Source organism: Ambystoma mexicanum, chromosome 5q (genome assembly GCF_040938575.1).
Source record: "Ambystoma mexicanum isolate Mex_15411 chromosome 5q, UKY_AmexF1_1, whole genome shotgun sequence".
Classification (NCBI taxonomy): Eukaryota; Metazoa; Chordata; class Amphibia; order Caudata; family Ambystomatidae; genus Ambystoma; species Ambystoma mexicanum.
This window is the reverse complement of record NC_090933.1, coordinates 1,047,787,476-1,047,931,654: the sequence shown is the minus strand read 5'-3', so window position 1 is coordinate 1,047,931,654 and position 144,179 is coordinate 1,047,787,476. Positions and strand designations below refer to the sequence as shown.

Genomic DNA, 144,179 nt, shown 5'->3' with positions numbered 1-144,179 from the left:
TAAGAGTTTTGGGCAAGAATGGGGCTAACTAAAGCTGACCTGACCCAGTTACTTCACAAATGCCTGGGAAAACACGTTTTGTGCCTATGAATGAAGGAGTGCAGAATCCGGCCAATGGTGTTCAGTTGGTCAGGGTGCCCAGAATTGGTATGCACATGGGTGAGTGTGCACATAGCATGGTTGAGAGTGTGCAGATCATGCATGAAGGAAGGAGAGGGTGTGCCAGGATGATCTCTGTACAATGCTTCGGCAAAAGCGCTATATAAATATTGAAATAATTATCAAGTGCCAAGCACGGCTGGGGATTTGAAGACGTTTTTCAAAATTGAAGAATATTTAACTCGCCTAAGAAACCACCTCAGCCAGGACAACCTTGAAGCCTTTATGCTCATGTCAATTGCAAAATCCAGACATAATCAACCTGGCTTCACAAAGAAGTGCATTGTTGAAAGAGAGTTTGTGTCAGCTTGTCTGCACATGCAACAATGTTCTTAGATTGCATGGCCAAACCACATTTCTTGAAGGCAAACAGACTACTTTTTCCTTTTTAAGTGAAACAGTACATTTGAGTTTGGATAAGTCACCAATTAACATCTTAAAAGTATGGCACCTGCAAGATTCACATTTGACCATCATCACTTCAACCAATACGACCTTGACTTGGTTCAGTTGAAATGCACAATACATGTACTCTGAAACCCAGATGTGTCCAATAAGATGTGTCCAATAAAAGACCAAAGTTGGAAGGGTGACACAGAACTTAGAATCATAACGTTTCTATTTCTGAGAAGATGCTACCCTTCATCAAGACAATGTTGACATCACTAATAACAATATATGAATCTTTCAGCGTTACATCTTTGTGTATCATCAGATTTTGAGTCCAGCTACATGACTTTCAACAGAAAAAAAGACTTTCCACAGAACTGTAAGTATGCAAAGTTATTTTATTTAATGAGTTGTGTTATAATGTATTATTTGAGCAAAAAAACAACTGGCAAGGTACTTTCCGGTGCCATCATGTGGGTGTACTGCTTATTAAATGCAACTCTATTTTCATTACTGGTGGCAACGAGTAGACATGCCTTGATTCTGGTTCTGCAAAATAAGTATTTAGCTATGTGATGATGATGTTTTTTTTAAAAGAACAAAAGGAATGTTATCACTTTCTCAAGCGTCTGCACAAAACATTACATGCAACAAACACCATTTACCCTCCATAAGTAGCATTTTCTGTAAAGTCATGAATTGACGCAATTCATGGATGATGGTTTGAGGGCCACTTTTCTTTGAGGCGAGGGGTGCAACCCTTTTTTTTTTAGGTGGCCAGGCCCATTTCTTTGCTAAAGTTGATTTGCACAAGGTGCCTCATGTTTTGGTTTTGGCAATTCACGACTGCAGCAGTGCAATTTTGACTGGAAAATCAGTGGTCCTAAATGGCTCCCTGGAAGGCAGTTCTACATAAACCTAACTGCTCACCTGATTATGAGTGCAAAGCCTTTGGAAAATCACTCCCCTGCCAATCCAGATGTCAATACCCCGTGAAAGTCGACCTACACTTAGATTTGGCGGTTCACACTGCGCTTCCAACATTGCAGGAAGTAATTTTCATCAGCTAATGCAGAGTATGGTGATTGGAGACAAAACAATTCAAGATAAACAAGTAAAAGCTCTAGTGCACCCACATCTCACTGCACACATGTCCCCTGATTCGCGTTTATATTTGGGGGTGGGGCTGTGCAGTCAGGCAAGGATCTGTGCAGGCCCCTGTTGGCATTGTGCTTTCCCCTGTGGCTGGCCTATGACATGGAAGTAAGACCAACCAGGGATGGGTTCCAAGTTGCTAGCTCATTCCACCCTTGTTCCAAATACGATATTGCAACAAAAAAAAAGAACAGCTCAAATCTCATATTATAATATTTAAAGAAGATGTAGGAAGAAGCTAGACCAAATGATGTGCCGCCTATCTAACATGATAAAAAAGCACTACCCAGACAATAAGTGGCCTCACAGTGTATTAAGGTATTTGAAAGGAATTATCTGTAGTTACATATCCCGTTTACCGTTCAGAAATGCAAAATTGCAGTTGTTTCCACCCAATTCACATTTTTATGTTGTTGTCTGTGCATCAGACCCATGTCTAATTGTTGTTCCTATAGGGATTTGTCAATGGGTAAATATGTTCTGTCTCAAAATGTGAAATACTGCTGGCAAACTAGAAACACAGATGAAAAGACGTGTGGGATCCCCTCTACTGAGAACAAACACCAGTCAAATATCCTGTTGTATGGAATTTCTTCCACTCAGGAGGGTCTACAACCATGTTTTAGCTCACTGCGCCCTTCACAGAGGAGAAACATCCATTTGCATATCAATCGTTGTCCCACCCCGCAATGGCAGTGCGCCACCAAAATGCTAGTCAATTCTCCTCTGAACAAGAGTACCATCAGAAACCTGAGACACATGTTTCGGGCTTGTTGGCCCTCCTCTGTGAGGTAAAGCTGAGCTAAACAATGTTTTGATTGCATGCAGGGGACTGCAAATGTTAGCACCTATCAGCTTTAAGATTCCCTTCTGGCACGTTCCAACGTACAAAACAGATTGCAAAGCAGCTTTACTCTATTCATTTCCGCAACAAATCTAAATGTCTGCAAATTACGTTTTGCAGACAGCATCTACAATGGATTCCTATGGAATGTGCATGCTTTTTTGCAGGCGGATTTGATGGGAATCCTTTTACTTTACGCTGCATAAATGTCTTAAATGTATAATGTGGTTTTGCAGATGCAGCGGGAATGAGAAGGAGCTATAGTGTTCCACCCTCCTGTCTCCCACTCTTACTGCAAAGCAGATTTAGGGGTCGATTCATGGAGCAAACGTGCGCCGAAAATCCCAGCGCAAGCAGGCGCAAGGTGGCGCAAGCATGAGAAAACCAGCGCACGCGCACGCATGCGATTCAAGGAAGACACTGCGCGTGTTTCCTGCTGTCCATGCGCCAAATCCTGCCATGGCGCACGCGGGCACACACGGCGTGCACTACGCGCACAGCAAAAGCGCACATAGCGCGGCGCACACAGCCAAAGTGGGCGGAACAGTGGGCATAACACGCGGAATGGGGAATAACGTGTGAAAAAGAAGGCGTAACTGGGGAAGTACTGCAGGGAACTACACGGAACGCCCACACGCACGCGAAAAAACCCGTATTCATGGATTCAAATACGGGAAATCCGCGCACGGCAAAAGACGCACACAGGCGTCAACGCGCCTGGCACACGAAGGCAGGCGGAAGCGTCCCCGCGCACAGTATAAAAGTGCACGCAAACAACAAACATGTATATACAGCTACGATGAATGCCCCATTTGTCGCAGCACTGATCGTGGGACACCGCAGGAGGAGGAGAATAGCCAGGGCACGCATTTTCGCACCACGGACAAGCCTTTTTGGGATGCCTGACGACCAGGTCTACGGCAGGTATAGGTTTCCACCCATATCATCCTAGACCTGGTCAGGGAGTGGGAAGATGACCTTACATCCCCCACCCTTTGCTCCCAAGCATTGAGCCCCTTGGAGAAGGTGCTCAATGTCCTGCATTTCTTGGCCACTGGGTCATTTCAGCGGAGTACTGCGATAGTGGGGGGGGTCTCACAGGCCACGCAGTCACGCTGCCTACACCAGGTACTGGCAATCATGACAGCGTGCCCCTCAGTCCGCAGGAACATATACATGCCCAGAACACCCGCAGAAAGGCAGGCTGTTGTCCTTGATTTTTTCAGGGTGGCACACTTCCCCAAAGTGCTTGGTGCCATAGATTGCACCCATGTGGCCCTACGTCCACCTAGGGCCACTGAGCACATCTATCGAAACCGCAAGCACTGGCATTCCATCAATGTACAGGTGGTATGCGATGCAAAGGGAATCATCACCTCTGTCTATGCAAACTACCCTGGCTCCACCCATGACAGTTTCATATACAGAATGTCCGCCCTGAGCCGGGCCCTGGAAGCTGGGCAGAGTACAAATGCCCTTGCACATGCATGCATGTCACACACACACACACAAATACACAATAATCACAACCATTTACACCTCCCCAGGGGACAGTGACTACTCTCTGAGCAACCACATGAGGACGCCAATCCGGAACCCCACCACACCACCCCAGGTAAGATACAACACCGTCCATATTACAACCAGGGCCATAGTGGAGCGCACATTCGGAGTGCTCAAGTCACGTTTCCGCTCCCTTGACCGCTCTGGCAGGCAGCTACTCTATGCACCCAGAGTAGTGTGCAGGATCATTGTGGCAGCATGTGTCCTGCACAATGTTGCAACATGGCAGGGCGTACCGGTGGACATGGTGATGCCCCCGCATCCCCAACCACAGGCACAGGCGCTGCCCATGGGAGGGGACAGGGCACGTGGCGAGGAAGCCCGGACCCAGCTTGTGGCCACATTTTTCACCTAAACTCCCACCCCTGCGGAGTGCACACAGGCCTGGCAAATACCAGGTGACAATCGATGATGACAAAGAGACAGTCAACTGTCACAACCCTACCACCCTGAGATAGTTGCCATGGGAGTGCCACATTGTCTGCATCCCTAGCTACTTAAACACAAGCTATCTATCCTGTGTGACCAAAAGGCACACATATGACATGACATGGCATTTGTAACGTGCCTATACACAAGTATTTCAAGGTGCGACGAGGCAGGGAGGGGGGAACAAGTGAAGACAGACAACGATACTACTAGGCCAGGTGTCATTTAGATTGCGCAAGTGCAGGGGTACGGGGAAGGGAAAAGTGCAAGGGGAAGGGGAGGGGGGAGTGCAGTACAGGGTAAGTAGACTAAAAAACAAATAAATAGGCCAGCTGGTGGCAACTGCAAAGGTAAGTGCAGAAAAGTGCTGGGAAGGGGGGGCTGTAGGGATAGAGAGACAGTCCCGCAGTGCAGGGGTTGCCAGGGAGGCAGTGCAAGTGGAGAGTGGCTGGGCCAGGGACCGAGGTTGGTGAGAGTGGCCCAGTTGCAGATCCAGTGCAGTTCCAGTGAAGAATTTTGCAAGGGAGAGGGAGAGAGAAAGCAGAAGCAAAGAGGAAGGTCTTGAGGTGCTTCCGGAACCGGAGATGGTTCTCCTCAAGTTCCAGTGAGGCAGGAAGGCTGTTCCAGAGGGAGGCCCCTGCCGGGGAGAGAGATCTACCCCCAGCTAGTTGGTTTGAGAAGCGGATGACCCTGACATGCAAGGTGTGAATCACACACACCTGCAAAACAGGCCATGACCATCACTGTTATGTCACTAAAACCCTCCCAAACCACAACATGACATGGCAAGCAATACCCATACACCAACACAGTACCAATAAGGTACACATTGCCATTTCAAAAATGTACAGTGGCATCAGACAATGATGCCTGACATGGAATCAGATGAAATGACTGACCAACAACCTCCCACCCAGAATAAGTAATTCCCAAATGCATTACAAAAGTTGTAGACATAACATAACAATGAATGCCTGTCTACATGCACATTGTGCATTGCAAAATCAACACTGCAGCTTCTGTGTGCTGTGTCCAACTCCTGCAACACACTGCTCAGCGCACAGCACAGTGAACAGCCATTGTGTGTGATGCACACCCTGAGCATCACATCTAAGCGACAAACCACATCAAAAAGCAAATTAGGCATGTACAGGATCCATAATTGGTCACAGAACATGTGCTGCAGGGACACAGTGGGCACCAGAAGGCAAACAGAGTGTACACGTGGATATGCAAGGGTGGTTGCACATGTAGTGCATCATAGTGCAAGTGTGTGGGTCAGTAAGGACATGCACTCAACATATGCATGTGCAATCAAGTGACCATCAGTGTCCTCTACACATCACATGTGAACATTCATCATGTGTACACCACAGCATGTCAAACCACAACTATCCCCTCACACCTGAAAGGTAAACACAACACATGAACAGGCATTGATCAGCAGAACACAACATGTACATAGGATACCACAATTACAATGTCAGGGTTCCCATCACACTGCAGGGCAAGGCAACTATCAACCGCAAACCCCCCCCTCCCTCGCAAATGACCATGACCCACTGAACAACTACACCTGGGTCATGGAGCCTTCAACCCTCAATTTCACCTGGCCACAGGATCACCCTTCCCCTTCGTCACCATCTCCCACCTTGTGTGTAAAAAGGTGCCTGCACCCTCAGAGTCCACCCTCATTTGCAAAATCACAAAATCCAAGCCAGAAAAACAAACCAGAACACCCTCCAGTAGATGACTTGACGTAGCAGTACCTCACAAAGGCCAAGTACTACCACAATGATGTAACAACCAAGGTAGCACAGTAAAACAATGTCACAACAGGATGTGAACCATGTGTGGTACATAACATAGAATGATGCACCATGAACGGATGTGTACCGTCACAGGTCCCGTGTACAGGTCCAGGAGTGGCACGAAACAACCACCCCCACCGTGTCCCGGGTGCCTGCAAGGTCAAACTCACACAGGCCTCTGAGACCCTGGTGGGGAAGGAGGGTCAGGGATATGCAGTCGGGACAGGTGTTGGCACACTGGATAACTGGAATGAGTGGCAGGAGAGGGGAGGAGGAATGACATATGAAAGTAGGGAATGCATGAAAATGTACTACCTGCATGAACACATACACAATCCGAACAAACTTGGACATCATTGTCATGGCCTTCTGTAGTCCAGGCTTAGGAGTGGCACGAACCAACCACCCCCTCTAGGGTTTTGGCGCCTGCAAGTTTGGGGCTTACACAGGCATCCGCAACCACAGCGGGGAAAGAAGGTTAGGGAACGTTGCTTGGATAGGTACGGGAATCAGGAACACCGGGTAGAGGGTAAAGGTTTTAAAATTGGATAGGACTCCGGGTGATTAGGGGAAAACAAACATACGAAATTAAATTACACATTCATCCATGCATTAGTGCACCCCCCAGCAAGCCTATGCAGAGCAGTTTGAAAGAAAAACAACAAGACACTTAGCTCTGGTTTTGAGTGCTGGCATCCTGCCTGCACACTCTCAGGTCCGGTTACAGTAGCACTGCAATGCTGCAAAGAGAGCCACAGTTAATAATCTGTACGTGCCCATAACACAAAAACACACCACCAAACATGCCCCATAGCAACACACTACTCTACAAACAGACAATCTGGTGTAGCTGCTTTGTACCCATATGTAACATTACCCCTGTGATGGGTCATACACAGTCAATGCAGTAAGTCAGCCGCCGGTGGGTGCGTGGCAAATGGAATGGGTAAGCAGACAGACCCATATAGCAAGGCATGACTTCAGAACAAGTCGTGTTCCAACATGACCGAAACAAAGTAGGCAGTGCATGTATCAAAATGTACATGGAAATGAAATGCACTGCACCCGAGTATGTCCCTTGCTGTATGTCCATGTGAGCTGCCCCTTTCCATGTCTTGGAAGGCTACATGGTTGATACAAGTGCCTCAATGGACCTTGGTGTACTGGAGGGTATGTGCCACTGCCCCTGCAGGTGTCCCAGACAACCTTACAGTCAACAGCCATCAGTCCACCAACACATCTGAGCTGCATTGTGTGCTTCAACACCAATATTCGTCCAAGCTCACCCTCAGTGCTGTAACTAAGCCTGCATGTGCAACTCGCCTTGTGCAAGCTTTTCTGTGTTGTGTCCCCCCTGTGCTGCTCACCTTGCCTGGAGTTCCTTGGAACACGTCAGCAGTTCAACGATGTAGGTCTGCAATCCCTGTGCCTCTGCTTGTGCACACATGTGCATGTGGGCACCAACAAATGTGTCCAGAATTCAGATGTCCAATGGGCCATGTCTGCTGGCAAAGGTGGTCTGGAGGCTCATCCCCCTGCAGAAAGGACATGAAACACATGATTAATGCTTTAAAGTCATCTGTGTGTGTCTCTTCAGGCATCTCATTACTGGACCATGTCAGAGACTTACATCAGAAATCACACCATCAGTCCGTCTTTCACATCCAAAGTGTGGAACACACTATCTACGGCATGAATTGCAACAAGCACGTGTACAGTAAAGATAAGAAACATACTACACAATGCATAGCAATGAATGTACACATTAATCATGAAACACCCCATCTAGCAAAAGCTGAACAGTGGACAATAACACTGCAATCATCCCCACTAGGGGTGTCAACACAAGTCAGACAGCACCAGACATGCCACAGATATGACAGTCCGAAGCCCTTGTGTAATAGGCTGTCACACCAAACCATCCTTGCGAGCCCATGAATAAGGGAGGCAGGAGTGGCATATGTGAGTCAAGGACCCCAAGCAGCAAACACATACAGAAGACAAGCCTGAAGGGCCCAGCTGGAACAGAGAGTGGATGCCTTCAAAAGCCACAAAGCACCGCACCGTCACATGAAAGCACAATAGACAAGCAATTTTAAACTATATTAACTAATTACACTAACTATTAAAAACCTACTTTACCTAATTAAACTAACTATCAAACAGAAACTTAACTAACTAAACTAAAAGAAAAATCAAAAATGGCCACATACGACCCGGGGGGGAGGGGAGGCACCCATGAGAGGCGAGGTACAGGGTGCTGCTCAACACCCACATGCGATGATGCTGAGCCAAAAAAAAAAACCCTCCATGGGCTCAACGCCTGCACAGCCCGACCTATGTGGGAGATAGATGGTCGTCCGAGTCTGGCTCATCCTGGAAAGGAGGACGTGGCACAGTAGCCTGGCCACGCCTAGCCACAGCTTGCCCCTCGTTGGCAGCAAGTCTGCCGGACGGGTGAGCCTGGTTCTGTGTGGCGATGTGACGTAGGTCTGCATGCAGAACCTCACGTGATACACGTGCTTCCTCTTGCAAGGTAGCATGTGTAACACGGAGTTCCTCCTGCAAGGCCTGGCTGGACAACCGCTGCACCTCCCGGCAAGCCTGTAGCTCAGCCGAGATGGTACGCTCAAGCTGTGCAAACCTCTCCTCTGCCCGCTGTCTCTGGGACATCATAAGGACACCCAGAGTGGATTTGAGGGAAGCATACTCCTCCCTCAGGGCATCCATGTGCGCCTCTGCGTGAGCAGCAATTGCTTGACGCAGAGACGACATTTCAGCCTGGCGTGCCCTGCCTGAGGCCGCCATGCCCAGCCTGAGCGAGCGGGTCGTGGACCGTGCCGCCTGCTGCTGGAGAAGCACCTGCCTAGCAGGGGGAAGCACAGATCGGGCCACACGCTCCATGCTCTCAGCGATGTTCTCCCTTGCTGCCCCCGGCCGTTCTGAATTGGCAGTCATGTCTTGCTCCCACTCAATATACTGCGGTTGCGCGCGGCGACCGCATTGCCGGGCTTGACCCCTGTGGGACCCAAGGACCGGGGTTCCTCCTGTGTTGGCACCGCCCGCGGCTGCACGACTACATGCCCTCGTCAACGTGATGTCCCAGGCACATCAGTGACTGGTGTGGAGGGTGACCCTGCGTCCCGATCCACCACGGGAGTAGGAACCAAGACTGTCTGATCCCTCAGTGCAGGTGTCGCAGACAGAGGAGTGTCCACATCAGAATCACTCACCCCTGACACATGGACTTGATGCTCTTCCAACTCAACATGGACGTCAGAGTCGTCATCAAGGCTGGACTCATAGGCAGCCAGAGACAAGATGGACTGTAGCACTTGGGGGTTTTCGTGGTCTACCAACCCACGACCCCCACTTGGTCCGGGTTGATGTAGTGGTAACAACCCTGTGTCTGGCATGACAACACCATCCTCTGCCTCCATTGCGTCATCACCTGAAAAATAGAGAGAAAAAAGGTCACTACACATGTCAGACGCACACAACACACATACACACCGACAACAAATGCATCAGGCAGACATGTGATACACAACATATAACCTTGCATGCATGCTGGGTCAACTTTGAATTGCTTCTGTGATCAGACCTGTTGAAAGGTGGTAGTTTCCATGGAAGTGGGTCTATGCAGTGCAGAAAATGTGTACGCCACTCACTACCTACATATACAAGGACTCCATGGTGTGTGTCAGGAAATGTGAAGGCAGTGCAAGGTCAAATTCAGGCATCACGTGCATTGTGCATTCAATGTGTACCATATCTAGAAGCCAAGCACCCCTCCACCCAAGTACAAAAGCAGGGATGCCTAGCATGGTATAAAAAGGCTGACCATACACCTGTGTATTGACAGGCAGTGTTGACTGGCATCAACAGCTTAATGTTATTCAAGTTACAACACTGCAAATGATGATGGGACAGTAAGCAGGACACATGATGAAAACTCTGGAGGCCGCCCACGTGTGAAGAAGACACAACAACAGTTGGACAGAGTCATTGGCCATTGAACAGGCTGAGGCCTGTGAGCCACACAGATTGTCAGACCTTAAACATGTGTGCAACGCAGTACTGACCCACAGTTGGCATGGGAAGGCTGATGAGATGCCATGCAATGTATGTCACCCAGGACTTGTATTACAGTGATCATCCAGTCAAGGACACATAGGGGCATGCGTGCAATGTACATGGAGCATGAATGGGCACTCATGTCCCTGCGGGACATCTGACCTATGCACAGTACAAGTGAGATACCCTGCATCAAGTACTAAGGCTGTACCACACGCATATGTCTGGCAGATTGTACGCTGGAAGTTAGCATCTAAACAGGACGCATGAACAGGAAAGTACACATTGGCAAGATTGAAGCAGACCAGTGCAAAGGCGGAACTGGGGTGCAGAGTGGCGGAGGAGGGGCAAGGGAGCATGCCTACATGGAGTCCCCGCATGCAGGCAGAGGAGACATGCACGTCAGTCATGCAATGACATTGTGTCTGGGCTGAGAGGAAGGTCACCCCACGCCACATGCAGAAGGGCCAGTGAGCTGGAACATGGACCGGATGGGCATATTTGTAACGAGCATATCAGTAGGGTGCAATACTGGTGATGCGGACAGTCCCCGTCTGCTCCACATGTCCACAATCCAGCAGAGCAGACATGCATCACGCAAGCATTGCATTACTTACACATCAGAACCATGTACACGTCACATGTAGTGGCAATCATGCACAACACATCCCACAAGTGAAACACACACGTCCTCAACAAACACGCATCAACACTCACTGGACTGGGCATCAAAGTCCAGCATCTCTCCCACTCCTTCGACCAATTCAGGTGGTATGAACTCTGCAACGAGTGCCTCATGCAGAGTGAGCTCTTCCTCCTCTGGTGCAGGCCCACCGCCAGTCACCAGAGTCAAGTTGTAATTAGAGGCACGCTTAGCCTTAGTGCTGCGTTTGTCATTCCAATGCTTTTTGCACTCTTGCGCCGTGCGCACCTCATGGCCGAATTAACTGACATGTTCCGCAACATGCTTCCAGTGGGTGTCACGTTGGGCAGCCGTAGTCTGACTATTGGCACCCACTAGCATGTCACGGCTGTGGCCCCGCACGTAGCCCACGAGGAAGTCAAGTTCCTGCTTGCAGAAAGGCTTCTTCCTCGACGTGCAGGAGGTCGTGGCTGTGTGTGGGGTCCCAGCCTGTGCTGCAGGTGCAACCTTCCTCCTCTTGGACTGTGGCGCAGACCCTGGCTGGCTAATGCCGCCCTGACCAGTATGGCCAGTGGGTTCGGTGGATTGAGCCAAGGGAGTGGCAAGTGGAGGGACGACCAAAGGCCTGACTTGTGTCAGTGGCATCTGGGTGTCCTCTAATGGACCCTGCGCAGCAACATCAGCTGTGGCAGGGTCATTGACCGCAACGGTCCTGGTTGGCAGACTCACAACCGGGGTGTTGTTGGGTGCATCTGCCCCTGCACTTGCAAACACCTGGCTGTTCGGGGCAGCAGATGACATAACTGCCCCAGGGACACGTGTCTTGGTCTGAGCAACCCTGCCTGCCCCTATGGTTTCCCTCCTGGCCTGTTGGAAATCTACCAATGGCTCCTCAAGTGCCAACGCAGCCTGCGCTGGCAGACCCTGAGCCTGGGTGGCGGTGTCCACAGCTGCACCTGCAGCTACCACCACCCCTGGGCCCGTGGCAGTCAATGGAACGGACTGCCGGGTCACACGGGTGCCAGTGCCAGATGCAGAAGCTGCATCCCCCGGAACCACAGGGGGTGGTGGCATGACTGCACCGACACATGGCACAACATTGTGCTCAAGTGGCGCACCCCTGCCTCTTCCCCCTCTGTGGCCGCCCTGGACACCCTGGAGTCCCCCTACTCCCTGGTCACCACGGCCACGTCCCTGACCACGCCCGCCACGAGGAGTATGCCCAGCTGAGGCGCCCCTCACCTTTGGTGTCCTCCCAACCGTGGCACAGATGTAGTAGTGCTGGCACAGATGGAGTAGTGCCAATGGGAGGTGTACACCACAATTGACCTGGGCAATTGGGGTGAAGGGGGTGGGAAGCAAGATTTTAACAGCCCCCCTGCACCTGCAAGGCTGTATGTGACCCCGGTGATGTAGTGACGGGTCACGCAACGCTCAGGCACCCCAAAACTGCAGTAAAACCGTGCACGCAACCCTGCAGCCTACGTGCATGGAATCAACCTCCCGCAGTACGCGGTGGCACCCAGTAACACGAATAATGCGTACGCGTGGGACACGCAGGCTACTATGACATTGAAAATGGGTGCGATACACAGGGGCACCCGCAGTGGGAAAAATAGCGTGTGCGACTCACCGTCTGACTAGCGCGATGCAGAAAAACACGCGTAGCCAATACCCCTGCCAAAAGAAGAGATACGTCCTTGATAGCTGTGAAGTTGTGATGGCGCGCAAAACAACAGGAAGCAGCAACACACGTCGGTCTCCACGAAAGGCACGTACAGCGAACTGCTGGCCCCACTCACCTTTAACCTGTGCTGATGGAAACGCCCGTGTGCGTCACGTCACTTACACGCATTGGCCCTTTCCTCGGATTACACGTGGACATGCAGTTTTTCACGCGCGCTGAAACGCCCATGCACGCCTGCGCGCATCACGTCACAGGGGCGCTTGCGCTTGAAGGGCCTTCTGTCCAATGAAATTGCGTATGCGTGCAGACGCGCTTATGCGCTAAGGGTCTTTCCTCGAATTACATGCTGACGTGCAGAATTTTCACGTGCCAAATCACTCCGTATCAAGCTGGCCACACGTAAGCACACGGAAGACCACACTCCTGCCCAAAAGGCCGAATTACTGCCCCCCAGAGCCCCGAGCAGCCTCCCACGAGCCATCTGCTGCTGCCTGCCTGCCTGCTGCCACCGTGCCCTGCCATTTGGTGCCTGCACATCAGCCATCTGCAGGGGTCCAGTTGCCTTGTCCACCCCTGCTGGATCAGAAGACTCACGACTGGGATACCATCGCTCCACAGCCCAGCCCCAGGACCCAGTTGCCCACCCAGGCCTGCCTCGGGGGTCGCCATGTCGGGGCAAACACCATCCGAGACCACTGGCGACCCCCAGTCAGAGGGGCAGAGGGCCACCAGCTTCAGTCAGAAGGAAGTTGGTGTCCTGGTGGAGCATGTCCTGGGGCATTATGATGCCCTCTTCGGATCACCACGCGCCGACAAGAATGGACGGGACAGGATCTGGACGGACATCATGACTGCCATCAACGCGGAGGAGGTGGCAGTCCGCGACTTCCAACATGTCAAGAAGGGCTGGGAGGACTTCAGGTCCAGGACCCTCAACAAGGCCCGGCGCCTCTTGAAGGCAGCAGATGCTAAGGGGCGTCGGGGCCACTTGTCGGAAGATCAGATGAGGGTCCTGGAATGCATTTCCCCAGCGCTCCACGTCCAGGTCCTTGAGAGGCAGACCCGTCTGGAGTCGAGCGGTAAGTGCCCAGGCATTGCTGTGTGAGACAGGGCATGTTGTAGTGTGCTGGTTGTCTGATACTTGCCTGTATGTGTGACATAGTACATGTACGCGTGTGTGTGTGCAGGGACATCATGGTCATGCATGTGAGACCAGTAATGTGTGAAGCACACGGTTGGTGTATGTGTTTAAATGCTACATGGGGAGCCCTATGCGGAATGGACACATGAGAGCATGCCAGTCTCTGTTCCTGGACATGGGTGGGGGTGATGGATGGGTGATGATGCCATGTACATGTATGGTTTCCATGTCTGTGTGTCTGACCTGCCTGTCTGTGACTTGTGAATGCCATGGATGCATGACACATGTCTGTGTCAATGTTCAGATCCACTGATGCAGCCTAGCGATCCTTGCATCCACTGTGTCTGGGGTGTACGAGTCCAGATGGATGAAAGTACGGTGAAGTGTGTGAATGTGATAGGCATGACCCATGATGCATGTGAGTTCAAAAACAACATTGTATGTTTGAAGAGTCCCTTAGACATGTTTGCTTATGTCCATAGCATGCGCCATGCCTGTTACTGCATGTGTTTTGCCTGCACTGACCCATGTGTTGTGGAGGGACATGATGGAAGTGATCTTTGACAGTGCCACTCATCTGCTATTGCTTTCTGTCTAGGGGACCAAGGTACAGTACCCTGTTGCTTGTGTTCTATGTCTCCCTCTACGCAGCGCAAAGTGAAGAAGAGGGCAGAGACGGCGCTGTGGAGCCAAGCGGCGGGGATGCCCCCACGGCTGCAGCGGAAGGGGTGGGTGAACCCCCACAGGGGCTTGCAATGGCAGAAGACGTTGTGGAGCCATCCAGGTTGGTGGTTTCCACAGAGGAGGAGGAGGCCGCTACTGAGCCGCACATGGGGCCTGGTGGGGGCATCCCTGCTGGTGCAAGTGGTGCAGTCCAGAGGAAGGGGCAGGAGGCAGCACAGGTCGCCGTGGAGGTGCCTGTGCATGTCACTGTCCCTGACACTGTGACTGCACCACCATGCACCAGCAGGGATGCCCCATCCCAGGCCCGTCCGCAGGTAGGGGGGATGTCCATGTCATCTGACTCCCCTCCACCTGCGGACGAGGGGATCCCTGGCCATATGGAGAAGGTCCTGATTGGTGTTGCATTGCGCACGGGTGTCATTTGTGATGAGGTGCGTGCTTCCCGGGGGAGCACGCACGTCATCACGAAGAGCACCGTGCCAACGTGGCCCAGTTGGGAGCGGTCGTGGTCGGGGGTTTCATACATGTGTCGGGCACTTTGGCGACCCTCTCCTCCTCTGTGGAGGCTATACGCCAGTCGTTCTCCATGCCGTCTTCTGGCCCAGATGCCACCAGGGCCCCCTGTGGACCTGCCCCGACCAATACAGCCAACTCGGTGGGGATCCCATCCCTGCCACAGTCGGGAGTCGGAGGTCCAGCAGAGGTGGACACACCAGCAACTGGACCCCAGAAGATGGAGGATGTGACGGCATCATCGGGCAGGGCACGTGCACAACGGCGTCGGTGGATTCCATCAGCCTGGATGCCGTCGTGCTGGCACAGGCAGTTGCATCGGAGGCAGCGGCAGGCTCGACGTGGGAGGCATCATGGCTCAGGGCCACCAACATCAGGGGTGCAGGCATCGGCCGGAGGGCAGGAGAACCCTGGAATGGGAGTGGCTTCCGTGTGGGAGCGGTTGGGCCAGCAGATAGGTGCGGAGCGGAAGCGGGCAGAGGAGGAACGGCTCACAATAGTCAGGGCGGAGAAATCCATGCGGAGGGCGCTGAAGCGGGCTGTGTGCCTCGAGTGTCTTCGCAGGGAGTTGGAGTTGGACACTGCTTTATCCCTGCGAGACCTCGGGGCCAGGGAACATGCCCGTCTCCAAGCCATTGAACAGGAGTTCGATGATGCCCTGGCCCATGACAACATCCAGTGAGCCGTTGGACTAGCCCGCTGCCCTTGTAAATAGTTATGTAGTTAGTGTTAGGTTTCCTTTGCTTTTTTCTTGATTTTGGACCTTTTGGACAATGGCCAACATTTTTGTATATAGTTTCTTTATTACGTAGTATTTTAGATAGATTTCATTTCTTCAGTTGGGATCATGGACCCTGGATTGTTTATCTGTATATAGTTGACTGTTGGATTATGGATTTTTTTTTTGATTTACCCATGGAGCAATGGTTTTTGGTTTTGTTTTTCCCTTGGATGTACTTTTTTGAACTGTGACTTTGGACACCTTTTCTTTGGATTATGATTTGTGGTTTTTCATTATTTTACAGACATGCTGCTTTTTTGATTTTAATTCCCATTGTCGTTTGTTTATTTTTAATCCCATTTATGTTGCTTTAAATACATTTTTTCCATCAAACTTCAATGTGTAGTATCATATCATTGGTTTAATGCATGTCATGATATGGGTTTTGACATTCATTGTGTGTATGTGAGGGACATGTGTTCATTTACATACTTGCCATTGGGGTTGTATCATGTAATTGGCAATTCTGAGTGGGTGAATGCAATACTTGGGTGGGTGTTTGGCATGTGGTGGCTGCCCATAAGGGCCAGGGATCTAGATTGTGATGACGTGTGGGGGACATGTGTCAGGGCCTGCTGGCAGGTGCCTCGCAATGCTGGGTGGTGGGGGTGCTGGGAGACATGTGTGGGGGCCTGGTGGAGGGTGCCCCTGACTGGTGGGGGTTCAGGGAGACAGGAGTGGGGGCCTTGTGGAGGGTGCCCCTGACTGGTGGGGGGTGGGGGTGCAGGGCGACAGGAGTGGGGGCCTGGTGGAGGGTGCCCCTGACTGCTGGGGGGTGGGGGTGCTGGGAGACAGGAGTGGGGGCCTGGTGGAGGGTGCCCCTGACTGGTGGGGGTGCTGGGAGACAGGAGTGGGGGCCTGCTGGCAGGTGCCTCGCAATGCTGGGGGGTGGGGGTGCTGGGAGACATGTGTGGGGGCCTGCTGGCAGGTGCCTCGCAATGCTGGGGGATGGGGGTGCTGGGAGACAGGAGTGGGGGGCTGCTGGCAGGTGCCTCGCAATGCTGGGGGGTGGGGGTGCTGGGAGACATGTGTAGGGGCCTGCTGGCAGGTGCCTCACAATGCTGGGGGGTGGGGGTGCTGGGAGACAGGAGTGGGGGCCTGGTGGAGGGTGCCCCTGACTGGTGGGGGGTGGGGGTGCAGGGAGACAGGAGTGGGGGCCTGGTGGAGGGTGCCCCTGACTGGTGGGGGGTGGGTGTGCAGGGAGACAGGAGTGGTCCTGGTGGAGGGAGCTCCTGACTGCTGGGGGGTGGGGGTGCTGGGAGACAGGAGTGGGGGCCTGGTGGAGGGTGCCCTGCACTGCTGGGGGGTGGGGGTGCTGGGAGACAGGAGTGGGGGCCTGATGGAGGGTGCCCCTGACTGGTGGGGGTGCTGGGAGACAGGAGTGGGGGCCTGCTGGCAGGTGCCTCACAATGCTGGGGGGTGGGGGTGCTGGGAGACAGGGGTGGGGGCCTGCTGGCAGGTGCCTCGCAATGCTGGGGGTGGGGGTGCTGGGAGGCATGTGTGGGGGCCTGCTGGCAGGTGCCTTGCAATGCTGGGGGGTGGGGGTGCTGGGAGACAGGAGTGGGGGCCTGGTGGAGGGTGCCCCTGACTGGTGGGGGGTGGGGGTGCAGGGAGACATGTGTGGGGGCCTGGTGGAGGGTGCCCCTGACTGGTGGAGGGTGGGGTGCAGGGAGACAGGAGTGGGGGCCTGGTGGAGGGTGCCCCTGACTGCTGGGGGGTGGGGGTGCTGGGAGACAGGAGCGGGGGCCTGGTGGAGGGTGCCCTGCACTGCTGGAGGGTGGGGGTGCTGGGAGACAGGAGTGGGGGCCTGGTGGAGGGTGCCCCTGACTGGTGGGGGGTGGGGGTGCTGGGAGACAGGAGTGGGGGCCTGCTGGCAGGTGCCTCGCAATGCTGGGGTGTGGGGGTGCTGGGAGACAGGAGTGGGGGCCTGCTGGCATGTGCCTCGCAATGCTGGGGGGTGGGGGTGCTGGGAGACATGTGTGGGGGCCTGCTGGCAGGTGCCTCAAATTGCTGGGGGGTGGGGGTGCTGGGAGACATGTGTGGGGCCTGGTGGAGGGTGCCCCTGACTGGTGGGAGGTGGGGGTGCTGGGAGACAGGAGTGGGGGCCTGGTGGAGGGTGCCCTTGACTGGTGGGGCTGGGGGTGCAGGGAGACAGGAGTGGGGGCCTGGTGAAGGGTGCCCCTGACTGGTGGGGGCTGGGGGTGCAGGGAGACAGGAGTTGGGGCCTGCTGGCAGGTGCCTCGCAATGCTGGGGGTGGGGGTGCTGGGAGACATGTGTGGGGGCCTGGTGGAGGGTGCCCCTGACTGGTGGGGGGTGGTGGTGCAGGGAGACAGGAGTGGGGGCCTGGTGGAGGGTGCCCCTGACTGGTGGGGGGTGGGGGTGCAGGGAGACAGGAGTGGGGGCCTGGTGGAGGGTGCCCCTGACTGCTGGGGGGTGGGGGTGCTGGGAGACAGAAGTGGGGGCCTGGTGGAGGGTGCCCTGCACTGCTGGGGGTGGGGGTGCTGGGAGACAGGAGTGGGGGCCTGGTGGAGGGTGCCCCTGACTGGTGGGGGGTGGGGGTGCTGGGAGACAGGAGTGGGGGCCTGTTAGCAGGTGCCTCGCAATGCTGGGGGGTGGGGGTGCTGGGAGACAGGAGTGGGGCCCTGCTGGCAGGTGCCTCGCAATGCTGGGGGGTGGGGGTGCTGGGAGACATGTGTGGGGGCCTGCTGGCAGGTGCCTCGCAATGCTGGGGGGTGGGGGTGCTGGGAGACAGGAGTGGGGGCCTGGTGGAAGGTGCCCCTGACTGGTGGGGGGTGGGGGTGCAGGGAGACAGGAGTGGGGGCCTGGTGGAGGGTGCCCCTGACTGGTGGGGGGTGGGGGTGCAGGGAGACAGGAGTGGGGGCCTGGTGGAGGGTGCCCCTGGCTGCTGGGGGGTGGGGGTGCTGGGAGACAGGAGTGGGGGCCTGGTGGAGGGTGCCCCTGACTGGTGGGGGTGGTGGTGCTGGGGGACAGGAGTGGGGGCCTGCTGGCAGGTGCCTCGCAATGCTGAGGGGTGGGGGTGCTGGGAGACAGGAGTGGGGGCCTGCTGGCAGGTGCCTCGCAATGCTGGGGGGTGGGGGTGCTGGGGGACAGGAGTGGGGGCCTGCTGGCAGGTGCCTCGCAATGCTGGGGGGTGGGGGTGCTGGGAGACATGTGTGGGGGCCTGCTGGCAGGTGCCTCGCAATGCTGGGGGGTGGGGGTGCTGGGAGACATGTGTGGGGGCCTGGTGGAGGGAGCCCCTGACTGGTGGGGGGTGGGGGTGCTGGGAGACAGAAGTGGGGGCCTGGTGGAGGGTGCCCTGCACTGCTGGGGGTGGGGGTGCTGGGAGACAGGAGTGGGGGCCTGGTGGAGGGTGCCCCTGACTGGTGGGGGGTGGGGGTGCTGGGAGACAGGAGTTGGGGCCTGTTAGCAGGTGCCTCGCAATGCTGGGGGGTGGGGGTGCTGGGAGACAGGAGTGGGGCCCTGCTGGCAGGTGCCTCGCAATGCTGGGGGGTGGGGGTGCTGGGAGACATGTGTGGGGGCCTGCTGGCAGGTGCCTCGCAATGCTGGGGGGTGGGGGTGCTGGGAGACAGGAGTGGGGGCCTGGTGGAAGGTGCCCCTGACTGGTGGGGGGTGGGGGTGCAGGGAGACAGGAGTGGGGGCCTGGTGGAGGGTGCCCCTGACTGGTGGGGGGTGGGGGTGCAGGGAGACAGGAGTGGGGGCCTGGTGGAGGGTGCCCCTGGCTGCTGGGGGGTGGGGGTGCTGGGAGACAGGAGTGGGGGCCTGGTGGAGGGTGCCCCTGACTGGTGGGGGTGGTGGTGCTGGGGGACAGGAGTGGGGGCCTGCTGGCAGGTGCCTCGCAATGCTGAGGGGTGGGGGTGCTGGGAGACAGGAGTGGGGGCCTGCTGGCAGGTGCCTCGCAATGCTGGGGGGTGGGGGTGCTGGGAGACATGTGTGGGGGCCTGCTGGCAGGTGCCTCGCAATGCTGGGGGGTGGGGGTGCTGGGAGACATGTGTGGGGGCCTGGTGGTGGGAGCCCCTGACTGGTGGGGGGTGGGGGTGCTGGGAGACAGGAGTGGGGGCCTGGTGGAGGGTGCCCTGCACTGCTGGGGTGTGGGGGTGCTGGGAGACATGCATTGTTGATCAGTAGTGCAAGGTGACATGTGGCTTGGCTGGGGGGCATGCCCATGGTGGATGGGCTGCCTGCGGGACATGAGCATGGGTGCAGGGTAGTCCCCCGTGGTGTGGGCTGCCTGCAGGGGCCGTGGAGGTTGTAGAGCGAACACCTGGTAGGACCCACACGGCCAATTCACGTGTAGTACTCCACGGAACCCCTGAAATACACGTACCCTGCTGAAATCGCTTGTGAAACTTCCCGCGCACCCCGAAATACATGTACACAGAAAATTTGCGTGTGGAACTTCCCGCGCACCCCTGATATACATGTACCCTGATGGAATCGCGTGTGGAACTTTCCGCGCACCCCTGAAATACCTACGTACCCTGCTGAATTTGCGTGTGTAACTTCCCGCGCACCCCGAAATACACGTACCCAGGACATTTGCGTGTGGAACATCCGGCGTACCCCTGAAATACACGTACCCAGCTGAAATCGCATGTGAAACTTCCCGCGCACCCCAGTAATACACGTACCCTGCTCGCACGGGGCCAATCTCGCGTGGAACTTCCTGCGCACCCCTGAAATACACGTACCCTGATGGAATCGCTTGTGGAACTTCCCGCGCACCCCTGATATACACGTACCCTGATGGAATCGCGTGTGGAACTTCCTGCGCACCCCTGATATACAGCTACCCTGATGGAATCGCGTGTGGAACTTCCCGCGCACCCCTGATATACACGTACCCTGATGGAATCGCGTGTGGAACTTCCCGCGCACCCCTGAAATACACATACCCAGCTGAAATTGCGTGTGAAACTTCCCATGCACCCCAGTAATACACGTACCCCGCTCGCACAGGGCCAATCACGTGTGGAACTTCCCGCGCACCCCTGAAATACACATACCCTGATGGAATCGCGTGTGGAACTTCCCACGCACCCCTGATATACACGTGCCCTGATGGAATCGCGTGTGGAACTTCCCGCGCACCCCTGAAATACACGTACCCTGCTGAATTTGCGTGTGGAACTTCCCGCGCACCCCTGAAATACACATACCCAGGACATTCGCGTGTGGAACTTCCCGTGCACCCCTGGAATACACGTACCCAGCTGAAATCGCGTGTGAAACTTCCCACGCTCCCCTGATATACACGTACCCTGATGGAATCGCGTGTGGAACTTCCCGCGCACCCCTGAAATACACTTACCCTGCTGAATTCGCGTGTGAAACTTCCTGCGCACCCCAGTAATACACGTACCCAGCTGAAATCACGTGAGAAACTTCCCGCGCACCCCAGTGATACACGTACCCCGCTTGCCGTGCTGGTACAGGGTTAGCGCAGCCCTTTGCGCTGGATTGGGGATTTTGATGGCTTTTCCCTGCGCAAGGGGCGTTCTTGGGGGCGTAACTGGCGCTGCTGCAGGCTCGCTGCGCCACTGTGCACCACGGCTGGTTTTGGTGGCTGGAATCTATGAATACGCTGTGAGCGGAAATGTATTTTAGCGCACGCGGCTGGCGCAGGGGTTCGCACATGCACACTGTGCGCCAGCCGCGTGCGCCACTTGTGCGCTGAATTCTATGAATTACCCCCTTAATATCCTCCAGAGCAAAAGAGCGAGGTGTGAATCACATACACCTCGGTTTCCCAGCTTCCTTTTCCATTCCGCTGTAATTGAAAAGGAACAGTATTAGTGCGAAAGTTCAGGTAAATTGCACTTTGGTCCGTGAGGTTAGCGTCCTGACTGTTGTAGAACTGAAAACTATAGTATTGACCAAGAACCTTTTCTGCTATAAGAGGCGATTTTTCCAACACGTTTGCCCCTCTGCAGTAAATACCTATGTTGATCATTTTGAAACAGATAACTTCTATGCACTGACAAAGACTTTTAGAAACAGCTTTAAAAGGGCAATTTCATACTTACGTGTTGTATTATTATTATTATTATTATTATTATTATTATTATTATTATTATTATTACTATTACTATTATTATTATTATTGTATTTATGGAGCATGGACCCAGCTTTGAGAATCAACTGAGCGCTTTACAGAGGTGTACAACTGTACAGATGCACAACGGAGCGCTTTTCAGAGTTAACAACATAGCAGATATACAGCGGGGAATGGGCTACAGAGGGGCACAGAGAAGGGGTAAATTGTTGTGGAGTCCTCTGCGTACAATTTTAAAAATTTACAAGGTGGAGTGAAAGGTGAAGAGTAAAAGCAGGAGAACCGTCTTTATTCTTCACTCGAGCTGTCTTGAAAAATAAATGTCGCCTGCAAATTCCTTTTCTAATGGATTCCTAATGGATTCCTACACTATGCCTACTTTCAGCATGTGGTTAATTGAGCCGGAGTCCATAGCAATCCATTCGTTTTGTGCCTGCAGGAAAATCACCTGTGGGCGTAAAAAGGAGAGATCTTACAGGACAGAGAAGGACGGTATGGTGGGGATGCTGCCTCTGCTTCGTGCCCTTTTGCGGCCTTGTAAACATTTGAACATTGGCTAGAGTAGAAAATGAAGGCCCAATGCATTTTGCCTTGCTTTGAGGCCTTCATTCTACACACCCACCATTGCAAAGATGTGTGTAGTTCTGATACATAGACAACAGCCTAATGATATGAATGGAGATGGACCAACAGATACTTTCCTTTTTTGAATGGCTAAATGGAAAGAATCAATGTATCCGTTTAGCATACATTGCTAGGACCTGTAGAGGATCCCAGATGCGCAAGAAGTGGCAAATAACAGGGCCCATGTGAGGATAAGGGTGAACTTCGAGCGGGGCTTAGGGCTCTTGAAAGCATGTTTCAGATGCCTACACTGGTCCGGGGGTGCGCTCATGTACTGGCCAGAGAAGGTGGGGCAGATATTCCTGGCCAGTGCAATGTTGCACAACATCTGCATCAGGCGCAACATACCCGTGCCCCCAGATCTTGACATTCCTCCACCAGAGGATGATGATGCAGCACCACCTGGGCCGATTCACATGCACATAGAGGCCAGGGATGGGCGCATAGCACACCAAGAACTGATATAGAACATCCTTTGTGTATCCCCTCCACTCTGTACACCCCTTGCACCTTTGTAGTCCTCATGCAGCATCAAAATAAACACCTTTATTGAAACAATGAATGTCCATTCGGTGATGCAGGCAACAACTATGTATTGACTAACAACAAAAATGCAAACAAGCTCAACACCCCCTTCCCCACATGCCTGCATTCCCCCTCCTCACACTCCCCATCCCCCTCCCCACACACTCCATCCCTAACCCCAAACACACCCAGTGATGCACCCAGTAATAGTAGAATCACTTCCAGCTCCTCTTTGGCATTTCGCCCTTTGCAGACTCCATTGGGGCCCAGAGTCACTGCGAGTGGCAGGGGCGTTGCTAGGGGGGGGCTAAGGGGGCTATAGCCCCGGATCTTTTGGTTGTAGCCCCGGATAGAATCTCAGGAGCTACAGCCAAAAGACTAGCTAGCCCCCAGTCCCAACAGTTCCGACATCAGCTTAGCCCTGGGTCTTTTCCAGACCTAGCAACTCCCCTGGCGAGCGGTGCCTTGGGCTGCCAAGCAGGGAGCTCTCTGTTGTTCAAACCGATGACGGTGGGTCAGACCCCTGGCCCTGCATGTGCTCCAGGGTTAAATGCAGGGCATCAGGTCATGGCCTCTGCTGTCGCAGAGGCAATCTCATTGCCCTCACACACTCTTTGGGCAAAGGTGAGGAGGGCGGCAATGGCATGGCTTCTGGACTGGGCACTCCTGCGGCTGGAGGCCTCCAGGCATTCGCACATGAGGTGCAGTTCGTCCAGCTGCTGGCTTGCTAGTCCCCTCAGCTTGGCGCGGCACTCCTCAATTGCACGCAGGCGTGCATCCAGTGAACGGATGCTGGTCTGTGGCAGTAGAGGGGGGCTGTACAGTGTTGCAGGGCTGAAGCACGGTGTTGGGTAGGGGGTGTCTTCATCCTCCTCTTCCTCATCCGTGCTGTACCTGCCATGGTGGCCTGGTGGCTGCTATGCCCCCTCTGCATGGTCTACAAGGCCTTCTGGGGCATGGCGCCTCAATACCTTCAACTCTCTATTCCTAAATATCATCCTTCTTGAGCTCTTCACTCATCTACCTCCAACTCCCTCGGGGTCAGTCGCTTCTCCAAGAAAGGAGTTGGCGGTGGATACCTTTCCTCTTCCGGGGACAGCCTCCCTGCCTCCCTGAAACTTGAGAAGAACCATCTCCAGTTCAGGAAGCACCTCAAAACCTTCCTCTTTGCTTCTGTTTTCTCTCATCCTCTCCCCTGCTAAACTCCTGGCCGAAACTGAAACTGCACTGGTCACCTGGCTACCCTCTGATCTCGGCCCGTGGTCCCCTCCCCTGCCAGTTGCACACCTGCACTTTCTCCCTGGCAACCCCCGCACCTGGGGACTGTTTTCTGTATCCCTACAGTCCCCCACCAGCACTTGGCACCTGATGTCTGCACTTACCCTTGCACTGCCACCAGCTGGCTGCACTTTTTATTCATTGTTTACTTATTCTAATATTTTTACTGTCGATCCCATGTACTGTATGTACTGCACTTTTCCCTTCCCCCTTCTCCTGCACTTGCATGATCGCAATGTCACCAGGCCTAGAAAGATCGTTTGTCTCTGTCTTCCCTCTGATTCCCCAGCCCTTGCCTCCTCGTGCCTTGAAACACTTGTGTATAAGCACATTATAAATGCCTTATCATATCATATATAATATCATAACTGGTTCAGAGTCATTTGTCATTCCACGAATCGTAGCACAGTAGTTGTATACTTTAGCTCTAGTTTCAGGTTCCTTCTAGGTGTGAATGCAAACAAGGGTCTAGGATTGTCCCATGTTCAACAGTGAGGATGGGCCAGTTACTAATCCTACTTGGCTTAATCTGGTTGGCAAGTGAGCGAGGACATGGCATACACTGCACCCTGCCTGGTCTGAACGTGATGACATTGAGTACATGCTTGCTCTTTTCCGTGCACTCTTTTATGAATCTCAGAAGGTGTCCTATTTTTTGTTGTTGTTGAAAATGTCAATAAAAAGATTTTTTTTTAATAAGGTGATCAACAATCCGAGAAGACAGAGCATTACATTCCTCACTGAAGGTTAATTCCGACAGAAGCTGAGAAATTATCTCTATGGTATATTGTTCCTTGCCGCCTAAGGGTGGTAGCTGTTGAAATAGTAACAGTAAGTTAGATCTGTCAGTTTGGAGAGTACTAAGGTTTCCAAGTTTCTCTCCCAAGGGTTATTCACCCAAGAACAGGTCATTGGGCTGTGTTCATGCTGGTAGAGAGATTCCCAGACCCCCCGTTTTTGCATAAATTAACTTTGGGTCTCACCCTAGGTTACCAGGGCGATCCAGATGTGGACCCCTTGCTCACTGTTCTTAGAGAGGCACAGCTTTACCTCACTGATGATGCCCAACAAGGCTGAAACAAGTGTATGGGGTTGCTGTTGGTACTCTTGTTCAGAGGAGAATTGCCTAGCATTTCGGTGCTGGACTGCCCCTGGGCAGGACAAATACTGATATGCGGGGACATTTCTTCTCTGTGAAAGGGACAGTGAGCTAAAGAGTTGGTAGAGTCTCTCTCAGGGGTTATTCACCCAAGAACAGGTCATTGGGCTGTGTTCGTGCTGGTAGAGAGATTCCCAGACCTCCATCCCCCTTGTTTTGTAATATTAAATGCATTGAAAAGGCCAACGTATTTCAGAAATGTGATTAGGAAAGCAAGAGAACAGGGCCAGTGCTACAGAAATATTAATTTTAAAGTGATACAAGTCAAGTGAACCATCCTGTTATTTTATAGACTGTTGCCATGTTTTCAGATGGAGCACCTTTGTGCTGCACACAAAGGAAAGACTCAAATGCAGATTCTAACCTTTGTACTAGAGAAAATATGCTAAAAAGATGACATTTTATTTCAACAGCCAATTTTGGATGTGTTAAAGGTTAACAAAATATTATACTCAAATATACATGGCAAAATTGTTTCTCAAGCCAACATTTGTTTTCTTTTGAGCCCTGAAATGTGACAATGTGTCTCTTGTAAAGCAGGTAAAACATGTAAATGAAAACAGAATATATCTTTCCAACAGCGGTCAGATTTTACTTTATAGCCATTTGGTACATTTCATACAGGAATCCATTATTTATATGTTTTTTATTTATAGTGTACATTGGTTAATAAAAACCTTAAACACTTTAAAAAATACATAATAGAGAATAACACGTCATCGTACATTTAGGATACATAAACACCATTAAAATACTCTTTGTATAAAATGTACCATTACATCAATATAGAGTCTAAAATTCATATAACTTGATCACAGATACAGATATATATATAGCAAAGAGGCATATTAAGAAAAGATTGCCTTAAATCTACAAGAATCGATGGGGTTTCAATGTTGCTGTGGCAGTGTTAAATGTGTGTTTTCGTCCAGCACAGCAGCATATTTAAACTTTCAATAAACTCACGATCTGCATTAAAGTTTGGCTGTGCCATCTGACATCTTTGCTCTTTGGGGGAGAAGTTAGTTATCACATAAAAACCATACAAACCCACAAAAAGGGCTTTCTGGCATAGGCCCCTCCCACTGGTCCCTAGTTTAAGGATAAATACTTGAAAATACACTTAATTGCATTTTAGCAAGCCTAAGTACCAGTTCTCTGAATGATAACAACCTGAACTGAAGTCACATGTTCATAGCGTGTGAGCCTTAAAGGAACATAAATTCACTTAGAATGTCACCTTGGGAGCTAGGCACCACATAGAGCATGACCAGATGGCCAAAATAATGGAAAGTCAAACAATGGGGGTCCTTTGTCAACAGATCCAGGTTTATTATTGGCTGAGAGGCCTGATACCATTATGGTTTTCACATTCCCAAGAAATGAAACTCAAAGTTGAAATGTAAAGTTGCCCAGAAGTATAAGGTGCTATGAGGAACAATACAATGCATGTACTTTAAATAATTGTGCTTATAAATCCACAACAAAATCACTTAAAAACAAATAGAAAAATGCATTACGACCATGACACATTCATCTATCATATGAAACCAAATTTGATTGCCTATCTTTTGAAATAATTCTTAACTTTATTAATATCACTAATTTCATGAAAAAATATGTTGTGCTTTAATACTGCATATCCAGATGTATGCCTGGACTGGGGAATCCCAGAAATCTATATTTAATTGAGGTGGTATGTTGCAGCAGTGAAATATGGAACAACAATGATTTTGCATTCAAAGGTATTAAGAGCAGATGAACCCCCAACCTTTTTCTTTTTCTCATTCAAATAAATAATAATCAACCAGTGATGACTGGATGTGTGTTTTCCATATCAGTGGCTCACTATTGAGCACGCCAATGAAATATTTGACCAATCAAAAAAGTGACATAATCAATGACACAGTCTGAAAATAGGAGCGATTATAAACATGGAAACACACAGGGAATGGAGGGAGCTAACTCTAGAATGAAAAGCTACACAGAAGGGTTATCGCCTGCTCCAAATGGATGAGTGATGAGACTTTGACATTAACTGGAGAATTAGGCCCTATGCATAAGGGCATGAGGAGAGTAGTAGTTGGAGCAGACTTGATTTCCAAGGGGGGGTTGGAGAGGCTGGCTGGAAGTTCTTTGAAAACGAATGAGGGCCTATTCTAACGCATCACTTCTAGGAATATTTCAATGTGAGTATAAAGATTCCCCCAAATGTAATTAGAAAAGTCCCCTAGAATAATTGCCTGTCTTAGTCCCTGGAGGGAAGGAATTGCGGGAGGGAGGTTTACACTGGGGTGCACTCATTCAAATAGAATATTATCTGATTTTTCTGTTAATTGCAACAGTGATTTCTCACTATATGTAAGGCCGAGTAAAATTTGACTTCTTGTTCTTGTAAAAAAACATAGCATTGTCTGCACATAGAGCACAGGGGGCTTAATAATAACAGAATATAAATATGATATTATAGTTTTCTAGTGTGATGCATGTCTTGCTTTCATGGCATTAAAGTTGAGGGAGATTACATTTAACATTTATGTAGGTATAACATGCTTTTTCTATCCTGTGTGCGCTACATAAATCAGCGCACATTTCCCAGCTCTGACAGTGTAGAATTTTGTAAGTGATAGTTAAATTGAAGCCTGAAATATTCACATGTATAGTTTAACACTTTGGACTGTGAATCAGTGCCCATGTTTCATAGTCTAAATACAGAACAGCTTGATAATTTGCAACCTGTGAAAGCCATAAATATAATTTGATAACATTTCAGCTGACCTCTTTCTATTTAAGGTCAACCTGTGGGCCCCTATTCTGATACTGGGCTTTAATGCCATTAATGCATGGGGCGCAGTATTTTACTGCTTTGATCCAGTCCATATACAATAGGAAATGGAGCCATATCCCTATTAGAATCCCTCTTTAAGACATGTATGGCCATGCTATTCTTGCCATGCTGGATACGTGGTTGATTTAGAATAATGTATTGTCCCCAATCCAGATGGGCTTTCAAGCTGGCCTGGGTACCTCTGAGCAATCTCTCAATCTTTACTTAATAGTTTCCCACTCTCTGTATGCCAAGGAGGAGCCGATATTCTTAGCTTTCATGGACCTGAGCATCGTCTTTGACAAAGTCAATCAGGCTAAGCTATGGTGGGGGTTCAGTTCCATGAATTGTCCAAAGGTGCTGGTAAAGTTCCTGGCGAAGCTCTGTCAGCATTACCAAGCCTGTGCCATAAGTGGGCCAAATGGACAATGCTCTTTTCTGTGGAGATGGGGGTGTGCCAGGGCTATGTCCTGCCCCCCCTACTCTTTAGCCCATACACAAAATGCCTATATGCCCACTTATTGAACTCGATACCTGATGTCCCAGGGTGGGTGACAGAGTGTTACAGCTACTTGCATATGCGGATGACACATTCTGAATATGCAGCCTTTATGGATGGCCTGGACCTGAGGGTTACAGCCCAGAAATCCCTAGTAATGGCTTTTCATAAAGGGAAGTTGACACTAACCCCCCCACCACATGTTAAGTAACAGAGTAGTGATCCAGAGAGGGAATTCTTTTGACTATTTAGGAGTTTGTTTTTCCTCCATAAATGCACGCACAAAAACAATCTCATGAAATTCACGCAAATATTGGGGTTAGGGGGGCAAAGATCATTGTCCATGTTTAAAGTAAGGCCCCTGGACATGATCTTAAGAATCTATGACAGCAAAGCTGTGTCGGTGACCAGGTGTTTCATGGTGTATGGGATATAAAGGTGTGAATCCCTTTCAGGTAATAAAAAAAAATGTTTTAAAGTTTATTGGGGTACCATGATCAGCCCCTAATTTTGGAGTCCACCTGGAACTGGGACGTGAGTTCATTGGTGATTAAATGTCCTAGCAGCCATCATTTTATTGGCTTTGAGTTTGGAGTAATGACAAGGCTGGCCTAATGCATGACTTAATTAAGACCCTAATTTTGAAAGACGTTAATATCAGGATCCCTGGGCTCTTGTGCTTAAAATCTGAGCTGGGTTCAATCACTGCCAACTGGTCTTTTAATCACCAGGAATACTATCTAATAAAATGGCAAAAGTACTATAAACTCGACCTAAGGCACTTAGGACAGAGGAACAAGTTGTTGGTAACCTTTAATAGGAGGCATGTCATTGTTTCTGGATAGGGCATTCAGAAAGAGATTCTGTGGGGCGAGAATCCGGGTCAGAGGGTATTGCTAACTAGAACATGATTTAATTGTCTCCCCCTCAGAGCTGTGCAAATGGTCTTTCCCCTTTTGTAATGCCATAGCAGGCGAGGAATGATCGTCTGGAGGGTTGCCCAGAGCAATACCCGTGGTAAAGGTTAATTCCAAACCTTTCAGCCATCACCTCTTTTGTTTTGCTTAGTCACCCCGAGTGGGATGGGTATGTCCAGGCGTGGGTACCATGCCTGCTGTGACTAGAGACCTAGAGATCCAAGCTTATCCTCACTGATGAGACCCATTGAGGGTGAAACATGTTTGGGGATGCTTGTGGTCTTGTGCAGAAGGGTCGTGACCAAGCAGTTTGTGCTGGACTGCCCCTTCTGGGGTGGGACCAAGCCTGATTTGCATATGGTCTTTCTGCTTTTGTAATGGCTTGGCAGGCGAAAAATGCTGTTCAGGAGGGTTGGCCAGGGCAATGTCAGTGGTTAAGATTAATTCTAAACCTTCCAGCCATCACCTCTTTTGTTCTGCTTAGTCCCCCCAGAGTTGTTCTGGCTGTCTGGCAACAGGACCTAGTGAATCAATCCTGTCCTCTGTGTAGGTTCCCATTGGAGAATGTGGTCCCTTTTAATTATTTAGCCTGGCATATGCAGATTTAAGGTCCAGGACTCTGTGCCCGACATTGCGAGAATTGGGGTTTTTCACCGTTGTGACCGTCGTAATTTTTTTATGTTGTAGGCTGATTCTCCCAGAATGGGCTGGACCCTCCTATTTTTTGTTAGTTAGGGTTGACTTATATAAAAGGAAAATATTAACAACCTGAAAGTGTATTCTAATAAATAATCATTGTTTAATCTGTGGTTTGTGTCCTTCCTTTTCTTGGAACGCTGTGAGCGTTCCATGTATTGTATGAATTATGTGTATGTTTTTATGGTTTCATGGAAATGTTTTGGTATTTCTGAAATAAACTTTTGATATCAATATCAACAATATGATACCACTCTAAATACATCCTGTTCCCTCTCTTCGTGGTACAGTAAGGAAGCGCCCCGCAGATGTTGTACCCGATTTGCGAAGTTAAGTATGAGGGGTACTCATCCTTGTATTAGAAAATCATAAACCATTGTTTCAAAATTGGTTGGGTGAACTAATATCATGTGCATTCTAAATTCATAACACTTTTTTTCTAATCCAAATGTTCAGAATTGGGTGACAAATGAAAGCTGGAAATTTGAAAAGAACACACAATCTAACTAGGGAACCTCCACTGCAGAAGACAATGAACTATTGATCCAGATGGATAGAATTCATAATTGTAAAGGTGGGGGTGGAGGAAAAGAGACAATTCAAGGGAAGGTCAAGGCTGTGGTGAACCACTGTTCCAGATAGGAGATGTATAGGTGCTCCAGGGCAAGCAAATCTAAAAGAGGAAGACTTGGCAGTCTTCAGGCTGGGTCATCCATCTGAATGTTGGCATCCTCCCAACTGGATCAGATTACAGTACAGACAATGCTCTGGATTGAACAGCCTCCACCTATGACGGCCTGTCGAGGAACAACGCATGTGCTTACTGCACAACACGGGAGCAGGTCAGACAGCAGTGTAAGGGCTGACAAAGAGAATTAAGCTTGGAATCAGAAGACCCAGAGTGAAGCATACAGAGTAAAGAGCTCCAATTTAAGGCAGATGAAAAGTGAGAAGGGAGATTACGAAGGTCCATGTCAAGTCTGAGAGCCTATCAATTATTGGAGGATGGGAGAAGAATAAAGAAAATTCTCCCACTTTGCCAAATAGCATAAAATGCTGTGAAAATTGATTACATGGAAATAGTTGTTCACAGGTTTTGTGTCTGAGAAAACTCTGTTGGTTTGGGGCTTTGCATTAAGATCTGGCCTGATGAAGGCCGAAAGGAGGAGCGCTCCGTGGAGTACGAGTGGATCCTTATTGTAAGGACTGAAACACACAAGTGTTGACATGTTTTATGGTGGAGAGACAGTATATTATAGAGGAAAAATATGGTGTGAGACGTTGGTAACCTAGACTGGGTTGCACGAGGTCCTCTGATTGTTCGATCGTAAAAAGCCTGGTCAAGTACAATCTGTTAAAAGTATATTTTAGATAAAAATGGAGAGAACAATCCAGACCTGTATAGTGTGTTCCCTGAGTGCAAATACTGTACCTCAAAATTGATACATTGTCTTGGTGAAAATATTTCACTGTACCACCATTGAAGCATTAGTTGCAAAAGAATTTAACATTTTACACATTGTCTTCTGTTTTTATGGTTTATACTTTTTTATCACTGTGAACTGCACAAGAGATATATGCGTTTTTCTATATGATTTTGATAGAAATAAGAACATATTGTTGAAATAGATAAATAGATTAAAATATCATTTGAAATCCAAAAGGCTCAAACAGGCTCCTAACTGTAATGTGAAGAGGTGAGAATGAGGTGAGAATGAATGAAGGGCAAATATATGGATAAACAAGTGTCTCTATAAGGTGCTGTGTTATCTGTGAGGGTATTGGACAGCCTGATGGGCCGCCTGGTGATAAAACAGTGTTCAATGTGAACTGATATCCACTACATACAGGACACAATATATAGAAAATATATCATTTTCAGAGGATTAGGAGGAACAGAAAGGATCTGTGTGGGCAGTTGCATGATGTGTGTCCCCTAACCTGTGGAAGCAAGGCCGCTGTGGGCATAGGAAGGCACCATAGAACTCCCCAAGCCAGTCCCACTGGGTGACATATGCTTTTGTATTTTACCCTATGCTTCTCTGGTCCTGCACCACTCCCCTCAAAGTTTTTCCTGACTCCTCGCACTTTTTAAAAGTGTTGAATAAAGTAATGATTTACTGACCTCTGACTTTGTTTCTTAAAGCATCTAAGGCTCTAGATTGCATGTGGCTTTGCATCAAGTTACTGTTTGTTGGATTGTACAAAACCTGGGGTACAATTATTTTTTTATAAAGGAGAACCCAAGATAGAAGCTCATGGTTGTTCCCCACTCATATCTGTTCATACAATGAGGCCATGCACATGCAGTTCACTGTATTCTCAGTGGATGAAAAGAAGGCCCTCTCCTACTACCTTCTCCTTCTATGGTTCCATAAATGTCTTTGGAGGGGAGCCCCTGTTCCACAAACTGTTGTAAGATTGATGGAAGGTACCTTAGGTTAGGCAATAAAGCACACAGGCTCAGGACCTCCTCTCCCCTCTGTTCTCTCAACCATCATGTATGGTGGACACTGTGGGGTTTAGGTATATGAATCTGAAAGAAGGAAGAAGATGATGGAGGTTGAAACTCTGCTTATCTTTCTCTCCTCAACTCAACTTCCCTGGCTCTGTATGCGCCTTCATAACCCACATCTATGATCCTGTTCTGACATGCCCATCCCAGCCCATGATATGAACAGCAGCAGCTGAACCGTGTTGATGGATGGAAAAAGGAGAGCAAGTAGCTATTGACTATGCCTGGCACACCACAGCCCGTAAACTGGGCCACTAGAGACTCTACAAATAACAAAGGTGATCCCCACTTACTCATCATATTTAACCTCTGCTGCCATTCTTTGAGCATGAAGTTTTTCTCTACATTTTTGCATGCACATGGGCTTTGATGGAACAGTTTTGCAGTGCATGTCTCCTTCCTTTCCAACAGAGAACAACTTGTCCAGACAGGCCGCTACAGATCCCAGCACCACTCAGCAAACTGTGGAGGGCCACAAGGCTTCCTCCAGCCCCCTTATCTCTACATGGAAACTCAGTGGGAGCTCATCAATAACATTATTATAAAGATATAATGAAGCATAGATGATATGCAGCTTTACCTAAATACCAATGGCCTCAACGACTTCCATTAACTTAAGCACTGCCTGTCCCTAATCCAAGCCTAGTAACTACCTGGATCTCAAGCCAACAAAGACCAAATTAATTATCCTAGAAACCCAACCAAGCATGCCCAAGTCCAGAAATGTCTGACTTGCATGAAGATCACCATTTGTATACCTCAGATCTCATCTATTCCAAACTCTCAGCTTTACCATCAAATGTGACCTCTCATTCAAATACACATCACCAAGGCAGCATGGTACCAGCCTGCACCTTTGCACAAAGTCAAGCCTTTCATTCCTGCACTGAGTTTCAGAACAATTGTCCAAGTCCTGGTCATTGCCCACCTGGATGGTGACAATGCCCTATCCTCAGGGGTCCCAGATACCTCATTGGCCCCTCTGAAACCCATCCAGCATACTGCAGTGCATCTCATCACAGGACTAAGAAAAGTCTACCACATCACCACCATAATCAAGGAGCTGCACTGACGAGTCCTTCTAGCATGAATCATCCTCAAACCTGTAATAATACAAAAAACACTCTACCTCGCTCAAAACCTCACATCTCCAGAGGCCAGCAGAAGTCACGACATCACCATATTGAAAGCAAAGAACCGCAACAGAGAAAAAACTGGAAGTAGGCCTTTCTTTTTCGTACCCTGTCTCCAGAAGTATAAACATGGATAATACTGGTCCACTCCATCCTGCACTTCAGGAAGGACCTCTCATCAATCTCCCTATTTAGCCCTCATTGCATGCATGCATACATGCATGCATTAGAGACTCAGGAAATGGCTGGCCTTAAACCTGAGAGTCCATGGTGATGGGACCAGCAGAGCAAGGGCTGCAGTGATATTACAGCAAATGCCTTCACAGTCCTCCACTGTAGCTCTTGATGCCATATTCCTCTTTGGGTTTAACAGTGACAACAAGAAATAAATGGTATCATGGCGAAGTGAAGGAATTAAGCTTCATTGAAGAAGTCTATTGCTGAATATGTATAAGGACAAGAACTAAATGTAAGCAAATGTGCAAATAACACAATTATTGACATTTTTGTAATTATACATCTGCTGCTACATGGGATTCAAATAGGATGTAATAAATTCTACAATGCTATTGACATACCCACAGATTAACTGCCTCATTAACTAGCAAGAACTTGTTTTACAAGCTCACTTAGATTTGCTTCCAAGTAATGCTGGGCTAGGTCTCAGATAACCACGAATGGCACCACAGAGTCTGAGACGCTGCCCACAGGTTCTACAAACACTGCTATTAATGAGTGGTCAAACGAGCAACATGCGCCGGTGCTAATCTACATACAAAGGGATCACACTGTTTCTGGCAACTGTCACGGTTCAGCATGGCAGCATATGCTTTGTTTCTTTACCTTGCATTGTTCTCCTAATGTTGGCAGTACCTCCTATTTAGTAAATCACTGCGTATGAGCGCATGGGAAGTCAAAGACTGGTATTTTTGTTATGCCCTCAAACAATTGGTGTCAGATTGCTCTTGCTTTTCAGCAACATTCCCAACATGTTTCCAGGGCACCAAAAGGCTTCTGTGGAATGCTGCAGACTATCATGGGCACCCAGTCTGCTTCCACACCAGTCCCTGATATCTAATACTTGTCCAACGTATGAAATGAAACACTAGAATACATGTTTGGGGTATTGATACATTTTGACATTATTTGTCCCATGCTGTAAATTGCCTGTAAGCGCCAAGAATCTAAGTCTCCTGGCATTTCTGCGTTTACAAGAATGAAAGAATACAAATGAAATTTGCTAGAAAAGTGTTTTTGTGCCTTTGACCATTCAAGTACTGTTGTTTTTATGGTTTAACAATAAGATATGGGAGGTAATTGTGCCATTTTATAAAGAGAAGAAAGCGTACGTTCTGTTGACTGAGACTGGCTTAAAGCAGGTAATGGTGTACTTTAATTTTATTGGTCCAGAGTCCAAAATAATCTTAAAGAGAATGTTGCCTATTTTTTCTTTTTCATGAACTCACAGACAAAGAAAATGGTCAGATCACACTCCACGTCATTCCATTTGCCAGTACTCAGCATCTCCACACAGTCCTCCTCCTCTCCGGAAGAGCCGCTTGGGGCGCTGTCTTTCCAGCTGCTATAGCTTTTCAGTGGTGTATTGTCTGTGTACATGAAATCTCCTTCCTTTTCCAAATCATTGATCCCAATATAGACACGGAAGAGACCAGACTGTGAGATGTAGTCAGCAAGCAGAAGGTTGGTGGCTTCATCACGAGGCATCGCCAAGGTACCCCCTCGAATCCTGCAATGGGTCAGGGCATCTCTGTAATTCCTTTCTTCTTTTACAATGTAGTAGAACTTCTCTTCACTTTCCCTGATCCCTGCTATTACTTTAAAAAGAAAAAAAAAACAATGTGTGTATTAACCTATGCACGGTTTCAAATCAATTTATTTTCTCTGGGATGACCACACTACAATGAGTATATGGTTATTTCAACACAGTCAACAATATATGATTAGTGCTCATATCATTACATCTGAATTCATTGTCATTGAGTATAAGCGCCTTTGTATGATCACTGGAGGTAGAATTGTTTTTTGTGAAGAGCTCAGTGATCTGCAGGTTCAGTGTATGCACTTTTCAAGTCATTTAACACCTTTTATGACTTGATAACCTTCTGGACAATTTAAACTGGCCATGATTCAACGTTTCCTGAAAAATTTAGCATGTCTACAAGTTCAGAGGTTAACACTTGAAAAACAGAAAGAAAATTAAATGAAGTCTATTGGCATGACCCATTCATGTCCAGTAAAACAACCCTATGTACATATTTGTCACTTAGACGTGCCATATCTGGACCCCTATAGCAGAGCCAAGAGAGAAGCCCTTGTTCACCGTCTGCAACCTGTTTTTCATCTTGGTGCTAGGGTTCCAGCCCTCCCCCCACCTGACCCTCCTCCTCTGCACCATGAGCCAAGCAGCAGCTATTGAATGATCATCCTAGGACAGCTGGCTTATATGAGCCACGGAAAAAAGGGTGCCACAGGACCCAGGGCTTGCTGACCTCTCCCCAGAAGTGAAATCCTCAAATTGTCTCTAGTGTGGTCAAAGAGGTGAGACTCTATGCAACATCTCTGTGCTGTGTTGGACTGGAGAACTGCCCCATGTGATTGAAGCAAAATAATGGGTTATAGCTGGAAAGTTTAGAATTAATGTGAAGTTCTGTAATACACCCCAGACCATGGTTCTTCAGCCTGCTGAGCTATTACAGAGACAATACCATATGTAAATCAGGCTGGGTCCCTCTCTGTTCGTGCACAGATGTGGGCCTCTTGCCTGTTGGGCCTAGAGACCTAAGGTATGCCCCACTGATGACAACCCATGAGGCCAAAACAGGGCAGGGGTCGCTTATGGTCTGTCTTGTGCAGCCCAGGTTGGTTTGCCCTTTTTGGAGTGGGACCAAGCCTGAATTTCCAGAAACCTCTCTGACAGTTCCTTCACTATTTCCTGCCAAACACTGGTCCGTCTGATCCAACCCTACTTCTAGGAGATGTCTCCTTAGTCTTGGTTCTGGGTCTACTATTTTTCACACTCTACCATTCTCTCTTGTCAAAAAAACCTTCGTTTTTTACACTCCTGTTTGTGAATCTTCTGCTCTTTCACTCCTTCACACCTGACCTCCCCTAATGGATGTCCAGCTGCACCACCCGCCAATAGATTTCCCTTTGCTGTGTCATGCTCAACTCTTGTAAAATGATGTAATTTAACTCTGCGTCCCTCAAGACCCTTCCTCTATACCGTTTATTTTTCCTGGACCTTCTCGCACCCTCTCCAAAGGTGTGCAGATTTGAGGTTCTCTTTGAGGGAGATCTTAACCTTCAGCACTTTATCACCTCCACAGTCACTGTCATCAGGATCAATCTTCTCAACAAATGCAAGATCCACCACATCCTCTTCCGTCACTCTGATGAAACTTTTATATTCACCCAGATCTTCAATCTCCTTGATTATGGCTCATGTCTCCTCCTGGGCCTTCCCTCTTTCTTCTTTGCTTCCCTTGACAAAGTCCTTTACTTTGCCACATGCTCCTCATACAACCTTCCCGGCTCTTCCTCCACGTCTCCTACATTTCTTCATGCCGGCAGGTATCCATCTACACTAAACCAGTTGCAGACTTCTACTTTCCATATTCAAATCTGCTCTCCTCCTCGTACCTTATTGCCTGGCACCCCCTCAATCTGTCTCTCCCTCGACCCCCCATGAACCGTCTCACTTCCGTTCTTCTCCCTCATTGTCCATTTCCACTGTAACTCACATCCTCCTGACAGTAAAAGCACCACAAACATATGCATATAACATTTAGCACTCGAGTCTTACCTCATGCTGCTTGAAGGAGCACCCACACCGTTATACGAGAAAACACCCAAATCCTCCTCACGCACTTCCTCTGCACTTCCTGTCACCTACCCAATTATCCTTACCTCACCATCTGAGTAAATGTCCTGCTTCGTCTTTGTACACGGTCTACGTGCTATTGAAACCCTCATCATCACGGTCTATGTACCAACTAGCCAATACACACGGTCTACGTGCTATTGAAACCCTCATCATCACGGTCTATGTACCAACTAGCCAATACGTGTACATTATTTTTAGGGAGCCTGACCTCAGAACTGCCAACTTTACTCTTTGATGCCCATTTCTTCTATGATGCTTCAACAGATACCACACTGGCCCAGAGATGGCGGGAGGCAGTGTGAGAAGTCAGGATGAATTCGGAGAGAAAAAGTGATACAAAAAGTGAAAAGAAATAAAGACAAAGTGAGACCTACAATTTCTCTGTACCAATGCACTCATTTCCCCCTTGTTATTATATCAAGTATACCCCACAGAAATAATTATGTTTAAGCGAGCGACATTGGGAATTGTCATCACAAAGTAGTGATGTGCTGTTTTTCTGTAATTTGTTGTAACTCTCCCCCATTCTTCAGCCAGTCACATTTCAGTGCCCTTTGGGTGCCATGTTAGAGTCCTTACTCTAATGAATCAGGGTCACGATTCTGCGGTTCAAGGTTCCAGAGAACACGATTCTGCCTATACACATCCCGCTCAGTCACTGCTTCTTAGACCCTCTCCATGCTCACCTCCTGCAAGCTTCAGTAGCCAGCAACCCCGCTCCCTCTGGTTGCCACCTATTTCCCCCTTTCCTGCATCCTTTTACTTTTTTGTTTTTTTTGTTTTATGTGTCCCTGACACTGGTCTGCATCGACGCATGGAGCAAGTCCACGTTCCTCCTCTCATGGGGGTGCCCACTTTTGTTCCTGTTTATTGCCATTTGCCCTTTTATGGGGGACACACTTGTGATTTATGTGTTTTATTATTGTTCTTCCTGCGGTGGATACCCGGCAATCCCCATCTTTTATTTTTAAGGCCCCATGATATACAACCTTTTCACTCGCCCCGCCAGCCTTAAATTTACCAGGACCACTTACACAACAAATCCTTGGATTTGCAATAAAGTTCTTCATGGAATGTACTCTGTGCAAATATGAACCGGTCTCATTCAAGTACTTACAGAGATGTCTAGTGACTGGAGTGATATAGATGAATGGCCAGTGTTATGGTGGTGACTGGACATATTTGCATGGGGAGTTGGTGCGTTGCAGGAGCTGAGCATGCAATGGCAAGGGGGGCTGTCTGTTGGGGGTCTCCTCCTGTAATAGATCAGGTGCAATAGAGCCAAATGGGGTAAAAGAGGGACACAGAGGTGTGAGAGGAGAGTATTGCAGAGAAGGGGGCTCCTTGGGAATCTACCCCATCTAAAGGGAGTGGTACGCCATCATCACAGAAAATATCACCTGGATATGTTGGTTATATATAACATACCTGACAGAATTCTGTTGAGATTTGAAAGGAACTTCTTTTCTTGGTTTAGGGAAGGGGTTGGATTGAGCACCCTCAGGGCTAGGAAATCAACTAGAAACAATTAGACAACCTTCTTTCTCCTCCCTCTTCTAATCCTGCCCTGTCCTCTGCTCTCTCTTCTTCAGACCTTGCTTTCTACTTCACCAACACATTCTTGCAACGTCGTACATCTATATCGTCTTCCCCTCCCTCCTCTTGTCTCCCTCTCCTTGTCTGTTGCTCGACTCTCTCCTCCTTTGTTCCACTTGCTAATCTTGACACTTCTGTCTTTCTTCATCGTGCACATCTCACTGCATCCACAGATGATCTTCTGCCTTCCTCTCTTATACCTCAACTCTATCCTTCCCTCATTCTGTTTCTATTTTTTCGCGTTCTCTTCCTAATGCTGCTTCCTTCCTTAATGTATTTATTTATTTATATTTTACATTATAAAGCGGAACTAGCACTCAGGCATCTAGGCGCTTTTACCTATGAAGTTGCTTACATTGGCTCAGCCATCTGAGCACTATTGCTTAAGGAGTTGGTTGCATTGCAGTCTTAGTCACAAGGTTACTTATGGCTCAGGCATCCGAGCACTCATAATTAAGAAGTCGGCTACATTACATACTTAGTCAAGTTATAGGTGTTACATAAGTTCAATGCTTCAACAATACAATCCTTGCATGCATAAGTTACACAGTGGTAATAAAGGTGTGACAATGCATTATGTTAGTTTAGCTGTTACATTCTCCAGGACTGTAGTGGTTTAAAAGGAATTCTACGGAATGACCAGAGTGAAGGGTCTACCAGTATTTGGCTACAATAACCGGGAAGCTGGAGCCTCCTGCTTTTGTCATTTGAATCTCTAGGTGGCTAAGTGACCTTCGTATGATGAACAGGTCGGTCTTGTGGTTTCAACTTTGGAGATTTGTTTTGTCAGGTATAAATATTTGTGTGTTAGGGATAATATTTTAAATTTTATTCGGTCCCTCACTGGTAGCCAGTGGATGTTTCTCCTGAATGAAGAAATATGGTATTTTTTCGGGCTATCGAGAGCCGCTTTAATTGCGTTATTTTGTACTATCTGGAGTTTGTTCATGTTTTTGGCTGTGGTTCCTGCAAAGATGGAGTTGCAATAATCAATCCTGGAAAGAATTAGAGCTCTGGCAAGTGTGATGCAATTGTCCGCGGTTAGGAAAGGTCTGCAAGAGGTAATGAGTTTGGCAGTAGAGGCTGATGCCGATGTGATGGGGTTCACTTGTCTGGTTAGGCAGAGTGACGAGTCCAGGTACACACCTAAGGTTTTTACTTCTTTGGCTACCAAGATGTTATTGCTGTCAATGTCAAATGATTTATAGGCTGATGGTAAGTTGTTTGGACTGGTTAAGCTGGCAACAATGAGGAGCTCCGTTTTATAGTCATTCAGGCAAAATTTGTGTTGTGCCATCCAGGCTCGGATGGTTAGGTACATAAAATTCAAAGACCTGGTGTCTAGGTCGTGATTTCCAGTGATAGGAAGCATTATTTGGTTGTCATCCTCATAGTTTTGTATAGATGATACCCAGTTTGTCAAGGAGATCGAAGAGAGGATGTGTACATATATTTTACAAGGCAGGGGATACACAGCAGCCTTGTGGGACTCCACATGTGACAGGGGTTGCAGGGGGAGGGGGCTGAGGCAGTGGTAATGAAGACTCTCATGGTACAATTGGAGAGGAATGATTTGTTCCAGATTATGGCATTCTTCGAAAAGTGGCCAGCCTGAGCTAAGTGTTGGTACAGGATGTTGTGGTTTACTAAGTCGAATGCGGCCGACAGGTGAAGGAAGAGGAGGATGGCTAAGTCGCCTCTGTCTCTGATTTGATCCATTTGGATTTTTAGGTCCAAAAGGGACGTTTATGTTTCATGGCCAGGGCAGAAGCCTGATTGGCAGAGGCCAAGAAGGTTATGACTTTCAAAGTGGTTCTGAATTTGTATGTATGCTACTCTGTCAGTTATTTTTAGTAGCAAGGGTACCGTTGTAATAGGCGGGTAGTTGGTGGGCACATTCGGGTCTAATGAGGGCTTCTTTAGCAGTTGGAGTACCCAGGCTTCTTTCAGATTTTCTGGTACTTCGTTGGAGGCAAAGGAGTTATTGATCGGAGTTTTGAATAATGGGACTAGGCTGTCGACACAGTCTTTAATTAGAGTGGCTGGACAAGCATCACCTTGGCATCTTGAAGGCTTTATACCCTTTATGATTTTGGTAGTTTCCGCCGTGGTGATAGGGGTGAATTCAAACCTCGGGTATGAACCTTTAAGCATGCTACTATTATTCCCATCTTGAAAAAACCCTCCCTTGACTGTTATTTCTCTTCAGCCGCTTCTCTCAAACTGTTTGAACGCATTGTCTATTCTCAAATCTACAATTTTTTGCCTACTCATTCCTTGCTTCCTCTCTATGAATCTGGATTCCACCCAATGCCTTCAACAGACACAGCTTTACTTTTTGTCATGTATTCTTATCTTTCTGCACGTTAAACAATCTTCTTCTCTTGTATTTCTTGATTTCTCTGCAGCTTTTGACATTGTTGATCACCCTTCTTTACTGTCCACACTATCATCCATGGGTTTCTCTGATACTATGTTATCTTGATTTTGCTCTTATCTAGCCAAAAGTACATTTTCAGTATCTTGGGCTGCACTTCTTCCTCTTATTTCCATCTACATGTCGGCAGTTCTACAGTGCTAAGACCACTACTCTTCTCTCTTTGTAGTGCCCCTCTTTCTGCTATCATCGTTAAATCTAGGTTCTCTTATAATTTTTATCCAGATGACTCACAGATCTTTCTATCTTTCTCTGACTTTTCTGATAATCTTCATTCTTTTCTCTCTACTTGTTTACACAACATTCAACGAGGGATGCACACTCTGCTCATACATCCGAACCCTTCCAAAACTGAAGTTCGCTTCTTTCTTTCTTCATGTTATTCACCTTTCCCCCCTACAACTCCATTCACATCCCCCGTCTGCCTCTCTTTTCTCACACAGCACACAATCTTGGCACTATCTTTGATTCCTCTTTAACCTTTTCTTCCCACATCGCTGATATTTCTCGTAGATATTGCTGTCAGCTGTTTATTGTTCATAAAATCAGATGTGTTCTTCCTATACCTGCTTCAAAAATTCTTGTTTCTGCTCTTGTATTCTCTCAACTCTTTTATTAATTCTGCCTCCTTATGGGTCTCAATGCTTTCCACGTGCTCATTTTCACACTATATATAACTAGTCTGTCTATATTGTTTTATCTCTTCCCGTCCGCTCTTCCATCTCTGGTGCTCTCCATTCATTGTCCTGGCTTACTTTTGAGACGCTACTTTTTAGTTTTCTTTGTCTTATATTTCAGTGTCTTCACAGGCTTGACCCACCTTATATTTCCTCACTGACCTCTTTATATTCCCCTCCTCGCTATTGCTCCCTTTCGCCTTTTTTCCTCTCTGTACCTACATCTCTATGCGTGCAGTCCTGTTTCTGTTCTTTCTCCTTTCTAGCACCAAAAATTGGAAATTCTCTTCTTTTTTCCATTCGTTCTTTACCTTCTCTTCCTCTTTTCTGCGCTCATTTAAAAGACTCATTTAACCTCCACTCATTAAAAGACTCATTTAACCTCCTCTCAAGCTCAAATGTAACTTTGTAAATTTCTTTTTATAATTTTCCTCTTTCTTGTACAGTTTAAATTAATTGTATAAATAAAAATAAAAAACAAAAACAGAAAGGGACGTTCTAAAGAAAACAGTGTTAAGGATGAGTTAACATAGTCTCGGGAGGATAGCTCAGGGGCAACGTGCTTGCCTTGGAAGCAAGACGACACGGAGCAACACAGATTCAATCCCTGGGTCCGTGCTTAGAAACCTCTGGGTATTAAGCGCGTTATAAATAAATAACCTATCATATCAAAGTGGTTTCTCTCCAGGTTTCCAGCAATTCCCTTTGCTGAAATACAAATTATACAGTTCTTAACCTATTCTTAGAGGTTCTTGTGCCTCCCTGGGGTGCCTTGTTCTACAAAGTAATTTCCAACAAGGTGGCCAACAGACAGTTATGACTAATCTTAACAAGTCAGCTACCATAATTTATAAGACAAATGTTCAGAAGGTGTCCAACACAAGAGTTCACAAATCTTAATCTCAAATGTTTATCGCTACACGAATACAAGAAAGGAGGTATGTCTATTGCTCGAAAAAAAACACCTCGAAATATTTTTTTTAGTTTTTTGTTCACATTTTCAGAAAGTGGGGAGAGGCCTCCCCAGCCCCCAACGACCCTACCCCCAACAATATTGCCTATCCCCAACCCGCCATCTACATTTTGGTGGTAAAATTTGAGCAAAAAACTAGCAAAATAAATGAATGCAGTTTTTGATTGAACAATAGAATCACTACTGCAACAAAACAGTAAACGTTATCCTGGGAATGTTTATCCAGAGTTTACTCAATATTTGGAGCAGTCTTCAGTTTACCTGCTTTCACTATTTCTCTCCAGATCATTCCCAGATTTCCAGCTTATCAGCATTCTCTGATTAGGCCCATTCAGCTTCTGGTTTCTTCATCTTGAGGTGAAGTTGCCACAATGCTCCTTGTGGGTTAGTGGGATTCCTCCCAGCTCTCTTGATCTGCTTATAGAGCTCTCTCCAGGCCCTCGAGCCATTCAACCATCATTTCATGTTTCTCGCTTGACCTTGGGTTTCTCAGCAATCACTTTAGGTCTCTCCCAGACCTTGTCTTTGTCAACATTCACTTCTGGTAACTCACACATCTTGGATTTCTCAGCATTCACTTCAGGCCTACCCCGGACCTGTGGCCCTTCAGTATTCAGTGCAGGTCTCTCCCAGTTTTCACTTCAGGAATAATGGTTACTCCTCTCTCCCATACAGGATAATATTTAAGCAGACAGTATCCTGTCACCCTCCTGCTATCAGCCTGGTCTCCCCCTCCTTCCCCTACCCAGGGTCACTGATGGAAAGCCTGAGGCTCTTGTTCTTCAGTTTACCCACGTTTTTGAGAGGTGCTTCTGGGCCTCTACACTCATCTTCTCTTCCCAGGGCTTCAGGGTATCATCCTCTCCCAATCTCTCTCCAAAGTCTCCAGGATTGTACTACCTTCTACCAGGCAGCTAATTTCTCAATACTTGTCTCTGGGTCTGGGAAGCGAGAACAACCACATCTGTTTTCTCTTGAATTCTCCTTCTTACTGTGTTTTCTCATCCTCTGTTGTACATTGAAGTGATCTCTGTGGGGGTTCTTCTGCTACACGCCATGCAGGAAGCCAGTTAAGTTTATGTGTATATTAGTGCTCAACTGTACAATATAACGCTTAGTGTAGCACTGGGAAAAACAATGGCCCTCCCACACACACGCTCAGGTCACTCTAACTGTCCATCTCACACATCATCATTCAAACCACCAACAATCCACATGACACCATCAAGTTCCACTGCCAACCAGCAAACAAATAAGTAATGTACAACAAGAACATCAGTACACTTCCCCCGTTCATTCATCACACACACCATCAGAATGAAGACGATAACACATTACTTCACCTCTCCCCCATTCACTCATTACAACAAGACAAACGTAGACACCACAAGTGAGAACAGAATAAACAACCTCTCACCACAACAAATGAGAGCAGATGAAACAGCAGATGGAAAGAAAACCTCTCATCAGAAAATCAGATCTATTCTGGCACAAAACAGCCACTTGGGTAGGTACACCTACTATGAAAAAAACAAATAATTGAATACAACAAATTTGAAAACTGGGAAACCTGCACCACAGGCTGTGTGTGCAAAGCTAACCAACTGCTGCAATGTAGACAACCAATGCAGCCCACTGGGCATAGGAGATAGCAGATGCCTAACAGTGAAAAACACCTAGACGGACCGTTCAACGGCACTGAACAAACCAACCACACTCACCACCACTCACCACCATTGCAACCATCAATGGTAAAACACCCGTAGGGCAAACCCCTCACTTTAATCACAGTCTAAACTCACCACACACCACACTCCCCGATGGTAACCAACAGTCAAAACTTCAGTTCACCTCCTCGACTATAGCTAACAGTCACAACTCTAACCCTAAACTCAAAACTCCCTACTGTAATTACAGTCAACACCCGATTGTAACCAACAGTCTATATTCAGCACAACCCACAACTGTAATCAACAGTTAACTCAGACACACAACTCATCTCACCTCTGCAATTGTAACTAAAAGTCACAACTTTAAACTCAAACACCCAACTGTAATCACAGTCACCACCTGACTGTAACCAAGTCTAAACACAAAATACACCACCACCACCACTGTAAACAGCAGTGAAAACTCAGTGAACTCCTACACAAACAACTACTGTAATCAACTGTGAAATCTCCTTGACACACCCGACTGTAAGCAGCAGTCAAAACTCCAACACACTACCACTGTAATCAACAGTGAGAACTCCTTGAACTCCAACACACACCACCACCATAATCAACAGTGAAAACTCCATCACACATCTGACTGTAAGCAACAGTGAAAACTCCAACAATCCAACACCAACAGTGAAAACGCCACCCCGTACACCACCAACAACACAACAATAAAAAAACATACAAACACAAACAGATAAGTGCAAGGAACACTTTGAAAACAACTCTAAAATGTATATCCAGCAAGATAATGTACATAACCAGTAAAAACAACACTCTGCTCCCTCATGTCCAAATCTTGCCCCTGAGAGAAGACAAAAAGTTACTGTTCCACCAGAACTGATAAACTGAGTAAAATCCTGCATTGAAAAGAAACTCGGAGTGGGCCACGAGGTAAATACCTCAGACCTGCAAGTCCAAAATTTCCTTTGGAAAGAAAACATCAGTTAACAAAACATCAGTTAATACATGAAAGCATGAAACATTATAAACTTGGCAACATTAAAAAATACTAAAGAAGTAACCAGGGGCAACAACATAAACACTCATCCAACACTTACAGGCCCCAAACAACATCATCCCATGACCAAGCCACAATAAAAGCACTAGTCTGGAGACCACAACATCAAACATCACGACATAAAATGATTACAGGTCTACCAAGACACCCAACAATTGCTCTTCTGAAAGGGTGAGACTCTTGAACTGCACATAGTATCCCCATAGGTCTTGACCTAACTCTCTCAAATTGCTTGTGAAATGGCTGCACTCTTCACAAAACTCTTTCTCCCACTGCACAGATAGTACGTGGAACACTCGGCACATGTTACTGCCCAATGCTTCCTCTTCATGCTCCTTGGACACCTACTGTCCTCCTTTGCACTGCCAGGCCCTGACGTACCCTGTTCGCCGCTACCATGCCCCACGGCAGCAGGAACCAAAACGAAGGCGGAACACACGTTGCGTCCCACATCATTAATGCTGTGTTCCATACGACGCAACAGTGCTGCTCTCTCCAGTGCTTGTGACTTCACCCTTCTGCTGGCCATAGCAGCTGGGGATACAACTTCGCCCTGACCATCCTCAATAATGTGCACCACCATACTACGGCCCATCAGCATGCCGGCACACTTGAAGTCTGCCACCAGAGAGTTGGAGTTCGCTCATCTCCTTGCACCCACCCATCACAACACCGGCAGGCACCTTGCCATTTGCCTGACTGCCCGGCTCAGGCTCTCTCCTATGCCACCTGGCCTGCAAGATACTGGGGGCTGTCTTTCCTGAGCTCCCAATGCTGATGTCTCTGGACACACAATGGGCAGCAGGTCCGCAGCTCCACCGGTATCCCCTTCCTCTTTGGGAATCATCCGGATGATGGACGCTAACCACGACTATTGTCACATCTGCACTCATTAATGACAGCTCCGCCCGTACCACAGGCACAACACACTCCTCCACCTGCACCGACTGGCCCATAGTACACGGAGTGAATGTCCCTTCACCCATCATCGCCTGCTCTACCCGGACCCCAGGACTCCTGCTCCACCCGGCACCTTGCTACTCTCGCTCTACTCTCAGTTCGGACTCCTGACAGCTCCTCCTTGCACCGCCCGGCATGCACATTTTCACTGGTGACATCTAGGATGGGTTTCTTCCTTCTCTGCTCCCCCGCAGCAACTCCTGCTCATAGTTCTGACGAAAGCCATCCTCATCGCCAGTAAAAAGATATCGGTGGGGGTACGTCTGCTACACACCTCTCACGAAGCCAGGTAAGTTCATGGGTTTATTAGTGCTCCACTGTACACTATAATTCTCAGCGAGCACAGGGAAACACACACACCAGTTCAGGTCACTCTAACTGTCCACCTTACAAATCATCATTCAAACCACCAACATTCCAAATGACACCATCAAGTTCCACTGCCAACCAACACACTGATAAGTAATGTAGAAAAATATATCATAGGCTGGGGAATGCTTTCTAAGGGCCGCTCTGGTAGGTTATTCCCCTTTTGGGTCTGCGTTCTTTTTGTGTATTGGTTATTCCCTCTTTTACTCTCACTTTGCCTCGTTATGACCTTATTAGCCAATGTATGATATTGGTTAATTGTTTGAGGGTTTCTATTTAAGTTAATCAGGTGCTGCTTGGATAAAAAACATTTGTGGCATCCAGTGCCATCTTGGAATTACATATTTTCAGTGGTCCAATTGCTTCTGTGGTCTCCGCCTAGCGTACCGCTGGGTTAGCGCTGGAGCGTGGGATTTGCAATCTGCTCTTTGTTTCTCTTTCTCCAAGTAAGGCAGTGGATTTAACCTTGTGGTTTTTGAGAACACTGCAGGTTTGATGAGGCCCAACAAGGCTGAAACATGTCTGGGGATGCTTGTGGCCTCGTGCAGAAGGGATGTAATGTAGTGTTTAGGGCTGGACTGCCCCTTGTGGGGTAGGGCCAAGCCTGGGCACATATGGGTTTCCCCCTTCTGTAATGGCTTGGCAGGTAAAACACGATGGTCTGGAGGGTTGCCCAGAGCAATGCCAGAGGTTAAGATTAATTTTAAACCTTCCAGCCATCACCTCTTGTGTTTTGTGAGTAGCACTCAGCAGGCTAATGCAGGGCGGATGACCCAGTCCGTGGGCTTTTGAAACCTCTGGAAACGTTTTCTGGGAGAAGAAGTACTCTGAAAAGTTAGTATAAAGGGCTGCCCCTGGGGATAAGACACTGGGCCTCATCACGAGTTCGGTGGTAGCCCTTAAATCCGGCAGTAATGGTATTAGCGCCGGCAATACCGCTCCACCAGATCTCAACTGCAATCCAGCCAGCGCAAATTGAGTTGGGCACTATTACAGTCACCCGTAATAGGGCCGGCTGTAATAGCGCCGACAACCAAGCACGCTGTTACAGACATATCTCAAGTACAGCATTGACACTTCTAGCACCGGAAAACTGGTGCTAATACAGCTGAAAATACCCCCAGCAAAATGCTGTAGGTAAAAGAACACATGCGAGAGTAACAAAGCCGCAGGTGAAAACAATGCACATAGGAGGCCTACAAAAGACCCACCCATGCTCCACACACCCTTCCCAACACCATGTTGCTATTAGGAGCAGGGAGGAGACAGCAATAGAGCCCCAGGTGGAAACAATGCACACAAGAGGCCTACAAAAGACCCACCCATGCCCACACATCCTTCCCAACACCATGTTGCCATTAGGAGCAGGGAGGAGACAGCAATAAAGCCCCAGGTGGAAACGATGCACGCAAGTGGCCTGCAAAAGAACGACCCATGCCCCACACACCCTTTCAATTCTCTCAATGTGCAGACCAAGCCCAACACACATGGATAGTGGGTGAGTACAAACCCTGCCTAAAATGCATGCCAAAGTACACCAAATGTAGGGGGGGGCAGACCCACAGGAATCCTTGAATGCCACCAAGAGACAACCAGCCCAATCACAGCACCAGTTCCACGTATGTGTGGCACACATGGACACCTGCACACGGCCAACACACCTGAACCCACAGAAGATGATGGGCACACACTTGGGAAATCACTATAGCATATGGAACCACAGCAACCACAATGCATCTTGTCTGCGTTGCAGTGCTGCTTCTAACCCAGGGCACCACAGAGGAATGCTAAGTTAGATGAATGCAGTGGCCATCCACAAAACCACTGTAGATGATCTGGAAAAAACACAACTATGAACTTCCCTGAGAGAGTGACCCCTGAATGCCAATTTACATGCATGCAAAAATTAAAACTATTGTCCATGTGGCTAACAGCACACCAGCCACTGAGACAGCCACAACCCAATACTAATGAACATTGGCCGTGAACAGGCAGACATGACGGGATCCTCATCCTGATGTAATGGATGCACCACTGTGCCAATGAAACCCAGGGGCTGATGCATGTGGAATGTTGGCTACGAGGGCCATGGCGCACATTGCAGAGCAAACCTGTGGCACATGATTACACCATAATCAAAGGACAAGTCGTAACATAATGGTACTTGTTAAGCATGAGTGTTCCACACAATTACATACACATAGTTCATCATCCACTGCTGCAAATCCATTAACACCAAGTGCATGCAAATGTAACCTGCCACAGAACACCTCACTCAATGACACAAGCTGCATGTACGGGTCACATCATGCATGTCCCTAAAGATGATGTATGTATACCAATCATGCAATCAGATTGCATGTACCCGTTGCAGGCAAAGATGAACACAGTGCATAGTGCATTGATGCACCGTATTCCTTGCACACCCAGTGAACATTTCATCCCATGCAGGTGATTCCGAATACCCACTGCTCACATGGCTGATGACCCCTGTGTGGAATCCACAAACTCCGGCAGAGCTGGCATATAACAATGCACACAGTCGTACCCACATATGTGTGGAAAGGACATTTGGTTTGTTGAAGGCACATTTCCGGTGCCTAGACCATACTGGAGGGGCACAGAAGTCAGAAAGATTATACTCACCTGTGCTATGCTGCACAACATCTTCTGCCCCCTCCCCCCCAACAACTCCCCAGCACACATTCTCCCCTCCCCCCACCAACTCCCCAGCACATATTCCCCCCTCCCCAACACAGTGCATATGGGTCCATGTACCCGGCCCTCAGGCCAACTGTGCATTTTCCATCTAACAAGGACGTTGTCACTTTTCCACATCCTCCGCCTTCAGGTGAGCGCCACTGAGAATTCTGTAGTGCACGACACCTGGGTAACCCCTGTAGGGAGCCCTCAGTGGGGGTTGTTGAGTTTGATGACAGTGATACAGCCAACTGCAGCTGCTGGCGGAAGAGGTTATTGGCCTCACGCATCTGTTCTGCATGCGCAGATTACACCTCGTATTGTTCACCAACTCTCTGCCCAAACCCTGTGAATGCCACAGTACATCTCTCCACCACTTTATGTGTGTGGGTATTGTCCCGCGCCATGGTTTTTGTAGCACCACAAATCGCACTGCTGATGGCCTTGGGGCCATTGAGGTGGTGAGCCTCTGGTGCGGTGGGGTGTTGGTGGGGTGTATCCTCTGCCTTGGCGTAAGTTGCTGGACCTTTCGTGGGGTGGTGGTGCTGGTGGAGGCGCGTCTGGGCAGACGTCGGGATGGGCCTGCATCCTCATCATCCATGTTGCCCTCCGATGATGCCTGCATGCATGTAGGATACATAGGGTTTGGCATGAGGACAGGGCCCCTACTATTATTGTCATGCATTTCATGGTTTACAGGGGTTGAGAGGACAGTTTCAATCATGCTTGGGCCTAACCTGTTTAGTATTCATAATGTTGGTATTGCTGGGGCATAATACCTGGGTGGGGAACACAGTTTGTTCTTGTTGGGATGGTATTTTCATGTATATGATGCAAATGCAGAGCTGGCATGCTGCTGTCAGTGAGGGGTGGTTGGTAATACACATGCCCACTGACATTGCTGTGCCCACGCCATGGGTGTGTGTGCTATGCTGCTTGCATGTGTCCATTGGCTGCCCTACTGACTACTCTGGATACCTGGTGTCGCTTGGGTGCACTGGTACAAGGGTGCAGTCGTGGGTGGTTGTGGTCGGTCACACACACTGCACCCACTCACAGTGCCCGGCTGACGGACATTCACACTGGGAATGGAGTAGTGGCCTAGTTACAATGCTATTTGCAAGGGGTGACTCACCTGCGACCTCCTGGGTACCGGGGACTGCCTCTGCTCCTCCCACTCCCTCAATGGCTGTCATGCCAATGAGGGTGGTGCACTGCTCCTCCCATGGCGTCAGCTCCGGTGGTCGTCCGCCAGTCGTCATGGATTCACTCTTGTGCTGGGCCAGGAGGCCCCGGACACAGATCTGCAGGTCTTTGAATTGCTTGCAGCAGTTCTCTCCTTGGGAGTTCAGCAACATAGCCTTTTCTGGCCTTCTACCTCTTTGTTTCTGTGCCGGGAACCGTGGTGTAAAGCTGAGAAGTTAAAGACAGTGAGACCTCTCTTCTGATTGTCTTTCTTCCTCCCCCCTTGAAACTCCTAGAAACCCTCTGCCTTTGACCCTTACAGCATGGTTCTGTGTCATGTTACTGCACAGCCGCTCTCAGCGCTGAGCATCTTCATGTGATTCTCCCACTCCATCGTAGTGCCATTGGGCTCTCGCCAGCTTTGTTCTTCAGACCGGCATCCCATGGCCTGGCTCTCAACCCATTTGCAATGACATATGGCCCCTCAGGTATAGCTTTTTCATTGTGTTGGGAAACATGTCCTGTCAGGCCATTTACCCATCCTGGGATTAGTGGCTGTATCACCACTTTTCTGTTTTTCACCCTGATTCCCTTCTGACTTACCATAATGTGGGGTGCAGCCCTTTCACCCCTTTGATTTTATTTTCTTGTTCCCGTTGTTCTTCCATGCTTTCTTCCCACCACACTCCCCTGGCATTACAGTAATTTATCCCCTGACCCTGGCAGCCTATTGGCCTGTGACAAGGTGCTCTGTGGAAACCTTGCCACTGTGACCTGGCCTGCACCCTACTCCACACTTCATCCCCCTACATCTCCAACCATTGAGGTGGGATGTGTGGCTGTAGCATCTAAAAGAGTTTGCAGAATATGCATGCCTTTTCTCCAGTGCCCTCTCACATGCCAACCTCTTCTCTCCACAACAGTCTATGCCTCCATACCTCCATAACTTGTATAGTTCTAAATAGAAAGGGAACGGCAGAGCACTTGGCTCAGTGGGTTTTAAGCCAATGAAGTGATTGGATGAATAGGATAATTTTCCATAGGGGTAAAGTAGGGGAGAGAAGAGTAGACTTTCAATCTTTTATCTGCTGTCAAATGTATCGTATGCATAAAAATACGTTATCAAACTGCTGTGCCAAATTACTTACACCTCGTAAGAGCAATGCAATAAAGGTATGAAGAACAAGAAACATAACAATTGACATGAGTAATTCACAAACTGATTCTTTTCACAGCCAACTGGCAAAGATGATTAAACAATGTAAAGTGATTGACTAACCATGGATATCTTACCATTTTTAACAAACTTCAATGAAGTCTTAAGTCGAGCAACATTGACATCCAGCTGTCCAACCACTTTGCGGTACTTCCCACAGTCGCAGAAACTTCCTGAGGAATGACCATAATGTTGAGGTTAGTTATCCAGTGTTATGTAACCCCAGCAGGCATACAATAGATTGTATGACTACACTCCCAATGGTAGAGCCTCCATTCTTATTTGGGAACAGTAAGTTACCGAATTTCAAACGTGCAATTATGAAAATCATTAATTTATGGAAGTCAAAAAACGTCTTATAATTTTAATTTGTGAGTATATCACTTCCACAACAAAAGAAACAGGGTTGTTAGTAGAGTTTTTCCTTAACCCACATTTGCATTAATCTATTTGAAAATCTAGAGGATAAACAAGTCGGGGTAAAAGAACTGGACAAACAGACTCGATAGATTCCAAGATACTCAAGATTGAAATTGGAACTGTAGAATGTAGAATGAAAACGTTTCTCCTCTCTCTGTAAGTGGTCTTGTAAAAATTGTAAATCACTTAAACAAGTAATAATAATAAAAGAAAATCTACATCTTGTATCATTACTGGGCCTGCGTTAGAGGGCCAGTAGTTAAGGTTAAGTTGATAAACCCATAGGAAGAGCACTTTTTGGGCAGCTTATAATTTTGCACCCCGTGGACGAATCCTCACCAAACTTTGCAGAAAAGGTATATGGCCCACTCTGAATGTTCTAGTTTGGTGAGGTTTCGGCAAGGGGGGGAAAAGTTGTAAAGGGGGTCCCAAATTTTTTTTCCCATAGACATAATGGGAAAAAACTTTGCTCACGCCCACAGCCCAAACCGCTGGACGGATTTCCACCAAATGTGCGGCAGGAGCGGCGGGTTGGTCCCAAAAGTGTGCTTTTGTTAATTTGGTGTAAATCCGTCCAGTAGTTTTTTTAAAACGACCAAAATGTAAGTCAAAGAAATTAGTGATATCTGTGTCCTGTCCACTGACCCATTTCTCTATTCGGTCTGCACACAGGACTCTGATTGGCTTAGAGGGCAACATGGTGTCAATGGACATCGGATGCACCACTGATTGGATGGTGAAAAGCATGCAGTGTGTCAGATTTTTGGAAACGCTCGCCATCTTGGATTCACGGGCAGTGGCTAGTGTCCGCATACATTGCAGTAAAAAAACACAACATTGCACTTGTCAAATTTATCAAATAATCTCTGGGGAGATGAGGGGTGATGAGGATGGGATGGGATATGGCTGCAAGAAGCAAAAAAAAACAGGTGTTTTTCACCGTAAAAGTCAGCGAATAGTCCTGTGAAGTTTGCAGACACCTCTGAATTACAGGGTTGGTGGAAAGCAGTCCTTGGGTGGCTTATAAATTTGGTGCCACTTAATGAAACTGCATGAAATGTTGCACGTATATTCTTGACCTAATTCCAAATGAGTCTGCAAAGATGGGTGGGATTCTGTCAAGAGGGGACGAAATTAGAGGGGCGTCCCAAAATAACATAAAGGCTTATAAATGAGGTGCCATTAGACAAATCTACACTTAAATTGGGGCACTGATAATAGATCTAGGTATAAATGCTTTTGCAACATTTGGTGGGATTTTGTAAAGAGGGGGCAAAATTAGAGGGGGGTCTCAAAATATTGTAAAGGCTTATAAATGTGGTGCCATTTGATGAATCTACACAAACGTTTGCAAAAAGGTTTTAGATCTAGATATAAATGTTTTTATAAAGTCTGAATGGATTTTGTCAAGTGGGGGCTAAGTTATAAGACTATTGTATGTGCATACATTTGACACTTTTGAAAAAATAAAACATGGGTGGATTTCCAGCAAACTTGTGCAAGGAGCATTGGCAAGGATCTGAAAGCATGGTTTTGCAAATGTACCCGTGTTTTATTTTTGAACAAGTGTCATAATGGAGGTACAAAAAATTGTGATATACCTTTTTGGTGACTGGGGTATAGCCGGTAGCCACAGGCAGTGGCCAGATTGTCCGGGTCATTGAATAAGGTTATGATCCGGACAATCTCCCGCGGGCTTACAGCGCGTTTTAAGCCTAAAGACATAGACATAGACATAGCCATGACCACGAGGGACAACATATAGGGTTAAAGTGGCCATGTCCACCTGGGACCGGTTTTGTGGTAAAGTTGTTCGAAATTGTGATAGGTTTGAAAGGGAATAAAAATGTGCTCATAGTAATATGGTCATAGGGTTCTCTCTTCACCTTCTGCAGGCTGCCATGGAAAGCGAAGAGGGGCCCTGTATGGAACCCCACCTTCCCTTTCCCTGGTGGCCATATTGGAAAAGGATTTTCCGTCCCGGTGTAGGAAGAAAAATCCTTTTTTAGCACCCTGGGTTCCCGCTTTTGGAACCTAGGGTGCTAATGGCCTGCATCCCTCATTACAGGGGCTGGAATGGGGGATAATGGTCCGGAGACCTCGTTATCCACCCTCACTTCGCTTGGGCTGATAACCTGGGCTGCTGGGCAGTCCCTGGAACGGGAGATGAACGCCACAATAATCCCATTAGCATAACACAAAATGCAAATGGAAATGTTGGAAAATCTTATTGAGTCTATGTACTTTACTGAGAAATGTAAAGTAGATGGAGTCTATACTTTTTTTTAGTTCTATTTTTTAACTGTGAATGGTGGTGCCTAAAGGAACATTTCTTTTGTTGTTTTCAGATGTATTGATTTTTTTTTGGCAGGAGAGCTTAGAACGAAAGGTGGGGAGGGAAATGAGGGAAGAGACACCAAACACTAATATGGAGTGACAGGTGGACAGAGGAAAATCTTGCTAATGTGTGTTATTTCTAAGGTAGGGGGCGTGTTTCTCATGCTCCTTGATTACAGCTTCAAAAGCACTCCAAAAGTGCTTCCCTCTGCAGAATGTTTTGTTGTAGTATGTACAGAGGACCGTTGTCTTAAAAAGAAATTGATCAAGAGCTCTTTCTTTGCTTGCAAGGTAGCTGGTGGGACTTTGTGGCCCACAGAAGTAGGCTATGTGGTTACAGTATTGGTTGAGGAAGATGAGGTGGAGGAAGACAGCCTCCTACTTGCTAAGAAAGGAACAACCTTTCTGAGAGCATTGCAGTCATTGAATTTGGCAGCACATGGAGGTGGTCCCGTAGTATTACTGTCCGGGGAGTCCGCGACTGAATACAAAGTTGCACTTAGTGCATTTTACTTTGGTAGCTTTAGCCTTTGGTACATTCCCAACAGTGGTAAAGAACTGAAACACCCATGATGATTCTCTCTGGGTGCTAGAAGTAGGCATCTTCTTGGTCCTCTTCATTGTCTAGGAAGTACTGCACTTTTTTTGTTTTGAAGGTCCTCCAGCTTGTGGTGGTGGTGGCTCTTGGGGAGGAGGGATGGCATTAGCCGAAGCCATTTTTAAGATAAATAGCAGTTTTTCTAAAATGTTTCCAAGTATGTACTGTGTCCTAGATTGTTAATGGATAATGAGTAGGAATAGGTGTAGGAGCTGTGCAAGGGAAATTCTGAAGATGAAAGTTTCTAGATAAGTAGAAAATGCAGTTCCAAACTGTCCACGAAGCACAGATCTTATTCCGAAGTGTAGACGGGTTCCCGGACATGTCATCATGCTGCACGCCAGCGTATGGTCATGTGGCACTGTCTGGAAGGTCCACAATGAGGTCAGATGTTCGTAGACGTTTACGGATGCAAAATCAGTTTAAATAGTTGCAAAAAGTGTATGCAAGAGTTAAAAATGATGCTAGAAGGTGGAAAATGGAAGAGTTTTAAAGGTGACACTTTGTAAATTGGACACAACTATTGCAATATTGGGTATCTATGATATTAGTAAGTTGTAGGAAAATAGAATGCACTGGTAAAAACCCATGAAATTCACTGAACACACTTTGTTAAAGGGACGTTATGGTTAAGTTGCACTAATAAAAACCTATGAAATTCAATGAACATTTTTTGTTAAAGGGACGTTATGGTTAAGTTGCACTAATAAAAGCCTATGAAATTCAATGAAAAAACGTTGTGATGTCATCTTTGATGTCCTGGGTGTTTATCTTAGTAGTGCATGGTGGTGGCGTGAGTTATGGTTGCTTAGCTTACCATAACTGGTGAATTTCGGGGGGTTTTCGGTTTTACTTGTAACCATTACGTCCCTTTAACAACGTTTTTTCATTGAATTTCATAGGTTTTTATTAGTGCAACTTTACCATAACGTCCCTTTAACAAAGTTTTTTCATTGAATATATATCATATATATTGTGTCTGTGCATTGATTTAAAGTTGAGCTAGTCGTCAACCTTCCTTGAATAAAATGGTGATAATTCTGCTTATGTTCAAAGTAGATACCATGGTGGGCTGCAGATTCCAAAATGTTAATAGTCATTTGTGTCACATATTCCTAAATACTGGGCCCAATTCATAAAGCTCTTTTGTGAACGCAAATGAATTTTTTAGCACAAAAAAGTGTAGCTTGTGTAAGGTCTAATTGTGGCGATTCACAAAAGGCTCAGGAGATGCTTGCACTGTGGGTGTGCAGATTGCGTGGTGTGTGTGCAATCTATGCATGAGTGAATGAAGCAGAGGAGTAGATGCAAAATTGCACTGACTATAGGAGTGACCATGATCATTGAAAGTAAATGATGTCTGCACCTACAATATGGCTTGGAGCATCCCTGTTCACTGACCAGTAGCAAACTGCTCGCTCTGAATATGTGCAACTTGCACTTTGCAACGTTCCTCAGTGCACTTTCATTGCCAGAGATTTGCTCCTGGAGTTCTGTTCTTCTCTTATGGATGAGGATGCTGTTCGAGCAGCTGCAATTTGCCACAGGCACACATTTCTCAATACTGGTACGGGATTCTTTGCGGCTCGATATGTGCTTGCAATTTGCCTGTTGGTGCTGCAGAGTGTGCATGGTCGATAGAAAGCTTTGTGACTCCTACCCAGTGTGCACAACACGTCAGATTACACACCGAACAACTCCTTTGTACTGCCTGCTCAAAACTGGCCTTTACAATGAGGACCTCTTCCTTTCCATATCCATGTGCTTCAGAGGTGTATCTGTGTGACTAAGGGATGGCTACTATGGGTGATGTGTACATTAATAGCACACACTGTCAAAGGAAACGGTTTAGGACTTTTCTTATATACATTGGGCCTCATTATGAGACCGGCGGTACCGGCACGACTGCAGCCGGTATAATTTTTTTCCCGGCACCCGGGATTGGGCAATTACTGGGGCATTACGGCCCTGCTGGACCTGGTAATTGCCCATTCCCGGGCGCCGGAAAAAATGACTCCCCATTCCCATTGAGTCCCATTGGACTCAATGGGAATGGGGAGGCTGGATGCACCGGCACCATTCATGAATTGTGCGATGCATCCAACATGGTCTGTTCGCGGGTGCCGGTCCGCCCGCTAGGTCGGAAAGCCACCTGCGAGCAGGCCTAGTAGTTTGCTGGTGCGGTAACAATGGTACCAGCAAGCTTACTGGTACCGTTGTTACTGTACCGGCAAACTCATAATGAGGCCCAGTGTATCTATTTATTTGCCAGACAGTCACCATTTGTCAAGTGTCACCTCCACACACCCACATCCTCATGTCATTGCTTGAAAGGGTTATGTAGCTGCAAAAAAAAGGGTTTTTCAGTTGTGCCAAATTGATACATTTTGTCCTATGGACATCCTTTTTCAGTGTACTGCTAACTAGGTAGGTTGGAAAAACACATAATCTAAACCCAAGTCTGAGATGTGAGCAAGCTACGACCATCAAATAATAATAGGCAGTCCTAGGGGCGTCTTTTCAAAAATAAAAGGACCTATACTAAAAAAAAGCTATTGCCAAGCCTTACAACTAAATACAAAAAGAGTGTGGGAGAGTGTTCACAAGAAAGAAAGAAGTGTTCACAAATGATAAGTCGGGATGTAGTAGCCAGGGGTCTCCCTTCCCCATGTTTTGAGCGCGGGACAAGGCGGGACTCCTGAGCGTAGAACACTCTTGAGCTTTCCAAGCATGATACTACAGTTCCGTTCTCAAGTATCAGGATCTTCTGTGGTTAAGTCTTTTTTTCTACAAAAAAGTCTCTTGCCTCTGAGGATCCAATGGGTTTAAAATAACAAAGCAAAAAAGCTCCTTTCTGTATGTACGGTGGGTGATGGCTTTTCACCCATGTGTCCCCCTCTTCTGGGCTCAAATCCCTCTAGAACAGCATTCTCCCTCTGTCGGGTTCACTACATTTTTTATTCACAAGATTTCTCCTTTTGCATTCACAAATCTTAATGTCTTCTGAAACAATACACTGTGGACATCCCTCAGTCAGGTTCACTCTTGTCAGCATAATGTACATTGGGGCATCATGCTTCAACCCTTTCTGTCGGCATCCATCTGTAGGTTCACGCTTGCCAACCACACAGTTCCTTCTCCTTTCTCACTATGCAGGTGTCATCTCCCTTAGCTTTCCAATTGTGTGCTGGTCAAAGACTGTTCAACTGTACACAGGGTTTTGCTAGGCCACTGTATGACCACTTTGACCTTTTTCTTGCGGCTCTCGTAGGGCCTTCTGGTTTCGGTAGTTTCAACAATAGGGGAATCAACCAGAGTTTATTGAGTGAGCACCGACTTGGTTTCGGACACCTCTGCAGCTGGTTTTCCCCTTAATTTGCTATTTGCAACTTTCATTCAACGCAGTTCGGTTTCTTATCAGTCCTCCCTTTGGCTCACCGGCTGTGATGAACCACTTGGCTTTTCTTGTCTCTGTAGTCAAGGATGGCACCACATTAGCAAGCGTCTCTCCCTGTCTTGATTGATTGCAGCTTCAAATGAGTGTAGAAGGGCTCTGTGTACCATTGACATCTGATGCAACATACACTGGCTATTGTTCACGGTCTTATGATTCCTTTCACGGAGGCTGGTGGGTCTGGGTCGAAAAGGGCAAGATTGCTTCTCCCTTGTCCCCCCTTCGGTTCTCGCTGCGTTTCTCCTCCTCTTGAACTGCCACCCTGGGATAGCTGTCTCATCGTGTAGTTTGCCTTGCTCATAGTGTGCTCTTGTGCTCCACCTTTAATCCCTGCGGCAAAGGGAGAGAGCCGTCAGGTGTGTGTGGTTCTGGCCAATTACCTTACTTTGACTGACCCTTGTGTTGGGACATGTCAGGTAAATGGCTATAGTGTTAGTTCATTGTCTTTCATGGTGTAAGAAAGTGTTTGTGTCAGAAAAGGGGGGGAATGAGTGTCTGAGTATGCAACATGGTAGGATGGGGAAAAGGTGTTATAAGAAGGGGGATACTGCATCTCAGCCGTCGGTGTCCCACCTCCGCTACCCGAGGATCCCTCATCCTGATGATCCTCCCACACTGGTTCACCTCCAGGAACTGGATACAATAGCTATGGCTGTGACTGGGGCACCTGGATGACAGATCCATGGGGACTAGTAAGTAAGACACCTTCAGGTTTCTCACAGGAGGGACACACGTGCACTTGAATATAAGAATGCACTGCTTAGTACAGTCAGTATTTTCAGTCCTCTTTTATGTGCATGGCAACAGTTGACAATTGTAGACAAAACTAAAACCCTCAATGAACAAATTAATCTGGCAAGCAGATGGTGGAAAAGTGAGATATCATGCATACCTTGATGACAATTCTGAAATTAACAAACTAAAAGCTGACAATGCACTAAATTGTACTATGTCAATATAAGCCTATAAAAATATGGGTCATATCTCAGATTCCTGGTTAACTTGCTCAACTCATAGAAAGATCACTTTTTGGGCGGCTTATAACTTTGCCCCCACACTCCCAGACGAATCCTCACCAAACTTTGCAAAAAAAGTATATGGCCCCCTCAGAATGATTTTTGAAGTTTGACGCAGTTTCGTCCTGGAAGGGGGGTCAAAGTTATAGGGGCGGTCCCAAAATTTGTGGAAATCCTCATAGATGCAATGGAAAAAAAGTTTGCTCGTGTATGCAGCCCAAACCGCTGGACGAATTTTCACAAAATTTGTGCTAGGTCCCGAAAGCGTGCTTTTGTAAATTTGGTGTAAATCCACCCAGTAGTTTCTTTAAACATGGCAAAAAACAAATTAGTGATATCTGGGTCCGGTCCATGGACATGTCTGCATGAATCAGGGGTGCTGTGATGTCCGCAGACATCGTACGAGCCTGCTGATTGGATGCTCAAAAGAGTGAAGTGCGTCATATTTTTTTCAACGGTCACCATGTTCGGTCCGCGCACAACTGTCGGTATTCGCGGATAGCGCATTGAGGAAAACATCTGGAAAACACATTTGGGGTTTTTTGGTGGCTGGAATAGGGCCTGGAAAGGGTGGAGGAGTGGAATAGAGATAATTGATATGGAGCTGTTTTTCTAGGTGAAAAAAACGGCTTGCAGGTGCCGCTGAGACCACGGATACAGCTGTAGTCTGTGGACAATGCTATGAACAAACTGTTTGGAAAACCAAACAAACCAAACCAAAGTATAGTGGCCTGAAGTGGTTGTGGCACCAGTGTGGTATATTATGCCTATTGTTGTAAAGGTTTTCTTGCCAGCAGATACTTGGCTGTCTGTAAAGCTAGTGAGCTTACAGTTATTTCTGGTACCATCTTCATTGTACCTTAGAAGCATTAGTATGACATATTGGCTATGTGAGTTTATTTGTATGCTGGCACGATTGTCTGAATTGCATAAAGGGCATAATATGCTATGATTTGCATTCTGCAGATGCTGGTGAAATGCAATGTATTCACAATTTGTTATGGATACATATACAAATCGTTCATTAGGGATGTGCTCTTATTAAACATGGTTGCAGAGTGCATATATTTTTCCACGTGTATGAAATCTTAAGATTTCATTCATAGGGATGTGTTTGATTTCCAGTACGTGCAGTAAGTACATTACGAATTCTTGTGGATCTTCCTATGTGTTTATGGTAAATTGTACCATTCCTGAACAGTAGCCCAATGTTTGCCTTATACCTAAGACATTGTAAGTGCTGTCAGCATTATTTGTGGCATTTCTATGAAGAACGAGCATTTGCAAACACAACTCGTCCAAGCCGTTTAAGTAAAGGTTGTGAACAATTGGTGGCAATTGGAAGAGAAGATTGATTGATACATTTGCATAGCAATTTACTCCATTTGTGTTGGTGAATTTAAATGGACCAATGAGTTGTGTCCCTGTATCCTTTTATGGGCCTGCAGTTCTTTTTTAGAAGAAATATTTGTCTCTTTGGCTTCTGATGAACGTGCAGTTGAGTTTGTACTAGACAGTGTTGTGGTGCTATTATTTGATGGAGAAGCAGTTGGCCGTTGTTTCCTTAGCTGTATTGATGGGAGATCTGTTATAGGTTCTGTTTGTATTCATAAAGGTTTTCTCTTTTTGCGGTACAGGGTATATATCTAGATGGGCAGTGTATTCTAGTTGTATTCTAGGATGCAAGGAATGTCAGCCTTGACTTTGTGTGCATAAAAGTTAACTAGGAATAGACCACTGAGTGTATGCAGACTTGAAAGTGCTACATAACTCATACCTTCTTTAAAGACTGTGCTGCCAATGTCAATCAATGCATGTTCTAGGGTTAGACCTTGCGATTTGTGAATAGTGACAGTATAGGCAAGAGATAGAGAGAATTGTTCTCTGCGTACATACATTTCTTGAAAAGAAGGAATCATGCTATTGTATGGAAAATTGTTTTAGCTTCTGCGATTTTGTCAACGTGGTTGTTGACAAACAGAATGTTGTTGTCATGTGGATATGTTTGGAAGCCAACAACTGTACCAATTGCTCCATTGACTAAACCTTGTTCTACATCAAGGTTACATCAAGGTTACATTTTAGAATTACTGTGAAGTTTAGAAACAGAGTTAATACTTGTTCTAATGTGTTGGATGTATATTTTTCGAAGCTATTTAGTCGTACTGTTGCCTGTTGACACATAAGGAGTGTCATGCTGTACACTTCTGGCTTGTATGTGGATCTGATATGCAGTATGGAATGCATTTCTTTTTTTAACATTATGCATTTTATATTTTGTTGAGTTAATTGTTCCATGACATCAGGAGCAGATTTGTTTCACCCATATAGCTCATGGATTGGTCTACTATTTAAGATGGATTTTGCATCTTTAGTAAGCAGATCAGTTCTAATGCCTTTTAAAATGTTAGCATAGGTGAGGTTTTCAGACTGACACATGCTTTGAGTTAGTTCTCTGTAGTGAAAATGTTGGCAGAGATTTACATTTCAAGTGTGTTATGGCATTGTTTGTGTCCTAATGTTTTGAAAATAGGTGACTGCTGTTAACTGTAGGCGATCAACAATAATGTACTTTCCTCCAGACAGTTCTTTGTAGTCCGTTTTTAGGACTTCTTGCATTATGAAGTTAATTAAAGCCAACACAAGGTTGGAAACCATGCTTACTTCATCTATCAAGAGCACTTTTTTTATTTGTTTCAGAATTCTGCGTACTTCAATAGCAGCTTCTGCTGATAATTTTTAGTATTCTAATTTGTTTTGGTCTTCTACTGGGGAGGCAGTAGTTGGTGTAAAGTTACACCTCCTATGTTGCAGGCAGCTAAACCTGTGGGGGCTGTTACAACAGCTGAAAGATTGTTGTTTGTTAAGTTTTGTAGTAATTTGCTGATTATCTTAATTAAGAAGGTTTTACCAGAAACAGCTTCACCACATTCAGGAGCAGAGGTTTATAATTTTACAGTTACAAGTTTTAGTTTCATGTTTAAAACCATGTTCAATTTCTTCAGTGACATCCAAATAAATAGTGAGAAGTTCATCATTTAGCATTTAACTGACAAGTCCTCATCAGATTGTTTAGATTGGTACATGGCATTTCTTCCTCTGTCATGGCTATATCTGATTCACTTAGAATGAGTGGTTCTCCAAGTTGTTCTTGGCTTCCTGTAAGGGAAGGTTGACTGTCCTAAGGAGTGTATTTATCTAGTTGATCTTCAATGTCTTCCTCTTGTTGGTGTTCAGTGTCCAACATTTCATTGTATTGTTTGAAAGTTACATTTGTTATACTGCTTTAATTTGCTTTGAATGCAGCTTCAAATGAGCCATAGTTAGCTAATAATTCTTCTTCTTTTCTCCAAGGTTTGAAAGGTTGCAGTAGTGCTATTTAATAAAGTTCTCTAGGTTGCAGAGATTTAAATGATAACTGTTTATGATTAATTAGGCTTAGGTTTGTAAGTTTCACAAGGCTTTCTTATGAAGTTGAGACTGAATATTTGCCAGTTGTATCGTCTGGTGTGACACTGCTTTTGTAGAAGTAGTTTTGGGATATGTCGTACAGGCACATGTTTTCCAAAGCAGTGCTTCTGTTTGGGTAGTGTGTGTCAATTACATTGCTTTTTAAAATGTCCTGGCTGTTGGGCTCATTTGTTGCTATTGTTTCTATCTCTTGGTAGGAATTTAGTACTCTTTTTCGGGATGAACCTAGACCGAGGTTTAGCCAGACAATGTGATCAGATTTGCCATAAATGGTCTGCAGCTTTGTAGCATCCGCATTCTCTATGGGTGTTACGCTCACCTGGTATCCACAGGGACGCCACCCAGCCGGGTTACTCGCTGGTATGATTCTCAGCTTTGCCCTGATGTGGTCTGCGGGGAAGGTTCTGCTTGAAAATACAGTTGGACTGTGTTCAAGACTGGCCGACTGGGATAAGTATCCTCCCTCCACCCCCGTATGATTTCAGTCCCTCTGGCGCCCTCTCCTCACCTTGTGGTAGAATTTGGCGTGCTCTCTATCCTGCCTTCTTTGCAGGGGCGGTTAGACTTTCATGGGTGAGTGCGGTCCAGTTACTTCACGGACGCCGGCCATTTGATATTGTTCAGGTAGGTCTTATTGCTGTTCTTTAGTTTTGTTGCTACCCTGCATGCCTTTCTTTGTTTAAAATGTCTCTTTTTTCTCCCTTAGGTATGCAGAGCTTCAGCGCAGCAAACTAGCTTGGTTGAGCCCCGCTGGTAAATGATGGTGCATTAAGAGCGCTATGATGCGGTAAGTAAGCGCTATGCGCAGCGCTGCGAAGTCTTGCCTTTGCTAACTTGTGTTTTCCTTCCTTGTAGGTCGCGGTGTTCTTCAGCACGAGTAGAATGTCTGGAGTGGTTCCAGCCGAGAGGCGACCAGCCAGGTAAGCCTTTTGAGCAGTTCATAATTTGTAAATGTCTCTACTGTTTTCTTTAATGTTGCCTCTATCTTCCTCTTTCAGGTCGCTCTGTCCAGGAGGCGTGCAGATTCGAGGAAGCTGTTCTCAGTAGCTGCGAGTGTTTAAAGATGAAGACTGCAGGTAAGATGCTGTTGCTAATGATGTTCCTTTTGTCACCTTGCAGGTTCTGCTTCTCCGAGGTTAGAGGGAATAGCTGGACACGGTGAGCGTCACGTTGCAAGCTGCAAAGTAACGCAAATCGTGTTGTCTTGCTCGGGTGTGGTTTAAATAGCCCCAACAAAATAGTACAGGTAAAGTAGTCCCTAGGCTACCACACCCAAAACACTAGACCGCATAGCTTGGTTCTTAGGAACCAAGCTATGTGGATGCCTCCATGTTGGCTGACAATACAATAAAGAAGTTCCCAAGCACATTGTTTTTCATGGTGTATGAGCCTGGTGCCATAAGCGCCAGTAATGGCCCCATGAGGACTTCTGAAGAGGATGCCAGCCTCTAGAGGCCCGAGTCCTGACTCCACCTGGCCAATGGGTTTGCCAGAGGGGGTTTTGGGCGAGGGTCGTGACAATGGGAGAGCATTTTTATACCAAAGGTATACAATTTTTGTGACAGTGTTTTGTCAGATGATATAACATCCCAGAGGTCTTTTAGCTCTGTTTTCTCAGCTTTGGTGAGATAGGCTTTGAAATATCTTGCAACTGCAGTGGAATTGTCTGAAATGTATTGGATGTCTATGTTTGCATACCACAAGGGTGGACATTATTGCATTATAATCATTGATGTACTTGGATGCTGCATCCCTTTTAATGCTGTATGTGTTTTGCCTTTTACAATGTGTCTAGCAGAAGACATCAAGCTATTTACTTGTCCTTTTTTGCAAACTGGTCTAGGGAAGCCAATGCGACATTTTGTATAGTATTTGCCTTTGTTTTTATATGTACATTGGCATTATTTGCCACAATTATGTTTTTAGAAGCATAGGATTTGTATACATATGTCCCTATGTGTGGTTTCTGAAGGGACATCCCAGGTCATGTATTTTTCAATAAACTGTAAAACAACAGTGGCATCACTGTCATGGCCAAATTTGTGAGCAACATTTATCCACAAAAGCATGCGGATGTGTGATGCCCCTTTGGATTGATATTGTTTTCTGCAACAGAACTGCTGCACTTCTCTGAGGGGAGGGGTCATTTTATTGCAGATGAAGTGCAGCATGGCAATGAAATGATGCTGAATGTACCTTTATACATTGACAGGGTAAAGAGAACAGAGTTCTCCTGATGTTTTAAATCTATTCCATCTTTATTTTGGTTTGCAGTGCATAAGAAGTCGTGCAAGTCAAACCATGCGTACTCTTCACAACTTAAAGTAACAAACTATGTGGGTGGGCCTAGGTTCTTTAGCATACAATGTACATCAGCATGACGTCGGAACAAGTATTCATTTGTACCACTCATGTTTGTCAAGGGATTGGTGATACTTCACTGCAAAACATCATCTTTGTCTTTTATCTTTTGAAGCAGTTGGGTAGCGGACATGTTTAAAAAAAAATGTAATGTGTGTGTGCAGCTACATAACATAGAGTGGCTAGTTCACTTTCGAAGCAGGAGGTGGAAAATCTATTCTACATTTTGTCTGAATCCGGGGTCTTCAGAATACATTCATAGAGAGCGATATTCTAATGCACTCATTTGTGTGGATCTTTCATCATATCTTCCTCCTTTTCCTGTAGGAAAGGGTAGAAGAAAAGAACATGCTTCTACACTTTTTTCCCATATGCTCATTGGGGATCCTTTTGCTTGATGCACTTGATATGTTTCTAATGAATCTTCAATGGTGTCTTTGTGTGTAATGGGTGAATTGTATACTGGTCTAAAATGTTGGCTGCAATAACAGGATCTACATGTTCAAATTGGCCAGTTGCCTTGAATCTTCAAATATTTGGGTGGTTTCTCTTAGGTTTTCCTCTATTTTTATATCTTTGTAGTATTCATTGTTTTCTTTCAGATATTTTAGGGCTTGTCTAACGTAGTTTAAGTCAACCACCTGTTGCCAAATCGTTTTTTTTTGTGTGTACACCATTAACTAGTACAATCAAATATCTATCTATTGGCTGTTGTAGTCCTAGAGTTTCTACATTTTCTTTTAAGATCTAATGGCAAATATATTACTTTGCCGTGGATGCCTTTTAGTAACTCTGATAGAGGCAATTTGGCTGTTTTTGGTTGAAGGCATATTATAGCTTGAAATGGGGGTATCGATTCGATTATAATGCTCTGATACAAGTTACGTTGTTGGAGATCCTTTGAAAGTGGGAATATTTCTAAGTTATTAGTGATAGCACGTGATGGCATTTGGTTATTGTCAAGCTTTGTATTGCACTACGTGCAAACTATTGAGGGGTCAGTTATTTTGTATTTCTTTGATGCTGTTAGATATAAAGCTAAAGGGAACGATTGGGGTTCCTCATTGTCCTCTATTTTGTAGGCCATAGCTACTAATTTTTGCTCTTTTTATAAAAAGTTTTACGACAACTGACACATAATTGGTTTGGTATTTCAGCAGATGTGTTTTGAAATGTAGCTATTTCTTTTTTGTATGTTTGTTAGGAGGTTGGTGTTTGTGAGGTTTTCGCTAAGGTTTTCTGAAGTTACTGAATTTTCTAAGTCAACTTCAGTTCCAAAGTATTTAATTTGGATGTGCTCTGTTTCTTGAAGGAGTCGTTTGGCTGCTCAATGCAGCAGAATGTTATTTAAATATTACAGTTCTAGAGCAGGACTTTTTTGCATAGTATAGTCTATGCACAAGATTCCGTATAGCAGTACTGGTGTGTTGCTAACATATTGATGTAGTGGAAGGTGCTTTTGCAAACAGTTCCTGAATGTCGGCTAATGAATGTTATCAAAGTCCAGTGTGCCTCCATGGTTTGGGAAGGTTTCATTTTAGCTTTTTCTTTTAATTTTACATAGGGATTGAGGTATTGTCCTAAAGATGTAAAGGATTGTTTGCGTACATTACACATTGAGTTGCATGTCCATTTATGTACTGGATGGTTTGTTTGGGCGAAAGGAATATTTGGTTGAAAGTTTGTTGGGGATGTTTTTTCTATAAGGGTTTCTTTTGCCACAATGGTGTCTACTATCATTTAATACTCTCAGCCATTACTGTCTTTGGCAATTGGGTTGTTTTGCTCTTGTTTATAAGCCTCTTCATTGAAATATGGTTCTGTGGTACTTGTGGGAATCCACTCACCTTCATAGAAGTTTGAAAAGGTATCTAAATTGACATTGAGTATGTTTAGAAGTACTTTTTGTAAATTATTGATTAATTTAGTTAGTGGTTTCATTCTGTTTAAAATTAAAATAAACAACTTTCTCTTTAGTAGAAATGGGCTTTCAATTAGAGCTTCGAGGATTAGTCTTCTGCAGAAGTTTTTAAAGGTAGATTGTGACTTTTCAGCTGTCTTTATAAGATTGTGAAGAACTCTACGGTGACATTTATTTTGTAAAATTAGTTTTTTGGAATGCTTTGTTGTGGCTATGTTAACATTGGTAGTTATAGTGGTAGGGTCATTAGCAGGTCTGTTTTTGTTTGTACATCTTTTTTTACTTCCAGTGTTTGGGAGAGGGGACATACTTTTTTTAGTGGCCGCTGATTTAGTTTTGTTGAGTGAGGTTACTAGCTGTTTTGTTTTAATGTTTTCTGTACATTGTTTTAGAGGTGGTTGCATATATGGCATGTTTTTATTCATATGTGCTCTATTTTGGCTTTGTTTTTTATAGAGTTGCTTTTCAGTAGGCAGTCTGTTCTGTCTGTTGGGTAAAAAGGAAGTTTGGGTTTGAAAGTTGTGGAATGTATGTGCATGTATTGTGGGGGGGTGTGTGGGTGTGATTGTAGAGATGAAGAGAGTGCTGTGCGATTGTGTAGTGGGGTGATAGGTGTAGTTGGGAAGGTTGTAAGAATAAGAGTGTGTGCAGGTGTGATGGGCTTGGGTTAATGAGTAATAGAGTGGTGGTGTGATTAAATAAGTGGGTACATTATGATGTTTTGAGGAAAAAGGTGGTTGTTGTAATGGTGGTGTTTAGATGGGAATAGAAAGAGTGTGAATCTTGCAATATAATGGGTAAGAGTGAAATACATGTTGATTCGAAAAAAATACTCTAGGCTAGTATATAGTCAAAGTGCATTGTTACAATTAGGAACATATACATGCTATATTAGTGTACTTTGTAGGATGTGAAGAGTGTTCTTTTTTCGGTAGGTGTCTTTGGCAATATTCTTCTTTCCTGTAATTATAAAAGAAAGTTAGTGGGCATATGTGGTAATGTGATGTACTTTTAGTAAGCGAGGTTGTTATTCATGAAGGTAGGTGAAGTTGTTGGGAAAAAAGGTTAATAAAGTTGTGTTTTGGGTGGTGTACGAAAGTGTGTTAACTATGTTGTTAAAACAATTGGATTAAGAGTAGTGCTGTTTGACACATTAGAAGGAACAGGATCAAGATGGGTGTGAGAAAAAGGTGCATATCTAGTTTGGTGTAATGCATTTGTAATATGTTGCAGTGTTTTTAAAGAATATGAAACTGTGGGCTACTGGTAATGCAGTGTTGGTTTGTTGTTGCAGCAGTGTTTGGTGTCATATAGCACAGGTTGGGAAAGAAGAGTATGTAAGGTGAAATGTTGTACATAAATACTTTGCTGGTATACAAATATATGTGAGCAGCTAGAGAATGGTGGCAATGTAAGAATGTGATAATTTTGTTTTGAAAGTGTGACATTTATATGGAATGAAAATGAAAAATGCTGAGCATTTAAAAATATTTCTTTTTAGGAGCATTTCCATGAAAGGTAAATAATGCATATGTGCATCTATTGCAGCATTGTGTCTAAGTTTTTGTAAAAGAAAATAAAAGCAGATGGAAAGGATTTGTAGTACATTTTTAAGTGGCACTTGCTGTGTGGAAGTCTAATATGTTGGCAGTAAATGCATACTTGCCAACATGATGCATTCCAAATGTAGTTCCTTATCAAGTGTTGGTTTTGTTCTTTGCCTTCTGAGTTGTAGTTTTACTTTTTCCATTAGGTAACCTGGACTACAAGACTGAGAATGCAGAATAAAATGATAATTTGTGATGTCATCTTTGATGTCTTGGGTGTTAGTCTTAGCAGCGCACGGTTGTGGCGTGAGTTATGGTTGCTTAGCTTACCTTAACTGGCAAATTTCTGTTTTTTTTGTTGGTTTTACTCGTAACCATAACATCCCTTTAACAAAGCTTTTTCACTGACTTGCATAGGTTTTTATTAGTGCAGCTTAACCATAACATCCCTTTAACAATGTTTTTTTTACTGAATAAATATTACAGGGCCTGTGGTAGCAGCCCTGTACTTATGGTTAAGTTGCTCAACCCGTAGGAAGAGCACTTCTTGGGGGGCTTATAACTTTTCCCCCCATGGGCGAATCCTCACATAACTTTGCAAAGGAAGTATATGACCCCCACAAAGTCTGGTGAGGTTTTGTTAAGCGGAGGCAAAGTTATAGAGGCAATTCCAAAATGTGTGGTTTTTCCCACAGACGCAAAGGAAAATAATTTGCACAAGCCTACAGCCCAAACCGTTTGGCAGATTGTCACCAAATTTGCGGCAGGAGTGGCAGCTTGGTCCCGAAAGCGTGCTTTTGTATATTTGGTGTAAATCCATCCAGTAGTGTGTTTTAAAACGATCACAAAGTAAGTAAAAGGGAATTAGTGATATCTGGGTTCGGTTTGCAGAATCGCTACCCTGTTAGGTCCCCGGATGGGCCTCCGATTGGCTCAGAGGGTGGCCTGAGGTCTGCGGTCATCGGGTGTGCCCACTGATTGGATGGTGAAAAGCGTGAGGTGCGTCAGATCTTCTGAAACGCCACCATGTTGAATTCATGGCCAGCACCCGTTGTCCGCGAACATTGCAGTAAAAACATATTTAAAAACACAACATTGCACTTGTCAAACTAATAAAACAATCTCTCGGGAGCTGAGGGATGATGAGGATGGGATGGGATTTGGTCATAAAAAGCAAAAAAAAGGGTGTTTTTGTTCTCTGATGTGTGCGAACAGTCCGGCAGTCCTGTGGTGTTTGCAGACATCTGAGATGTCCAGGGGCATCTATGCTTATTTCTGCATTACAGAGTTGGGGAAAAGCAGTTTTTGGATGGCTTATAACTTTGGCACCACTCCATGAAACTGCATGCAATTTTGGAATTTAATTCTAGACCTTATTCTGAATGGTTTTGCAATGATGGTGGGATTTTCTCAAGAGGGGGCAACATGAGAGTGGGGTCCCAACTTTTATGTATGGCTTATAACTTTGTTGCCGTTTGACGAATGTGGACAAAGGTTTTCAGAAAGATTACACATCCAACCTTGAATGTTTGTGCAAAGTCTGAATGGGTTTTGTCAAGTGGGAGCTAAATTATATGACTACTGTATGTATGTACATTTTGACACTTTTGTAAGAAGCATTGGCAAGGACCTGAAAGAATGGTTTTGCAAATGTGGCCATGTTTTATTTTTTGAAAAGTGTCATTAGGTAGGTACAGAAAATAGTGATCTACCTTTGGCCATGGGCAGTGGCCAGATTGTCTGGGTCGTGACCCAAGGCCATGGCCTCGACAATCTGGCTACTGGCCAGGACTATGAGGGACCAGCAATGGGGTTAAAGTGGGCATGGCCACCAGGGGGCGGCTATGTGGTAAAGGTTTTTAAAATTGGGATGGGTTTGAAAGAGAAAAAAAGTGTGCTTGTGGGTACAGGTTGAAGTGGTGGATGGGATTGCAGCAAGTGTGCACGAGGAGGGTCAGCAAGAACTGGAAAGCATGGTTTTGCAAATATGTCCTGTTTTTTATTTTTTTGAAAGTGTCAAATGTATATAAGTACACAATACAGTGATATAACATGCATGTCTGGGAAATGGGCCTGGCTGTCAGTAAGGAGAAATGGGTACTGTAATTTGCTTATTGGGGTATGGGGCATGGCCAAAGCAGTAGGTTTGAATGGGAAAAAAAGTCTGCTTGCGGTTACAGCCTGAAGTGGTGGATTAGGCAACAAACTTGCGCACTGAGCATTAGCAAAGACCTGAAAGCATGTTTTGGGAAATATGTCTTGTGTTTTATTTTTCGAAAGTGTAAGAATATAAGTAGAAAAACTAGTGATATACATTTGGTGTTTGGGTAGTGGGCCTGGGTAGGTGCAGTGAGTAATAGGGATGGTTTGGTTCGGCTGGAGTCATGGTGGAGCCTTATGTCGTAGGCAATGGAACAATGATTTCCATCCAGAGCATGCATTGCTGATAACGACAGACATAAGTGTGTGGTGCAAAGAATATGTTTCTTGAAGGAGGTTTATAGTTCCTTCATCTATATGAAAAGAGGAATTATGAATAACTTATATATAGTGATGTAACACCATGAAACATGTTGACTTATAAAAACCTATTGAATTGACAGAAAAAACACTTTGTTAAATGGATGTTATTGTTAACATACATCACAGCTTTGGGACTCCTGTGCTCCAGTAGCTACCCAGTGGCGTCACACCTTGGCATACCTTGACATTTCACGCCTGGGTTCTCATGAGAACTTGCCCATTCGTACTGCCCCTTCTATTTATGCCCTTCTCTCACTGCACAATGCATATGTGCATTTATAGGAGCACTGCGTACCATTTTCTTGTATACGTAAGGGAAATATAGATGCAAAAGATTTGTAAAAGATTGTTAAGTGGCAGTTGGTGTGTGGAAGCTTAATATGGTCTAGGGTTATATCTACAGGTTTTGGTAGTGATTGGTGGATCTCTTCCCCACAGGTACTGCTGCTGTCTGCTATTAAGAAAGCATTTAATTTTATTGTACTGAAACGGCACGTACGGCCGTATGCCTCACCTCTGTTTCCCCATTGAATTTCTTTTGTGGCACTTCTCCTCTCCTTTGCATTTAGCATTTTGCGAGTACTTCAGGAACCATATTGTATGATTGTGTGTGCGAGTGGCAGAGAGCAAAGCACTCTCATTGTTGATTGTTGTGAGGGACTGAGCCGAAAGTAGATTCTGTGAACTACATTTACCAGGATCCCTAGGGTATATCTCCTTTGTCCAGGCGCTTCAGCGCCGGCGCTTCTGCGTCGCGCCGGTCTTCACCGGTCATGCCGCGCACCCTATATATCTTGTGGACACCTTGTGCAGCTCATCTTTTCCCCACAGGTACTGCTGCTGTCTGCTATTAAGAAAGCATTTAATTTTATTGTACTGAAACGGCACGCACGGTCGTATGCCTCACCTCTGTTTCCCCATTGAATTTCTTTTGTAGCACTTCTCCTCTCCTTTGCATTTAGCATTTTGCGAGTACTTCAGGAACCATATTGTATGAATGTGTGTGCGAGTGGCAGAGAGCAAAGCACTCTCGTTGTTGATTGTTGTGAGGGACTGAGCTGAAAGTAGTTTCTGTGAACTACATTTCCCAGGATCCCTAGGGTATATCTTCTTTGTCCAGGCGCTTCAGCGCCGGCGCTTCTGGGTCACGCCGATCTTCACCGGTCACGCCGCGCACCCTATATATCTTGTGGACACCTTGTGCAGCTCATCTCTTCCCCACAGTTACTGCTGCTGTCTGCTATTAAGAAAGCATTTAATTTTATTGTACTGAAACGGCACGCACGGCCGTATGCCTCACCTCTGTTTCCCCATTGAATTGCTTTTGTAGCACTTCTCCTCTCCTTTGCATTTAGTATTTTGCCAGTACTTCAGGAACCATATTGTATGATTGTGTGTGCGAGTGGCAGAGAGCAAAGCACTCTCGTTGTTGATTGTTGTGAGGGACTCAGCCGAAAGTAGTTTCTGTGAACTACATTTCCCAGGATCCCTAGGGTATATCTCCTTTGTCCAGTCGCTTCAGCGCCGGCGCTTCTGGGTCGCGCCGGTCTTCACCGGTCATCGCAGCAGCTCGCCGGCTCGCGGGAAATCTCGGCTTTCTGCGGGGCTTCGATTATTCTGGCTACCAGACGCCGCTCCCTTTTAAGTAAGTTGCTCACGTATCCTGCATTAGGTTCACCAAGTGCCTGAAGAAAATACCACGCCAACCCAACATGAAGTTCAAGATCGCACCCTTGCTGGTTCTATCGTTTTCCCTTCTCAACACACACTCGCTATACAAGCATTGTGTGGAAATCTCCGACCTAACTAATGAACTAAAGCCTGACTTTTTCGGCATAACCGAAACCTGGCTCAACCCTGACCTTCCCACCCAAGCCACACTCTTCACGCCCGGCGACTACACTCTCTTTAGAGCAGATCGTCTGCTGGGTAAAGGTGGCATAGTGGCCTTGTTGTGTAAATCAAATCTTGAATGCTATGAAATTCCTCATACCTCCCCAGAAGGCTGTGAGAGTTTATGGGTAAAAATAAAAACCTCTCCGCATACCACTTTAAGCACACTTACGATCTATCGTCCACCCAAAGTCATGCCTCTATTTGAGGAACAGCTCAGTGACCTACTGGCTCAGATCTGCACCACTAAAGGCCCAGTTATCATCATGGGTGATTTTAACTATTGGGCCAACGACCAACAGGATAAAGCAGGCACCAATCTGATGGATACCATCACCTCCTTTGGCCTTACTCTGTGGATGAAATCCCCCACGCAAAGTAAGGGTCATGCCTTAGACTGGCTCCTGTCTCAAAATGCCAATATCTCTGACATCTCGGCCACACCATGTATTTGGTCTGATCACTTTCATATTCAAGCCAAGATTTCACTACCCTCCCCTCCTCCTAAACTTAATGGCAACCCACGCATACAGAAAATGTCTCGTAATCTTAAAAATCTAACAGCTCCAAATTTTTCCACACTGCTGTCTTCTAAACTTCAACCCCTTGACAACTTTGTTGACTCCTCGAAACTTATCAATCATCTATCTACCAACATCAAAGAAGCAGTTAACGACCTTGCCCCACTGAAAATGAAGACAATAAAGACTGAAACCACAAAAAACACCTGGTTCACTAATGAAATTCTTGTGGCCAGACAAGAAAAAAGAGCCCTTGAAAGAGTTTGGAGGAAAGACCCCAACGACAACACTCTAACCAACTACAAAAAATCCATCCTCAATTACAAAAAACTCATCACTAAGGCCACACATTATAACGCAAGGATAGTGAATGCTCAATCCAACACTGGGGAGCTTTTCAAAATCTTAGCGGAGTTCCAAAACCAGCCCCCAACTATTAATAATATCATTAAGGACAATAAATAATGTCAGGGCATACATGATGCCTTTCTACTCAAGATTGATTCTCACAAAGAAAAAATAAATAAAGCCCTAGGCAATGTAACATCCCTGCAAATCCCCACAGACACCGTTCTGCCCAATACCTGCGAAAACAATATCCCTCAATTCTCCTTCACACACTACACCGAAGATGAATTACTCAAAATCATAAAGGACCTTAAAGACACGTCCTGTCCTGCCGACGACTGCCCCACAAGCACTCTTAAGGAGTCCTTAGAAACTCTGGTTCCATGGATTACCAAACTGGTCAATCTCTCTTTTGATGAGGGCCTGGTACCGGAACTGTTAAAATCAGCGTGGATTACACCCTTATTGAAAAAGGAAAATCTTGACCCAGCGGACAACGACAATTACAGGCCCATTACCAACGTGCCATATGTTCTCAAGATAATTGACAAACTTGCCTATTTACAGTTACAAGCCCATGTCGAAAAATATAACATCTTGGGTACCCGTCAGTGGGGCTATAAGGCTCGTCACGGGACTGAGACAGCAATGCTAGATCTTAAATCCACCTTAGCTAGCATAGCTGATAATAATCAAGCTGCTTTGCTCATGTTATTAGACCGCTCCACAGCCTTCGACCTAGTTGATCACAGCTTAGTGGTGTCAAAGCTCGGAGAGGTCGCCAACTGCTCCGTAATTGCATCCAGAGGGATTGCTTCCTTTCTGGGTCCCAGAATGGTGAGGGTCTGTGTTGGCGATAATCAATCTTCTCCTATATCTCAGACATGCAGAGTTCCTCAGGGGTCCTGTCTATCGCCTCTGCTTTTCAATCTTTATATCCGTCCCCTTCTTGACCTCTTAAACAAATTAGTGCAATACACGAACTATGCTGATGACACTCAGGTGGTCATACAGCTGAGTGGCTCCTATAGCAGCGATACAGTAACATCAATAAAATATACAAAGCCATACAAGACTGGATGGCCTGCAATTCTCTTGCCCTGTACGACAAAAAAACTGAACTCCTCATCATGGCATCATAAAACTCCCGGGCGAAACTCGACCCCAACTAAGCTAGTTTCCATATTGCCGACAGTACCATTCTCATCCAGAAGAAAGTCAAGACCCTGGGCGTCGTTCTTGACGAAGAACTCTCTATGAAGTCCCATGTCTCCAGCATTAAATCTAGCTGCGGTCTTATAAACAAAAGAATAGCTATATTCGACCATTCATTTCGGAAGAAAACTGTGCCCTTTTCTCCACTGCATTGATTAATTCAAGATTGGATTATTGCAATAGCCTCCTAGCGGGCACCACAGCTTCCAACATCCAATCATTACAAGTGGCTCAGAATAATGCTGTTCGTAATATCTTCAATCAGTCCCCTCGTACACACATCTCCACCTTTAGGAAAAAAGTTCACTGGCTTCCTGTTAAACATCGGATAACGCACAAGATATTGACCACGACCCACAAATGCCTCAGCCCCTGTTGCCCTACTTATTTGTCAGCCCGGATTAGCATCAAATCTAACACGAGGAACCTTCGTTCATCCTCTGCCGCTATTCTCAAGCATCCAAAATACAGGACAGCCAAATTTGGAGGTACCACTCTTGACGCTCAAGGTCCCCTTCTATGGAACAAACTCCCAGCCCAGATGCGGCAGATCCAGGACTACACTGTATTCAAACGTGCTGTAAAAACCCACTTCTTCAATCTGGAATAACTCCTTGACCCTTCTTCTTTCTTTGCCATGTGTGTTTGTTTGTTTGTTCAGTTTTATGTGCGACCTGAGGCCTACGGGCATGTTGGCACATTACAAGAATTAAAATAAAAAAATAAATGGATGTGTGACTGTTTGAAAGGAGGCATTGAGGGAGTGTTACAAATATAAAATGTAAAAGGGTAGAAGTGCTGCCCTGTGCGATGGTGGGCATGTGCCATCCGGGTCTTTTAATGATCCATGGCGTGTAAAGGGGATTGTGGAAACCTTGGATAGTTATAAAGGTCCATGGATTATGGTCCTTATTGTATGCTAGAGAAAAGTATTTGGGACAGAAAATTGTTTCTCTCATTTTATATTTTTCTCTAATATACTATTGTACATTAACACTCTGTGCAGTGGAGCCAGGGTAGGAACGTGGGCTTGAAACGCTGGTACAAGCCTGCGTTCGAAGCCGCTTGATGGCCGGCTGTCCCTGCTGGCATCTTCTTACCCACCCTCCACCCCATTTGTTTTTTACCCCTAGACCCCTTACTTTATTTTGGCGGTGGCAGGTGCCGCTGCCGCATTCGCTCCATCTCTTTGCCTATCACAGGCTGCCATGGAAAGGGAAAAGGGGCTCCATGCCCTGCCTTCCCTTTCAATGGTGGCCATCTTGGAAAAGGATTTTCCTTCCTACAGTGGGATGCTGTGCGCATTGCCCTGGAAAATCTATTTTCTTTTGCACCCCGGATTACTGCTTTGGTAACCCAGGGTGCTAATGGCCTTCATTCCGCATTGTAGGGGCTGGAACGGGGGATAATGGTCCAGAGCTCTTGTTATCTGCCCTCGCTTCGCATTGGCCGATAATTTGTGTTGCCGAGCTGTTATCCCCTTTCCAGCCCCTGGAATGGGGAATAAACACCACATTATTCCCATTAGCATAACACAAAATGCTAATGGAAATGTTGGAAAATCGTATTGAGTCTATCTACTTTACTGATAAATGTAACAGTGAAAGGTGGTTCCTAAAGGAACATTTTTTAAGTTTGTTTTGTAGGAGAGGTCAGAAAGTAAGGTGGGGAGGGAACAGGCACCAAGCAGTAATATAGAGGGGCAGGTGGAGAGGGGAAGATGTCGCGTGTGTGTTACCTTCAAAGATGTATGGATCAACAGCCTCTTTTACTGCTTGCAAGGTAGCTGGTGGGATTTTGGGTCCCACAGAGGTAGGCTATGTAGCTACAGTATTCGTTTAGGAAGATGAAGTGGAGGAAGACAGCCTAGTTCATGCTAAGAAAGGAACAACCTTTCTGAGAGCATTGCAGTGGTTGAATTTGGTGTGGAGGTGCATGGATGTGTTCCCGTAGGAGTACTGTCCAGGTAATCCACGACTGAGCACAGCGTTGCACTTCCCTTTGGTAGCTTTAGCCTTTGGTACTTTCCAAACAGTGGTAAAGAACTGCCACACCCATGAATCTCTGTGGGTGCTAGAGGTAGGCACTTCCTCTACCTCATCTTCTTGGTCCCCTTCATTGTCTTTTGAAGTACTGTGCTTCTTTTGTTGTATAGGTCCTCCAGCTTGTGGTGGTGGTGGCTCTTGGGGAGGAGGGATAACAATAGCTGATTGCATTTTTAAGATAAATCACAGTTGAGCTAATATTCTTTGAAGTATGTGCTCTGTGCTAGATTGTTAATGAATAATGTGTAAGAATAGGTGTGGGAGTTGTGCAAGAGTATATTTTGAGCTTGAAAGTTGCTAGATGAGCAGAAAACGAACTCCTGAATTGTCCACGAACCATGGACCTGACTGAGAAGTGCAGATGCTTTAGCGAACACGTCATCATGCCGCGCGCGCACGTGAGGTCACGTGACACCGTCCGGAAAGTCTGCGATGACGTCAGACGTTCGCAAACGTAGACAAACGCAAAAACAGTGGGACAAATTGCAAAAACTGTATAGATATGTTAAAAATTGTGACATTTTGTAAATTGGACAAATATTTTGCTATATTGGGGTAAGTATGGTTTTAGTAACTTCTAGGAAATTTGCGTGCACTGGTAAAAACCCATGAAATTCACTGAAAAAACTTTGTTAAACGGACGTTATGGTTAAGTTGCACTGATAAAAACCTATGAAATTCAATGAAAAAACAGTGTTAAGGGGACATTATGATTACAAGTAAAACCGAAAAACCTCAGAAATTCTCCAGCTATGGTAAGCTAAGCAGCCATAACACTCGCCACCACTGTGCACTGCTAAGACTAACACCTAGAACATTAAAGATGACATCACAAATGTCATTGATAGCATCACTGATGACATCACATATCTGGGCCACTCTTTTTTGTTCACTGACATATCTATGTCAGGCGGTTTTGTTCACTGTCAGCATATAAACAGTGAAAATGTGTTATCTATCTAGACATTAACCATCTTGTATGTTCTTAAAGAACTTTCCTTAAGGTTTGCTTCCAGCTCATGGTGCAAATATATGGGGCAATAAGCAGGCCTGAAACACACAACTCATTTGTATACATGATGATGAACTTGAATGTTATTGACATTTTTTGGTGATGTTGTTTCTGTCTTCCATACTTTAGTTTTCCTATATGTGTATATGATTTGTATGCATTGTGGGTCTTCATATGTATTATTTGTACTAACACAAGTATGTAGAACGTTTTTGAATTATTAGCTATTTATTTCATGTTTAACATTACTCAAAACTCTGATAAGGTATCATTATTTTACTATCCAAAATTACCAGATTAGAAAAATTGTACTTTTATGGTGCATGCTGCAGCCATTGCCTATGTGTGTGATTAGGTTCCTGCATTAACAACAACAACCCAGTATAATGTTTTGTTTAGATGTGTACCTTCGATAATACATAAAGTAGTTCAGAATAGGTCTTCCGAACACTCCTGACATCTTGTTACTAACATTATAAACACAACCCCTTGTGGAGACTTTTCATCAAAATTAATTGTATATGTGATGTCATCAGTGATGTCATCAATGACATTTGTGATGCAATCTTTGATGTCCTGCATGTTAGTCTGAGCAGTGCATGGTGGTGGCGCGTGTTATGATTGCTTAGCTTACCATAATTGGTTTTTCATTTTTACTTGTAACCATAACGTCCCTTTAACAATGATTTTTCATTGAATTTCAAAGGTTTTTATTATTGCAACTTAACCATAACGTCCCTTTAAAAAGGTGTTTTCAGTGAATTGTATGGGTGTTTATTAGTGCAACTTAACCATAACGTTCCCTTTAACAATGTTTTTTCTGTGGATATATATATCTATATAGATAGATATATATATATATTACACGGCCTGCAGTAGCAGCCGTGCAGTTATGGTTAATAGTCTCATAGGAAGAACACTTTTTGGCCGACTTAAATCTTCGCTCCTCCTGGACGAATTCACATAAAACTTTGCAAAAAAAGTATATGGCCCACTCAGAATTTTTGGGGGGAAGTTGGGTGAGGTTTTGACGAGGGGGGAAAAGTTATAGGGGGGTTCCAACATTTTTTTTTCTCCATAGACTGAATGGACAAAAACTTTGCGCACGCCTACAGGCCAAACCAGTGAACAGATGTTCACCAAATTTGCGGCAGGGGCGGCGGCTAAAATGTATGTATGTATCAAAAAAATAGTGATATCTGGCTCCGCTCTGCGGTCCCATTTCCCTGTCGCTCCACGGTCAAAAGTCTCATTGGCCTGGAGTGTGGCGTGATGTCAGTGAACATTGGATGCGTCCGGTGGTTGGCTGAAGGGAAGCGTGATGTGCATCACAATTTTGAGAAACGCCGTCATGGTGAATCAAAGTATAGTGCAGCGCCAGAATGAGGCTGGAAAACATGATTTGCGGCATCAGGTGCGTGGAAGAGGGGATGGAAAGGGTGGGTGAGTGAAAAGCGGTTCATATGATATATTTGTTTAGGTGGAAGAAGACGGTGGTGTGCCAGCAGTGTGCGCGAGTACTACAGTAATTCGTGTGTAGCTCCTCAGGCATCTAGCTTGTGTGGTGACTGGGTAGCTCTTCAGGTGACTAGCTTGTGTGGTGAATGCAGGAAGCCTTTGCTATGGCACTATAGGTCCTCAGGCGACCTCTTTCTGTGCTGACTGCTGGCAGGCTCAATTGCAGATGGGGAGTGGATTGCACATGACATCAGCATTTTTACATAGGGTGTAGTATGCTGTGTTGTGCGTGGTAAGACGCTAGCACCTTGGATGCATGGCTGGAGGCCTTGCACCAAAAAGTAAGTCCACTGGTTGCAAGTAGGTTTCACATTGTTGCCTTGTGTGTGTGGTTTGTCAGCATTGTACACATTGTTGGTTGCATGGGTGTGGTGATTGTTAGCACGTCCTACAGTTTTGGTTGCATGGCTGGAGATGATGGAGTCAGCAGTCCTGCAGTGTGTCCACTGGGTGAAGTGTTGGAATACTGTGTGTATAGAAGTGCATAGGGTTCCAGTGGATGCTTTGTGCATGCCTACAGGCAAAACCGCTGGACGGATTTTCACCAAATTTGCGGCAGGAGCAGCGGCCTGGTCCCAAAAGCATGCTTTTGTAAATTTGGTGAAAATCTGTCCAGTAAGTTTTTTAGAAACTGCAAAAATGTACATCTAAAAAAATAGTGATATCTGGCTCCGCTCTGCGTCCCATTTCCCTGTTCGCTCTGCGGTCAAAAGTTTCATTGGTCTGGAGTGTGGCGTCATGTCGGCGAACATTGGACGCACCCGGGGGTTGGCTGGAGGGAAGCCTGATGTGCGTAACAATTTTAGGAAACACCTCCATGGTGAATCAGAGGATAGGGTGGTGCAGAAAGGGGCTGGAAAACATGGTTTGCGGCATCTGGTGGATGGAAGAGGGGACAGAAAGGGTGAGGGAGTGAAAAGCAGTTTATATGACATATTTGTTTAGGTGGCAGAAGAAGGTGGTGTGCCAGCGGTGTGCGTGAGCACTGCAGCAATTTGCGAGTAGCTCCTCAAGCGTCTTGCTTGTATGGTCACTGGGTAGCTCCTCAGGCGACTAGATTGTGTAGTGACTGCAGCCTTTGTTACGGCACAATAGGTCTTCAGGCAACCTCTTTCTGTGCTGACTGCTGGCAGGCTCAATTGCAGATGGGGACTGGATTGCACATGACATCAGTATTTTTACATAGGGTGTAGTATGCTGTGTTGTGCGTGGTAAGACGCTAGCACCTTGGATGCATGGCTGTAGGCCTTGCACCGAAAAGTATGTCCACTGGTTGCAAGTAGGCTTCACATTGTTGCCTTGTGTTTGTGGTTTGTCAGCATTGTACACACTGTTGGTTGCATGGGTGTGGTAATTGTTAGCACGTCCTACAGTTTTGGTTGCATGGCTGGAGATCATGGAGTCAGCGGTCTTGCAGTGTGTCCACTAGGTGAAGTGTTGGAATACTGTGTGTATAGAAGTGCATAGGGTTCCAGTGGATGCTTTGCGCATGCCTACAGGCAAAACCACTGGACAGATTTTCAACAAATTTGCGGCAGGAGCAGCGGCCTGGTCCCAAAAGCGTGCTTTTGTAAATTTGGTGAAAATCTGTCCAGTAAGTTTTTTAGAAACTGCAAAAATGTACATAAAAAAAAGTGATATCTGGCTCTACTCTGCGGTCCCATTTCCCTGTTCGCTCTGCGGTCAAAAGTTTCATTGGCCCGGTGGTTGGCTGGAGGGAAGTGTGATGTGCGTTACAATTTTAGGAAACACCGCCATGGTGAATCAGAGGATAGTGTGGCGCAGAAAGGGGCTGGAAAACATGGTTTGCGGCATCTGGTGGGTGGAAGAGGGGACAGAAAGTGTGAGGGAGGGAAAAGCGGTTTATATGACATATTTGTTTAGGTGGCAGAAGACAGTGGTGTGCCAGCGGTGTGCACGAGTACTGCAGCAATTTGCGAGTAGCTCCTCAAGCTTCTTGCTTGTATGGTCACTGGGTAGCTCCTCAGGTGACTACTTTGTGTGGTGACTGCAGCCTTTGTTACGGCACACTAGGTCCTCAGGCAACCTCTTTCTGGCTCAATTGTAGATGGGGAGTGGATTGCACATGACATGAGCATTTGTACATAGGGTGTAGTATGCTGTGTTGTGTGTGGTAAGAGCCCAGTGCCTTGGATGCATGGCTGGAGGCGTTGCACCAAAAAGTATGTCCACTGGTTGCAAGTAAGTTCAACATTGTTGCCTTGTGTGTGTGTGGTTTGTCAGCATTGTACACATTGTTGGTTGCATGGTTTGGTGATTGTTAGCACGTCCTACAGTTTTGGTTGCATGGCTGGAGATGATGGAATCAACAGTCCTGCAGTGTGTCCACTGGGTGAAGTTTTGTTTGGAATACTGTGCGTATAGAAGTGCATAGGGTTCCAGTGGATGCTTTATGTGGTTGGGTTGAGGCCATTGCGTAGATTACTGAGTACTGTACTGTATTATGATTTATTGGTTCTTTGTACTTTATACAGTGCTGGGAGCAGGGGCAATCTTCTGAAGATTTTGTGGTTTGGTTGGAAGTAGTAAAATACTATGTGAATGGAAGTGGGTAGGGGTGCTGGATGCTGTGTTATATTTGTGGATTCTGCTAACTAGTTAGATGTTTGCATGCATGGCTGTATTATGGTGCAGAGGTTATGTAGGAGTGCCGGTGGCTCTGTTAGGTTTGTGGGTTGTGATTCCTGGCCACATGTTTGCATGCATGGCTGCATTATGTTGCGGTGGGTGTGGCCAAGGCCTAGGGTCTTGGATGCGTGGCCGAAGGCCATAGGCTGTAGGCCATGCAACCAAGAGCCTAGGCCTTGGCCACACCCACCGCAACGTAAGGCAGCCATGCATGCCAACACTGATACTGGTATATGGATGCCACAAATATGTTAACAGAGTCATGGTTTTTTTCTTCACTCCTTAGGGTAAGTTGTTATAACCATACGTTGCTGCATCGTACCCAGTTTTAACTCTGCATCTCTCCGAGGGTGGGCACCTTTACAGAATGGTTGTGGAGCACATTTTAGACTTGGTAGAGCACCAGAAGTGAGCTCACATGGGTACACTTCCATATGGTGTAGGTCCTTGCACTTGTTCCACATTAGGGAGCGACATGCCACCATTTGCGTTTGCTATGGTTTGCCCCTAATGAGACCCTTTGTTTAGGAAGTGCAGTGCAATTTTGAGACATGAAAGGAATTCCTGCGCATCAAACATTTAAAATATAGACACTCTGCAGCCACCCACATACAGTTGAAGGCGTACTTCACATACGTATTTATGAGATGTTTTGTTTATAGAAATGCTTTGGAAACAAACATATCCCATCACAACAAAAGGAGCATTTCACAATGACCTACCCTTGCACTTCATAATTGGTTATACAAATGTGTTCAGCTACAAGCCTATGCTGTTATTCTTTTCTCCCCCATCCAGCAAGGAAGGTAAATTAGTAGTGGACACAATAATGTGCGAGAAAAAATGTACACTTCACTCTGACAATTACAGTCTTACTTGAAAGACAACATGCTGCACTGCCGCTTGTAATCATTCCAAGTTCACTTTTCTTAAATGACAATAGTGCTTGCTAATATGCCCCCCTGCCCCTATTGACGTTTCTCTGCTGCCATTGTCATGCTCTGTTTAAACAGAGCAACATCTTCAAATGCCACACATCCTGGGAGAGCTGCATGCCACATATCTAGGCAGAGCTCCCCTACCGCCTTTCTGCCTTGCCGTTCCACTATTACACAGAAGTGTGCACTCAGGGCACAAAAGGCTTTTAATCCAGCAGTGGATGAAAGGAAATTCGGCATGTTTACATGTCTGGACAGAGTGTCAACAAATCACCGGCAAAAACCATTGATGCAGAAAACTCCTGCAAAATACAGGACGGTTGGCCATTTCACTATTACCTTTGTTTTGTGTACTTTTTCAGATGTGGCAAGAACAGGCTCGGCATTGCCATTTTGTGCTACTGCTATGTGTGCATCACTTGCACTAACTTTAAGTGAGGGCGCGCCACTACATCTCAACACTCGACCCCATAGATGACATTACTCTCAGACAGTACTAGCTCAAACCATGTACTACTGCTATTTTCATAACGTGCGTGCCCAGCGTAGCCCAACATGCCATCTGAGCACCTACGTCCGGACAACAGGAAAAAAAACACAAAGTAAAACAGACATGCACACACAGAGCATTCGGTTCCTGTCTTCCTATACACAGTAGTTGGTCAGAGAATATTTGCATAATTTGTGACCAACACTGTACTGTCGCCAGTGGTTTCATTTTTCATAGAATGTTCACAAGAAAGTGTAAGCTGCCTGAAATGCACGCTTTTTCCATTTTGCGGGTAACTTCCAGCATAGAATCCGGTGTGTGCTTTTATGTACTTCTATTGTCGTCTGACAAAAGCAGCAAAAGGATTAATTTATGGTCCTCGGTGCTTCGTGTGGGAGAACACACTTTCTTTTTGTGTTTCTGTCTGTGTTTCTTTTTAGGTTAGGAAAGGTGCCAGTTGTTGTGTTTGTGATGTCTTACATCATAAAGGTATGCATGTTGCTTCTTTTTGCGGGAAACGCAAATGGACATACAGGGTCACAGCGATCCTCGAGATAACAATGAGCGTCTGCACACCGCTATTGGGACTCTTGTAATGATTGTTTCACAATCTGTCTGTTGGCTGTGGAAGGGGTAACACAGGCAGTTAGGTATCAGGTATCTGCAAAGGAAGACACATATATTTCAGTAGCCATTATCAGTGGCAGTGTAAGGGACAAGTGCTCTGAGGGAAGGATGTCACAAAGTGCCCTAGATGGTCAGTTCTTGCACCTTAGGGTGAGCTACTGTTTGTTAATGAGTAACGTTAGATGTTCAGCCACAGTCTTGCTGTCTGTTTTGTAGGTGGCACTCTCCTTCCACAGTTACACACATGCCCTTCATCTTTCAAATGCTGCCAATAGACCCTTCTTTCATGTGTTTGCTTTTCACAACAGCGAGTGTCGGCAGACACACATTCTCTTTGTGTGTGCCTAGACAAACTAACAATGCAAAATGAAATTCTCCTACGGGACCGCTCCGACTGCAGGACAATGCAGGAGGTGTTTTTCCAAACCATTAACCAGTAAAATATTAGCTGTCGATGTTTGTCGATGTTTGTGTCCCAGCCGAGTGCTATATGCACCTCTGACCGTTCATATTTTTAATACAATGATGGCGCGTAAAACTGTTAAGTATTTGAAAGGTCATTGTAAGCACAATACAGCCAATATTTTAGCGCACGATTGAACATACGGTGTACTGGTTTCAGTGCAGGAGTTGTGTTCATTTTCGCTGTTGTGCTCCATATATAGGTTTGCATGGCCGGGAGAACCATGTGAACAAAACGAACACCAATCACAGTACTCATTTAGGCTGAATGCTGCAGAGATGGTACTGTAATGCAGCATGCACGACTATTCTTACAAACCCACTACATTGCAAATGGACAAAGTGTATAGGATGTACATTAATAGTTATGTACACCAAACTGTATCCTACTAAATTGTAATCCCTGTACACATGTTATGTGCAGTTGTACTAACATAATTTCTGCAAATTCATGGTTATACTGTGTCTCCAGGAAATCGAACTTTCTGGCGTACTAAACACTTGCAGATTACGTTTTACGGAAAATGTGTGCTGTAACGACACTAAGTTATCTTTCATTTTCTTTTTCAATTTCATACAATGTCTACATGTGGAGCAATTCATGCATACCACTCAAGCCTATTTTACAATGAGCATTTCCCCTGTTCGTAGAGAGGTATGTTAGGTTTCGATTTCTGGCCACCATGCGGCTACAAAAACAAAATCAGGCGGCAACGTGTTAACATTTCATTGTGCAATTCTGATTCTAAGTAGTGCAGTTATGTACAAACGTACTTCTACGTACATGGAGACATGCTGGTAACTTATACATGGTGCAATGAATGTACAGCTGACACCATCTATAAATGTACATTTACAGGCCCCATCTACTATTTATATGTGCAGTGTCTTACGAGATCAACAGTGTATGTGGGCAGACTGTGTGTGTGATCACTGCGCATACATGGGTGGCAGGGCCCTCTTATGCACTTTTTTGGGCCTCTCCTTCATGAAAGGAAACAAATTCCTTTACAACTTCTTCAAAGATTGTACGTGGTTTCTAATGTATGCAGTATAGTGACCTAAACTGGTTGTGTCTCCTGTGTGGTACATTATGGCTACTGGTGTGAAGGTTTTGTTGCCAAGTGATACCTGTCTGTGCGTGAAGGTGGTAAGCTTGCAGATATTTTTTTTTCCATCTGCATTGTATGTTGAAAGCATTCATATTACGTATTGCCTATGTGATTGTACATTTAAGGTGGAATGAATATTGAAATGGCAAGGCCTACACAATATGCTATGGTTTGCAATTGTACCACTTGCTGAAATGGAATGGAATCACAGTTACGTATAGATACATACAGAAAGCGTTCGTTAGGGGCTTCTTGCTGAATGAAATGATTGCAGAGAGTGCATGTATGTTTCCACATGTAGGAAATCTGAAAGATTTCGTTTATGGGTATGGTTATGCTTTCCAATGCTTGCAGTAAGTACCTTACAACTTCCTGTGGATCTCCTTGTGTGTTTAATGTGAATTTATCATTCTAGCACAGTAGTCCAATTCATGCCTTATTCCTGAGACACTGTAACTCTTTCCAGGATTGTTTGAAGCATTTCTGTGATGGACTATCATTTGCGAGCACAAGTGCGAATAAAAGTTTTCAACAATTGCTGGCATTTTCAGTACACCATAGATTGCTACATTTGCATGGTAATTTACACCACTTGCATTCGAATGAATGGGCCAGGCAGTTTTGTGTCTGAGTGCTTTTTGCTTAGTACACTTTGTAAATGAGATTTCTTACACTAAAATGGTGTGTTGCTAACAATTTGATATGATGGAAGGTGCTTTTGCAAGCTGGTCCAGAAATGCAGGCTAACGAATGTCTTCGTACTCTTGTGTATTTGCGCACTGGCCAGGAGTTCATATTTTGTAGTATTTTCCTATTTCCTTTGTCGTTGCCTTTCACATGGTGCTTGAGGAACTGCTCCAATGACTTGACAGAGTTGTGGCGACCATTACACATTGATGTGCAAGGCCATTTGTAGATGGGCCATATTGGTTCAGTACCAAGGAGAGTGGCATCTGAGTTTGATGGGGATATTTGTGAAAGCAGTGTTTCTTCTTCCATTATGCTATTGTCTACCCTTTCAAACCCTCATACAGTGGTATGTATGGCAATTTGGTTTATTTGCTCTTTTTTGTATGATTCTTCATTGAAATACGGCTCTGTGCTGGTGGTGTGACTCCACTCATCTGTACAGATGTTGCCAAAGGTTTCTATGCTGATATTGTGTTTGTTTCGAAGTAGTGATTGTAGTTACAAAATAATTTTGTTAGTGGTTTCATTCTCTTTAAAATGAATAGAAATAATTTTTATTTCAAGAGCATTGCACTGTCTACAGGAGCTTCCAGGATTACTTTTCTGCAGTAAGATTTAAGGGTTCAGGGTGATTTCTCCCCTCTACTTATAAGGTTTGAAGGACTCTGTGGTGGAACATTTTTTGTAAAAAAATAATGTTTTAAATGCTTCCTTGTGGTGACATTAGCATTTGTACATGCTCTATTACCAGTAGTGATAATTGCATTATTTTCACTAACTTTCTTTTCATTTCTACATTGTGACAGAGGCATTACATTCTTCTTACTGGTAGGTGCTTTTGTTTTCCTTAGTGACTGCATTAGCTGTTCTGTTTCAACTTTCTGTATAAAATCTGATAGGAGTGGATGGCTACTTCCAATGCTTTTAGGTAGAGCTGGTTTATTTGTGTGTTATTTTGTACGGAGTTCCTTTATTCTGTAGCAGCTGTTGGAGAAAAAAGGAAAGTGTGGGTGTGCACATTTTGTGATATATATGTGTGAAGCTGTGCATGAATGGATGAATATGAGGGTAGGAATACAGATAGAGATGTGTGATTCTGTAATGGTGTGTTAGTGTACGGTGGGAATGCTATATTGCTATTTGGGAGTTAATATAATGGTGGCAATATGATAACACAAAGTGAGCAACTGCTGAGGTGCAATGAGTAAGAATGAAACAAATACCAGTGTGTTGATGTAATTGTGTACCTTAATATACAAGAGCACTGCACTGTCTCACTAAGAAGTGAAACTCCACGATAGCATTGTACTTATTTTGTTGGCTGTCGAGAGTAGCCTTACTCTGGGTTGCATCTTCAAGTTGACACACAACTTGCTTTCAGGACAGAGGTGGTTACTTCAACTGTTAAAGAAGACAGTAAGAAAATATGTTTGTTAATGGCATACTGACAGCATTTGGAGAATACATTACTCAAAAGGGTAGGGGGATGTGGTGGCAAGAAGACTTAGGGCCTCATTACGACCCTGGCGGAAAGGGTTAAAAGGCGCCGTAAAAGGTGACGGCACCGTTCAACCCGTTCCGCCACATTACGAGGTCCCCTCGCGGGACACATTAAGCACGCCTGGGAAAACCAGGCATGCTTACCGGGTCCCGCGAGGGGAAGTGGGAGCAAATAGCGGGCCATCTCGTTATGGCCCGTTGTTTGCTCCCTCTCCCATTCCCATTCAGCCCTATGGGGGCTGAAATGGGAATGGGGAAGGACTGTGTCTGGGTCCTTGAGGGAGGAATTACCGGGCCATCTGAACTCGGAATGGCCCGGTAAGTCCTCATTCCGAGGACCCGGACACGGATGCGATTTCGGCGGCAGCCATGCCGCCAATAGCGGCATGGCTACCGGCCGAACTCGTAATGAGGGCCTTAGTGTGTGTATGCAATTGGGTGGCTTTGTATATGAATGGGGATTTGGAAGCATCAGCATTGTTGGTCAGGGAGTAAGTGGTTCATTTGCAAAGGAGTATTGACTTTGCAAATGGATTAGTGCTAGTTGTAGAAGGGTGAGGAAAAGGTTTGAAAAGGTGTACAGATGGGAAAGGGAAATGTTTTTGTGTGTGAAATTCCATTAACTTTTCTGCACATATATGCTTCCTACATGAGTAGAGCAATCATTTCACTTGTTGGATTTATGGATCCGCATTTACGATTGGTACTATTGTCAATGCACATATACATTTTTTTGCCTTTCTAAGTAATGTTACTTTCTGTGAAGTGTGCAAGGTAACTGGCAGGCACCCTGTTCCGATGCATGCAATGTATGTACCTGGTTTAGGTTGGTAGGATACATTCAGTGCTCCTTTTATGTCACAATTTTACAAATTTTATCGGAGATGCGTTAGTGCGGAAATAATTCTTACAATTGACAGAAGGAAAGAAGAGAGTAACTTTGGATATTACAATGGCTGATATGGGTAAATGAAAACTTTCAAAGCACATACCATTGCAAGTGGCATTTGATGGTAGGTGATGGGAGAAATGACAGTATGCTTTTTGAGTACGTTATGGAGCTTCAGTGGCAGGTACCCTGCTCAGAGGCAGAGTTGAAAAAATACTGTATACAAAATATTGATACCTGTACTTTATGGTGATGGGTACCGATGTGGATGAATCTGGATGCAGAAATCTTGGATAGTTTCACAGACCTTTCTACTAGAGGTGCTTTCGAATCACACAAGACTTGCACTCTGAGTGTTTACCGGCACATATGGAGAGTTGCACAGAAATGATAGTGTTATATGCAGAGGTCTTGGATGTGATTGGTGCATGCGTGTGTTTCTATTTAACAGTACCCAATGAGGGTGTGCTGGAAAAAGAGTAGTGGAAAGGGAAGAAGGACTGCTCCTGCTTTACTGGGGTGCGGCCCTTGCAGTAGTTGGGGAAGCGCACGTGCCACATCCTGCCCTTCTCAGCATGCAGGGCATGTAAATGGGACAGTGGGGATTATCCAATCAGATGCTGAGGGTGTATTTCACAGGAAGGATGCAAAGTATTGATCGTGGGTGATGCCTTTGTGCATGATCTGCACAGGTATGCCCAGGAAAGAGGCATTGCTGCCAATTTCAATTTGGAAGGAGTGGAGGCTTTGTGGCGCAGTGTGCATGTGTGCCGTTTCAACGCTATGGTTGCACTTTGCAGAGATGTGGCCACTGTCACTACTGTTGATGTTGTTGTGGTGCATTATGGAGCCCTGCATGTGGGTTACATCCCTTGTGCATGTTCGTTCTGTCAACTGAAGAAGCTGGTGAAAGCAGTGATGCAGGTTTTTCCCACTGCGAAGGTGCTTTTCTCATGCATACCACCAAGAAGAGTATGGGACTATCCCAATGTACTTTATCCCCAGCCAAAGGTTGGAAGCTGTCTTATCAACAGAGGCATGTGTGGATTTGTGTGCACTGCTGGGATGTTCTCTTGTGACAATGAGATCCTTAAATCTCGAAATGTCTCCTTTCTCCATGCAAATGGCATTTCTTTGTCTGTATTGGAAATGCTATTTTGTTTTAAGAAAATAAAAATCCCTATAAAAAGAAAAAAAAGGTGTTTGTTTACAAGCACCTACATTTTTTTGTAAAGGGGCTCTTTTCAGAGCCACCACTAAAGACGAAATACCCTATCCTGGTTGAAATGTGTTCCCCCACTCCCGTACAGAGCACAATAAGTCTGCGGACACTGTGGTAGTTCCAGGATCCCACGTGCCACATCTGGGGCTTTTGAGGATGGCAGGCATGGAAATGGCACTGTGGAGGCTAAGGGATTGGCCAATAATGTTTCTGGGTTTGGTGTGTACACAGAGACTGTGGCAGAAGGTATGTTTGTAGAGCGGAATGGAGAAGCCTATATGTATGGCTGTGCCGTTCAGGAGCCAGAGTGTATGGATTTTGGGGGATTCCTGTAACGCTCACCTGATTCCCGTAGAGGCGCCGGTCTTGACTGGGCGTATACCGTATCTTCAAAGGTGATGTGTAACACACGGCTGGCTCTTTGGGCTGGACCTCTGTGCACTGTATGTCTGACTCGAAGGGTAAGATGTCTGCAGATAGAAAATATGGGATTAAGGAACTGGGTTATTGAATGTCTCTCTCTTCTTCCCTTTCTCTTCTCCTGTAGAACCCCAAAGGGTAACGCTCCCACCTTAGGTAAGTGAACGCCGTGCTCTCCATCTGCCTCGGGGCAGGGTGCTGTAACCAGTTTCTTCACTGGATAAGGGGAGCAGGCCTCTTGACTTCAGAGGACTGCTGTCCGTCGTTTACTGCACGAACGGTAAGTTTCGAGTAATTCTAATGTCTTTAAAGTCTTTAGTAATGATGTTTCTTGTTTTGCAGGGTTCCGGCGATGGCGGATGACGGGCTGAAGTGAGTTGAAGATGGAGCCCGTGTGATGAATAGAAGCGCCTGGAAGCACGTAAGTAAGCGCTTGTTGCCTGCTTCATGATGCGCTCTAACTGTCTTTTTATTTTGCAGGTACAAGTTCGGAGCGGCTGCAGGGTGCCGGAATACCCACTGGGTTAGATGTGGAAAGGAGTAATGGCACGTGAGTATTAAAGTTCCCCAATGTCTTTAAAAGCACCTTATTTTGTCTTTCAGATGCGGGATGCAGCGCCGAAGGCCTCCGGAGCGTGCGAAGAGTTGGTAAGCTTTTGTCTTTCAGATGCCGGAATGCAGTGTGAAGACCTCCGGAGCGCACGAAGAGTAGGTAAGCCTTTGTCTTTCAGATGCCGGAATGCAGCGCGAGGCGTTGGTGACAGCCGATGGACCAGGTAAGTGAAGAGCTGTCACTGAAGACCGTAATGCTAACCTGTTCTTTCTTGTCTTTATAGGTGTTGCTGAAGACTGGATTCAGGATGGTAAGCCTTTTTCCTTAGGCCCAGGATCAGATGCAGAAGACACGATGAGGGTTCTGCTGCAGAGGATGCAGAATAACGCAAAGCAAGATTCATCCATCGGATGTGGTTTAAATAGCCTCCTGTAGTGCTTAGGTGTCTCCTTCCACAGCCACGCCTAGGTAAGAAAAGAGTTCCTGCTTTCCAGAAGAGTTCCAGTGTTCTGAATCTAGGGAGTGGCTCCTGCCCCACCGAACAGGAAAAGTAGTTCCAAACAGAAGAGGATCAGAGGCTCAACTGGCAGGCAAGTAAGCAGCATGGTCTGCTGCAGGTAAGTCCACCCAAGCATTATGAGCCCGGCGCTTCCAGCGCTGGGACTAGGCATATTTATGAGCCTGGTGCCACTGGCGCCAGGACTGGGTCCAAAAGGTCCCAATTGGGACTGGTTGGCACTCGGAACCTGGGTTATGGATCTGCTTCCAAGGGAGTTGGGAAAACCCTGACCTTTTGGAAGCAGAGATCATGACAGTACCCCCCCTCAAGGCCCCTCCCAAACCGGGCTTCTGGCTTGTCAGGAAATGTTCGGTGAAATCTTTTGATTAGGCGAGGAGCGTGGACATATTCAGCAGGTTCCCAGGATCTCTCTTGGGGGCCGTAGCCTTTCCAGTCAATTAGGTAAAATAGTTTAGATTTGGAGATCTTGGAGTCCAGAATGCTTTGATTTCAAAACTCGAGCTCTCCATCAACTAGGATAGGTTTTCGAGATTTAGTTAGTCGGGTTTGAGGTTGCACGGGTTTTAATAGAGAGACGTGGAAGACCGGATGTATCTTCATGTGCGGGGGCAAGTCCAACTTGACCGCTACTGGGTTTACTATGGTAGTGATGGAATAGGGACCAAGGTATCTTGGGTTGAATGTGCGTGGCCCTTTTAGAGGTAGATATTTGGTGGATAACCAGACCAGGCTTCCTTCCGATGTTGATCTGCTCCTTTCTTGTATTGTTCTTTAGCCCTTTGAAGGTGAGAAACAGCTTCCTTAAAGGCTTGGGTGATTGTAGAATGCAGGTAGTCTACTGCTGGTGTTTCAAGATCTTGGAGGGGATCCAACTCCGAGGTTCGAGGGTGACTGCCGTACAAAAGAAAAAACGGGGTTTTCCCAGTTCCCGAATGGACAGAGTTATTGTAGGCATATTCGGCTATCCAAAGGATGTCTTTCCAAGTTTTTTCAGTTTGTTGCAGCATGCAGCGTAAATACTGTTCCAGAGTTTGATTGGTCCTCTCGGTTTGTCCGTCGGTCTGAGGGTGGTGACTGGTCGATAGTCTCACATCAATTTGAGCCGACCGACAGCAACTTCGCCAAAAATGAGAAATAAATTGACTACCTCGATCCAAAATTAGAACCGAAGGAAAACCGTGCAGTCGGACGATGTTTTCGAGAAATTCTCGGGCCAGAGTTGCTGCTGTTGGCAAGCCTTTGAGCGGAATGAAATGCGCCATCTTGGAGAATAAGTCCATGATTACTAGAATCGTATTGTATCCGGAGCATGGAGGTAGATCGGTGATGAAGTCCATAGAAAGCGTATGCCAAGGGCGAGGTGGGATGTCAATAGGGCGTAAGAGGCCTGCTGGTCTTTCCTTTTGACTCTTGTTTTGGGCGCATACTCCACAGGACATTATAAAGTCTCTGATATCTTTTTTCCAAGACAGCCACCAGAAGTAGCGCTTGATCTTTTCTGAGGTCTTGGCCATACCGGGATGTCCTTCCATTAAAGAATCGTGATAACAAGAGATTACTTTTTTCTGTAAATCTGTGCTGGGTAGGTATAATCGTTCTTGGAAATACAATAAGTTGTCCTTTACTGCAAAGTCCTTTCCCTGCAGATGCCAATTCTGTATGTCTGCTGGAGTTACAAGTTGCCTGGCTTTATCCTTAACTTCCTCTATGGATTCTGTGGCGATTACACCCAGAATTCTTTGTTCGGGAATGATTGGTACAGGTTTAGGGTTGATCAAGTGTTCTTCCACTCCCATCCGAGAAAGGGCATCAGCTTTACCGTTCTTTGTACCAGGTCGATAGGTAATTATGAAGTCAAACTCGGCAAAGAATAATGCCCAACGGAGTTGTCTAGAGGATTGGGCTTTTGCGGTTTTCAAATATTGCAGGTTTCGGTGATCCGTAATCACAGTAACGGTGTGTCGGGCCCCCAGCAGATAATGCCGCCAAGCCTTAAAGGCAGACTTGATAGCCAGAAGTTCCTTGTCAGTAATCGTGTAATTGATTTCAGGAGGCGAGAATTTGCGGGACCAAAATGCCACGGGATGCAACTGATTGGTTACCGGGTCCTTTTGTGATAGAACTGCCCCCATGGCAAGGCTTGAAGCATCAGTTTCCACGATGTAGGGGAGTTCGGGGCGAGGGTGTTTTAAGATTGGTGCAGAGATAAATTTAGTCTTCAAATCCTGGAAAGCTTGTTCCGCCTCGGTAGACCATTCAAAACGTTTGTTTTTCTTTAACAAGGCAGTGATGGGCTGGACTATTCGAGAGAATTCGGGGATAAACCTGCGGTAAAAGTTAGCGAAGCCTAACATGCTTTGCACACCTTTTACGGAGGATGGTGATGGCCATTTGAGAACTGCATCGACCTTCTTTGAATCCATACGCACTCCGCCAGGTGATAATATGAATCCCAAGAATTCAACTTCAGTCACGTTGAAAACACATTTTTCCAACTTAGCGAAAAGTTTGTGTTGACGCAATCTTCCGAGGACCATTTTCACGTGTTTCCGATGTTCACATTCCGATGAAGAATAAACGAGGATGTCGTCAATGTAAACAACAACACACACATCTATGAGCTCTCTGAGGACATCATTCATAAAATATTGAAAGGCGGCCGGGGCATTGCAAAGTCCGAAGGGCATGACCTGATATTCAAATAGCCCATACTTGGTGCGGAAGGCCGTCTTCCATTCATCGCCCTCTTTTACTCGTACCAAGTGGTAAGCTCCTCTAAGATCCAGCTTTGTATATATGCATGCTTTTCTGACTTGGTCCAGGAGTTCAGGGATCAAAGGTAACGGATATCTATTCTTAACGGTGATCTGGTTCAGGGAGCGATAATCTATACAAGTTCTAAGGTCTCCTTCCTTTTTTGGAACGAAGAACAAAGCTGAAGAAGCAGGGGACTTGGAAGGACGAATAAACCCATTTGCCAGGTATTGATCCAGGTATTGTCGAAGGTGAAGGTTCTCAGGCTCGGTGAGGACATAAATTCTACTACAAGGAGGAGTAGATCCAGGTATCAGGTCTATCTGGCAGTCATAAGACCTATGAGGAGGTAGAGAGTTAGCCTGATCCTTCCGGAAAACATCTTGGTATTCTAGGTATTCGGGAGGTAACTGGGGAGTCTCTGAAGAAATTGCTGCCAGTGCAACACCAGGTGGAGGGTGACAAGTAGAGACACATTCTGGAAACTGGACCGTTCTTGCTCGCCAATCGATCAGAGGATTGTGCTTCTCTAACCAAGGTATTCCTAGAATAATCTGAAACTGAGGGGCCTTGATCACATCGAACACGATCTTCTCATGGTGTCCATCTTGACTTACTAGCGTCACCTCTTGAGTGGTATGCGTTACTGGCCCGGAGGCTATCTCCGTACCATCCACCGTAGTAATGACGTCCTTTACAGCCTTGGGACAAAGAGTTAGATTCATCCTCAAAACCATTTCGTGATCCACATAATTGCCGATGGCACCGCTGTCGACGTAAGCTTCAATTGCATGTAATCGATCCGGATTATCAGGGCTAATGAGGACCATAGGTATCACGAAATGCGAGGTCACGGAACTGGTTTTCACGCTCGGCAAGAGGACCTCTATTCTTGTCGGGCGAGGTCGTTTCCCTGCTCAGAGTTTGTAACTTTGGTAACTGCCGCTCCTACTGCCTTCTTGGCAGGTTTCACCGGACAGTCTCGAAGAAAGTGCCCTGAGTTTCCGCAATAGAGGCATAATTGCAACTGTTTTCTCCTTTCACGCTCCTTTTGTGTTAGAGGACCTTTCAGACCCCCTATTTGCATGGGTTCCCCGGAGTCTACTCCTTTGGAAGGAGTTGGCGGTTTGGAAAATACTCGAGCATCAAACTTGGAACGATCGGCCTTCCTGTTCTGCAGTCTGTGATCTATTTGAACGACTAAGTCTATATAGTCCGAACAATCTTGTGGGGGATTCACTACTTGGGCTAACACATCTTTGAGCTCTCCACATAGACCTCTATAAAACAGCGTAATCCTTTTGTCCTCAGGCCATTGAGTTTCCACTATCAGTCTGTTGAAAGACGCAATATAAGCCAAAAGGTCTTGATTACCTTGTCGCAACAAAAGAAGCTCATTGTCCAAGGCCTGCCCCTGTGAATGTCTTGCGAACAGTTTTTCCATACTGAGCTGAAAAGCTTGAAAATCATGGAGGACCGGATCATCTTGATTTACTAGAGGGATCGACCAGTCTGCCGCATTGCCACTAAGGTACGAAAGCACGAAAGCTACTTTAGCTTGATCAGTTGGAAAGGCTGCTGGCCGGCATAAGAAATGCAACCGGCACTGCAAAATACTGCAAACCTCTTTGGGTCACCAGAAAATCGTTCGGGCGGAGCCAGAGGTACATTCCCAGGTAGGTTGATCTGCACTGGATTCATAGAGGATGTAGAAGGAAGATTTCCCCCAGATGCGGGTAACGGGGTCTGTCCGGCTTGTGACTGTAGCAATTGTCTAGCGAGATCATCTGTTCGCTCTTTGGAAATAATCAGTTCCCTTCTTAGAGCGTTCGTTTCCTGATGGGCTGCATGCACTTCTGCCCTTAGTTCCCCAAGTAACTGGGCTAGCTGGTCGGTATCCGAGGTTTCCATAGCGCCTGGACGGGAGTTTTGTGGTAGGCTTTGCGTTCTGTAACGCTCACCTGATTCCCGTAGAGGCGCCGGTCTTGACTGGGCGTATACCGTATCTTCAAAGGTGATGTGTAACACACGGCTGGCTCTTTGGGCTGGACCTCTGTGCACTGTATGTCTGACTCGAAGGGTAAGATGTCTGCAGATAGAAAATATGGGATTAAGCAACTGGGTTATTGAATGTCTCTCTCTTCTTCCCTTTCTCTTCTCCTGTAGAACCCCAAAGGTTAACGCTCTCACCTTAGGTAAGTGAACGCCGTGCTCTCCATCTGCCTCGGGGCAGGGTGCTGTAACCAGTTTCTTCACTGGATAAGGGGAGCAGGCCTCTTGACTTCAGAGGACTGCTGTCCGTCGTTTACTGCACGAACGGTAAGTTTCGAGTAATTCTAATGTCTTTAAAGTCTTTAGTAATGATGTTTCTTGTTTTGCAGGGTTCCGGCGATGGCGGATGACGGGCTGAAGTGAGTTGAAGATGGAGCCCGTGTGATGAATAGAAGCGCCTGGAAGCACGTAAGTAAGCGCTTGTTGCCTGCTTCACGATGCGCTCTAACTGTCTTTTTATTTTGCAGGTACAAGTTCGGAACGGCTGCAGGGTGCCGGAATACCCACTGGGTTAGATGTGGAAAGGAGTAATGGCACGTGAGTATTAAAGTTCCCCAATGTCTTTAAACGCACCTTGTTTTGTCTTTCAGATGCGGGATGCAGCGCCGAAGGCCTCTGGAGCGTGCGAAGAGTTGGTAAGCTTTTGTCTTTCAGATGCCGGAATGCAGTGTGAAGACCTCCGGAGCGCACGAAGAGTAGGTAAGCCTTTGTCTTTCAGATGCCGGAATGCAGCGCGAGGCGTTGGTGACAGCCGATGGACCAGGTAAGTGAAGAGCTGTCACTGAAGACCGTAATGCTAACCTGTTGTTTCTTGTCTTTATAGGTGTTGCTGAAGACTGGATTCAGGATGGTAAGCCTTTTTCCTTAGGCCCAGGATCAGATGCAGAAGACACGATGAGCGTTCTGCTGCAGAGGATGCAGAATAACGCAAAGCAAGATTCATCCATCGGGTGTGGTTTAAATAGCCTCCTGTAGTGCTTAGGTGTCTCCTTCCACAGCCACGCCTAGGTAAAAAAAGAGTTCCTGCTTTCCAGAAGAGTTCCAGTGTTCTGAATCTAGGGAGTGGCTCCTGCCCCACCCAACAGGAAAAGTAGTTCCAAACAGAAGAGGATCAGAGGCTCAACTGGCAGGCAAGTAAGCAGCATGGTCTGCTGCAGGTAAGTCCACCCAAGCATTATGAGCCCGGCGCTTCCAGCGCTGGGACTGGGCATATTTATGAGCCTGGTGCCACTGGCGCCAGGACTGGGTCCAAAAGGTCCCAATTGGGACTGGTTGGCACTCGGAACCTGGGTTATGGATCTGCTTCCAAGGGAGTTGGGAAAACCCTGACCTTTTGGAAGCAGAGATCATGACATTCCTACATCGAATGGTTCAAAGTGCATGCAAAACACTGTGAAGTGGCTGCACATTTTGCATTCGACCGTGTGGATGTGCACTGGTATGGAGTACGTGCAATGAAGTGGCTGATTCAGATTCCTCTTTGTGTCACTTTGATGACACTCGATCATCCAGACATTATTATCCTGCACTGTGCAGGGAACAGTTTAGGACATGTTAGCAGAATTTCTTTGCAGTTCGCAATGAAGGAGGTCATGGGTAAGTTTTCGAACTCCAGAGTAATTTTTTCTCGCATTGCGCAGACACAGATGTGGCTGCGTTCTTCTTCATTTGGTCTGCAAATGGAAAAAGTGAGGTGCAATGTCAAGAAGGCTGTTTGTGTCTTTTTCAGAGATGTTGGCATGTCCTACTTCCACAAAGCAAATATTGCGTTTAGTAGCACAAACATTATTCCCACAGACAGAGTTAATTTTACCGATGCTGGCAATCAGCTTTTTCTCCAATCTGTCCAAAATGTATTGCTGCCCTTTTTGCAAGTACAACAAGCATTTTTCTAGTAGGTGTTGCCCATTTCAACCCTTCGAAACACAAACAAAGACCACAAAAAGACTCTTTTTAGAGCCAGCACTTTCTCTCGGAATCAACTACAATGTTTTTTATGGAGCCACCTCTCCCATTATTTATGCGCAATCTGCGGAGCTTATAGGCTCCGCGGAGGCCTGCATCCTTTCATTGCCAATTCCATTTTTGACCTCTGAATGAAAGGGGCCCCTAGGGGTCCCTCGCGATATGGAAACAAGGCAATAACCATACATGAAAGGATGCGCCAGACACGAGGTTCAAATTCCCAATGCTAAGGTTCATTGCAAGCAAAAATAGTCCCAATTGGCCAACTGTGGTCTCACGCCCCGCGACGTGAGTTTCCTAGACCTCGTGGGACGCAAGAGAGTGAATTACGTACATCAGTTACATATATACAAAATGCATATCATACAATCAGCTATGTCATGTTTAACACCCCCCTTTATTAAGTTTCTTTGAACTCGGGATGACGATGGACATTTCCGACGGGTATGACAATTATGACACTTTCGATGTCTATTCTAGTAACAATGTGCAATTAGAAAGTGCGGAGGCATCTTTTAGTTGTTGAACAGAACACAGTGGTTCTGTTCTTGGAAGCAAGCTGCACACGGGGGAAGAGTCACATTCCAAGCTTTGCTATCTATGAGGTACTATTCGTGTCCTGGGAGCCGACACGCTCTAAAGGGTTTTGCGAAAGGGGGGCCGTAAGAAGAGCATAATTCAAGCCTTTAGCTGCTTTATTCTAACATATTCTACCACAGTACAAGACTGGCTGGCAGCTGTGAAATGATTAAATGCCCTGCAGCTCTCCCTCAAGGCTACAGAGAGGGAGCGTGGGCGTTCCTTTCTGGGCTACTCATGAGGAGTTTCAACGAACTCCTCAGTCCCGCGACCTTGTTAACAGTTGAGCAGAGTAAGCAGAATTCGCAAGAATTGCAAGCTGCAAAGCAGTTTTAGACAGAAAGCAATGAGCAATGGTTAACAAGCAAAATGGCGATTCTTGCTACATTTAAAATGGCCGCTTGCTGGTCAAGCATAGCAGTCTGTATTTCTATAATTCGGTGCATAAGACGGTTGGCCTACGGCCATCAAGTTACGTCCGTCATTCAAATGAAGGGTATTCACTTTTCCAGATTGACATGAAAGGAGGCTCTGAAAGGAGCATTATTGTTTTTGTTTTGTATCTTTCTTGGTGTTGTAACACACGACACAGAAGAAAAGGAAGGGAAGGGTGGAACGGAAGGGGCACCAACCACAAGGATAAGATAGGGCAAGTGCAGAGAGAGGAGGATGTTGGGTGGCCCTCACTTGCCCTCTCATGCTAACGGATCGAACCGTCGAAAGCACATCAAAATTGCTCCCCCCTGCAGAGTACCGCATTGCAGTACATGCACAATACAACAACCATTGAAAGGTAAGGGTCTGCTGCACTGCATATGCCCTGCAAGGCTCGTTAAGGGATCCGCTGCCCCACAGCAGTATCCCTGGTGGTGGCAGGAGCAGATGCACAGAATTCTGTAGAGGAAAGTAATCTACTGCCTTGTTCAAAGGGAGCTACCCTCCGAACTGCTGCCTTGTGATTCGATTTGAGCTGTCGTCCCATGGAGGTGGTGTTGTAGCTGTACAAGCAGGTTTTCGGCGAGTGAGTCAGTGCATCCCACTTGGTTAGCACAACATTTCGGCCCGTCTCCTACGCTGGTAAACAGTTTCAACACCCAGCACTCATGCTGAATGCTGGCATTGGGGATTTGCTCTACTTCATGCTTGTTCTCCTCTTGATCCCTATCTACATCACCACGGCCGTTCCCTTGTCCAGGCCCTTCGGGAGGAGGTGTTGATGGTGGTGAGGTTGTGGGTGCTGCTGACTTAGAGGCAGCTCAGCCATGGTTGCCATTAGTTGAAAAGGTAATATAGCACAGAAGAATTGATCAGAAAGCAATTCCAGTATGAAGCAATGTTGCCCACTATTCTGCACATCAAAGCCAAAAACAGAATGCCGAGCAGCTCTGGGGTCTGGACTTTTGTAGGGCTGCTATCGAGCACTTGGAACCGGAAAGCGGGCCTAAATCGTTCAGAAAATAGTTACATGTACAATGGCACAGTGTGGGGCGTTTGTAAGGGTGTACTTTCACAAGAACACTCCTTACATTGCAGAAAAAAGTTATTTTCTGATGTCTGGGGGTGCAGATTGTGTCTGGCAAATAAGGACCCATGCGCAGCGTGGATGCGGTCACATAGTGACGTCGCAAATGTTCTTGAATGGGACAGCTGTCCGCAGGACGCTTATTGGATGGAATACTTGTGAATTTCATAGGTTTTTATTAGTACAACTTAACCATAACGTCCCCTTAACTACGTTTTTTCATTGAACATATATATATATATATATATATATATATATATATATATATATATATGTGAGATGATTATGAATTTGCACACCAAATACAAAAATTGACTACACTCAAACTAAAATTCCACTAGGACGGTAAATTGAAATTGGCAACTTGTGTATAATGTCCTGAGAGGGAATGATAGCAAAGAATTCTAGCAAATGTTTAATCAATTTAGATGCATAACTTCTAAAAAGGAAATCAACCCTACCTATGAAAACAATTGGATCACACACTTTTCATCTCTATATTGTAGCTCGTCAATAATGGCAACATACACATTCTCCATAGTTGTGAGGAAAACAGAATATGATTATACTTTTGAGGAGGGGGACTTTTACGCCCCCATCATGTGCCATGTAAGCCTCCAGGCCAGATGGGCTTTCTAATGCTTATATTTTGTATATGCTGTTTTAAAAGGTGGCCAAGGAAGGGATAATTCACAACTCATGGAGAAAATCTATGCTAATTCCTGTATATAAAAAAGGCCATAGGGAAGATCCAGCATATTATAGATTGTTTTCTGTGACAGATGCCTCCAGTAAACATTTTTGTAACATCTTACTGGAGGATTTGAGATCATGGGTGAATAAATATCAACTCATCTCTCGCCAACATAGTAGCTTCCGCAAAGCAATGGGCACATTACATAATGTTTGGATGTTACAATATTTTATACGCAATGCTCTTGCTTAAAGCGATTCTCTATTATTCCTGGCCTTTATTGATTATCCTAGCGCTTTCAATTGTATTGATAGTAACAGGCTATGGGGAAAACTTAATAAATGGGCCTAGACCCTAGTATTTTAAGTCTAATATCCCTGCTGTATACCCAAACATCAGTTTCCCTAAGGTTAGACTAATCAGGAATGCTATCTGCCAACATCCCTACTTGTAAAGATCGCAAGCAGGGATGTGCATTGGCCACTCTATTATATAACCTTTATGAAGTGGATATGTATTTGACACTGGAGGCAAGTAACAATTATCCTCCTAAGATTGGGAAGAACCCAATCGCTTTGCTAGGCTATGACGATGACACGGATCATCTTGGACAAAACCCCTATAGGGTTCCTAACGATCAATAACTGCACCGGAAAATTATTCAAAAGAAAATAATTTGAAAATAAATCAGAGTCAAAACAAAGGTCTTAACTATTACACGAAGGTATGTTTATAAGAATGTTGTGTGGACATTTTACTCCAAACGTATTGAAGTATTACATCAATATGTCTACCTGGGTACCCTCTTGGCTGATTCTTCGTCACCTTTGATGATAACATTTTTATAGCTCCTAAGGCAATTAATACATTGAGTCTGTCAAAAATGTCATTTGCACTAAAGGAGTTTCTCAGTAGAAGGCCTGATTAAAGTCCATCAGACCAGTACAGTCCCAGGCTTAATTTATGGCCTAGAATTATGCACTGATAGTCAATGAACTTGGCAAAAGACCTGGAACATATGCTCTTGGCTTGCAGCCATCACTTTCAGTTGAGGCAATTAGAATGGAGTTGGGCTTGATCTCATTGGCTAAGACACTGAAAATTAAATGTAGTCTATGATAATTTAAGTTGCTGTCAGACAATGTGAACTCCATATTTAGTTATTTTGTGGATATGAGTAAGTCCAGCACTAACTGTAACGCAAGGTTAAAATAATTAATGATCTCATATACACATTTTCATAAGACTATAGGATGGACAATTAATCACTCAATTAAATTTGTTGACTTTAGAAAGCAGCTCTTCGAAAAGGCACATACATGGGACCATAGAGCCAATATAGATTTTCTCTCCTCCAAAAAAAGACGTGTTGCATTCGCTAGACATGGATTTCCATACCTGACCCCTTTTAATTACCGGATGCACGTTACAGATCATGTGTTTCAAGCTTTTATTAGAAGGTATACTTACTTCGCTTATGGATTTTGGTCACAGGATTAACTTCCCATATTCTGATCGCCTTTGAAATTTTGCAAAAAGGAGCTAGAAATTGCTAGACACTTATTAAGCCAATGCTCATCACTGATCACTTTATATACAATTATCTTAATTTTGTGGAAGATGTCAAAAGCATAAATAATGACCAATTTTGGTGTAATGTTATGGCTGCCAACACAAGGGTTTTAATTAATGCTGTACTTCAGATGTGGAAGTATATCGAAGTTGCATAAGAGTCGGCGTACTTCTTAATTCTTCATTTTATTTATGTCACAATTGGAATCTGTATTGATGTCTTACTTATCTTAATAAATAAGCTAAAATAATGTAATGTAGGGTTGATGATTAATTGTATAATATAATGTGTTTTTTTATGTTTAGCATATATGCCAGGATGATAACGATGTCTTTTAATTGTTCTTAAAAGTGGATGTATTTTTGTATTTATGTAAAGGTTTTATTGCTTGACCAAAACACTAATAATAAAAGAAAAACGATACCAAGTGCAGTCTACATCAACTGATTTAATACTAGCACCATAAAGCTACTGTGTTCATGTGAGGTGCATTATAAAAAATAACTATGAATAAATAAATAAATACATACATACATACATACATATTTGTGTGTTCTGTCTCATATTTCTGCGGGAACTTATTAATATCTGCTTGTATTGAAAACATCTGTGTTTCTTGAACTTGGTTGTACCTACTTCTCATTAAGGGGGTAATTCATAGAATTCAGCGCACAAGAGGCGCACGCGGCTGGCGCACAGTGTGCGCGTACGAATCCCAGCGCCAGCCGCGTGCGCCAAAATACATTTCCAGCCACCAAAACCAGCCGTGGCGCACAGTGGCGCAGTGACCCTGTAGCAGCGCCAGTTACGCCCCCAAGAATGCCCCTTGCGCAGGGAAAAGCCATCAAAATCCCCAATCCCCAACCCAGTTCATTGAAGTTTGAACAGAAAATATGTATTAAAAGCAACATAAATTGAATCAAAAATAAACAAACAAAAATGGGAATTTAAAAAAATAAAAACCAGCATGTCCGTGAAATAATGCAAAACCACAAATCATAATCCAAAGGAAAGGTGTCCAAAGTCACAGTCCACAAAAATAAATCCAATGGAAAATTATAATCGAAAACCATTGCTCCATGGGTAAATCATTAAAAAAAATGAAAATCCAACAGTCAACTATATACAGATAAACAATCCAGGGTCCATGATCCCAACAGAAGAAATGAAACCTATCTAATAACACTACCTAATAAAAAAAAAACTATATACAAAAATGTGGCCCATTGTCCAAAAGGTCCAAAAAAAATGCAAAACCAAAGGAAACCTAACACTAACTACAGAACTATTTACAAGGGCAGCGGGCTAGTCCGACGGCTCACTTTTGGATGTCCCGGGCCAGGGCATCATCGAACTCCTGCTCAATGTCCCAGAGGCGGTCCTCCTCCATGGCCCCGAGAGACCGCAGGGCCGTCGACGTGTCCACCTCCAACCCCCTGCGGATTGCCTCGAGGCACTCGGCCCGCCTCAGGGCCCTCCGCATGGATTTCTCCGCCCTGACCATCGTGAGCCGTGCCTCTTCCGCCCGCTGCCGCTCCGCATCTATGGCGTGGCCCAACCGCTGCCACACGGAAGACACTTCCCGTCCTGGGTCCTCCTGCCCTCCGGCCGATGCCTGCCCCTCCGATGTCGAAGGCCCCGAGCCATCATGGCTCCCACCACGTTGCTGCTGCTGCTGTGCCTCTGCCCGTGCACTGCCTCCTGCTGCCTGCACATCCTCCGCTGGCTGGGGTGCAGTCGTTGATGTGGCCAACCCTGCTGGACGTCCGACTCCCGACTGTGGCAGGGATGCCTCCTCCACCAGCCTGGCCGCACCGTCAGAGGCAGCTCCACAGGGCACCCAGGTGACTGATGGGTGGGAAGATGGCACGGAGGACGACTGGCGCATAGGGGTTCAGTTGAGGAGGGGGTCGTAGCAAGCCCCATCAAACGGAGGAATCCAGCCTGGGTGACCTGTCCCAGTAGGCCGACGCGGTCAACGAGCCATTCGAGATGACGTGCAGTCTCCTCATGAAAAGACTGCAGGTCACCTCACATGGCCCGTTGACGCAACGCCACACCAGTCAGGACAGGCTCAACCCGGACCCGGATAGCCCCGTCTGCAGGCAGAGGAAGGCCAGTTGTCGTGAGCTCATCCCCTACTGAAAACGGGCCTGGACGTAGGCATCCCTGCTGGTGCAAGATGATGCAGTGACAGGATCAGGGACAGGATTGCACACAGGCACCTCCGCGGCCGCCTGTGCTGCCTCCTGTCCCTGGTCCTGCACTGCACCACTAGCACCAGTGGAATCCCCACCTCCAGACCCCGTCTCTGTTGCTTGCACGGCCTCCTCCTCCACCAAACCCCCCAACAACCTGGATGACTCCATGCATCTTCCCCTGTTGGGCCCTGTGGGGTCCCAGCTGCCCCTTCTGCTGCCGAGGAGTCCAACTCCAACCTCCGCCTCTTGGACCGCCCCCCGGCAGCTGCGGCCTGGGACGCGGCACCGGACTCCTCACTCCCCGACGAGATCCCAACCTGGGAGGGGAGCCGGGCCTTGCGTCTCCGGCTGGCGGTGCGATCCCCGCCGCTGTGCTCCACAGCACCTTCTCCGCCCTCTTCATCAGTTGACGCTGCAGACAGGGAGAAATAAAACACAGGCATCAGGGCACTGTACAATGGACACCTACACACATGACAGTTGTACATGAGTGGCATTGGCAAACCTCAGACATGCCATCACAATCCCAAGCACACATGTCATTTCAACTTGCACACATGAGCCATACCACAGCCATATCGCAACTGCCAGCACCATCCATACACATACAACAGCATGAGCAGGCAAAGGTGAGCCAGACATCACATGCAACACAGGGAGTGCACTACACATGTACACACACCACCACACTTGCATGCATGTATACACCTCTGCCAATCAGGCTTCCACATTCCGCTGTCACATGCATCCATGTTGCATCACTGTTGCACCCTTGTCAAATACACACACATGCACACAGTGCTGATACATGCAGCTGAAAACAACATACATGCGTGACATCACAAACATGCCTACTTACATACACATTCATCCAAACATGTGTGCCCACACAACTGCATTTGGCATGCAAGCCTACACACACAAGCACCATCCATGTCTCACACATGACAGCCCTCGCATGTGTTAGCCTCACGGCCCTGTACACCCCCACCCATACTCGGCCCCATACAAACAGATGTGCAACCTGCACACTACTGGCACATCACCACACGCACAGCTTACAATCAGGATGCATGTACACTTACCGCTTGACTCCAGACGGGTCTGCCTCTCAAAGACCTGGACGTGGAGTGCTGGGGATATGCGTTCCAGGACCCTCATCTGATCTTCCGACAAGTGGCCCCGGCGCCCCTTAGCATCCGCTGCCTTCAAGAGGCGCCGGGCCTTGTTGAGGGTCCTGGACCTGAAGTCCTCCCAGCTCTTCTTGACATGTTGGAAGTCGCAAACTGCCACCCCCTCCGCGTTGATGGCAGTCACGATGTCTGTCCAGATCCGAGTCCGTCCTTCCTTGTCGGCGCGGGAACTTCCGAAGAGGGCATCATACTGCCCCAGGATTTGCTCCACCAGGACACCAACTTCCCTGGCACTAAACCTGGTGCCCCTCTGCCTCTCTGGCCGGGGGTTGTCAGTGGTGCCAGATGTTGCAGTGCCCGACATGACAACCCCAGAGGCAGGAGTGGGTGGGCAACTGGGTCCTGGGGCTGGGCTGTGGAGCGATGGAATCCCAGTCGGGAGTCTTCGGGTCCAGCGGGGGTGGTCACAGCAACAGCACCCCTAGCTGATGTGCAGGCAGCAAATGGCACGTGGGCAGCAGGCAGTCAGGCAGCAGCAGATGGCAGGTGGGAGCGTGCTCGGGGCTCTGGGGGGCAGTAATTCAGCCTTATGGGCAGGAGCGTGGTCTTCCGTGTGCTTACGCGTGGCCAGCTTGATACGGAGTGATTTGGCACGTGAAATTTCTGCACGTGTAATTCGAGGAAAGGCCCTTAGCGCGTAAGCGCGTCTGCACGCATACGCAATTTCAATGGACAGAAGGCCCTTCAAGCGCAAGCACCTCTGACGTGACGCGCGCAGGCGTGCCTGGGCGTTTCAGCGTGCGTGAAAAACGGCACATCCGCGTGTAATCCGAGGGAAGGGCCCATGCGCGTAAGTGACGTGACGCGCGCGGGCGTTTCCCTCAGCATGGGTTAAAGGTGAGCGGGGCCAGCCTTTCGTGGAGACCGACGTGTGTTGCTGCTTCCTGTTTCACGCGCCATCACAACTTCACAGCTATCAAGGACATATCTCTTCTTTTGGCGGGAGTATTGGCTATGCGTGTTTTTCTGCATCACGCTAGTCAGACGGTGAGTCGCACACGCTATTTTTCCCACTGCGGGTGCCCCTGTGTATCGCACCCATTTTCGATGTCATAGTAGCCTGCGTGTCCCACGCGTATGCGTTATTCGTGTTACTGGGTGCCACCGCATACTGCGGGAGGTTGAATCCACGCACGTAGGCTGCAGGGTTTCATGCACGGTTTTACTGCAATTTTGGGGTGCCTGAGCGTTGCGTAACCCGTCACTACATCACCGGGGTCACATACAGCCTTGCAGGTGCAGGGGGGCTGTTAACATCATGCTTCCCACCCCCTTCACCCCAATTGCCCAGGTCAATTATGGTGTACACCTCCCATTGGCACTACTCCATCTGTGCCGGCACTACTACATCTGTGCCATGGTTGGGAGGACACCAAAGGTGAGGGGCGCCTCAGCTGGGTGTACTCCTCATGGCGGGCGTGGTCGGGGACGTGGGCGTGGTGACCAGGGAGTAGGGGGACTCCAGGGTGTCCCGGGCAGCCACAGAGGGGGAAGAGGCAGGGGTGCGCCACTTGAGCACAATGTTGTGCCATGTGTCGGTGCAGTCATGCCACCACCCCCTGTGGTTCCGGGGGATGCAGCTTCTGCATCTGGCACTGGCACCCGTGTGACCCGGCAGTCCGTTCCATCGACTGCCACGGGCCCAAGGGTAGTGGTAGCTGCAGGTGCAGCTGTGGACACCGCCACCCAGGCTCAGGGTCTGCCAGCGCAGGCTGCGTTGGCACTTGAGGAGCCCTTGGCAGATTTCCAACAGGCCAGGAGGGAAACCATAGGGGCAGGCCGGGCTGCTCAGACCAAGACACGTGTCCCTGGGGCAGTTATGTCATCTGCTGCCCCAAACAGTCTGGTGTTGGCAAGTGCAGGGGCAGATGCACCCAACAACACCCCGGTTGTGAGTCTGCCAACCAGGACCGTTGCGGTCAATGACCCTGCCACAGCTGATGTTGCTGCGCAGGGTCCATTAGAGGGCACCCAGATGCCACTGACACAAGTCAGGCCTTTGGTTGTCCCTCCACCTGCCACTCCCTTGGCTCAATCCACCGAACCCACTGGCCATACTGGTCAGGGTGGCATTAGCCAGCCAGGGTCTGTGCCACAGTCTAAGAGGAGGAAGGTTGCACCTGCAGCACAGGCTGGGACCCCACACACAGCCACGACCTCCTGCACGTCGAGGAAGAAGCCTTTCTGCAAGCAGGAACTGGACTTCCTCGTGGGCTACGTGCGGGGCCACAGCCGTGACATGCTAGTGGGTACCAATAGTCAGACTACGGCTGCCCAACGTGACACCCACTGGAAGCATGTTGCGGAACATGTCAGTTAATTCGGCCATGAGGTGCGCACGGCGCAAGAGTGCAAAAAGCGTTGGAATGACATCAAACGCAGCACTAAGGCTAAGTGTGCCTCTAATTACAACTTGACTCTGGTGACTGGCGGTGGGCCTGCACCAGAGGAGGAAGAGCTCACTCCGCATGAGGCACTCGTTGCGGAGTTCAAACCACCTAAATTGGTTGAAGGAGTGGGAGAGATGCTGGACTTTGATGCCCAGTCCAGTGAGTGTTGATGCGTGTTTGTTGAGGACTTGTGTGTTTCACTTGTGGGATGTGTTGTGCATGATTGCCACTACATGTGACGTGTACATGGTTCTGATGTGTAAGTAATGCAATGCTTCTGTGATGCATGTCTCCTCTGCCTGCATGCGGGGACTCCATGTAGGCATGCTCCCTTTCCCCTCCTCCGCCACTCTGCACCCCAGTTCCACCTTTGCACTGGTCTGCTTCAATCTTGCCAATTTGTACTTTCCTGTTCATGCATCCTGTGTAGATGCTAACTTCCAGAGTAGAATCTGCCAGCCAAATGCCGTGTGGTACAGCCTTAGTACTTGATGCACGGTATCTCACTTGTACTGTGCATAGGTCAGATGTCCCGCAGGGACATGAGTGCCCATTCATGCTCCATGTGCATTGCACGCCTGCCCCTATGTGTCCTTGACTGGATGATCACTGTAATACAAGTCCTGGATGACATACATTGCATGGCATCTCATCAGCCTTCCCATGTCAACTGTGGGTCAGTACTGCGTTGCACACATGTTTAGGGTCTGACAATCTGTGTGGCTCACAGGCCTCAGCCTCTTCAATGGCCAATGACTCTGTCCAACTGTTGTTGTGTCTTCTTCACACGTGGGCGGCCTCCAGAGTTTTCATCATGTGTCCTGCTTACTGTCCCATCATCATTTGCAGTGTTGTTACTTGAATCACATTAAGCTGTTGATGCCAGTCAACACTGCCTGTCAATACACAGGTGTATGGTCAGCCTTTTGATACCATGCTAGGCATCCCTGCTTTTGTACTGGGGTGGAGGGGTGCTTGGCTTCTAGATATGGTACACATTGAATGCACAATGCACGTGATGCCTGAATTTGACCTTGCACTGCCTTCACATTTCCTGGCACACACCATGGAGTCCTTGTACATGTAGGTAGTGAGTGGCGTACACATTCAGGTCTGATCACAGAAGCAATTCAAAGTTGACCCAGCATGCATGCCAGGTTATATGTTGTGTGTCACATGTCTGCCTGATGCGTTTGTTGTCGGTGTGTGTGTGTATTGTGTGCTTCTGACATGTGTAGTGACCTTTTTTCTCTCTATTTTTCAGGTGATGACGCAATGGAGGCGGAGGATGGTGTTGCCATGCCAGACACAGGGTTGTTATCACTACATCAACCCGGCACAAGTGGGGGTCGTGGGGTGGTAGGCCACGAAAACCCCCAAGTGCTACAGTCCATCTTGTCTCTGGCTGCCTATGAGTCCAGCCTTGATGACGACTCTGACGTCCATGTTGAGTTGGGTGAGCATCAAGTCCATGTGTCAGGGGTGAGTGATTCTGATGTGGACACTCCTCTGTCTGCGACACCTGCACTGAGGGATCAGACAGTCTTGGTTCCTCCGCCCGTGGTGGATCGGGACGCAGGGTCACCCTCCACACCAGTCACTGATGTGCCTGGGACATCACGTCGACGGTGGCATGTAGTCGTGCAGCCGCGGGCGGTGCCACACAGCGAGGACCCCCGGTCCTTGGGTCCCGCAGGGGTCAAGCCCGGCAACGCGGTCGCCGCGCGCAACCGCAGTATACTGAGAGGGAGCAAGACATGACTGCCAATTCAGAACGGCAGGGGGCAGCAATGGAGGACATCGCTGAGAGCATGGAGCGTGTGGCCCGATCTGTGCTCCCCCCTGCTAGGCAGGTGCTTCTCCAGCAGCAGGCGGCACGGTCCACGGCCCACTCGCTCAGGCTGGGCATGGCGGCCTCAGACAGGGCACGCCAGGCTGAAATGTCATCTCTGCGTCAAGCAATTGCTGCTCACGCAGAGGCGCACATGGATGTCCTGAGGGAGGAGTATGCTTCCCTCAAATCCACTCTGGGTGTCCCTATGATGTCCCAGAGGCAGCGGGCAGAGGCGAGGTTTGCACAGCTTGAGCGTACCATCTCGGCTGAGCTACAGGCTTGCCGGGAGGTGCAGCGGTTGTCCAGCCAGGCCTTGCAGGAGGAACTCCGTGTTACACGTGCTACCTTGGAAGAGGAAGCACGTGTATCACGTGAGGTTCTGCATGCAGACCTACGTCACATCGCCACACAGAACCAGGCTCACCCGTCCGGCAGACTTGCTGCCAACGAGGGGCAAGCTGCGGCTAGGCGTGGCCAGGCTACTGTGCCACGTCCTCCTTTCCAGGATGAGCCAGACTCGGACGACCATCTATCTCCCACATAGGTCGGGCTGTGCAGGCGTTGAGCCCATGGAGGTTTTTTTTTTGGCTCAGCATCATCGCATGTGGGTGTTGAGCAGCACCCTTTACCTCCCCCCTCCTGGGTGCCTCCCCTGCCCCCCGGGTTGTATGTGGCCATTTTTGATTTTTCTTTTAGTTTAGTTAGTTAGGTTTCTGTTTGATAGTTAGTTTAATTAGGTAATGTAGGTTTTTCATAGTTAGTGTAATTAGTTAATATAGTTTAAAATTGCTTGTCTATTGTGCTTTCATGTGACGGTATGGTGCTTTGTGGCTTTTGAAGGCATCCACTGTCTGTTCCAGCTGGGCCCTTCAGGCTTGTCTTGTGTATGTGTTTGCTGCTTGGGGTCCTTGACTCACATATGCCACTCCTGCCTCCCTTATCCATGGGCTTGCAAGGATGGTTCGGTGTGACAACCCATTACACAAGGGCTTTGGACTGTCATATCTGTGGCATGTCTGGTGCTGTGTGACTTGTGTTGACACCCCTAGTGGGGATGATTGCGGTGTTATTGTCCACTGTTCAGCTTTTGCTAGATGGGGTGTTTCATGATTAATGTGTACATTCATTTCTATGCATTGTGTAGTATGTTTCTTATCTTTACTGTACACGTGCTTGTTGAAATTCATGCCGTAGATAGTGTGTTCCACACTTTGGATGTGAAAGACGGACTGATGGTGTGATTTCTGATGTAAGTCTCTGACATGGTCCAGTATTGAGATGCCTAAAGAGACACACACAGATGACTTTAAAGCATTAATCATGTGTTTCATGCCCTTTCTGCAGAGGGATGAGCCTCCAGAGCACTTTTGCCAGCAGACATGGCCCATTGGACGTCTGAATTCTGGACACGTTTGTTGGTGCCCACATGCACATGTGTGCACAAGCAGAGGCACAGGGATTGCAGACCTACATCCTAGAACTCTGACGTGTTCCAAGGAACTCCAGGCAAGGTGAGCAGCACAGGGGGGCCACAACACAGCAAAGCTTGCACCAGGCGAGTTGCACATGCAGGCTTAGTCACAGCACTGAGGGTGAGCTTGGACGAATATTGGTGTTGAAGCACACAATGCAGCTCAGATGTGTTGGTGGACTGATGGCTGTTGATTGTAAGGTTGTCTGGGACACCTGCAGGGGCAGTGGCACATACCCTCCGGTACACCAAGGTCCATTGAAGCACTTGTATCAACCATGTAGCCTTCCGAGACATGGAAAGGGGCAGCTCACAGGGACATACAGCAAGGGACATACTCGGGTGCAGTGCATTTCATTTCCATGTACATTTTGATACATGCACTGCCAACTTTGTTTCGGTCATGGTGGAACATGACTTGTTCTGAAGTCATGCCTTGCTATATGGGTCTGTCTGCTTACCCAGGGAACATTGCATGTTGTGTGAATTGTGACACATTGGTGTTCCATTTGCCACACACCCACCGGTGGCTGACTTACTGCATTGACTGTGTATGACCCATCACAGGAGTAATGTTATATATGGGTACGAAGCATCTACACCAGATTGTCTGTTTGTAGAGTAGTTTGTTGCTATGGGGCATGTTTGGTGGTGTGTTTTTGTGTAATGGGCACGTACAGATTATTGACTGTGGCTCTCTTTGCAGCATTGCATACAGCTAAATGTCTTGTTGTTTTTCTTTCAAACTGCTCTGCATAGGCTTGCTGGGGGTTGCACTAATGCATGGATGAATGTGCAATTCAATTTGGTATGTTTTTTTCCCCTAATCACCCGGAGTCCTATCCAATTTTAAACCCTGTACCCTCTACCCGGTGTTCCTGCTTCCCGTACCTATCCAAGCAACGTTCCCTAACCCTCTTTCCCCGCTGGGGTTGCGGATGCCTGTGTAAGCCCCAAACTTGCAGGCGCCAAAACCCTAGAGGGGGTGGTTGGTTCGTGCCACTCCTAAACCTGGACTACAGAAGGCCATGACAATGATGTCCAAGTTTGTTTGGATTGTGTATGTGTTCATGCAGGTAGTACATTTTCGTGCATTCCCTACTTTCATGTGTCATTCCTCCTCCCCTCTCTTGCCACTCATTCCAGTTATCCAGTGTGCCAACACCTGTCCCGACTGCATATCCCTGACCCTCCTTCCCCACCAGGGTCTCAGAGGCTTGTGTGAGTTTGACCTTGCAGGCACCCGGGACACAGTGGGGGTGGTTGTTTCGTGACACTCCCGCGCCTGTACACGGGACCTGTGACAGTACACATCCGTTCATGGTGCATCATTCTATGTTATGTACAACACATGTTTCACATCCTGTTGTGACATTGTTTTACTGTGCTACCTTGGTTGTTACATCATTGTGGTAGTACTTGGCCTTTGTGAGGTACTGCTACGTCAAGTCATCTACTGGAGGGTGTTCTGGTTCGTTTTTCTGGCTTGGATTTTGTGATTTTGCAAATGAGGGTGGACTCTGAGGGTGCAGGCACCTTTTTACACACAAGGTGGGGGATGGTGACGAAGGGGAAGGGTGATCCTGTGGCCAGGTGAAATTTAGGGTTGAAGGCTCCATGACCCAGGTGCAGTTGTTCAGTGGGTCATGGTCATTTGTGAGGGAGGGGGGGTGTTTGTTGTTGATAGTTGCCTTGCCCTGCAGTGTGATGGGAACCCTGACATTGTAATGGTGGTATCCTATGTACATGTTGTGTTCTGCTGACCAATGCCTTTTCATGTGTTGTGTTTACCTTTCAGGTGTGAGGGGATAGTTGTGGTTTGACATGCTGGGGTGTACACATGGTGAATGTTCACATGTGATGTGTAGAGGACACTGATGGTCACTTGATTGCACATGCATATGTTGAGTGCATGTCCTTACTGACCCACATACTTGCACTATGATGCACTACATGTACAACCACCCTTGCATATCCACGTGTACACTGTTTGCCTTCTGGTGCCCACTGTGTCCCTGCAGCACATGTTCTGTGACCAATTATGGATCCTGTACATGCCTAAATTGCTTTTTGATGTGGTCTGTCGCTTAGATGTGATGCTCAGGGTGTGCATCACACACAATGGCTGTTCACTGTGCTGTGCGCTGAGCAGTGTGTTGCAGGAGTTGGACACAGCACACAGAAGCTGCAGTGTTGATTTTGCAATGCACAATGTGCATGTAGACAGGCATTCATTGTTATGTTACGTCTACAACTCTTGTAATGCATTTGGAAATTACTTATTTTGGGTGGGAGGTTGTTGGTCAGTCATTTAATCTGATTCCATGTCAGACATCATTGTCTGATGCCACTGTACATTTTTGACATGGCAATGTGTACCTTATTGGTACTGTGTTGGTGTATGGGTATTGCTTGCCATGTCATGTTGTGGTTTGGAAGGGTTTGAGTGACATAACAGTGATGGCCATGGCCTGTTTTGCAGTTGTGTGTGATTCACACCTTGCATGTCAGGGTCATCCGCTTCTCAAAGCAACTAGCTGGGGGTAGATCTCTCTCCGCGGCAGGGGTCTCCCTCTGGAACAGCCTTCCTGCCTCACTGGAACTTGAGGAGAACCATCTCTGGTTCCGGAAGCACCTCAGACCTTCCTCTTTGCTTCTGCTTTCTCTCTGCCTCTCCCTTGCAAAATTCTTCACTGGAACTGCACTGGATCTGCAACTGTGCCACTCTCACTGACCTCGGTCCCTGGCCCAGCCACTCTCCACTTGCACTGCCTCCCTGGCAACCCCTGCACTGCGGGACTGTCTCTCTATCCCTACAGCCCCCCCTTCCCAGCACTTGTCTGCACTTACCTTTGCAGTTGCCACCAGCTGGCCTATTTATTTGTTTTTTAGTCTCCTTACCCTGTACTGCACTCTCCTCCTCCCCTTCCCCTTGCACTTTTCCCTTCACCCTACCCCTGCACTTGCACAATCTAAATGACACCTGGCCTAGTAGTATCGTTGTCTGTCTTCCCTTGTTCCCCCCTCCCTGCCTCATCGCACCTTGAAATACTTGTGTATAGGCACGTTACAAATACCATATCATGTCATGTCATATGTGTGCCTTTTGGTCACACAGGATAGCTTGTGTTTAAGTAGCTAGGGATGCAGACAATGTGGCACTTCCATGGCAACTATCTCAGGGTGGTAGGGTTGTGACAGTTAACTGTCTCTTTGTCATCATCGATTGTCACCTGGTATGTGCCAGGCCTGTGTGCACTCCGTAGGGGTGGGAGTTTAGGTGAAAAATGTGGCCACAAGCTGGGTCCGGGCTTCCTTGCCACGTGCCCTGTCCCCTCCCATGGGCAGCGCCTGTGGTTGGGGATGTGGGGGCACCACCATGTCCAGCGGTACGCCCTGCCGTGTTGCAACATTGTGCAGGAAACATGCTGCCACAATGATCCTGCACACTACTGGGGGTGAATAGAGTAGCTGCCCGCCAGAGCGGTCAAGGGAGCGGAAACGTGACTTGAGCACTCTGAATGTGCGCTCCACTATGGCCCTGGTTGCAATATGGGCGGCGTTCTATCTCACCTGGGGTGGTGTGGTGGGGTTCCGGATTGGCGTCATCATGTGGTTGCTCAGAGGGTAGGCACTGTCCCCTGGGGAGGTGTAAATGGTTGTGATTATTGGGGTTTGTGTATTTGTGTGTGTGACATGCATGCATGTGCAAGGGCATTTGTACTCACCTAGGAGCCATGTGTCGCCATGCTGCCCAGCTTCCAGGGCCCGGCTCAGGGCGGACATTCTGTATATGAAACTGTCATGGGTGGAGCCAGGGTAGTTTGCATAGACAGAGGTGATGATTCCCTTTGCATCGCATACCACCTGTACATTGTTGGAATGCCAGTGCTTGCGGTTTCGGTAGATGTGCTCAGTGGCCCTAGGTGGACGTAGGGCCACATGGGTGCAATCTATGGCACCGAGCACTTTGGGGAAGTGTGCCACCCTGAAAAAATCCAGGACAATGGCCTGCCTTTCTGTGGGTGTTCTGGGCATGTATATGTGCCTGCGGACTGAGGGGCGCGCTGTCATGATTGCCAGTACCTGGTGTAGGCAGCGTGACTGCGTGGCCTGTGAGACACCCCCCACTATGGCAGTAGTCCACTGAAATGACCCAGTGGCCAAAAAATGCAGGACATTGAGCACCTTCTCCAAGGGGCTCAATGCTTGGGTAGCAAAGGGTGGGGGATGTAAGGTCATCTTCCCACTCCCTGACCAGGTCTAGGATGATATGGGGTGGAAACCTATACCTGCTGTAGACCTGGTCGTCAGGCATCCCAAAAATGCTTGTCCGTGGTGCGAAAATGCGTGCCTTGGCTATTCTCCTCCTCCTGCGGTGTCCCACGATCAGTGCTGCGACAAATGGGGCATTCATCGTAGCTGTATATACGTGTTTGTTGTTTGCGCGCACTTTTATACTGTGCGCGGGGACGCTTCCGCCTGCTTTCGTGTGGTGGACGCGTTGACGCCTGTGTGCGTCTTTTGCCGTGCGCGGGTTTCCCGTATTCAAATCCATGAATACGGGTTGTTCGCGTGCGTGTGGGCGTTCCGTGTAGTTCCCTGCAGTACTTCCCCAATTACGCCTTCTTTTTCACGTGTTATTCCCCATTCCACGTGTTACGCCCACTGTTCCGCACACTTTGGTTGTGTGCGCCGTGCTATGTGCGCTTTTGCTGTGCGCGTAGCGCAAGCCGTGTGTGCCCGCGTGCGCCATGGCAGGATTTGACGCACGGACAGCGGGAAACACGTGCAGCGTCTTCCTTGAATCACATGCGTGCGCGTGCGCTGGGTTTCTCACGCTTGCGCCACCTTGCGCCTGCTTGCGCTGGGATTTTCGGCGCACGTTTGCTCCATGAATCGACCCCTAAATGTATCTCAAGTTATACCTATTTTTCAAACCTCTGCCTTTAATTCTCAACCCGAGCAGAAGACGTTAACTGCACTGAATTGTAGGTCAGTAGGTGGAAACGTGCCTACCAGAGACAACGTTGTAATCTCAAATTTGAAGTCATCTTGCGCTACGACTCAAGGACCTCAAGTGACCAGTTGTAGATGACAAGGCAACTAACCACACATAGTGTTTTAGCTCTGCCCTGTACATCTGTTCCAGTCTCTAAGAGGACTCCTAAACATATTCTATGCATATTCCCAAAACTATGGCCCTCATTACGAGGTATGCCGGTAAGGGAAAAACGATGCCGGTATGCAAATACCGGCATCATTTACCGTTCCGTAGCATTCTGACCTGGAACCCCGGTTTTAGCGGCATACCAAACAACGGTGCCGCTAATAGCGGCATAGGCGCGTACACGCGCCTCTTCAGGTTGTAAATACCGGCATGCCGGTAATAGGGGGTAATTTCAACCCACGCAAACATGCAAATACCGGTATCGCGAATCCGGTAATAACGGGCTGCATGATGCCGGCAAAACAGGCATCACGGACCACCCGCAAACAGCAAGCAAGATACAAGGCAGCTGCCACAGGTGCACACAATCCCCACAGGTGGAGTCAAAGGAGGCTGTGCCAGTATGAACTGAGCACACCCACACACCAGAACCCCCACCCCCGGTGTAGGCAATGCAGAGTTGCCCAGTACAAAAGGAGCACAACTAAACACAACACCCCTTCCTACACCAAAATGCCACCACTAGCATTTGCAAACATGGCGCAGGAGGACCTGCCTATACTGATACAACTACAGCAACAACTGCAACAACAACAACAACAACAGCAGCAAGAACAGGCAGCACAGAGAAGACACAGGAGGAGAAGGAGGTTGAGACAGGCCCATCCATTACCACCAGCGCAGCCACCAGAGCCTCGTAGGCAGCCAGCAATACCTCGCACCAGACCCAGCCCATTCAACCCTACCCCTGAGAAGATCCACACCCTATACCGGTTGGACCGTGACACCATCACCACCATAGTGCACATGATACAGAACGACATTGCCAGCCACATACAAATATGCACTGCCATCCCCCCACTACTAAAGGTGGTGTCTGTGCCACACTTCCTGGCCACATGCACCTACCAACACACAGTGGGCCAGCTGCATGGCATTTCACAAACACTATTTTCATGTATGCTTAACCAAGTGCTGGATGCCCTCCTGAAGCACGGAAGCACCCACATATCCCTACCACGGACTGCCCACGAGATAGCCGAAACCAAAGTAGGCTCCCATGCACTGGCAGGCATGCCCAATTGTGTCGGTGCCATCGACTGCACCCATGTGGAATTGATAGTCCCCCATGCCATAGAGGCCGTGTACCGCAATCGCAAACAATACCACTCCATCAATGTGCAAATGGTATGTGACTCCTGGATGAACACATGATGCAATGTTACTGGATAAATCCACGGTACCCCATCAAATGGAGCGACATGCCGGACCACGTGCCTGGCTGCTTGGTGAGTTGCACAACCGTCCCATGGCAGTGCTTTGGGGTACTGATGTGTGGGGATGCATGAGGGGGGGGCAATACTGCACCTGGGTTGGAATAGCCGGTGATTGGAGAATGCATGCAGAGCCAAACACTGCTGACCTGAACCAGTCAAACGGTACATGACACTTCACTGGGTCACAGATCACAAATAATGCATATCAATGAGAACAAGTAAGAGGCACAACCAGGCCACCATGGTGATGGCAAGCAATGCATGAATGAACAGGACGGCAAGTGTGGCTATGTGGGCAGTGTGACCATGCATAGTAAATAATGAACAGCATACATTGAAGTCAAAACATTGTTGCACTACCACAGCATATCTGCCTCAGCATGCATGATTACACCCTGCATCATCTATTGAATGCCAACCAGACTACCACACCTCATGACAGTACAGATTGCACCTAGATAACATTTTTTCATGCTTACAGGGACATGTGCATGGCCACACCAAATAGCTGGCGGCATGACTGTGCTCCCTGAATTACGGGAGTTCAGAGTGACACACACCTATTTGAATCTGCTTACAGGTGATGGACGATATCCCTTGAGGCCGTGGCTACACACCTCTGTGCTTAACCTGCAGAATGGCCATGAGGAGGAGTACAATCGTGTGCACACCCGTCCCCGTGTTGTCATTGAGCAGACCTTTGGCCTCAGCAGGTCTGGTGGGGCACTCCTATATAGGCCTGAGAAGGTGGCAGAGATCACCATGGCCTGTGTCATGCTGCACGACATGTACGTCCGGAGAAATGTACCATTGTCACCTGACATTGACATGCATGGGCCGGTTGAGGATGAGGAGGATGGAGACGGAGGTGAAGTAGCCCCACTGCCAGTACGTGATGCACGCGATGGCCATGCTGTACGGCAAGCACGAAGTCAAGTATACTTCTGAAACACAGGGACTATGAAAGACTTGTGTCAGTCAGACACTGGGCCAATGTAAACATTCACACAGGGAATGTTGGGAGTTGGGCACTGAACACTGTAACACATTAAATGGATGCACACGAAAAATAACAATGTCCAGCCATGGATTTTTCTTCTCACAACTTGTGTATTATTTAAAACTGCAAAAATGTGCCCACTCCCCCCTCCCAGACCCCCCAACAAACTCCCTCACCCACCCCACAAACCCCAGAAAATACCCCAACAAACTCCCTCACCCACCCCACAAACCCCAGAAAATACCCCAACAAACTACCTCACCCACCCCACAGATCCCAAATGTCCCCATGTGTGCAACAAACAGTGTTCCCTTCACCAATGTAGTTCTTCACATTGTCATTTCCCATACTGTTATTTCTTTTTGACTTTTGGGTCTGGGGGTGCCATGGCAGAGCGCCGTGCGCTCCTCCGCGTTAACCGCACAGGGCTCAATTGCACCGAGGTGGAAGGGGTTGTTGTAGTGGAGGTGTCTATTGTCAGTCCCATGGCTGGGCCAAGGTGTGGCCGCTGCATTTGCGGGATGTTTGCAATAAGGGCCTGCGTAAGTGACCCCATGCACTCCCTGAATGCACACGTAGATGCCTCCACAGCAGCTGTATTGGCTGCAATGGCCGTGGCTATGGCCCTCATGGCCTCATTCCCAGCGTCGACCTGTTGATGCATGATTTGCAGCATGGACTCTTGGCGGGCCTCTACCCTTGCCAGGCGAGCCTCGAAGGAGGTGTCGGCCGCAGGTGTACTGTGGCTGGCAGGGTGGTGGCTGGCAGGGTGGTGGCTGGCAGGGTGGTGGAAGGCACCTGCGTGGGGTCCTCATCCTGGGCACTGTCCTCCTGGAAGATCCCAATGTCTGATTCTCCAAGGTCAGAGTCATGGAGACACGGATCGTCCAGGCTCTCAGACTCCGCAGGTGGGTGGGGGCTGGCAATGGGGCTTGGGGTGGGTGTTCCAGACATGATTCCGGCCTCATCATCCACCTCTGTGAACACAACGTCCGTGGTGGCTGGCGGAACGGCTCCCACTGTTGTGAGTGCCTGCTGCTGTTCTGTTGCTGCAGGTGCCCCCTGCAGGGTTGATGCCTTGCGTGGCACACTGGGTGTTGCTGCAGGCATTTTCTTGGAAGAGGGGGTGGCGGTGGCCCTGGTCCCTTTGCGTGCACTGGATGTACTCGCACCCCTGTACTGTGTTCCACCTTCCTCATCGGTGCATGGGAGATAGAAGAGATGCAGGTCATCAGTGATGTTGTCAAATGGCAGCTGGATGTATTGCGGTGTGATATGTTCATACATTCAGGCATCATTTCATTTCTGGTGTGTGGCATTTGGTGTACTGAGGGGACATGTTGGCAATCAATGCATGGCTGGTGGCATAGCATTGGTTTAGTGTCTGTGTGGTGGGTCCCATGGGCTTGGTTGGTTCATGTTGCACCTCTGTTGGGATTGGAATTTTCACTCAGCATGCGTGTGGTGCAGGGTGTGGCACTCATTATTCTATGGATGTGTTGATGTAGCCTTGGAACATGCATTGCCTTGCTTAGTCTAACTTGCACATCACTTGTGCCACATCATATTTTGGTATACGTGGATGTGATGGTTCACTCACCTTCCTCTGTGGTAGTTGCAGTGCCGACCTCCTGTTCTCCTATTCCCTCTATGGATTTTGGGTCAATGAATGCACTTGCTGTCTCCTCCCATGCGGTGAGCTTCACAGGGGAATGTGGGCCACCGCCTGTCGCCATTGCGGCCCTCCTGTTCTCCGCCAGGATCTTCCTGACCCAGAGGCGGAGGTCGTCTCAGTGCTTCCGGCAGTCACGTACACTACTTGGGGTGCTCCCCACTGCCGACACCCTCTGAGCAACCTCCTGCCAGACCTGTTTTTTTTTGGTTTGGGTCGCATGCTTGAGGTCTGTGCTCCTAATTGTGTCTGCATGCTGTTCGAGGGTGTTAGCAAGCATAGTGAGTTCAGCATCAGAAAAACGCTGCTTCCTCTTCCTTTGGGAGGATTTACTGGTGGCCTGCGACATCCTGCTTCAGTTGTGTCACACAACAACACGAGTGTAGTGGTGGTTATGGAGGATGGCAATGGATTGTGTTTTTAAAGATGGCCGCCAGCTCATTTCCTGTTCCTGCGCGATGACGTAATTTCCGGGTCCTTTTTTGCAACCACGGTAATACCGTGCCGGTATTACCGTGCCGATGTTTAGTGGTTGTTATGATGCGGTTAGGGAATGGGCGGTACTCGCAATGCCGGTATAGGGGGGTTGGTGGCCCGTTACCGGTATGGCGGTTTTGCCACTACCGGCATGGGGTAACGCGCGTTTTCGCGCACTCGTAATCACCCGCTGTTAGCGGGTTCATACGGGCACGGACTCGCGCGTTCCGGCATGCCGGTGATGGACACGCTGTTACCGGGATACTCGTAACGAGGGCCTATGACTTCCTTCCTGATAAAGACACCTGCTCATCTGTATGGCCTGTACCACCGGGGGCTTGAGCAGTTTCTCACACAGCCACTGCATGATATCAGATGTTCAATAAAAGAAACATCATTTTTTAGATAGATGATATGCTGAAAGTATGGATCTACTTTTACTCTTCTCTATGTCTTTTCACCGCCAGATGAGTTATCTTTTCACCTGTCAGCTTCATGTAGAGGTAGATGGGTAATTATGAGCAAGGGGATGCATTCCACAAAGGGTGACATCTGCTAGGGACGGGAGCATATCTCATGTTGTTTATGATGTCACTGGAACCTTGTGGTGAAATGAACACTGTTGTTGATAGGTACCCAGCTACACTGTTAAGTTGTACATGCCCTCTCAGCATCCCTTCCCATGCCCCTGAGCTGTTGCTGTGGGCCAATACAGTACACAGGGGCACCAGGGACACATAGATATCATGGGCTTAAATAGAGTACCCACCTCCTTCGGGTGTCACTTTCTTCACACCTCACACCACAGAGTTCCGGGAGTGAGCAGAAACATTGTAATGTTGCCCTGCTGTGGGACTCAGAAGTAAAATATGATTTCCATATGCCATTATCATTCAGTGGTGGCTCGGTAGTTAGGGGCTAGGGGGGCAGTTCATTCTACCCGCTCCTTAAAGTGAATTTTTTAAATTTTGGAAATCATCTACACATATTCATATTCTTTTCAAATGCAATGACTGGTCTCCGAAATGCCCTTCACAGACCTGTGCGTGCGCACAGGCTGGAATCATCAGCTGCCCAGACCCTGACTCATCCAGAACTCTGTTAAGGGCTTGAGGCAGACTTGCTGTGATGTCACACCATTCGCTGTGCACAAAGGGTGCTGGAAAACCGGTTCACCACTCCCTCTCCCTACCTGTTTCAGGTCAAGGCAAAGTCAGAGTGCAGACCCCACCACCACCCTAATTACTGGGCAGGCAAAAGGAGGGGTGAGTCGGGTTCTTCCCGATTCTTGCCTCTGCCTGCATGCGCCATATGTGCTGCTAAGAGGCCAGGCGAAGAGACGGGGACACACCATCAGGTAAGTACTGAAAATAAAATAAATCTTTTTGGGAATGTGTATATATTTTTGTTGGAGTGAGTTTGAAGAAGAGTGACTGTGTGTGTTAGTGAGTGAGAGATAGAAAATGTTTGTGCACGTGCATTTAATATGTTTGTGTGTGTGTGTGTTTGTATGGGTCATGCAATGCGTGTGTGTGTATGGGTCATGCAATGCGTGTGCGTGTGACGTTGAGGTTTCTCAAATGTACATCAGGCATCCCTCCAACACCATATGTTTGGCAGGGGCCTGCCACACACCATGGACATGTTATTTACAGAGCAATATTACCATCACTGGACACAGACAGCATGAGCGGTCTTATACTGGCACATACTTGTATTATTAGGCACAGCCAACATTAGTGTTCTTACAGTAGCAGATGTGGAAATGTTAAGCACAGCCAACATGAGTAATCTTATAATGTCAATTACTGGCATCACTAGGCACATCCAACATGAATCTTCCTACGGTGTTAAATACTGGCTTTATTAGGCATAGCAAGCGTAAGTTTTCTTGTAGTGGCAAATACTGGCATTAGTGAGCGTGATGTTCTTAAAGTGGCGAATACAGGCATCAATGTGCATGCCTACCACAAGTATAATTGCAGTGGCAAATACTGGCATTATTGGGTACAGCCAGGGAACATGAGTGCTCATACAGTGGTAAGACTGCCATAACGGGACACAGCTAACATGAAAGGTCTTAAAGTGGCAATCAAAAAATAAAAACAATTAAAATGGAAATTCTGGCTTATTGGGCACAGCCACCATAAATATGTCTATACAATGGCAGTACTGCTATGTATTGGCACGCTCACTTTGAAATTGAGTTCTTACAGTAGCAAAACTGGCATGATTGGGCACAGCCAACATGTGCGTGTTCTTACTATGCCAATAATGGCATACACTGGCATAGTCAGAATTAAAATGAAAATGCCTTCTTACAGTGGTAAAATGTTGTCATATATTTGAGGCAAAAGCATCATTTAGTGTGTTTTGCAGTGACAAAACTGACAAATATTCCGGAGATGCATTGAAAAATGTTCCTTTATACAGACATCTACTCATAATTAGGTGATTCTTTGAAAAAAGGAGGTATCTAAAATACCACATTTGCTTACCGCTACCACCATAATGCGGCCCTCTTTGCGAGTCTTGCGTTGAAATGCAGGTGCCTGGCACCCGACTGCATGTCCACTGCAGCAGCCTGCAGTGCAGCAGGAAAAAAGTGCTGTGGGGGCAGAATTCTCAGAAATAACGCAGCACAAAGGCAGAAACCAGGGGATCAATATGTTGCGTGTGATGTTTTGATGGGTTACTCCTGTCCAATTACTGCACATTGATTAACCATCATGGGCCTCCTGTGGTTTGGGGTAAGCCCTGCCCCACTGTCCTAGAAAGTGAAAATATCCCCGTTGTGCAGTTTCCGCGCTATCCTATGTATTCCCTTCCGGGAGTGTCCTGTTCTGTTACTTGGGCCTTCTGCCCATTACCGCTGGTCTGGGGGCCCGCGGCCTTCCTCGGCCCCGGTGCTATGGTTCATAGTTGATCATTAAGCGTCATCCTATTACTTCGATCCTAGTAACACGGAACCTCAGTACTGTTCGAAATACGCCCAATATTATAAACATGGAGATGCAGTGTGCTCACAGAACATGTCCTTCAATCCAAAATATGAAAATAAAAGTAAAATAATAAAATACCTGTTTTTCCTTTCCTTCCAGGAAGTCCAAATAGACCTTTGTACCCCTTGTCACCTAAATAGAACACAAAATAGTTACATAGCTACATCAGAAAGCAGAAAGGTGTTTTAACTTGTGTTCTAATTATTCAGCAAAGTGAACCATGTCCAGTTGCCAAAAGAGGAATTAATTTTGTGACTTAACAGAGAACATACATGCTATCAGTGTGCATAGAGGTCTGTAATGTCATTTCTCAGCAATGTTTCTCTAGGTCATAGGAAGTGCGCCATTTTGAATCCTAGTTCAGCTTGACCTTATTGTGCGGCCTATCTCGTGCTGCTTTGGGCTGGGCCTGCTCCTTGGAGCCGTCTAGACACGGTCAGCATAAGATCCAACCTCTTCCTACAGAAATAAAGTCAGGTTCACCAGGATACAAAAAGATAACTAGCCATGGTCAGTATTTTACTTATATCATTCATCACTCATAAAGCACAACTTTCACCATTGCCATGGCTTCTTGGCACAGGCTTGGCTGTCATGGCCGCGCATGCTTTGATGACAGATCATAACCCTCTACCTCAAACCTGTCCCTCATCACCTTATTTACTCCTTTAAGGTATTCTTTGACACATGACAGAGGCCTTTGAAAGATTGTGTTGCCCTAGCGCCTGCCCCTGGAATGTTCTACAGGAGCCCGCCAGCCCCTCATTCCTCCTGAGTTCCCTAATCCAAGAACAATCAATCTGTCGTCGCCACACGGGCTGGGCAAGAGGAAGGTGATGTGAGAGGATCTTGCAGTAATTTGGGATTACACAACAACCCCCACCCTCGTCACTTGCCTGACACCTTTGAGGACATACCCGGGAACCGAACAACAGTGCAGTTCCAAGTACAATATAACATCATCTGTTCTGTGTACAGCCCACCCTGAACCAGTGTCACTGAACTGAACATTGATTTGGCTACTGAGGGATCGTCAGACCCTTGGAACAACACTTTGTATGGTTCAGTGAAAGATGAGGGAGAAGCCCATTTGGCTGCTCTGAAAATATCTTGCAATGAAGTCCCCTGGCCTCCAACCACGGCGCAGCCACTGGTCTCCTGGACCTGCCCTGTATTATGACAGGAAGGAAAGACTCCGCTGCCTCGTCCCCTTATCTAAGCATTGTGCCTGAGGCTTTTCTTCTGAGACCTGTTCCCAGTTTCCTTTCAAGGATACTCTTCTCATTTAGCCACTAGCAATACAGCACCCCCTCTTAGAAGGGAAGTGTTGATATAGCTGGAATGCACTAATCCCTTCTGAGAATGTGAGGTTTATTTTTACATTTGGAACAAAGCCCACTCTTTCTTCTCTGAGTAGGAGAATCTGACTGGTGAGTGCTAGTTATTATTATTATTATTATTATTATTATTATTATTATTATTAGTGCTAGGCTTCCTGAAAGCCTTCATATTGGAGCCACTGGACATTAAGGGTCTCGACAGTGAGGCTCTCATGGAAGCCTCCCAGTAGCAAGTCCAGTATCCTTGGGATGGAAATACAGGGGGTGAATACCTCCAGCACTGCACCACAAGCGAAATAAAGCCCATTGGCGTGTGTTTTCCCTGCTTATGCAGGGCATCCTAGAACTGTGTACAGCCTCTGCTGCCACGGCCCATAGCCCTAGCTCCAGCCCAATAGCGAAACCTTGATACCAAGAGCTTGAGTTTGAGCCCTTCCTGAACTGGGTTCCACTAAGCTGAGGTACTGAGAGAGGAAGCATCAGGAGATGAAGATTCTGGGACACCAGAAGCCCTAGAAGGAGAGGGAGACACCTCCTTCTGGGCTAATTAGGTACCACCATGATTTCCTCTGCCTTTTTCCTTATTATTGTGTGAAGAATCTTGAGGATCAGGGGAAAAAGAGGCTCTGGAAACAATAGAAAGGTACTGCTGCATTGTATTTGGCTGCGAATAAGTCAATTTGCAATTTCAAAGAAAATGCCCTGCTGGACAGCAACAATTCAGTGATGGTGGGAATTTCTTGCTTAGTCCAGCCGCCACAATTTTCTGCGTCCCCAGAATGTGGGTTGCTGTAAGTGAGATTATCCATTACACCTAATCAAACATCTTATCAACCAAAAGAATCAAGGAATGCACCCTCTGTTCCAGTAAAAATGGGTCCCCTCGTTTTCTGTGCGCAGTCTGGCTGCTTTGCTATGCATCTGTGGTTGAACAGCACTAATGCTCCATGGACGGCCACCATCTCTCTCCTGTTGTAGGACCAGGCTCTTTCTGATGATAGTCAAGCCCATCGTTAGTGCCACCATCCCAAATGGCTGTCACCTATAGTTAGCAGGACTGAGTCTGAGGTGTCCAATGGCATTTTCCTGTTCAAGCTCTCAGGGTTCATCCCCCAGTGCAGTTGTAAGAATATTGTGCTTTCCATAGGCATCGGATCTTCATAGCTGGTGCTCCCAGGGAACCAGTGGCTCAGGATATGGTTGATAATGTGTTAGAAATGCTGTCTTGTCTGGGGAATGAGCGAGCTCGTGGCTGCCTGCACTCCCTGGCCCCTTAGATATGTCCTGGTCATAGGTTTCTGGTGAGCTGGCAGCTTTGCAAAGTGTTGTATTTGATTGCATCTTCTTGCTGGTAGCAGGAGGACCATGGAACCAATGTATAACACTAAGCACACCTATGTCTTATCAAGTGTAGGTAATTGTTAGGGTGTGTTGTAATATTAATCACTGAAAAGGTTTACAGAAGATTAGAAGTGTGGGGAAGATAGTCTCAACCTTGGCATCTAGGTTGGAAGTAATATGGAAAAGGAGGATGTTCCCAAAGTGGGGAACTCCCATCCCCTGCACACTATCTGCTATCTGTATGCTAGCTGCATGCATGAGTTGGCCGGGTAGAGAAGTCACTGTCTGGCCGTGCCCCTGACGGCCCGCCCCAGGGCGAGTTGGGATGGGCAATAAAAAGAAAATCCCTCCATGGCAGCCTGGAGCCTGGGAGGGAAGTCTGCCCCACCCTCAGGGGTTGGGGCAGTGAAGAAAGCCCTGTGCTACAGGAGCAGCGCAGGTGAAGACAAGTCCCAGGCCGCTCTGTTATCGCTGCCCGGGTGAAGGCAGGACCCGGGCTTGCTCCTTCATTGTGGACCAGGTGAAGAAGTGGCCTGCGGGATGTCAGCTGGAGCCCTAGTGCGTACGTAGTCCACCCCATCTACAGTCTGATGCAATGCAGAGGGGGCGAGGCCACTGTGCCACAAGCTCCGCCAGGGGCAAGGCAGTGATGATGGGTGTGTCTCCATGGAAAATGGGACACCGCCTGAAGAAAAGAAGATGCCAGGACATGGCAGAGATCGTGGGCAGGCCCCCTGGGCATGGGTCTGCATCTTTATTTTCTAATAAAGGGGTGATGGGGCACAACCATGATCCTGGGCAGTCCCCCAGGCATGGCGTTCCCCAAGTAGAGGATTAAGGGCTGCGGGAGAGGCTGTGAATGTTACAGTCCCCCACCTGGGTATGCGGGTCACCTAAAGACCTTTTGGGTACCTGGGCATGCTCAGCGAGTTCTGGTGGCCCCAGAAGAATAGACTGGGACGGAACCAACCCCTAATGTCATCAGGAGGCAGCACCAGACTCCAACAAGCAGTGCAGCATCACCCAGAGGTATTGAAAAGCGGTGGTGTGTCAAATAATGGTTTCTTTGTTGTGTTTTTTGTATGCCTACATGCATATCTACTTGTATAGGTATAGTTGTATAGATTGTAAGTAGTGGGCTGTAAATGTTAGATGTGTATAGGAAATGTTAATGGCTAATTTGGGTAATGTGTATAGTGATATTTATAATGAATACTAGTGTTTGGGTATAGAGGTATGTAACCAAGGGGCTGGAAGGCATAGATGGTGTGTGTACCTTGGCATGATGCCGATAAGGAAAGTGGCAGCCTGCCAGAGGCTGCCTAGGGGTGGACCGATACACTGAGGCCATCCTCTGCCCTTCCTCTACAGTGGGTGGTACCAGGTGTAGGTCAGGAGTCTGTTTCATCAGTTCCACTCCATGGGTCTCTTTGTGACCCCTCTAAGGGAGGGTGGGCTAATGGGGCAGATGCCTTTCGAAAGAACTCATGCCAAGGGGAATTTCGAAGGGGGTTAGTAATTAGAAGCGTAGGAACGTTTTACAAGAAGAGTTTGTGTTATAAATAAAGAGGGGTCTCATTGGGCTCTCTAAAGAAATCCACCTTGGTGTCTGTGTCTCATGAAGGAGTTAAATAAGGACTTGGGGCATAGCCCATCCCCTGGTAACTTCGGTGTGATTTGCAGGTGCAGAGCCCCTCTCAGTCCAGCTGGTTTGGGGGTGAGGGGGTCTCGGTAGGCACTTCTCCTGGTCTGGGGTAGGGGAGGTGTGTCCCTTGCCCAGACCAGGGCCCGGCATTGGGGGCTACACTGACCTCTAATGCTGCTGGGACTTGCAGGAGCATTTTCCCATTGAGCTGAGATGTATCTGCCCTCCCTGCCCATATGATTCTCTCTTCAACTAAAATTCAAGCATTGCCTGACAACCTGTGTCACAGAGTTAGAACACCGACAACATTCAGTATTCAAACAACAGATATCTTCCATAGTAACCACCTGCCTGCCTCCTCTCTTTTGTCTCGCCCAGGGCGTCTACTGATGTGTTCCTGCTCTGTGGAATCTGTGAACTGTATGTGCGCCACCAAGCCCCACTTGCTGTTATTAGTGCGTCTCCCCTGAGAGCCAACCCCGACCTGTTGGAGGCAGAAGCCTCTGTCTATGTGCAATCATGTAACACATATTCAGTGTAAATTAAACCACGTTTATTGAAACACCCAAGTGATGCATATCTTGTTTAATTCTGTCACGTAAAACCTCCCAAAGGTACAAGTAGGCAAATGAAAGAAGGAAATGTGTGCAGTTTGCGCAAGCCCTGTTACACAAAGGAAACAGAGCCTGTGTCTAACTTATGCAATGTGTTCACTCTACAATGTACCATCTCTTAGAAATTGTCCTTAAATATGCCAAGGCAAAATAGAACAGTTGAAAGCACGGTAAATAATGTATGTGTTAAGTTAACCTACTAACACCAGCACCTGGTGTTCTGTTTTTGCACATCATGAGAAAAATGTTCCAATGTAATTGAAGTTGAAAGCCCTACCAGGGTTCAGCCATCTTCCAGAGCAAGGCCTAACACAAGCCAGAATAATGCTGCGTGAGCACGAAAAGACCACTTTTTTGTTAGGGGCTTGTGGGATGTGGTCTAGAATACATGAACAGCAGAAAGTTCCCAAAACAAGCTACCTATAGATGTCTACATATATGTTGGAAATTCAAGATGGTGTGAGGTAGCTAAGAGTCAAAATCTTGTGTGCAACATATATCACAAGATATGAGCGAGGCAGGTATTACAAAAAATATATATTTCGTTTTATTTTCTGATGCATCATAAAAATACGGACATATAGTAGTCCATTATTAGTTTTAAAAGATTATTTCACTTTCTGCTGTTCTAACATAAGCCAGTAAACAATCCATTAATCTCTGCTGGAAACAGAGAGAAGGATTCAGAGCATATGTTTATCTTAAAATAAATACAGGGAAAATATTGTTTTGATGGTCTCTCGCCCACATTTAATGGCTGAGAGCTAGTCACATTTTGTTCTCTTTTCAGAATACAAAGGATCAAAGGATTAAAGTTCCAGACAAATTCGACATTTTGAGATAACTCAGCAACATAGCGCCATCTGTGCATTTTTAATTGATAGCGTGGATCGCAAGAGGCCTAAGCCAGCACTGCCCAAGTTAATATTTAGCTTAAATGGAGCTCCATTGCAGAGAAACATGGTTTATTTAAACTGCACAAAAAAGAAATGACTTCTTTTAACTTTTCAATGCTTTATTTGTTTTATAAACTGATTACAGCTTTGAATTCGGCAGAGCATTCCCCAGAATATAAATCTAAACATGACATATTAATATATAAATCATACTTTATAATAAAAGACAGGATGTATGTTTGTCCGAAGCCATCCTGCACACTTCGCCTCTTATCACCACTAGAGGGAGCTGTTGCAACAATAAGACTTCAAGTTCCAGGCAAACAAAATGTGTATTTGATCAATGATAAGATAAAATTAGACAGGGATACTACTTTAACAGCATACTTCAAGTTGCATACACAAGGAAATTATATACATTGTTTTTAAAAAAACAAACCGAATTTCATTTGATTGAGCACTATTTCTCTAACAAAATAAAGAACTTTTTTTTTCAATGTACTTGTGTGTTATGTAATTATTAATTGTAATATTTCTTGGTATGTATTATTATATCAATAATATTCTTCATGTACGTTTTAAACTTTATTTGACTTCGATTTACTTTATTTTGTGATCTCATGTCTACTTCGAATCATGCAGCACATGAATTGTATTACAACATTATATATTTGAGTCTAAAACCTGTAAGTGGAATCCAAGACAGTGAGGAGCAGATACAACAATTGGCCAAATGTGCTATGTTGAACTTTCAACAGATTCTGTGAGATTCTGTTTGAGGTTACTTCTCCTCCACGAATTCACATTAATTATGTTAAAATACACCACATACAATATTTACACTATGAAAATGTCTTCTTTGATGCCTCTCTATTGCTGATAACTATACCAGTGCTTCCTCCAGACAGCAGCACCTTACCGACATACTCTTTGTCATTGCCGCCCCAGGCCTATGGACCCCCATGTGGTCTCTGTTCTCTTCCTTTTTCAGATTCTCCCATTAATGGTGGCACCCGTGGGAGGCCCTCCTGGCCCCCTCCCACTCCTCTAAGACCATCATTAATTTCTAGTTAAATGGCATCATCTTGGTCCACCACCCACTGGCAAATCATCTCATCTTTGAAAGATGGTTCCTGCGCCGTATCAACTTCCTTAACTCTCCTGCTATCCCTTCTCACGCCTCTCTGGCTCCTCTGCCGCTTCCTTCCTCTGCCACCTCTTCAGCACCCCCTGCTCCTTCTCTGGCCACCCTGTTGCCTCTATCCACTGCCCCCACCCCCCTCTGGCACTCTCTTCTCCCTCTCTGACTACCTTGCCTTCTCTTCCTTTCTCCTCTGCCCATCCTCAGGCACCTCCAACACTTCTGCAAGGTGTACATCTCGTCTGTACCCTTCCCCGGAAGTCCTTCAAATGTGACAACCTGCTCCAAATCGCTACTTTCAACTATCGCTGAGCTGTCAAACACTGCTCTGAAATCTGCCGCCTCCGATTTGGATGTACTCAGTCTCACCGAGACTTGGTTCATAGCCAGCTCTGTCACAAGTTTCGACACTCTCTTTCCCAATGGCTACAAGATCCTCTCCATACCCAGAACCAACTGTCCCGAGGGGTGTAGCATTCGTTTTACCAGAGTGGATCCCTGCTTCTATCATTCCAATGCAGCACTACTCCTCCTTTGAGTGCATGGTCTGCAAGCATTCTATCTCTCCTTGCCTCTCTCTAACTGTGGCCATGATCTACAAGCCGCCTGGCCAGGTCGCCTCTTCATCTCTGAGTGGGCTCAACTCTCCTCCTTGCTCCTTGCCCATACCACTCAACTTCTCCTCCTCCGAGACTTGAACATCCACCTGGATGCAACCAGCCCTTCTTTAGCACTCTTTCGCAACATCTGCGATTCTCTCTCTCTGTATTCTTCCCTCTGACCCTACTCACTCTGCAGGGCCCACCCTGGATGTTCTGATTTCCTCAGACCTCCCCTTCTATAACCCTCTCACCACTCCTCTCTCTTGAAGTGATCACTTTCTCCTTTCTTCCCACCTCTATCTTTCTTCCCTGCAGGTCAACTTGACTCCAGAACTGCTACCTACATTGTTGGTCATTCGACCCATGAAGCCTGTGTCAGTTGAGACTTTCCCCACTACTTTCTCTCGTCCTGCGGCACCTTTGGCTGACTCACACCCTGACACAGTCCTCTCTAACCTTCATCTCTCTCTATATCTAACCCTTTGGATGTCCTTGCCCCTGTCATGAGGATCCGCTTGAATCCAAAATCCAAGTGCAACTCTTGGTACGATTCTGACCTCGCCATCCTTAAATGCAAGTGTAGGGCGGCAGACAGGAAATGGAGGGCACCGGGCGCACCCCTTACAGACTGGCCTTCCGCCTGCTCCAAAAGCAGTACAGACTCTCTTTCCTGTCTAAGAAGAGAGCCTACATCCAAGCCTGCATCTCTGCGGCATCTAATAACTTAGCCAAACATTTCCAAATCTGCAAGGAGCTAGCCAATCCTGCTGCATTATCTGCCTCTCCTGTTCCCTCCCAGGCCCTCTGCATGGACGTGACTTCTCATTTCACCACTGAAACTCAGGACATCCTGTCCACCCTCTCTTACTCTACCTCCTCTTCCTCCTCTACCACTCCTGACCTGTCTGAGGCCTTCTCTTCTCCTCCTTACTCCTCCTTTACCCTGTTCACCCCTGACCATGATTCTAGAGAAGTCCAATCTATGAAAGTCTCTTTCAAAGCAGGTACCTCTGCTCATACATAACCATCAAGGACCACATTGACACCCTTACTCCAGACATGGCCAATTTCTGCAATCACTCCTTTGCCACTGGAACTTTCCCCTACCCCCTTAACCACTCTCTTACGCACCCCCTTGTAAAGAAGCCCTCGGCCAATCCTTCCTCTCCGGCTAACTATAGCCTGATCTCCATCACTCCATTCCTGGGCAAAGTCTTGTACAAATCTGGCATGTCCCAGCTTCATCTACATAGTGAATCTGTTGTTTGCCGTCATGACCACCAGTCTGGCTTCAGAACTGCCAGAAGCATGGAAACTGCTCTCCCGAACACCCGTGAGGACTTGCTCTCCAATCTTGACTATAATCTCGTTTCTGTCCTCATTCTACTCAATCTCTCCTCTGCTTTTGACATGGTCAACCATGCCATCCTGCTCAATCGCCTCCACGACAACCTTGGTATTTCGATCAGGCCCTGGCCTGTTTTACCTCCTTTTTTCACCTTTGACCCTCTCAGGTCCAACTGGGGTCTTTCCTCTCTTCTATTTCTCTCTCTACTTGTGGTGTTCCCCAGGGGTCTAACCTCTCTCCCTGGCTCTTCAACCACTATCTGGCACCTCTTGCTCACTGCATCACTACTTTCTGCTCCAATTTTCTATGTTATGCGATTGACACTCCGCTCTCTTTCAGGCTCCCGTCAGCCACTTCTGCTTCTTCTCTCATACCAGACTGTCTGGCCACAATTCAGGAATGGTGTGCCACCAATGATCTCTTCCTTAATGGCAGTAAGACTGAGATCCTCCTCATTGGGACACCCGCTCGCTCCTTTCCTGTCTCTCTCTGACTGCCCACTCTGGGCCCTCTTCCTGCTCCTTCCTGTCAGGATAAGAACATTGGTGTCATCTTCAACTCTCTAAGAAGTCAAACATCAGGTGCACTTCCTCAGATGTATTCATCCTTTTGTCACTTTCCCCTAGAAGCTCACTGTCTTCAGAGCTCTGGCTCTCTCTAGGCTGGACTATTGCAACAGCCTCTTTCTAAATCTTCCTGCCTCTACTCTTCGACCTTTACAACGTATCCTGAACAGGACTCGGAGACTTGTCCTTGGCCTCAAGCCCAGGGATCATATCTCTCCAGCTCTGAAATTTCTTCACTGGCTCTCCGTGCCTGCAAGGAGCAACATCAAGACCCTTTGCATCATTCACAAGGCTTTCTGTGCCCACTCAAACTCCAACTTTATCTTCCAAAACATCTTCCTTTTCAAGCTCTCTGCTCATCTACCTCCAACTCTCTAAGGGTCAGACGCTTCTCCAAGCAGAGATCTCCACGGCTGGGTCCTCCCTCTGGAACAGCCTGCCTGCCTCTCTCAAACTTATGCAGAACCACATGCGGTTCTGGAAGCAACTCAATACCTTCCTTCTCGCTTCTGCTTTCTCTCTTCCTCTCCTCTGCTGATGCACCTGATTGCTCTGCACAGTGGTCACCTGGTCACCCTCTGAACTCGGGCCCAGGCTCCTGCATGTCCAGTTGCCCTTGCACTGCCTCTGGGCTCCTAGAATTTATGGGTCTGTATCTGCAACCCTACAGTCCCTTCTCTCTGCACTTATGACCCACCTGCTGGCTGCACTTGTGAGTTAACTGCACTTCTCCCGTCCGCTCCCCCCGGCACTTCTCCCCTTCCCTCTTTTCTGCACTTGCACGATCTGAATGAAACAAGGCCTAATAAGATTGTTATTTTGTCCTCCCTTTGTTTTCACCTCCCTGTCTTGTTGTGCCTAGAAACACTTGTGTACAGGCATGTTATAAATACCACATCATATCATATCATATCATATCACATTAGCCTGGGCACACAGGCTTTTCCACTAGTATATACAAATATTCACAGAATAAACTAGTTAAAATGTGGTTAAGTTGACCAGATTTATCTCAACAAAACCTTTGAAATTCAGCGAATTTGGGAAGTCATGACTAGCTTACTCAGCGTGTTCCTGTTGATGTCCCCCATAATGCCATAGGCGCAGCAGAGGACGCTGTGATGCGGGGGGCCTGCCACCACATGTCCTAGAGGCAGGCCTCCTTGGACTTATAAATATTACTCTGACTTCATAAACAAATGATTTCTGTTACGGTTCGGTCCCGTAATGGAAATCTTCTTTTTCTGAAGTCAGATTGACTTCAAAAATAAATAATTTCAAGGCGAGAACAGCTACAGGAAGCTGGATGCCTTGTTCCTTGGACCAGCAGATTAAAAAATGTACAAAAATGTATTTTGTGTAAATGTGTGTGTATAAGTATATAATGTAATGTCTGTGAATAATTGGAGTGGGTGATGTATGGGTGGCTGCCTGGGTGTGCATGTGTGAGTGTATGGTGAAAGGGTGCACATGAGAATGTATGGGTGGCTGGGTGTATGTGGTTAGTGTACGGTGAATGGTGTGTGAATGTGTGTGCTTGTGTTTAATGCCTGTTTTACTTACTGGTAATCATTACTCCCAGCCCTACTCATCCTCTTCCAAGTTCTTGTGTATGAGGCATCTTGTCTCATACACAATTACTGGGATGAGGTAGAGGGATGTGGCGGTAATGCCTGGCTTAGTTACCTGTGACCTTCATTACTCCTATTCCCACTCTTCTCTGTTCCAGTACTTACCTATGAGGAAAGGTGCCTCATACGCAAGTACTGGGATGCAGAAGATGGATGTGGAAGTAATTCTGGGCCAAGGAGTTGATTCTGGGGGTTGGAGTCAGGGGTGGGAGGGAGAGAAGATGTGTGGGGTTCGAGGTTATGTGCTAAATTATGATGGTCATTGTGACAAATCCCAGTATGTCATCCCTGCTTCCTAGTGAGAGCCCCTTTCCATGAGGCCAGGGAGGTGAGGCAGCTACTCGATTGTCCCCCTGGGGGTGGTACTCAGCAGATGGATCTCTAATGTGGAGGGACCCCCCTGTGGGACTAGGGTCGACTTTTAGGCAAGCACTCGATACTCTCAAAAGATATCCACATCTCCTTCACTCTCATACCCTACTACGGACCCTATAACCCCACATATGTCCATATAGTCCTGTAGGGTAGAGGACGTAGCCCCCATAGACAGTACTGGTATAAGGAAGATTAAGAACTGCATATGTGAAGCATGTACAAAACCTGGGACGAAGAAGATCACAAGAAACCCTCTTGGAAATAAAGGCAATAATACTGAGATGAGAAGGAGGCAGAGAGCAATACGGAGTACTCCGCAGAACCAACCTGAGCAGTACAGACAATGTGAGACCAGACAACAGATACAGAAAATAAAAAGGGAAGAAGGACTTGGTAATGGGTCAGTCCCTCCTTGGAGGAACCACAAGTCAAAAGGACATTCGGCTTGGAGCAGGGGTGAGAATGCTGGCCGGAACGTAAAGGCTGCTGTGGAGACATCCCAAGCTGGTCTGCGGTCCTCAGGCAGACAAGAGAACAGGTACGAGCGGGAGTGAGGTGAGAGCAAGTCATAAGACTGCCCAGCATAGGGAGAGCTTCCAGATGCTCAGTCTCCTTCGCTGCATAGCCAGTGCAGAGTGTGCAGACCCCACAAGCGAAGACAACTGCGGGAGACCAAACAGAGCAACAGGGGCGTCCTGTGCTCAAACCTGAGATGTTGCACTGAGAAGTCAAAAGGTACGAGGGACATTGGGGAAGATCCAGGAAGCCAGAGCAACAGGGTTTGGGACCCATACGAGAACTGGTTGGGCCCAGGAAACCAGAGGGACCCACATGAAACCCAGAGGGGCCTGGCAGCATGTAAATAGCAGACTTGGAGTAGTTCACTACCAGTCCTGAGAGACTCCCACGTTCACCTTCCGTTACCAAATCCTGGCTCAAGTTAATCACTGGGTCTTTAAAATACAACAACACGTCATTTGCGGATAGTGATATGCCATGCCTTCAGTTCATCCCATCTGCAGACCTAAAGCATCATGTGTACCACCCACGCTAGCAGATTAATGACCAGCTCAAACAGTAGTGGGGAGAGAGTTCCACCTTATTGTGTGCCATGCTGCACTGGCCAAGATTGCAATACCACCCCATTGATCTGCACTCTCGAGGTAGAGCTGCCATATAGTAACTGCACCCATTCTATAAATTCATCTCCCATCCCATCTTCCTTAAAACCATCCAATGAAATTCCCAGGCAACAGAATCAAAGGCCTTACATGAGTCCAAATTCACCGCTTCCAATTGTTCTGTCATGCACCTGTATTTATCCAGAATCAAAAACAGCCTCCTGCTATTGTGTTGGGTGGATCTGCCAGGTATGAACCCAGTTTGATCTGGGTGTACCAGCCCCTGCATCACCAGTGTCAGATGCCCTGCCATTATTTTACACAAGATCTTAATATCATCATTGATCATGGAGCTGGGGCAATGTGAGGTGCAATCCCTTCCATCCATGCCTTCTTTAGGTAAAAGAATCAGTAGTACCTCCAGCATAGGGTGGGGAAACCCACCTTGCACCTTAGCTTTCATATAGACCTTCAGGTGTTAGGGAAGCAGCAGCTCTCCATTCAGCCTATACTCCTCCACCGTACTGCCGTACATTCACAGCATCTTACCCCTACATAGTCCCTTAACTGCCCGTTCTACCGGTATTAGCATACTTCATCGAAAGTTCATTGTGGCTTTCCTATTTGACCACATTTTTTGACCGTTTTTATGTTGAAATTCAGTCAAAAGATCTCCCCCCACAGTTTTCAAACCAAAAAGTAATTTTTTTCCGGTCAAACACAAAAAACGTTCTATCTCCTGAACATCTATGTTGCCCTCCAGCTGTGCTCTCTGTTCCCCAGTAAGCATCAAATGGCCATGGTGTAATCATCGCATGTACAGCACTATACCTCCCCCACTCAGCAACGGTATCAGGTAATATTATCCTCACCAGAAATATCACTCTATATATGGTCGTTGGGAACGGCCATAGGTGATATTTTTAGTGGGATAATATCAGGGTTTTTTGGGAGCGGGAGTTGCGGGGGTGTCCCCCACATGATCCATGCCTTAATATCGCTGCAAAAATATGGCAATATTTTTGTATGGCAATATTTTTCCGGGGATATTAACACATGGAACCCTCAGCAACCAGCTCAAGACCTTTACTCGCATGGCTAATCAACTATAACCCAGCAAATCCCCAACTTCCCACCAGTCCCCCTCCCCTCCCTGCACCCACCCACCCCAACACTGGGGGCATTTCCTAACCCCCAACACTGGGCACAGCCAGCCCCCACACAAGTCCTTCAATCAACCGTCCTGAACCACTTCAAATCAGGTTCATTCCTTGCACCCCCACTGGGCAACTGGCCAAACGAACTGGCGAAGGGTAGAACATCAAGGATGAGCTTTGTCTGCCACCCCAAGGAGCCATCTCTGCATACCACCATTTAAAACAAACTGCCCCATGTGCTGTATTCTGCTGACTGACCTCCCCCTACATCGCTTACGACAGTCCATCAAACAAAAGCACGGGTCCAACTGAAATTCACATTCCCCATTACATCCCCACACCCTCATTCCAACATGGGATATGGAGAGGTACAGGGAGAAGAGAACTGCCCCCACTTAACCATTCGAGGGACCTCCAGGCTGTGTGCAGGCTGTGTGAAGACAGTCTTTTAACCATCATCCTATGACACAGGCGTAGTCTGATCAGCTGTGCCAGCAAACCTCACCCACCAGCCGATTCCAACAGTCATGTCTCCTCCCTCACCGCCAGCGTGCCACCCTTTTGGACATACGCCCGTCCAGTGGTTTCCACCAATGGAGAACCTCTTGGTGGCCTGGGCATGTTTCCAGCAGTTGCTCTTGGTCCATCCCCGCTTCCCTGACACAGTGTCTAGCCAGTCCCATACTGCACTAGGTCAGTGAAATAAGAACGATCGGCCCTCCACTAGTATCTTCAAACTTGCTGGGAAAAACATAATGTATTTATATCCAAGTTCTCTCAGCCGCCTTCTCACTGCATTGTAGGACTTGCATTGTTTCTATACCACCTGTGTAAAGTCGGGAAACACCAGCATCCTCATGCTGCCACCATGTAGGCCGTATTTCTCCTGGCGTCCTGAAGAATTGCATCTGTGTCCTGGAAATTGAGCAATTTCGCCACATGGCACTCAGTAGAGAGGGGACCACATCGAGAGTCCTTTGATCTTCAATACATCTACAAAGAGCTGCTCCAAGTACAATTCCACACTTGGGCCCTCTGTCCTTCATCAATCCCAAATACGCAAATATTATTACGCCACAAGCGCCCTCAGCATCTTCGTTGTGGAGTTCAAGGGCTCCCAATAGTTCAGCACAGTTAAACATAGACATGGGAGTCAAGGCTGGGGCAAATGTTTATCTGAAAGGGAATGGTATAGAATATGATATGTAGTAGCCCTACCTAACCTTTACAATATTTGCATATTTGCATGTAAATAGTAGTTTAATCTCTTACAGGATTTTGATCAAACGTTTGCATTGAAATGAATACCTATTTATTATTTTAATGTGTGTTTAATGTGTTATTGTGTAAGGGTAATGTAAGGAAAGCATGGTATCAAACTAAGATAGACACAAGTGATCACAGTTCAAAGGTGTTTATTAAACTGTAATGTGGGTGAGATAAACACCTAATCTAAACCTAAATCTAAGATGGGAGCAAGCTACGACCATCAAATCATAATAATACAGTCCTAGTGGAGTCTAGTCAAATAAAATGGCCTAAACTAAGAAAACCTATTGCCAATCCTTACCGCTATGCTACAAAAGAGTGTGGGGTAATATTTACAAGAAAAGAAAGAAGTGTTCACAAAATAATAAGTCAGGATGTTATGGCCGGGGTCTGCCTTCCCCACGTTTTTAGCACAGTACAAAGCGGGACTCTTGAGCACAGCCCACTCCTGGACTTCTCTGGCACAAGCTTACAGTTCCTTTCCTCTACATCAGGACCTTCTGTATCCAAGTTTCTTTTCATACAAAGTCTCTTGCTTCAGAAGGCATGATATGTCAAAACAACATAACAAAAGTTATTTCAGTCGATCTGCACGTTGGGTGATTATGCTTCACCCTTGGATCCCCTCAGCCAGGCGTCAATCCTCTTCTGAGTTGTCAGCTTCCCTCAGTCGGGTTCAGACTTTACCATGCTTGCCATTTGTAAACAGAGACTTCCGAAGGGCGATCACGTCTTGCCGGGACACTCTGTTAGCTTGTGGCAAGTTTTGCTTTTGCACATTTATTGTTCGCACCGTGTTCCCCTCAGCCAGATGCAAAGCCTATTTCACGAATTCTCTCAATCGTCTCACAGTCTTACAATCATCAAAACCTCTGTAACGTATCAAGGACTTTCGATTGTGCAAGGGATTTTAGCTTGACCCTTGTATGACCACCTTGCTACTTCACGCCGGCCTTCCCTGTGGCCTCTTGGTATTCGTATTTCTGACACCTTTGTAGTTTTCACATTCTCTTTATCCAAGAGGGGGGTACCAGCTAGAAACCTTGGAATTAGTGCCCACGTGGCACTGGACCACTCTATATCTGGTACCAAGTTTGTTCACAAAAAAAATTCTTTGTTCCTTTATCTTCCTAATGTGGCCACTGCAACCTTGAGCCCAACGCAGTCTGGTCCCCTATCAGGTTCTTCTAACTCACTGGCTGTGCTGAACTCGTTGGCATTTCTTCTGCCGCCGGAGTCAAGAATGGTACCACGATGGCAATCATATCTCCCAGCCCTGGCTATCAGTGTGGGAGGGTTCCACGTACCGCTGACATCCATCACACCATTCGGCAGCTGCATTTCCCGGTCTTATGTTTTCTTCATCTGAGGCTTTGCTGGCCTTGGTTGACAAGGGCAAGGGCAACTCCCTCCTTGACGTCCTTTCAGATATCACTGCTTTTCTCCTCTGTTTGAACTACCATCCTGGAATAGCTGCTTCCTAATGCGTTCGGCATTGCTCAAAGTATGCTCTCATGCTCTGCCTTTTATCCCAGTGGGGAAGGGAAAGGGCAGTCAGGTGTGTGTAGTTGTCGGCAATTGCCTGACTCTGCCTGACTCTTGTGTTGGGACCTGTCAGGTAAACAAATCTGGTGTTAGCCCGTTGTCTCTCACGGTGTGAGAAAGTGTTCACGTAGGAAAAGGCGGGGGTAGACTTTACACATATTCTACTTGATAGTATGGGGAAAAGGTGTCAAAAGGAAGGGGATACCACGTCTTACCCTTTGGTGTCCCACTTTCACTCCCTGAAGACCCCTCACCCAAGTGATCCTCCCTCACTGGTCCACCCCCAGGAACTGGATCCAATAGTGATGGCTGTGTCCCGGCCACCTGAATGACAGATCCCCAGGGATTAGCAAGTGAGACACCTTCAGTAACCATTGCTATATCTGAATAATTATGTTTTCCAGTCAGCACACTTGGTACCAGGGTGCAATTAGAATTCAGAATACCTCCAAAGAATGGTAATGGTGTCAGTAGATGGGAGCCAATAGAAAGTACTTGGTATTAGAAACCCCTTATGATAACCCAATAAGCCATTGTTATTTTCAAGTGAAAGCAAGGCAAACTGTATATCGCCGTATTTAAGTTGTAAATGTAAGACTGGTTACCCTATTCAGCACTTCTTCCAGAATTAATACACTGGCTTCTAACATCATGGCCTTAGGTTCTTATTGAATGACTTACTTTTAATTGTAATTATGGATGCATTTAAAGAATCTACCTTCACCTGCTTGTGACAAAGAGTGTCATCAGGAGTCCGGTGGTACCCCTTAAAAGTGTCGGTAACAGAATTAGCATTGCCAATATCACGTGCCGGCACAAATAACGCTGACTGTAAAATCACCCAGCGCTATTACAGCCAGCACTGTTACAGCTGGTGCTATTACAGCTGGCAGCATGCAGCGTAATCACAGTCGCATTACAAGTCCACGCATGGCAGCATTAGCACCGAAAATGGGTGCTTATACCGTCAAAAACACAGCATATTTACCTCCAGACTGCAGCTGGAGGTAAATGAACACAGGTGACAGAAAAGAAGCCACAGGTGATCCCAATCTATTCCAGAGGGCTTTGTAAGGCACACCTCTACCCCAAACACTATTTCCAACACCATGCTGCCACTAGTCAATGTGAGTTGGGACAGGCAGCTTCTTATGCTACGCCTGGAAGCAGAGAAAATGCACAACCATGCCAGGGCACATGGAGTACAATGGGGGGTGGAGGAGGAGGAGAGCACAAGCAAGGTGTGTACTAATTCCCAGGGGCAGTCCCTCACCCTGGACCCTAACTGACAGCCAGTTGGTCACCCTTTACCGCCTTTCCAGTGAGACCATAACTGAGCTGCTAGCCACAATACAAGACCACAAAGGGAGCAGGATCCACATCTGGACAGCTGTGCCCCCACTGCTGAAGCTGGTGTCCGTCCTACAATTCCTTGGAACTGGCACCTTCAAGCACTCTGTGGCCATGATGCACGGCATGGCCCAGCCCACCTTCTGCACAATGTTGGCCCAAGTGCTTGAAACCCTCCTGCGGCAAGTGCAACCCCACATCTCACTGCCTACAACCCCAACCCAGGTCAATGCCATGAACTTACAGTTCTATGCCAT

General features: G+C 46.9%; 1 protein-coding gene across 1 annotated transcript; it reads right to left on the bottom strand.

Annotated features, from left to right (window-relative positions):
• Positions 1-34,778: 34,778 nt before the first annotated feature.
• COLEC10 (collectin subfamily member 10) lies at positions 34,779-134,125 on the bottom strand. The gene is made up of 4 exons (XM_069622139.1): positions 134,017-134,125; positions 126,060-126,113; positions 52,961-53,056; positions 34,779-35,959 (listed from the first exon to the last, which is right to left on the bottom strand). Exons 1-4 carry the CDS (start codon positions 134,123-134,125, stop codon positions 35,565-35,567), a joined length of 654 nt encoding a protein of 217 aa, XP_069478240.1. The 3' UTR covers positions 34,779-35,564.
• Between the last annotated feature and the right edge of the window lie 10,054 nt (positions 134,126-144,179).

What these genes read in the sequence shown, in the direction of transcription:
- COLEC10 (XM_069622139.1), bottom strand. Translation starts at nt 134,125, where the DNA reads ATGGCGAGGTCAGAATCGTACCAAGAGTTGCACTTGGATTTTGGATTC. An exon ending in AGATATAGAGAGAGATGAAG is followed by an intron (nt 126,114 to 134,016) that starts GTTAGAGAGGAC and finishes TGTTCTATTTAG; the next exon opens with GTGACAAGGGGTACAAAGGT. An exon ending in TGGAAGGAAAGGAAAAACAG is followed by an intron (nt 53,057 to 126,059) that starts GTATTTTATTAT and finishes GTCATTCCTCAG; the next exon opens with GAAGTTTCTGCGACTGTGGG.